General features: G+C 42.1%; 6 protein-coding genes across 11 annotated transcripts in view; 4 read left to right on the top strand and 2 right to left on the bottom strand.

The window, feature by feature from the left end:
* Positions 1-757: 757 nt before the first annotated feature.
* Positions 758-21,113, top strand: SIDT2 (SID1 transmembrane family member 2). 6 transcript variants are annotated; one of them, XM_053452636.1, is made up of 27 exons: positions 758-1,240; positions 3,783-3,904; positions 4,729-4,893; positions 4,992-5,037; positions 5,637-5,738; positions 5,954-6,037; positions 6,126-6,225; positions 6,319-6,384; positions 6,937-7,030; positions 7,653-7,711; positions 8,207-8,218; positions 8,763-8,813; positions 9,087-9,167; positions 13,273-13,391; positions 13,549-13,622; positions 14,267-14,333; positions 14,439-14,512; positions 15,115-15,235; positions 15,538-15,655; positions 15,832-15,968; positions 17,360-17,468; positions 17,558-17,634; positions 18,475-18,521; positions 18,814-18,919; positions 19,177-19,287; positions 19,401-19,514; positions 20,155-21,113. In XM_053452636.1, the coding sequence occupies exons 1-27, from the start codon at positions 1,067-1,069 to the stop codon at positions 20,215-20,217; spliced, it is 2,493 nt and encodes an 830-aa protein (XP_053308611.1). In that variant the 5' UTR covers positions 758-1,066; the 3' UTR covers positions 20,218-21,113. The 6 variants fall into 6 exon arrangements, 5 of the variants coding, with proteins under 5 accessions (XP_053308611.1, XP_053308613.1, XP_053308612.1 ...); XM_053452638.1 differs by lacking the exon at positions 9,087-9,167; XM_053452637.1 differs by lacking the exon at positions 8,207-8,218.
* A 3,743-nt stretch (positions 21,114-24,856) lies between these two features.
* Positions 24,857-30,798, top strand: TAGLN (transgelin). The gene is made up of 6 exons (XM_053451592.1): positions 24,857-24,957; positions 27,351-27,542; positions 28,423-28,600; positions 29,241-29,343; positions 29,694-30,564; positions 30,601-30,798. The coding sequence occupies exons 2-5, from the start codon at positions 27,363-27,365 to the stop codon at positions 29,836-29,838; spliced, it is 606 nt and encodes a 201-aa protein (XP_053307567.1). The 5' UTR covers positions 24,857-24,957; positions 27,351-27,362; the 3' UTR covers positions 29,839-30,564; positions 30,601-30,798.
* A 2,284-nt stretch (positions 30,799-33,082) lies between these two features.
* PCSK7 (proprotein convertase subtilisin/kexin type 7) lies at positions 33,083-58,830 on the bottom strand. The gene is made up of 16 exons (XM_053452287.1): positions 58,322-58,830; positions 54,236-54,705; positions 49,594-49,728; positions 48,883-49,048; positions 46,794-46,884; positions 46,323-46,377; positions 45,973-46,111; positions 45,563-45,663; positions 43,934-44,101; positions 43,739-43,840; positions 43,493-43,595; positions 36,608-36,764; positions 35,973-36,067; positions 35,558-35,645; positions 34,338-34,455; positions 33,083-34,165 (listed from the first exon to the last, which is right to left on the bottom strand). Exons 2-16 carry the CDS (start codon positions 54,656-54,658, stop codon positions 33,800-33,802), a joined length of 2,307 nt encoding a protein of 768 aa, XP_053308262.1. The 5' UTR covers positions 54,659-54,705; positions 58,322-58,830; the 3' UTR covers positions 33,083-33,799.
* Positions 58,831-59,136: 306 nt separating this feature from the next.
* Positions 59,137-70,659, top strand: RNF214 (ring finger protein 214). Its single transcript, XM_053452247.1, has 14 exons — positions 59,137-59,322; positions 59,979-60,038; positions 61,936-62,076; positions 62,568-62,707; positions 64,351-64,419; positions 64,680-64,776; positions 66,180-66,268; positions 66,361-66,451; positions 66,662-66,760; positions 67,425-67,735; positions 67,980-68,115; positions 69,687-69,782; positions 69,959-70,054; positions 70,452-70,659. The coding sequence occupies exons 1-14, from the start codon at positions 59,203-59,205 to the stop codon at positions 70,518-70,520; spliced, it is 1,614 nt and encodes a 537-aa protein (XP_053308222.1). The 5' UTR covers positions 59,137-59,202; the 3' UTR covers positions 70,521-70,659.
* A 4,346-nt stretch (positions 70,660-75,005) lies between these two features.
* On the bottom strand, positions 75,006-88,469 carry BACE1 (beta-secretase 1). Its single transcript, XM_053451625.1, has 9 exons — positions 87,875-88,469; positions 83,506-83,594; positions 80,421-80,637; positions 79,378-79,515; positions 78,144-78,278; positions 77,167-77,268; positions 76,767-76,916; positions 76,417-76,588; positions 75,006-75,998 (listed from the first exon to the last, which is right to left on the bottom strand). Exons 1-9 carry the CDS (start codon positions 88,139-88,141, stop codon positions 75,760-75,762), a joined length of 1,509 nt encoding a protein of 502 aa, XP_053307600.1. The 5' UTR covers positions 88,142-88,469; the 3' UTR covers positions 75,006-75,759.
* A 1,230-nt stretch (positions 88,470-89,699) lies between these two features.
* CEP164 (centrosomal protein 164) overlaps positions 89,700-101,775 on the top strand; it is a 25,198-nt gene continuing 13,122 nt past the window's right edge. Inside the window, exons 1-10 of the mRNA XM_053451626.1 lie at positions 89,700-89,835; positions 91,992-92,101; positions 92,447-92,558; positions 92,961-93,168; positions 94,557-94,700; positions 94,861-94,992; positions 96,152-96,229; positions 96,457-96,567; positions 99,028-99,090; positions 100,303-100,380. Coding sequence (XP_053307601.1) covers positions 92,020-92,101; positions 92,447-92,558; positions 92,961-93,168; positions 94,557-94,700; positions 94,861-94,992; positions 96,152-96,229; positions 96,457-96,567; positions 99,028-99,090; positions 100,303-100,380 — 1,008 coding nt within the window. The 5' untranslated portion in view covers positions 89,700-89,835; positions 91,992-92,019. The remainder of the gene's footprint in view (positions 89,836-91,991; positions 92,102-92,446; positions 92,559-92,960; positions 93,169-94,556; positions 94,701-94,860; positions 94,993-96,151; positions 96,230-96,456; positions 96,568-99,027; positions 99,091-100,302; positions 100,381-101,775) is intronic.

A 101,775-nucleotide genomic window follows, 5' to 3' on the forward strand; every position in this document is an offset into this window, starting at 1 on the left:
GGATGAACTGGAACAGAGATTGCGAGCTGGGCCTTCTTATCCAACATCAATGCCTGACTTCACAAGTGCTCTACTGGATGAATTAGAAAAATCCCTACAGAAACTTTACAAAATCTTGTGGAAAACCTTCCCAGAAGAGTGGAATCTGTTATAGCTGCAGAGGGGACCAACTTCATATTAATGTCTGTGTATTTAGTCATAGAAAACTAACCTGACTGAATAAATTACCCTTCCCCCGAAACACAAAAACATTGCACTGAACTCCGCTTGTGAGGGATACCGGTAACCTCTAAAATACTGTAGCGGGTATCACGGGACTATTCACGAATAAGATATTTGTAATAAGAATTATGTTTTTTTATAAAGATAAAGTTTATAAACACATATTTGTAACACATTATTGTATTATTTATAGCTGTTGGACACTGCAAGGCACTCACACCCAGTAAACATTCTCAGCTCCCATCAGGGGAGGAAAGAAGGACTTGTCTACATTTAATTCGGACACTTGGGAAGCGCGACACAGCATTTCCCAGGCGACTCGTGATCCCACGCGCGGCTCCTTTAAGATGTTGTGACGTCACCGCAGGCCTCCCTCCCCGTGATTTGCTCTTCCGGCTACACAGACTGCGAGCCCCGGGATCAGAGGCGACATAGAGACCAGCTGGGGGGAGGGAGACCGAGCTGTGACGGGCGCTGCCGCGATAGTGTGTTTGTTATCTGGTCTGCCCCGTGTTGTGATGTCGCGGTTGTGTCTGTGTTGTGTTCCTCATTGGATTGCTGTGTAAAGTTGATGACGGGCTTGTTCCGTCATAGCATCGCGTGTATCGGTGATGAGGGTGTGATGCGGACAGGGGCTTCTGTGTGTGATTTGCTGCCGGCGCCGGGCGGACAGGCCATACTGTGTGCGCGGACTGTAGTTCACCTGTCGCTCGGCGTGTGCGGTTATCTGCTGGTGACGTGTCCGTGGGGCCGTGTGACGGCACTAGGTGCGAAGTGCTGCTGATGTTGGAGGTACACAGATCGGCCGGAGGTTCTGCTCCCCTCCACAGCTCGCCTCCAGGAAATGCCGTCCCTTTGCCTCCTCCTGCTGCTGCTGGGGCCCCTTAGTGCCTCCGTGGGGTCCTCAGAGAAGATAATCCAGCAGATCAATGCAGAATTCAACGAGCCCTACACGTACTTTGTAAACAGTAACCTGCAGTGTATCTACGCCTTTAACCATACCATGCTGAGGAACAAGGTAAGGGTCTGCGTGGGGTCTCAGCGTCAGGGCGAGATCTAATTGTGAGCTCTTCGCTCTGCATTGTGCAATCAGGATGTCAACAAAAGAAAGCACCCTGCTTTGGTTATATAAGAAGTGCGCACAGAATAATGATCCCCAATCAACCGGTCCCACTAGCTTATTCGCTTAACTGTTGATTGTGGCGGAGCGAGTATTTTTTGGCACTGTCAATTTATTACATACATTGTATAATTCTCACTGTTTGGTGAATAAGCCTTGTAGGGTCTCCCTGCACCCTCAGCCATGGAGTTGGGGGTCACGCCGGTCCTGCTGGGCTGCCTAGTAAGACCCTTCTTCCCCTTTGCTTAAAATAAACAATGTTCCTTTCTCTCCAGTGACTTGTTTTCGTTTAATATCAGGTTATTGTGTTAAAGGCGCATGCGGCGGCTGACGGGGAAGTCATTCTGTTCAGCGTTTCCCAGCTAAGAGCCCATAATATGTTTCAGTTCAGCAAACGCCAGAAGAGTACGTTTCCTTCTGAATGTTATTGAGTTGGTATGGAAGTGCCCCCTCTGCCCCGGCCGGTACGCACCTTAACGCCAGCGGGCTACTTATCGATTTTCTACTGACATCGGTTTACTGACATCATTTAAAGGGTTACTTAGTAGTTGGGCTACTTTTTTGAAGTGAGCCAGATGTCTTCGATATACACAGCGCTGCGCGGCTTTGGTTCACGCTCTTTCGACTTATTGGGCCGGACTGGGGAAATGATCTAACTGGCGTTACCAGAACCGGCATGAAATCAACCCAAAGTGTTTGTTTAAAGCGTTGTGTGTACGTTTCGCCGCACCTTGTCGCGTCAGTCAGACCGGGATGTAAAGTCTCCTCCACGGCTTCTTTCTGCAATCTTTTAGAAAAGTCTTATATTTCTCAGGCATTGTCCTGGCCCTAAAGCCTCTTGTTCAGAAAACATCTGTGCTTCTACATGGGGTTCAGCGAGCTGCTTGCCCTTTTAAATATTCTCCAAATCTGCTAAAGATCCTGGGTCTTATTCACTAAATGCTGCATTGAGCTATTCAGCTAGCTCCGCGAGGAGGGCTTGCGTGGTACGTGGTGAACGAGGGGCTAATGCATCCGTGTACATGACATCTTTCAGACCTCAGGTGCGCAGCGCATGCCCGCTTTCTATGCCTTTTCCCCGTGTTAATGATTTATTGTGCTGTTAAATAAACCGGCCACCGTGTCGCCAAACGGAAAGGGCCAGGTGCCTCTGCCGGGGACACGGTAAGAATTTTAGCGCACATAATTACAGCAATGGCGTGGCTGCTCTCTGAAGAGAGGATATGTGGCGCTTGGACTTTAAACCAGGAACACCTTGTTTCCTTCTGACTCCGTGTTACGCGAGCCGGCCTTCTACTCCTTCTGCAGCCATAAGCTGTGTGCGTGTTTCGGTTGTTGTGATGTTTGTGTTCTTCCTGCCTTGTAACACAATTAGAGGCCTGTAATAAGTGTAGTAATAATAATAATAATAGAGGATATGCCCAGGCACACAACGCTGAACGGGTTACACTGCAGAATGAGGGGGATTAGTGTGGTTTCCATAGCTACTAAACGTTTCTGCTCACATATTATTTCTACGAATGTATTCCTTTCAAGTAATGAAATGAACATCGGCTGCCCGCCGCTCCTCGAAAACACAAGGAATCCGGCCCCTTGAAACACAGCGCACTGCTTTCTGTCTCCGGTTACCGCCGTATCCTCTTCACCTCGTTCTTGTCCTATCTGTTCCACTAGTCCTTGCTGTAACCGTATCTGTTGCTTTGTGTATCGTGTTTTGGAGACCCCGGGCTAACCTGTGTGTGTTTGCGTGGCCTGGGTTTGTGAGTTATAGTGCGTGACCGACGTCCAGTACATTTTCACTGTCACTGATGTGAGAAATAAGGAGCCGTCTTCCCATGTGCGCGTGTATCACGTATGTGGACCGGCTACAGAGATGGCCCCAAAAGATTTCTGTCCAGCCTAATCACAAAAAACTAACCTGTATCATTAAACGCCAGCCATCTTAATGCTTAATCATGGGATTTTGTTTAGAAGAATCTCACGGCACCTGAAAAAAAAAAAAAAAACACTTTTCCCAGAATGCTCCAGTAAAGGCTGGTTTTGAAGCCCTGTTCCTGCATGAGTAATATCAGAGGGCTTTCCGGGTGCTTTTGGAGAAGGATCAGCCCCAATCCAGGTGGTCCACCAGAAAAAATCGCAAGCGATGTGAATGAAATGTCCCGACCGCTCTACCTTCCGTGTCTCTCAACCTTCAGAAACTTCCCCCATTTTTTTCTTTTTTCAGTTACTTTACGTTTCCTTCAAAAGTTTGCATCTCTGGCAACTTCAACATGAACAATGTATTTTTTACTTTCAAGATTTAAAAACTAAAAATGTTTAACTCTGTCGGTTAGAAGCAGATTAATGTGATTTAATTCATGCAGAAAAACATATTGTTGCTTCAGTAAACATATTGCGTGTGTGTCGCGTGCTAAGTGATATGTTCTTTGTTTTAATCTAGACCGAAGGAGTCAGAGTGTCCGTTAACATGCTTTCAGATCCGAAGGGGCCACCTCTGCTGTTTGTGGTTAGACAGAAGGAGGCTGTGCTGTCCTTCCAAGTGCCGCTCACCCTACGGGGACTGTAAGTACCACCTAAGATCTTATTTATCCCATGTGTGTCCTTCCTCTGGCCATAACACAGCACATCATCCGCTGGCGCCTGTTCTGCAGCATTCCGCGCTTGTCCCCGGGTTCTTCTTCTCCATGGATGGATATTTAGTCTTTCTGACTATAGGTTTCGTTCCAGTATCGCTGGATATGTAAGTTGGGGATTGCTGTCTTCTTTATGACCATCAATACTGACATATGTTGGTGTTTTGTGATTAAGAAACATCTCGAGGTCCAACATATGGTTTCTTGAGTGAGAAGCTGCTGAAACCTGATCTCTAGATTAAGCAAACATTTCTAAATTGGCACTTCGCCATAGCGATTAGCGTTGCAGTCAGTCTGACGACACAGAAACACTGATACCTCTGGCCAAATGGGGCATTTTCAGGCATGCATGTGGAGGGTCTGTATTAAGGAACGCAAATTTATCATGCAATCGTTTCTGTAGCAATCCGCATATTGGTGCAGGATAAAGATCCAAACCTACAGAAACATAATGTCTTCACGGCAAGCTCTAAAGTTTTGGAAAGGAAGCCCCAATTTATTCTGTAAAGCATTCAGTAAAAGGCATCCTATGACGTTATAATGGCTCGAGTGTCCCTTTAAAATGAAGATGACTAAAGGATGCAGACAGTCGCTTAAATAGTGCCGTTAAGATCTTTCTTCTTGCATGAGGTTTCATGACAATAGCTAAAATGTAGAACATCGTTTCAGACTATTAAAACACATTGGTTTTTTATGGCTTTTAATTGAAATTGTTTGTATGATAGGCGATATTAAAATATCTGTGCTTCCCAGGTACCAGCGGAATTATCAGTACAAGGATGTCGGTCGCACGCTGTGTCAGCCTCAGACACGGGCCGAGTCGGAAACCCAGTCCTTCTATGTGGATGTTTCCACTTTGTCAGAAAAGAATGCTACGTACCGCTTGAGTGTCACACATTTGGGCTCCTTCGTGCTGGGGTGAGAAAATGATGCGTTTTACGTGTGTGTGTGTGTGTGTACATAGATATATATATATACTGACATTGACAATGCTCTTCTCCTGTTTTTACTTATAGGACAGAGGAACGGTTCAGTTTTAATGCCACCCCATCTCAGCCACAGGTATAATATGCAAGTGATGAAACTTGTTGGTAAACTATGAGAACAATTTGTTGTGTTGGTCAATCTAGATGCGCAGGATGGTAGAAGTTACTTAAATGTAATGCAGTGAACACCATTGACCCACAAAGGGTTAAATATCTGTAACCTGACGAACTTGGCATATTCCTACATTGCCAGCTGGCAAACCAAACCCATGAGTAAGACTGGCGTCCCTGTAATGAAGGTCATTTGACTCCATGTATGTTTTATTGGCATAAGTGGAATGTTATTGTCCCTGGGAATAAGAGGAGATGAAAGGCACTTATCTCAGCGGTCTAAGGAGAAGCGGAGTACACGTAGTATATTTATTCTAAGAGGACTGGTGCTTTGTGGGTAATATCTTATAACAGTTTATTTGTCCCAACTTTTATTTGCCAGCTCTATACAATTCAGGCTGGTCAGATGTAGGCTGGGGAGACAAAAATTGCCAAATGAGAGTTGTGGGTATATGTGGCTGTGTGTACTGCATGCCCGTTCTACCCGCTTGAATCAATCTCATCCTTTCTTTACCACATTATTGTATTTTGTCTCACACCTTTCCCGTATTCTATCCCTTGCAGTATTTTAAGTACATGTTTCCAGAAGGGTTGGATTCTGTGGTTGTAAAGGTTTCGTCTCCTACAGCGTTCCCGTGTTCGGTTATCTCGATACAGGATATCAAGGTGAGGCTCATCATGTCTGGATTATCGAGGTGCATGTAAAGGGGGCTGATGTGACATTTAGGGATTCCGCGTTCAGTTAACATGTAAGGGAATTCTGAGCTCTGTAACTAGGTGAGAACGTATGTTAGATGAGATGCGGTGCGTAGGTAGTAAGGTAGCAAAGTACAATATAAAATGTTTTCTCACCGAGGTCTCGCCTACCTGTCTCCTTACAGTGCCCGGTGTATGACCTCGACAACAATGTGGCTTTTATTGGCATGTATCAAACAATGACCAAGAAAGGTGCAATCACTGTGCAGGTGAGAACGACGTGCAATCCGTTCGGTTCCTGTTTGTTTTCATTCTTTTCCCGTAACACATTCTGTTCTTATGCTTTTGTGTTTGCAGAGGAAAGATTTCTCCAGTGGTGGTTTCTACGTTGTGGTTGTCGTTAAAACTGAAGACGAGGCGTGCGGTGGTGGACTACCCTACTATCCATTGAACCCAGGTAATACTTCTTCCTCCTAGCTTTCAGAAGAGTGTTTCCACCTCGCTGTCTGGGAGGGATCTCTCTAATGATTGCCATCGCGGTGTTTTTCAGATATCCCTCTGGATCAGGGGAGCCGTCAGAAGACGCTTGACATTCTGGTCAGCCCTGCAATTAGCAGTATGTGTTGATATTTGGGGAAGGGGCTTTTTATACAACTATATGTTTGTTTCCTCCATGCTTGTGTGACAGTTTTGAATGCTAACCTCCGTTCTGTGTTTGCTTTCTTGGTTCACGACCATCACGTGTATTACGTATAATGTTGCTAATTAAGGGATACAGCATGCTTTCTTTCTTTAGAGGAAACTGGGGTAGTATAACTAAAGTGTTCTCAAAACGAAGGTTAAATGCTGAGGATCTAATTGACTTCTCAATATAAGGAGCGTGTGGATTGTCCCAGTTGTTAACCTACTTAACGGAAAGCACAGGAGTGGACTAGATTCCATGACGCAAGTTGGGCATACAAATCAAATGAAATTCAGTTAATATGCGTGTAACCCATCCATCCGTCCCAGTGTGCTTGGTTGAGAATTCCATTATTATTATTATTATTATTATTATTTCCATTATTGAAGTAATTGGTACGTGAGCACATCATGCACCTGATGCCACTCATTGCCAGATACTGTATTTATAACTGTATTCTGTATTCTCTTTCTGTTGCTTTCACAGAGAACACCTATGTCGGAGGAATTATTTTCTCTTTTGGCGTATTCCTGTCCTTTTATCTATTGGCCTTGCTTATTCCATGCTGGGAAAAATGGAGGTGAGCGAGTGGTAGATGATCAATGTATGCACTTAATCTATGATATGGGTGTCCAACCTGCAGCCCTCCAGCTGCTGCAGGATTACATCTCCCATACTCCTCAGCCAACTCCTTAGCTGAAAGAGCATTATGGGAGATGTAGTCCTGCAACAGCTGGAGCGCCATAGGTTGGACACCCCTGATCTGATATCTCTATGTTCTGCCTTCATTGCTGTTGTGGTCAGGACATTAACCCTGTGTTGGCTGTTTAACACTGCCTTGTTTGTAGCACAGTAGTTGCCGAGAAGGATACTCTCCCTATCTTGTGTCTAATGATATTTGCAGGCTCGTGTAGGTACCAATGGCTACCCAAACAAGTTTATATCTGTCTGTGTGAAACTATATATCTCACGGACTCCGGTAAACAGTAAGGGGTCACTCAGGAAATTTTACTAATTATGCATTATATATGAGCCGATTAGAGCTTTTTGTAGGAGAGACTGACCAGGATTCATCTTCATAGTGAATTTGGGTTGAGGAAATAATCTGTCAATGCATGGTTTAGTGAATAAATCCCTGTGCACATATACCATTGATAGCCACAGGTATATGACGTTTATGTCCTGTTTGCTTGTATACACAGAAAGAGGAAAAAGAAGGCAGGCCTGCTGAATTCCACTGGCTCCCTGGATGATGAGACGGGTAATATGCGTGAAAAGTATAGAAGTGATGTCTGTGGCGGAGAGTTTGTCTTGTGAAAATATCAGATTACGATTCATATCTTGATCCCCGGAGGATGAACAAATAGGGATGTTTATCTGGCACATGTTTACTATGTTTTTTTTTTTTTATGTGATTCACCTGGGGTTGTATAATTAATCCCAAATTAATGATCCGGTTCTGATCCAGTTTTTCCATTAAATGAATGGAATTGTTAAATAGGACTTGAGTGAATTTATATTTTAATAGTTTATTACAGACACTGGCCTACAAGGTAACAGCCTACTTAGATAAATTAAGAAATTGGCCCCGAATAATGCGTAGTTGAGTTTTTAAAGAGATCCGAGCACTCTGGTAGTCTATTAAAATCCGCAAAATCAACAATAATACAATTGTTGGATGTGAGGTTGTGAATTGTGATGTAATTAGCTGTATTTAATTTGTTTTTCTGCTTCCAATTTTTATTGCGATATCCAGCCTCGTTGCTTGGTAAGATATTTGATTGTTGGGAGGGAGGTTTTGCTTATTGTCAATATTTCATGCCTAACACGCCATGCAAAAACACACATTACACTATGCGGTGATCTGGTGAGTTTCTAACCGTATCATGATGTCATGTCGAAACCTGATTCATAGGCGACTTACCTACTTACTGGTTTTGTCTCATATTTTCCGTGATTTTTTTTTTTTCCATGTTTGGCTTCACTGGTGTGGCGCATGCACGTAAGGAGTGGATTCTTATTGGGTGTGATCTATGTATCAACATATGCATTCTTATGGTTATGTTAAGTCACTCTTCTTTCCATAGTACTCAGGTGGTGTAGATATCACCAACAGAATGCGCATACGTATGCGTCTTATGTGCCGTGGCCAAAGAACTTTCAATGAAATCTATCTGTACGTTGATACATAGAGCCCAGGTGTCTGAGAACGGTGGGAACTTGACTGAGTGCCATTTTGCTTTTGGCTGCCTACGCAAAGTTCTCAATGTCTCTTTTTTGCCTGTCTCGCTCACCTGCTTTTTGATTTCTAGGAAAGTCACCCATAGGTCAGAAATATGATGGCTGTGGATATGGATCCTTGGGTAAGTATCCACGTAGTATACAAGTGCTTCCAGATCTAGTCTGAAGGTACCATGAAGCTCCCTGGTATTGAGGTGTTGAAAGGATGTAATAAATGTCTGTGTTTAGTGATCTTCCCGAATCTGAGGCTTTGAGGTCTGGATTTCTTTTCGTGGTGTCCCTGTAACTGGTTCTGGGGCTGTCCATAATGTGTTGGTTAAGTAACTGCTTCCAGACACGTTGGTTGAGCGGTTCATTTTCAAAAGATTTTCTCCCTCTCGTTTACGTTCATGCAGCAGAAAACAGTTTAGCTGCAAGCCTCGAGGATGGTACAGACAGCCTTGTGTCTTCGGGGGAGGCCACATACAGTTACACAGGTATCTGGTTGTACATGTGCCTACACCAGTCTGCTCCGTGAATGTGCCACGTGTGTATGCGTGTCTGCATGGGTACTCCTTGATAACTCTGAAAATGTGTGCCGGTCCGGGTACTTCTGTGAGAAACATATAATGTAATGCTTATAATGTGAAGGCATTGAGCATTATTGCTGTAGGAGAGGAGTGGGGGTACTTTGGGGGCTCCCTTCTGCCTCACATAGAGCCATGCCCCGGCTGCCACCCACCACCTCATGGTGTGCGTACAGCATGACAAGAAGCCTGTGTCGGCCCGGGGCGGACCTCTGTAGTATAATTGGCCGTAAGCAATTGGCCAGCTACTCGCATGGCTGGGGGCTATTTGCCCCGGTTATTTGGCAAAGAGACTGTTGCCACTGTAGAGATCTTGGTTAGGGATTTTGCAGGGCACTGCTTTTTTTTCTCCTGGCTATTTGGTGGGATCTGTTTTTGTTGGAGGTCCTACTATCTAGGAAGGACTTCAATGAAAAAAAGACAAAGGGGGCCATCACAAATTAAAATGCAAAATAATCCGAAGTAAAAATAAACATTTGGAGACAAGTAGTAGTTGGATTTCCCAATTTCTGCTAATCCGCCTGCTAAGTGCTGCAATCCTATCATGCTTATCCGGTGTATTCTTGGTTTGGATAGGAGTTTTAGTCCCCAGCAGCTGGTATGACCGTAACAGGCTGTATCTGGCACTACACATGCTTAATATTACAGTCCTCTTCACACCGGTTTTGGGTTGAAATGGTTAGAATTTTTAGTCCTCAAAACCCGAGAGAGGACGAGGGGTCTAAAACATAATCGAGCGATGGATGGTAAGGGAGAGGGAGAGATTACTTAATGCAGCTTCGGGGGTGGTGGATGGAAACTGGCGTGTGATGATCCGCGGATTGTAAAATCCATGAATGAGCCTGGTATCTGGGTTTATTTATTAAATACTCAATAATACTCTGCGCTCGGGAAGCAAATATCTCATTGATTATTTGCCTCCCGCGTATGGCAGTGTTTGTATGGAAATCTTGTCAACAATATGGGCCCTAAGGGTCCTTAAGCAGAGTCAGTAAAGTATAAAGTTATTTTTCCCTCTGTTTATGGCATTATCATGGCTGCAAATCTAATCTTAAGAATTTACATTAATATAAAATACAGAAATAAAGTTCAGACTTGTGCTGGCAGAATGGGTCCAAGCTGGGTGATGGGGACTGCGATTTGAGACCCAGTGCTCAGTTGTCTGTTGTCTGTGGGGTGACGCAGATGTTGTCACTACAGGGATCCATTTTTACGTTTTAGAATAAAGTACAATAATAGGATTTTCTTTTTTTCTCGTAGAATACATGCAGTTTCTGGTTTGTATAGCGCATTGTAAGGGCAACAGGAGGCACTTTTACTGCGTTCTGGTCCTTGTGTGACATACAGAAGGTCATCACTGTAACACTTATTAGGGCTGACATGACACCCGGAGATGTTTGATGCCGTCTGTTATTCTACATCCACATAGAGTCCTTTAACTTAGCAACACTACTTAAAGTGCCTCATCCATCCTATCTGTAAGATGTACTAATGGCATTGTATTAGGATTATAAGGAGTTAAAGTGTGCCGACAGCATTAATATTAAAGTGCCGGGCCCGTGGTGATTCTGGATGGTGTATAAGGCTGTTCTAGGTTATTTAGAGCTCTGTGGAATATATACAGTGTTCTTTCAAAGTCTGCATCAATTGTATTTGCAAAACTAGTAAGTCTGGTGATTTACAAAACATTTTGAGGACGTTGGTAGTCTGTTGACCTTTTATATGTATGTGATGTCATTTGTGTCTCTCCCCCAAATATGTTACATCTATGTTACCAGACCTGTGTTCATTCCACATGTTACTGCATGTGTGTTGGCCTGGCCGGCACCTAAGATGTGTACCAGCGTAAAAGAGCGTCCTCCTAGAGAAAGGTGCATGAGAGTGAGCGCACAAACCTAACCTTATTAAACTAGTAGATAAACATTTCTATCACCGTGTAACATGCAGCATCACGCCAGTCACACAGACTGTATAGGGCGTGTAAAGTGTGCCGATCACGCCAGTCACACAGACTGTATATACCGTATATTCCGGCGTATAAGACGACTGGGCGTATAAGACGACCCCCAACTTTTCCAGTTCAAATATAGAGTTTGGGCTATACTCGCCGTATAAGACTACCCCTCTACCCAGCGTACAACAACCAGCCAATCACGGCAAGCGATGTACCTTACCGGTGATTGGCTGGTTGTTATACAGACTTATACTGCCCGTATATATATATATATATATATATATATACACACATACATACATGTGTATGTGTATACACACATATATACACACACGTGTATGTGTATACACATGTGTATACACACATATATATACATGTGTGTATATATAGATATACACTTGTGTGTATATATATATACACACACGTGTATACATATATATGTGTGTGTGTGTGTGTAAAGGCAGGGGTGTGTGATGAGGGCAGTGTATAACTGTGTATGTATGGACAGGCGTATGTGTAGATAGATATATATATATATATATATATATATAGATATAGATATATATATCTATCTACACATACGCCTGTCCATACATACACAGTTATACACTGCCCTCATCACACACCCCTGCCTTTACACACACACACACACATATATATGTATACACGTGTGTGTATATATATATACACACAAGTGTATATCTATATATACACACATGTATATATATGTGTGTATACACATGTGTATACACATACACGTGTGTGTATATATGTGTGTATACACATACACATGTATGTATGTGTGTATATATATATATATATATATATATATATATACATACACACATATATATATATATATATATATATATATATATATATATATATATATATATATATATATATATATATATATATATATATATATATATATATATATATATATATATATACACACATATATATACACACCAGCTTACAAACACACAAATACACTGACCATCTCACACCAACATACATACACTGCACTCACACCCCTTTCTCCCCATCTCTTACCTTATCTTCTTTCTTCTTTCTTCCATCCAGTTGTGGGAGCGCGAGGTCTGGCACTTCAGACCTCTGCTTTACTGCTCCCTCATCACTACGCGCCGGCAATTGATGCCGAGCACCGGGACATGACGTCATCACCGCGCTCTGCATCAATAGCCGACACGTAGTGATTAGGGAGCAGGGAAGCCGAGGTCTGAAGTGCCAGACCTCGAGCTCCCTAATGTTGGTTTAGTTAGAGGGAGGTCGTGATCTCCCCAACCAGCCCTGCTGATCAGGGCTAGTTGGGGAGATCACCATCTTGCAGCTACCTCGGCGCGGCCCTGAAGACCGGCCCAGGGGAGGCGGCTTCTTCACTCGCCCCTCCCCTAGAGATTGGTGGCTTCGTGGGAACCTCCGGCTCGGTAAGTACCCGGTACTCGGTTAGTACCCGGCGTATAAGACGACCCCCGACTTTTGAGAAAATTTTCTGGGGTTAAAAAGTCGTCTTATACGCTGGAATATACGGTACTATTATTATTATTTATTACTGTTTTTTATAGCGCCATCAAATTCCGTAGCGCTGTACAATGGGTAGACAGGACATAACACGTAGTATATAACATAACAATTTGACTTAGAGACAACAGGTGAGGAGGGCCCTGCTGGAAATAACATACTGTATAATGGATCAAAAATGCACAACCCCCCTCCCCCCCATTCCAATTGGGACACCTTTGTGTGGCAAGAGGTGATGCTACGAGGGGGAGCGTATGGGCAGCAACACCTTCCTTGGCCAGTCGGGGGTTCTGAGGCTGTCCCCAACTGACGGGTACTAGCGCTGCTTGCAAAGGTGGGAAACAATCATTCAAACAAGATCTTTGCAATCTGACACTCGCCAGCGTTAGACCTGTAATTAAACCGTTTAGTGTAAGGCTGCCGTTACATTGCAGCTAGTTAAGGTATCGATAAAGACAACAGTGGTTGACAGCATAGAGCGTCAGGACTAATACTTGGTACTTTGTGTCTCAACAGAGCGCTCTTTGGAGAACCTTGTGGCTCGCCCACGCCGCGAGTCCCTCAGCTCTGTGGAGGAAGATGATTATGATACTCTGACGGACATAGAGTCTGATAAGAATGTTATCAGGACAAAGGTGAGAGAAGCGGCATGGTTTTTACTACCATTAGAAAGATATGCTTGGGGAAGAACTGAATAAAATATGAGGATATTAGAGTCTGGCCAAGGACCATTATGTGGCTGAGGGTGAGTGGAAGTACACAGCGGTTAATAGCAGACTCTTGTTTTTCTAGAAGTTTTTGTGTGTTGCTGACTTGGCAAGGAAGGACAAGCGAGTGATGAGGAAGAAGTACCAAATCTACTTCTGGTGAGCAGGCAGTCGGTTTTGTGTATATAATCTATGATAGAATTGCCTTTTGTTTAGAGTATGTGCTGAGCTCGCAGTATCCCATATCTGAAATCTGATTTATTTTAAGTGTAGATTATGGATATTCATGACTGAGAGGGGACATGAGAGAGAGATAGGTGTCTGGCCTCCCCTGTAGTTGGTAAAACCTTTCCCCACCTCCTTTTCGGCTTCTCCCTGCTGTTCAGGCTTCTCCTTGATGTCCCAAAGCAATTCTGATCCGTTGTTCAGGCTTCCCCAGAGCAGCGCAACTGACAGGAGAAGCCTGAACAGCGCACACAGATGAGAAGACACCTGTCCGAAATGATCCCTTATCCCAAGTACTTCTGTTCCCAAGCATTTCTGATAAGGGATACTCAACCTGTATTACGAGTATCAGATTCAAAATATGTTTGCAGAAGTATTGTGCTTTATTCTTTGTCCATGTTCAATTTAGTTCCCCACTTGAAGGACATTTTCAATACTGATTTTCTACATCTCACACGCTGGCCTTTATTAAAAGTGGCCACAGCTCTTCATATAACCTCATCGATGTGTTTGTGGTGATTTGTTGTGCATAGATATGTATCTTGCTTATGTAGTATATTTCTTCCGTTCATCTGCAGGAATATCTCCACCATTGCGGTGTTTTACGCGCTTCCTGTTATTCAGCTGGTCATCACTTATCAAACGGTGAGAAATAATGTGAACTCAAACATGTACTTACGCTTCTAAAACAAATGCTTCCACGCAATCCTGACGCTCCGATTAACCATTACCTTTCCTTTAAACATGCAGGTTGTGAATATAACCGGTAATCAGGACATCTGCTATTATAACTTCCTCTGTGCTCACCCACTTGGATCGCTCAGGTACTGCCTTATAGTTGCCTCTAAATAATTAGCACCAAGAAATCCTGTTTTTATTTGTGTTTGTAAATGTAGGTGCAAGTAATATGTGGAATAGTTTAACTTGTTAGGGACACGCCAGCAATCATGTGCTTTTTACTGCGTGTGATAGCTGTGTCGTCCCTTTTGTCTTCGTTGCCCCAACGCGGCTGTTTGAACTGCAGGATGGGGTTTGGCCAGGACTAGCATGATGAACACTTCGGGGTAAAGGGGTCTAAAGACACCTTCCAACACACGTGAAGAGAGATTGAATTAAACGGCAGCACTGGTCGGATGCGTGAAGCAGCCATACAGAGGCATTAAGCTTTGGACAACAGACTGGGTGTTTTGCTGCAGCTCGAGATTATTTAAGTTAAATGAATATGAAAGTACTTACAAAGTACTCTGAAAAACATTAATTGTTCAAGCAGCTGTATCGGACACTGGGTTGTCTTTTATTATTCCTTTAACTTTTCAAACGCATACACGCTTGTCTTCATGTCTGCAGGTAACAAAACCTTTCCTTCTGACCCCTGCTTGTCTATTCACACTTTCATCCCCCATCCCTGTTATTTTTTGCTTTACAGTGCCTTCAACAACATACTTAGTAACTTGGGATACGTACTACTCGGCCTGCTCTTTCTCATTATCGTGTTGCAGAGAGAACTCAACCATACCCGCAGTCACATGTATACCAAGCAACTGGAGGTAACATTGCATTTTTGTGGGGCTTGAAAATAAATGAAGGAAATCTCAATATGAAGAATTGCATCACAAGCTGATGAAGTGTAATTGGGAGAGGATACCCAAAGGTATCCAATTTAGTTCAAAGGGTAGAAGTAGAAAATGTGCGTCAGAGATAGCATGCAGTAAGAATTGCTCCTGGTGGATGGGAAGCATGTGGTGTCTACGAAACTATATAATTTCAACTAAGTGCATATTTGGAAGGATAGAAGAAAAGTGGGCCATGGCAATTACATTTTATTAAAATCTTCCCATCTGCTTTGCAGGAATGTGGGATACCCAAACATTTTGGCTTGTACTATGCCATGGGTACTGCTCTGATGATGGAAGGCCTTCTAAGTGCCTGTTACCATGTTTGCCCAAATTACACTAACTTCCAGTTTGGTAAGTGCCGAGTGCTCATTCTAAACCCATCTTCCTTTTGTACAAACCTCTCCTTTCTTGCTTACTTTCTTCATCTGCTTTTATGAACTTACTCCTTTTTCTGTCTTATTCCTGACTCCTCATTCGTAATACTCTGTTATTCAGTGTCTGTACTTTACATTCTGTAACTTCTTCAGACACTTCATTCATGTATATGATCGCTGGACTCTGCATGCTGAAATTGTATCAGAAGAGACACCCAGATATTAATGCCAGTGCGTACAGTGCCTACGCATGCCTAGCCATTGTCATCTTCTTCTCCGTCCTTGGCGTGGTAAGTTAGAAGGCACCGTTAATAGCAATTAAGAACTTTTTTTCACTATGGAGGTTTTTTTCTTTTCATAACATGGATAACAGGACATGGTCCAGTTACTGCATTATTTCTGTATATAATTATGGTTTTTAATATATTTTATGCATGGTTATAATGAAATAACTTTATTTCTGAGTACTTAAAGGTAAGCAGGCAACGCAATAATGTACTGGAAAAAAAACAAGCATAGTGGTGGGTTGTATATCTAGAGGCATTAATAGCAGAAAGGGAGATGTGGTTTTGCCACTTTGTAGATCTCTGGTCAGAGCTCCCCTAGATAATTGTGTGCGGGTCTGGAGACCCCATCTCCAGAAAGGATACTGATCCTGGAGAGCGTTCTCGGGGACTAAGGTATCTCGTTATAGTTTGGAGAAAATAAGTGAAAGAGGTGATGTGATAGAAGCATGGAATTTAACAAAGTACAGGAGGGAAGTTTATTCCAGAGGATATTTTATAAGAAGTGGTCATAGTCTAAAACTTGTGGGTCAGAGGTTTAGGTGTACTATAAGTTTTAATTTACAGAGAGCCCGCCATCAGAAATGGTAGAGGCTAATACAGCGAGGGAATTTAAATATGCATGGGATGGATCTAAGACAAGAGCCAGGAAAAATGGGCTAGATAAGCAAACAGTTATCTGCCATCAAATTCTATGGTTCTATGTATTCTTGTAGCCCAGTGAGACCACATACATGTCCCCATATTCAAAGATTTTGTACCTTTCTGGTTGTTCCCCGTGTCTCGTCTGTCCAGGTTTGAATGTATTGGCCGCTTCAAAGGGACGCTGGCCCATCACCATTGGCCCTAAATAATGACAACCAAGTTGGTTTGTGTCATTTGTTACCCATACAACCCTGTCCTGTGTCTATGCAAACCCAATGTTTCCCCCCAATAAACTGTATTCACCTTGGTACCTGATTCTCAGTTCATGTTACTCTGGTGATACTTTTTTGGGGAAATTCTTTCCTTGTAGTAGCATCTTTACTCCAGGAACCAGAGTGGCAAGCTGGTTCTCGTTACATTGGAAACTGGGGCAACAGTTTTGCTGAATAAGGGGGAAATGGAGGGGGTGGTCATTAAGCAAAGAATGTTAAATGTGAAATAAAAAAGGTAAATGTTCCATTTCAATGTTGTTTGATGGGAAGGAGGGGGGTAGAGTTTAGCATTGAGAATAGTTTGTTGGAGAAACACCTGACGTGAGAATGAGATGGTCCTAAGTATGCGGTCTATATGATTGACATGCTCTTCATGGTGTTGTCCAATAGAACAGACTATTTAAGATTGTACTAGTTTTAAATTGGTAAACAAAGAAACATTTTCACCAATCCGCACAATGTCCCATTATTTTTCAACAGGTGTTTGGAAAGGGAAATACCATTTTTTGGATCATATTCTCTGTGATTCACATCTTATTCACCCTACTTCTCAGTACTCAGCTGTATTACATGGGTCGCTGGAGGCTAGGTGAGTGTTCCAAGACGAGAGCCATTTAGTCACCCGCTCCCTAATTTCTTTCTCCGATTCAGAGTAATATCCATTCCATTTCTTCCCAGACTCTGGAATTCTGCGCCGGATTCTTCAGGTTATTTACACTGATTGTGTGAGGCAGTGCAGCCCCCCTATGTATGTGGTGAGTGACTTTCTATTAAATATGGAACCCTCAATTTTAAAACCCTTGCTAAAAATGTGCCCACACGAGCAATAGAGTAGAAATGTATCCATCAGAAATATGATAGGCTGATTCACACATAAATGCCCGGAAGTTACCCTTCTATTATTATACTTTTGTTCTCTCTCTCTCCACTTGTTCCCCCTTTGTTTCCAGTGTGCGCCCTCTTCTTTCTGTCCTTCTATTCGCACATCCTTTGCCCACCCCCATTGTATTTTTTATGTAAGCTTGTATCTTTTTCCACTGTTGGTTTTATCAGTCTTCAATCTTCTTGTGCTACCTTTAGTTCTGCATAACGTAAAGACTGAGTACTGTGTTCGCCATAGAAAGAGAGAAAGCAAATTTGGCTAACTGACATGTAACGGATTGCATGCTTTCCGGGCTATCTTGGTCTCTTCTTCAGGCATATTATACTTGGTATAATATGCCTCAAGAAGAGCCTTAGCCTTAAAAGCTTGCAATCCGTTATGTCGGTTGGCTATCATCTTCCAACCGACATCTTCATCTTCACCATATTTAGTTCTGCGTGTTTTCCCTTTAACTTTTGTTGTTGGAAGTGCAGGCCGGCATACAGGATAACAAGTCGTTACCCCTGAGCTTCCGTCCGCACAAGTAGAGTTCTACTGTAAGCTGGCAGTAGATCTGAGTTTGAAAATTGTCAAACGCCAATTGCTCCAAAATATAGTGCTAGTTAGTGGGCAGAGTTTCTTAGACCAAAAGAACATGCATACATGCCGTTCTCGTTACTTTTTTTGCATCCTTCCCCTTTCATCGTTCACTCATTTGCTCTTTCTTTTTCAGGATCGCATGGTACTGCTTGTTATGGGAAACATTGTGAACTGGTCCTTGTAAGTACTTCTTGCCATCTGAATTTCAAAAGCACCCCAAACTGAATAAAGCAAACCTTGCTGGAAAATATTATTAATGAAAACAAAGATATTAGTGTTTTCAAATATATATTTTTTGACACCTGATATAATAGGCTAGTTCTGGAGACACCAGTAGTTTGTTAGCTGTTTTGTTCTATGAATTATTGTTCCTGTCTCTCTGCTGGAAACCCAGCTGCTAGTGAATGCTTTTTTCCTATTGGTTGTCATCTCAGCCAAAATTCCTCTGTGAAAGCGTTCACTTTATTTGCAGGGCAGCGTATGGCCTCATTTTCAGACCCAATGATTTTGCCTCCTATCTTCTCGCCATTGGAATCTGCAACTTGCTACTTTATTTTGCCTTCTATATCATAATGAAGGTGAGTGTGGACGGGTGGGACAATTATGTGAACAAGGGAAAAATCAAAGTACTTACTCCTAAAAAGTGTAAATAGTAGTAGATGAGAGAGAACTTGTTATGTTTTGGTGTGTTTCGGTGATGTGATGACCTGGTGTTATAATGAAGTATATGTAGTATTTCCCTTTTACAGTGTTGTGCTATACAAATAAAAATAATGATACTATTTTCTTTTTACTCTATCTACTTATTGTCTCCCCTTCATCTTCTTCCATATAGCTGCGCAGTGGAGAGCGAATACTTCCAGTCCCTCTCCTTTGTATTGCTTGCACCTCTGTGGTTTGGGGGTTTGCATTGTTCTTCTTCTTTCAAGGACTCAGCACTTGGCAGGTAAGTTGGGACTTTGTACTCTACCATGATTTGCTTACTTGAGAGAAGAAAGACGGTTGTGCCCCATGGATAGAAATTTTTTATGTCCTCACGGTGTGTGTTTTTAATATTAGAAAACTCCAGCGGAATCTCGAGAGCATAATAGAGACTGCATTTTGCTTGGATTCTTCGATGACCATGACATCTGGCATTTCCTGTCCTCGATTGCAATGTTCGGGTCTTTTCTTGTGAGTCAATCTAATTTCTATGGGATGACCATGAAGTAGATATTAGTTTTCTACAATCTAAAGGAGTGACTGTGAAAAAATAGTATTGACACGTCTGTATAAAAAAACAAAAACTGTTCTTATTTGTGTAGCCTGATTCAATTCATTCATGGGCTGAATGATTCTTACCTGCTGAGAGATTATACGACACAGGTAGAAAGAATCTATAAATCAATGTCTTCTGCCCATTTAAAATGCAGTTTAAGTCATTACACAGATACACTCTGACTCATGAAAGACCTATGGAGAATTTCATTGTACAAGCAGGGCTTCATTAACATTGCCATGAAGAATTGGCACCATGGCAGCCTCCACATGTGCAGATAAGGGGCATTTATACTGAATATTATTCTTAAAGAAAAGCTGTTCCTTGGAAGTGTCAGTACAGCATTATTGTATAACTGGGAGATTCAGGACTTGTTGCTGCTCCCTGTATTAGAAACACTGCTAGTTACCCGGCGTGAACCAGAGAGGACCCATAGAAGACACAGTCCATCACTCCCACTACACAGTGACCCCTTAATTCAGACCAAATGGGCAGATGAACTCAGTGTACCCTTCACTATAAAACACTTTGTAAACTCTGTTCTGTCTCTTCTAGGTTTTGCTTTGCTTAGATGATGATCTGGATTGTGTGCAGAGAGACAAGATTTATGTTTTCTGAATCCTCAACAGTGGATGAGACTTCTGGAATCCTCTGCTTTTATCATGTCCGCAAGATCAGGAGATTTGTGGTAAAGCTTACAATCAGGGACATGGCAGCAGAAATCAAATGAACTTTGAAGAGGAGTCCTTGCGTTATCCGTCCAGCCAGCCGTGTTCAGAATTAACCATTTCATCGCGGGCGGCTTTTTATTTTTTTTAAATGATCAAAGGCCAGTGGCAGCAGGAGAGATAGATGTGTACTGTATGTGACTTACTGTGACAGCCCGCCATTGTTGATACTGGCTGTCCCCTCCATCGGCCAGATGGTGTCACTATTACATTGCCACAGGTGGTGATTCTCCGTTAAGCTCTGTGGCAGTCTTGGGTGGTTGTGCATCAGCGTGTGCACAATGAAGTGATCAGATGGATTCTCTACTGCTAAAGTAAAAAAGGAAATTTGTATTTTGAGAAAGCGGCTGTGGCACAGGTGATTTTTACTGTTTACAAGGAGTTCCAGCGGCACAATAATCTGCACTATTCAAAAGACACAGCTGATGACTTTTACTAACTACTTCATGCCAAATACATTACTGCCCAATAAACGGGTTACCATTATGCAGAAGCACCTGTAACATTTTTACTGTGTTGAAGACATCTTTGCAACAAATGGGCTGAATATTTACTCTAGCCAATCGATCTTGTGGAGGCCATTGCCAGAGTGATGCCCCTTGGGTGCTGTGCGTATACCCAGGGCCTGTGTTAGTGCCCAAGCTCTTTATAAGCGAACATACCCACCACTATCCTATGTGCCATCCTTCCATCCAAAGCTATACTGTTTGTTTTAAACTTGATCTTCATGTTTGCTGTTCGCTTTTTTATATTTGAGATAAAATCAGAAAAATATTTAAACAAAAATTGAATGTGTTTTGTCTTTGTTATAACAGTAGCTATGGAAATTCTAAGCATTCAAGATATAAAACAATCTGCAACAGACTACTAAGTGACGCCTTCACCAGGAACTTTAACCATAAATGTAAATAATACAAACCTTCTAGAAACTGGTACAAAATATGACATTTAGTCTTACCAAGTAATTTCTAAAGATACAAACATACCCTTACGATACACAATTGGGACACTTGACCATTACACCAACAGGGACTTTGATGACATCACATTCTAAATACACAGACATTAATATGTAGTTGGTCCCCCTTTGCAGCTATAACAGCTTCAACTCTTCTGGGAAGTCTTTCCACAAGATTTTGGAGTTTCTGTGGGAATTTTTGCTCATTCATCCAGTAGAGCATTTGTGAGGTCAGTGCTTTGTGCACTGGGGCACAGTCATGCTGGAATAGAAAAGGGCCTTCCCCCAATCTGTTCCCTCAAAGTTGGAAGCATAGCATTGTCCAAATTATATGTGCCCTTCAGTATACCAAGACACTTTGGACAATGTTATGCTTCCAGCTTTGTGGGAACAGTCCAGTTTTGAGCTGCTCTTTGTGAACAATTTTGGACTGGCCCAGGGAGGATGGATGGGACAGAGCAGGTCACAAACATGAGGTCAACGTGAGGCTGCTCTCACAGAGTACAGTAGAAAGTCTGGGTGAATGGGGGAAGGCTAAGTGTTCTTCATGGATGTGTTTGAGTGTGTGAGCATGAATTTGTATGTGTGGGTAGTGATGTGTAACTCATTGTAAGCATGTATGTGTAAGGGTGTGTGAGATTATGGATGTGTAAGTGCATGCTAATGAGTCTTCAATTGTTAGTGTCAAAAATGTATACCAGGAAAAATGTTTCTGTGGAGTTACTTTAACCCCCATTTGGATATATTTTCCCCCTGTTGTACCTTCCTGAAAAGGAGTATAATCATGCCCTTTATGTTCCCAGACCCTTCTGGATTAACCCTGTTTTGCCCAGACCCCTGCTTTCCTTGCCCTGTGCCTGACCGGGTCTTTGCTGCGATTTCTCTAGAACTGTTTAACAGCTAGGACATACGGAAGTGCCCACTGACTTTTGACCCTGGATATCTTGGACACCCGTTGCCCCACTAGAGTGCTCTTTTTTGAATCTGTTGGGTACTTGGGTGGTTACTAAGAGGGAGCTCACTGGGGTACCCTGGTTTCTATCAGCATCTTTAGACCGGGGTTAAGCAGCCGCAGCTATGGATCCTCTGCCCAGTTGCATCACAGACTGTCCGCTTGGGGTCCTGCCCACCGATCAGGGTGCTTTTTTGACTGGACAATCTATGGACCACGAGCTATTCAGCCACTACCCCGGGATCACCCAAAAGCAGTGACTTGGTGTCATGCGGGCATTACTGTACTTGGTAGCCAGATTGTGGGTAGAAAGGGCAGTGTGTGTATGTATGTGTGTGTTTGTAAGCTTGTGTGTGTGTGGGGGCCGGTGTGTGTGTAAGACCAGGTATTAGCTGGTGTGTAAGGGCAGTGTATGTGTATATATATATATATATATATATATATATGTATATGTGTGGAAGCACAGTGTACATCTATGTGTGTGTAAGGGCAGTGTACGTGTAGATGTGTGTGTGTGTAAGGGCAGTGTATTTATGTATATATATATATATATATATATGTGTGTGTGTGTGTGTGTGTAAAGGTAGTGTATGTGTATATGTGTGTTTATGGGCAGGTGTGTGCGAAGGCAGTGTGTAGGGGTCCCGGGAGGGAGACTAACATTCGCTTTTTTTAATTTAAAAAAATCTCTGCTGCTGTGGACTACTCTTCCAATGATGCTCAGCCGGCATTATGGTGGACTGAGAATTTTAGTTCACAGCTAGCATCTGCAGCTTTACTGTTGCTGCACTTCCCATGACGCTCAGCCAGCATCATGGAAGTAGTATGTCTGGCTGAGCCTCATGGGAATTCAATTCAATGTGTTGGTTATTTTTAATATGCATGACTGCTGACAAAAATGAAGCGTGTTTTAAGTGGAAAATGCAAGCGTGGCATTGTAAAGTGCAATTGCTTGTATCGGTGAGTTCTGCGAGATTTCAAAAAAAAAAGTGTCCCTCTTTCACGTTTTGAAATGTTGGGAGGTATGGGCTATGTAAATATTTGATCAGGGCCATTTGGGGGATATCTGTTATCATTATGATTTAAAAAGGAGACAAACAGATATGTAAATAGCTTCATATGATCACTAGCCTTAAATAAGGCGGCAAGGTCAGTGATATTTTCAAAATCAATGCCAACATTTCACAATTTCTGCCAGGGTATGAAAACTTTTGAACACAAATGTATGTGTTTTGGGGAACGTATCTGTAAGGGTAGTGTATATTTGTATATTTTGATGGTCTTTTCATTATTGTTTTGTGCCTAGAGTATGAAATGAATATGGGGTTCACCAGAGAGACCACTGTGGGTGCAATCCGGGTGCTGGGGCAAGTCTTTATGTACTTATTATTTAGTTAAAATGGGCTGTCTAAAGCAGATCGACCATCGTTGCATATTTCACAGAGGTCGCTGTAAAAAGAAATCAGAATTTTGTTAATTTATAAAATGTTTTGCAAATATTTGTGTGTTTATGTGTGTAATTCTGGCATAGCCTTCCCTCGTGCATCCTATGTGGTAATGCCAATGACTACAACTCCCAGCATGTGTATAAAGTATAATGAGAGTTGTAGTTGAAGGCTATAGGACTGACAGGGCTAATTAAGTGCTGCCAGTCCGTGTCAATGGATATTGGGAATACTTACTACTTCAACATCATTATGTAACATATATACTTAAAAACAAAAATTCTACAGCACGGTCATTGATGTATTATGTCTGAGTGTGTTTTCTCAGCACTTCATAACAATGAGATTTTTGAGACGGAATTATCTGGTAACGCGATGGGAATTCTGAAGGAAAGACGAGCATATTTTTATTGGAATGCACATTTAACTCCTTCTGTTCTCCCAATGATGAACGTGCTTACTAAATGCCAAAAGCAACAGGACAGAATGATAGATTGAGCCATACAGGTTGCCCTAAGCCAGATCTCTCTAGTCTGTACAGGACCCTGTAACAGACCTGTTGGGTACCACTCAACTTTACTAATGACTGCGTCTGCTTCAGTACAGCAGGCTCTGTGGGGGTCAGGATCTAACCTGTTTAAATAAAATGTATATAGTAGCCAACATTTCACAAAACAAGGCGTATATGCCAGTCGGATAAGGGTGCAAGTAATCCCAGGACTCTGCTTCATCTCAATATAGTAGGTCTGCCAGATAAAGGACACAGCAGAACTTTAGCAGGTGACGTTTCGGTCCTCACTGACCTATTATCGAGGCTTGATGAAGGTCCGCGAGGACAGAAACGTTGCCTGCCTTATGCCGGAGTAAATTTCCATTGAAGAGGTATGCTGTTTTTTTTTCTGGTGGGTATAAGATTTTACCTGTGTCGCCTCCCTGGGGTGAAAGGAGTTAATGAGGAGATACCCCTGATTTGAGTCTATAAAAGGCTCTCCTGGAGGGAGCTTCCCCCTCCTGTGTGAGTCATGCACAGTCTGCCCCTTTCCCGCATACTTGAGCTATCCAGAGAATGTGTTCAGACCCCAAACTTTAGAGTTTTGTCAGGCCTTCCCCTAATATGGTGCTGGGAAGAGCAGACCCTGAAGGAGGGGGGTGATAGTGGGCTGACTCCCCCCCAATACAAGCAGACACAGGACAGGACTTTATCTCCCCATCCTGCTCCTGACTCACTCACTGCTTTGCATCCACAAGACAGAGACCACCTTTCAGAAGCAACCTGTGAGTTTGGGGCAGCATATTGGGGTCTGGGAGGTTTGAAATGTTCTGTATTGTTCTTGTTTTTTAAAGCTATAACACAGACTGAGGTTACAGAGAAAAAGGACCAACATATTGATTTATAGGGTTATATGTACAGAATGCATAAAAATAATCCTAAAGGGTTATATGTACAGAATGCATAAAAAGACTTTTAAAGGGATGTATTTAACCTTTCTAGTAAGAAGCACAGGAGTTTTTATGTTTTTAGAGGAATATTTTGCATTGGTGGAAAATGAACATAATTAACAATTACCTTTAAGTCTGTTCTTTATGAATTGCTACTACTGTGCTTGTCCTGCCAGAAATTCTGTAATACAGAGATGCTGTAATCATTACGTGTATCAAATTGCTGAATTATTACTGACCAAAAAAAAAAGAATAACAAGTAATTCTGAGTATGGCATGACCTTAAACCCTCATCAGTTTTCATTGATGATGGCATGTACTGTGCCCTAAAAAAAAAAAAAAAAACGGTGAAAAAAGGAGAAAAAGTGGTGTAATCAAGAAAAACATTTTATTGGTTGCTCTGCATAAATTTTGCGAGTTCCCCTCAGATCACTCTTTAGGAATGAGTGAATGGGTTAATAGTCCATTGCCTCTCCAGTATGGTTATAATTTATTTTCCAGGTTTTTTATGATTTAAAATAATACTTAACTCTTCTTAAAATGGTGTATCGTTATTACCCTGCGTGTGCTGTGTTGCTCGGCAATAAGTAAATTTGGGAGCTGGGGATTTTGTAATCTAGCTGTCTGTATAGCCCAGGGAAACAGACGACAAATAATAGCCAGTAAGCCAGAGGGACCAACATTCTCATCATCTTTATTAAAGCCCCAGGGGATCTCGCCAGCTTCCACAATGTCTACGTCTTAAAGTACCTGTATGATGTGTTGATTGATTATGGGGTGCTTTACACGTTAATATTAATGAACAGCCTACAGGAAGGGGTAAGGATTGGGATCTGGACAGTCAGTCGCCCTAAAGATTTCCTTCACTCCATTGTCAACAGCCCAACCCAGAACTGATTTTTACCTAATCGCATCAGGGGCATCCCTCTTGCCTTTTGCACAGTTCTGGAAACAGAGATGCTTTTGGTCTGGTGCCAGATTGCCTTGAGTAATCCGTAATAATACTAAGGTTAATGGCGGCGCATGCTCAGTCTCATACAGAACAGTATGATTATCCACCCTCCGCAAAGCCACTTATATTGGAAATACTTTATTGTGTAGAGGGTAGGTAGACCATACCACCCATCTACCCCATCGATGACGCTGATTACAGTAAAACAATCCAAGCATGCCGTCTGCTGGTGTTATTGTGTAGCCATTAAAGGCTGGGTGACCATAGGCTGTAGACATCTCCACTTCTGTAAATGTCACAGAGAAGAATTTAAGAAAGGAAATCGCTGATTTTTAAGTAACTCATGAAGGCATTTTTTATTATACATTTTCTTTTACTTACTCAAGAAGCTGTACTTGGTGTTCTTTTCCAAGATGGGTGATCAGGTTGTGGCCTTCAGTTCCTGCCAAATGGTGTAATTGCATACAGTTTGTTATTACCTTAGAGTGACAATGTCAATGCAACTTGGTCAGCTTGGCCTACATTTGGGTGAAATATCTTAAAGAGGTTTTCTGCACTGGGTACAGCTCAGTGCTTTCTGAAATTGTCCCGGGCTCTACTCACAGAAACAGAGAAAAGAACCATTCAGTCCACATAGTCTGCGTGTTTTTCCTCCCTTAAAGACTGAAGCCTTAACCAGTCCTGGGTCTCGTCTTCAGGAACCGTATCATTTACATGTTTAAATTCCATCACAGTATCACCCTCTACTACTTTTGTTGGAAGACTGTTGCACCTGTTACTTCCTGTTCATGTTCTTCAAACACATTTAATTTATGACTTTAACATGAAAGTACCCAGACATTAACATGAAGAGCAAGTCTTTTGAAGATTTTGGCATATTTAGCTTGGCTAATGGGCCCCATCCACAAAACAGGAAATCTATCTGAAACCATAGTTTGTCTAGGTGGCTAGGAACCCTTTGGCTAGCCCTGTATTAATGGGAAGGTGTGGCATCATAAGTTTTCAGAACGTTCTAGGTTCCACCTTCAGAGAATTGACCAAGATATAACTAGATGTGATAACATCTGCAATCCATCTGAGGAATGCCCATTAGCAGGTATCAAATTTGACTTAAAGGCTCTCTTTGGGGCACCTAAACAAATCTGAAAGTTAAACATATATGGCCTTTTTATAATTGTATAAAAACCTTATTATATGTAAAATAATGCAGAAAAAGCTTCTTAAAACTCCTGCCTCTTTATCACTGTTTTAAGTTCACTCTCATGTCCCATTGCAGGTTCTAGCAGCCATGGCCAATAAAGGACCATCATACGGCATGAGCCGTGACATTCAGTCTCGTATTGAGAAGAAGTATGATGATGAACTCGAGGCGCGTCTGGTACAGTGGATACGGATGCAGTGTGGGGATGAAGTAGGGACACCAGAGGAAGGAAGGCTCGGTTTCCAGCAGTGGCTAAAGAATGGAGTGGTGAGGACGCCATGGCTGTACATCTTACCTTCTGCCAGTGTCCCCCTGTAACTCTGCTAAAAGTGTGACTACATGACCTATAGTGGGGGGATAACTAGAAACCACAGGGCCCCAGTGCGAAATTTGCCTGGGGCCCCCAATATCACCAAGCAAGATGTCCCACAGTTCCACCTTTGCCCCAAACAGCTTGTCAGTGCCCCCATACTGCTTATCTGTGCCACATGCATACAAACATACATGCCCCCTACCGGCCGCACCCGCTTATCTCTCCAGCCTTGGTTACACGTAATGTAATGTGACCCTGCTGCGTTCCTGTCTCCCTGAGTTGGTTTAGAAACTGACCTTCCAGCCTGTAACGGCCTGATCCAGGTTGGAAGGGCCCTTTTTGGACAATTTTGAACCTGCATGAAGAGACCTGAATAAGCAGTCACAGGGGTCATCAGGGCCCTCTCCATTCTAATTGTGACCCCTGTACTTATGCCACTGAGATCCTTTCTATGTTCTTCTCCTCAGCTAGACACATTCAGACAGTGTAATTGTTTCAGACAAATTCCATTTATTCCTTTTTTGTGTCATTTCCAAAAAAAACGCCCATTTTACACATTTGTGGTTTCCTGTGTCACAGCACCTACCAGTTGGCCCATACTCCATTATGTTGTCACTATTCCTGTTCTTATTCTTCCCAGTCTGTCCCGGTCTTTCCAACTGGCTATTGGCCCGTCCACATTTTCTGTCTCTTCTGCTTGTGACAATATATAAACCAACAGGGGCCGACTCTGTGTGTAAGAGGGTACAAAAAAAGACATTTTATAGTCCCTATCCATGCCATTGAAGTTGTAGCTTTTACTATGTAATTATACACTTTTTCTTTCATCCACAGATTCTCTCAAAACTGATTAACAGTCTGTATCCCAAAGGATCCCATCCAGTGAAAATCCCAGATTCTCCCCCCAGCATGGTTTTCAAGCAGATGGAGCAGGTTGCTCAGTTCCTGAAGGCAGCAGAGGAGTATGGGGTGGTGAAAACAGATGTCTTCCAAACCGTGGACCTGTATGAAGGTAAAATAACAAAGATTGCTGGCTGCAAATGTTTAACAAGGTCAGGTTGACAAGTGTATTAACAGTGGACAAGGATAACAGTGTATTTTCCTGCAACCTAAGCAGAGAACATATGTCCACCATAGCACGTGTCACATCTTAGTGTCCACGCTTCTTTGATGGCCAGTCTCCAATAGAAAGAGGTGTATGGTCAGGTTAGATACAGACTCCTCTTAAATTGATGTCACAATAATGTACATAGTTATATAAATATTGTGCTTCTTTATGTATAATTTTGCTTTTCTGTCTATTGCTGATTGGGGCTTCTTATGGCTGCCCCTTCTGTTACAGCAGCCCATAGTATGACTTCTCGTCTAGGGGGACCTAAGCAGTGAAGGCAAAGAGAATATAGAAAAGGGGTCGCAGTGTTCTTGACACAAATATCCACAATTTTTGTCTCTGTTAAACCTATGTGTAGTTTGAACTTGCACCATTACACTGCTGGTTTCCGGTCCCACTCTTCTTGGTCTTGGTGTGTACGGGACGTAGCGACTCCAAGTGACAAGGAGAATTGTATGATGTAAAATAAAAACTAGTAGAATATGACTATACTGCACTGAGGAGAAATATATTCCTGAAATACACATTGTTTTCACTACAGGGAAGGACATGGCAGCCGTGCAGAGAACAATTGTGGCCCTTGGAAGCATTGCAGTCACCAAGAATGATGGACAATACAAAGGGGACCCTGCCTGGTTTATGAAGTAAGTGAAGAAATTGTGCAATATACGCACATACACATAGATTTTATTTATTATCTATCTGGAGCCATACAATATAGGGAAGATAAAGAACAATCCTAACTTCCTTCTCCCATCAGCGCTTAATTAGCGGCAGGATTAGGTGCTATCGGTGGTTATTTTGTCCTCTGCACGGATAATAAAGTTGATTCTGACAAAAATATTGTGTGGCGGGAGTAGTGTGAGTGGCGGGAGTAGTGTGAGTGGCGGGAGCAGTACGTGTAGCGTGAGCAGCTCTTGTAGCACTTCACAGGCCTGCTGCACGTCTGAAGAACACGCTAATCATGTCCTTTTCACTCCCTGTCTTCTCACAGGAAAGCCCAGGAGCACAAACGGGATTTCTCAGATGATAAACTGAAACAGGGAAAGAATGTGATCGGTCTGCAGATGGGCAGCAACCAGGGGGCCTCCCAGGCTGGAATGACGGGGTACGGCCGCCCGAGACAAATTATCAGCTAAATCCCAACGTGCATGAAAACTATAAACCTCTTCTCTTACGTACACGCATTGCACTGCTGTCTCGGCGTGAAAGGGTTGAACTCGGGGCATCCAACGAGAAGCTCTCCAGCTGCTATTTAACTATAACTCTAAAGATTGTCAGCCAGCCTCTGAGCATCTGATAATCTTGGGACTTGTAGTGTAAAAGCTGCAGAGTTACTTGCTGGTTGTCCCTGGGTAAGCCAAGCGACTGTCAGCCCTGTTACACCCTTATCCATCCTTTATCCAAACAGGCGGAGTGAAATAATATAACATAACATGAGGGAATCAAACTTTTCAATAGGGCTAAATATCACCTCTCACACTTAAAGCTCAGCTAAAGCGAAAAAGGCCATTACTGCTGTATCTGAAAAGGCCCTGCACCAGGTCGGATCTATACTTGGTTCCTGTGCCCACTTTACCACTTGTTCTGTGTCGGTTGCATCAATTCCTGAGCTACTAGGCTAGGCCCAAACGCTTGCTTAGCCATAACACCTATATATGATAAATGGTCAAGCAAATACATCATGTCCATAACACATCATCATCCTGCACCCTTTCATCCTCTCATCTTCATGTCTTGTACATCTGAATCCACTCTTCCCTTACAATCACCCTACCTCACATCCCCATGCCCTCTTTGCTCTTCCACAGCAACAACTAACCTGTATCCCTCCAACTGTTAACCTCATTAACCCCATACAGCTGGTCACAGAGAGTCTTAGGAATTGTAGTCGACATCAGCTTGGGTTGACTATAGCAATAACCGAGTACTTCTTTCACCTCCTCCATCACGCCTCACAGTAGTGTCCTCTCACCAAACTCCTCAGTCCATTCCACATCTTTAACCAAAACCACCTTTGACGAGCGCTGTTTTAAAATGAGAAATAAAACCTGAAATTTTGTATTTTTGTTGGACAAAATAAACCTGTTTTAATCATACACTTTGTGTTACATTACTTTGTCTGTCAATACACTTCTACTGACGTTACAGGAGGGGAACAGTTGCACTAGATGTGGGGGGTCCGTGCCCTGTAGATCGATGATGGTTACATAGGATAGTCGTATCATCTCTCACATGGGTAGAGACATATTACGTTATGTTTTCAAATAATTTGAGGTTTTAGATAATATAAGATTTTCAGACAGCTGTGTGTTTGTCATACGGTACATTTCCAGCCAGTAAGTTATGCCGAGGCATGTTCACAAAACACAGACTAAGTCATTGAAAACCTTTTATTGCTCTCATATGAAAATTCACAAGAAAGTAATCACCGTTCCTTCAAATTCCCCGCGCATTTAGATCACATCACTCACATACAGGCAAATGATTTAGTTTTCTTCAATTCTTCTTAGCGCCTATAAATAACGTACACCAGTGTCTTGTATTCCTATGCTCCAAGAAGGAAATCATACTCACAATCCTTGTGTAAGTATAGGCGTCGGGTGCATTGTTTAATAGTCTGCTGATCCTTAGCGTCTCCGTGTAACAAATAGTAGAGGAATCACACGCGTTCTATACCTTGAAGCTGTACGGGCATTTATAAGATGGAAAGACCCGTTATTAACGTGCAGACTCGTGGCAGGGCGCCCCAAAATGTGTGATTTCGACCTTCACGGCTGATAAATGTAGGTGTCACAGACGCGCCTTTGATTCAAGTTATGTAGTGCATGTTTGCGCTACTATTCTTTACAAGTCCTATATTTAACCCTTTCTCTTGGCCACAGTGTATTTGAAGAAAAATGCATTGCTCATGTGGTCAGTTTCTCCTAACGTCTCTCCAGATCGATGATTTTTCAACCTAGGTCCAGACCAGTCTGGAAACCCCATTTAATTCCAGAAATGTTATGGTGTTTGAAAGGAAAGGGTACCAGGCTGGAGAAAGGTTGAAAAGTACAGATCAAATTGTCTCAGAATTATTTCCTCAATGTTTGACAGGTGTAAAAAATGCACACTGTATGGACTGTGCCCATCATATTACACTACAGTATCCATAAAATATGAAAAATATTATTGGCATAGACTCAATCCCAATGACGGGCTCATTCGTTGTTTATATCTACCCTTCCATATATCTGGTGGGCACAGTAGACTCAGCAAGACCACCATCACAAAGAAGCAGCCTGTGTAAGAGCTGGTCCTGGGTGATGATACCGGTTGCCACAGCGGTTCCCCACCAGCGACGTATCCTGTCCTTTGCCAAGAGCAGTCCCCCTGCTGCAAAATCAAGTGGCAGATATTTGAGTTCCCCTACTGCCAAAACCACAACTAAGATATATATGGAAGTAATTAACCTTAACCGGTCACTGGAAGAGTTTTTTTTTTTTTCTTGTTTAGGCCGAACTAGAAATATAAATTATTTTTGTGCAATTTTGAGCTACAATTATTCAGCAAAAACACAAAAAACAGCAACATTGTTTTTGAAACTATACAAGTTAATTTTTATATATTTGCGGATTTCAACAGACTTGTTCTGAGGGTACTCCGTGCTCCAAGTAAAGTAACGACAACATAAAACAATGCATAGACTGAAAACATATATAATTACAATAAAGTAGCCAGAGGATAGCACAACAAGTTTACAGATGGTCCGAATGTAGATTGCTGGCACCTCATGAAAAAAAAACAAAAAAACAAAAAAAACAATATTAGTAGTTTTTCACTTACAAAACAAGGAGACCTAAAAGGTGTCCTGCATGTTAAAGGGGAAATGTCGCCTATGAGAGCTTTAATCATGAATGCATGCAGACTTTTTCCTAAACTCTTCATTGTGGTTTTTAAGTAAAGTGTATCGTTAAATAAAACATTTCGACATAATTGCCGTGGAGCTCATTATAATAAGGCACATAAAAGCATACATCCAAGCCATTCCGTCTTATGATTTCTCCACCAGTTATAAACTAAGTTACAGATAGTAAGAAATATAGATAATCACTGAGAAAGAAGGCAGGTGCATGCTGGGAATCTAAGCTCAAAAGGCAGCCAATGGAAACGCAAAATCGGTAAACAAACACAACATAGAACATTTTATTCTCTGTTGATTAAAGCTCTCACGGGTGACAGTTCCTTTTTGAGGCTTAAGTAAGAAGCAAGGAGTGCTCCACGCCTTGAACAATCTACGCTCCTCCATCACTGAGGGAAGGTGGTAGTCAAGGTTTAGGTGGCCAACCACCCAAGGAGACGAATACTAAGTGGAGAAACTTACTCATTACCGCCCCTTGTAAAAGGTAAAGAAATATTTACTATAATTATTTGGCATTTTAGTGCTGTCTGCATAACTCAATGCCCAGTTTTCATGACATTTTGACTCACTAATAATATGGCACAATGGATGTATTTTGTAATGCACACATAAAAGAGATGTGATCTACACCATGTGTTACATCAAAAAAATAGCTGTTGTACCAAATGTTAACCAAAAGCCTTTTTTTTTTTAATTGTATAAAGAACTAATTTTAGGATCACATGTACAGCAGCAATTTGTTTAAAATGTTTAACAATAATTATCACCCGTATTAAAACAGAATCAAATTCAGATTCATGTACACCAAATAAAAAGTCATTTATACTGCACCATCCCTTCAAGCTATATAAACGCAGGGTGTCTGAGACGTCCCTAATAATCTGCATTTGAGAATGTACACAGCATCACGTTAAAAAGGTCCCTGATCCGGAGGAAAATCTCTACCTCTCAGAATGTCTGAGTCTGAGTCAGCGTTAAGTTAAAGTGACATCACCAATCCACAACACAGAAAACCCAGGGCTGCTGAATCAGGTTTCCAATACGTAGTCAGAATGTCTCTGGTGTCCAATCTTGTTTGGAAGGTACTTGATGTCCATAACAATCTTGCGTATCAAGATACAAGTAACTGCTGTGTTTCCTCCTGCTTTGCGTTGCAGATTCTCCTCATCGCAAGTTAGTTACATCCGGGCTCTTCAAAGTTACAAGAATGTATCAGAAACACGTTCATCCTCTTTGCCTACTTCTCTGTACTGATGAAGATCAGAGGACACATTCTGCCCACGATCTGTAAAGTCAGCTCTAGTTTGGTTTTTCCTGGTGGAGGAAGAATTGTCATCCTCTTCCTCATCCTCTGAAACAATGTCCTTCACCCCGCATAGAGGCACCGTCTCGATTTCATTACCTGCCTCTAGCTGGTGCGGACTAGGTGTTCCTCGGGGCCACAAACAAGAAGGTCCCTCGCAACTCAAGTCTAAGTCTTTAACGCTGGAAATCCGGGAGAGATACAACTCTAGGGTATAATACAAGGACCAGAACACTGCAAAACATCCCAGGAGCATAAGGGTCTGGGGAATAAAAGTTTGGAAATGATTAAATGAAGACGTAGTATATATAGAAAGCAACATTGGTAGGTATTAAAAAGGAAATGAAAAGAAAAGATGGATAAATGTTAACGATACATATTGAATCAGTTTAGTATTTATGTCAGGGTACATAGCTACATGTGTATATCTTTACCCGTAAAGTGTTGCTAGAGATTGTATATTTCTCCTGCTCTGAGATCACCAGACCGGGTGGACAGGGGAGGGAGAAGTTATCATTCAGGTACTGACCGCCCTGCGCGTCTTCCACCAGCCTGAGAAAGAGAATTTACAATGAAACAGTCAATCTTCTCTAGAATAGTACCAAGAAAAGAGAAGTTCTCATACAATTTAAGCATACATTAAGCATTGTAAGCTGGAGAATATGATGGCGCAATATATATCAAATAATAATAGGCAATTATGATTCTTTGAATTTATGAAAACAGGAATTCAGTTCAAACAACCTGAAAAGAAGACAGTTTGTGGAAATAAGGATTAATGCTCCTAGAATCCGGAGACTGGAAATGCAACCAACTACAAGGACTTACTGCTTGGTATACACGCTGGATCATATTCCTGGCCCAATCATTATATGATATCTTAGACATTATAATCACCCTGAGAAACGTGCAGTTAGACCTAGACTTTTGTCCCGCAACTTCCCTAAATACCTAAACTGTTAAGTACTCCGGCCCATAGCAGCCCAGCTGGCTCACCGAGTGAATGCTCAGCGAGTCCCTGGCTGACGATGGCCCACACTCCAGCAGCAGATTGAGTGTCCCAGCAAGCAAGCAGCACCTGGATGCATGCGACGCAAGCATACGGAATAGACCTCTTAACGTGTCCCCTGTCCACTAGTTTAAAGGAGTGGTTGTAGCGTGTCAGACTGCTGTGATGCAACACACAGGGAAGAATGAAAGGACTCTAGTATAGTAAAAAGTATATAGTATAATGGTTTTTGGCATAAAGGTTTCTTTTTACTTCTTTTCCCACGTTGCTGCACTTATCTGGTGATATTTATTGAGGCACTCTAGGTGGAACAGCACCTTGAAAACAGTTTATCTAATGTTACTCTTCACAATGCAAGAGAGAACGCGTACATCTCCCAGTGCAGCTCAGTGGCCCCAATTATGGAAAATAATGGAAAAGTTCGCCCGATACGTATTGTTAGTCGGAGTACACAACTAGGCAAGAAGAATAAATCACTTTTATAGAAGGTAGTTTAAAGTGTTCCTATACGTCGGGATCATCAAAAAAAACAGTACAAAGTAAAATGTTAAACAACGTAAACGCAAATGAACGTGTAATCCATACTAATATATAAACACATAGAAAAGCAACTAAGTAATGTGTTAATGCATGCTCTCTATGTACCTTCTTCTATCTGCCACATCCATGGGAGTCCACATGGATCCGTAAAGTGTCAGCTGCCACTGATGCAAAACTCCTCCTTTGGCATCTCCTAATAATGGGAAAAATAAACTCACAAGTTACGCAATACTGCGACTCCGTATCATACGTGTAACCTGGGGTAACACAATCCATGTGCGTGCATCGTGGTGGACAGCGCGTTCTGTGTCTATTTTTGTGGTTTGCACAGGCCGTATGTTTGATCGGCTTTTTAATCAGGTAAACGCATCATATACAGAGTGCAGAAAAGAGACGAGATGACCATGTTCCATGCACACATGCTTCTTATCAACCATCCTTACTCCACCATCTTAGAGAAGTGGCTTCTTCATATACCTACACTTTATGAGCATTCAATGCTAACCCAGTGAAAACTCACCAAAATCACTGATCAGCAATTTGTAAATTCCCTCTGCGTTCTCCCCCCAGCATCGAACAGAGGAGAAAGTCCAGTCTGCGTATCCGCTCGGGTCCCTGAGAAAAAGAAGACTGTTATACACACGGTAAAGAGCACACCGAAGGCTGAAGCTTCAGCACCAATAAAAGGTTTGCTGTATATTACAAAAAATGATGATAATTTTACAAAGGATACCTAGAATTTTACTGATATTCACAATATGAGACACAGGAATACCAAACCCCCCATTCTTCGGGGGAGGGGGTGCGCGAGGGCTCTGCCCTTTTGCGTAAGAACTCCAGGAAGCCCGGAAAACACAGCTGCTACTTGGCAGAAGCAGACCAAAAAAAATACAGAAGAAGCAAGTTGGAAGCGGTTGGCAAAGAAGTTATAGAGACATTGTGAGGGACAAGGAATTTAATTTCCGAACTAAAAAAGCCCTCAGGACCAATTTTGAAAATAGACCAAAATCTAAACAAAAAGTTTAGTTTGTACAAGTCTAATCGGCACTTTCTTTACATTCAGAATTATATTTCACTAAATGTTACTTTAGCACATAACATTTACACATTGACCCGTTCCATCGGCCCTCCCGTTTCAGCGCTGTGGATACCCACGTGTCGAGACTGCGCTTGGCTCCAACAAGCGACGACATCCCACTTGGACAGAACAGGCGAATCTCCAGGTCCCCGCGGCGCGGGTGGGTGATGGTGACGGTCACAGAAACGTGCTCCAGCGTCTTCATTCCGGAAAGCTCTAGATCTGCAGAGGTTACTGTAGGCCGAGAGGAACAGTAGATGAAGTGACTACAACAAAAACACCGGTGCAAAATGCGCTTCGTGTTAACCATCGGACTATCTCACGTATAGCGTTAGTGATTTTTTGAATTTTTGGGTACAAAGTAAAATCTGAGGTATATTCCATTTTCCTAAAAACTTTACCATTGAATGCTGTAAATAAGGCAACCAGGGAAGGGCTGGCAACTTTCAGCTGAGGAGCAAACCCAATTTAATAGTCCAATAACATTACCAAAGGGATCCAGTAACAGCGCGTAAAAGCCTTTATTATTCTCCAACCACAACAAAAAAACAAAACCAAAAGTGGCACAAAACATTGAAATTAAGGTAACAGTGCTGCCTTTCCCTACTTCCAGCCCTGTCTGACGGCAACAAAGGAATGATCTTTGCTTTGTAGCTTGCTTAATCCACGCGTACACACAAACACACAAACACAAAACAAACATCTACCAAAGACACTCAGAGCTGGACCTGTCTGATTTACGCAGATCTTGACCTATTGGGGTTTGTCATACAGGGCAGTTTAATAGGTTGTCTCTTTATCAATTAATAACACCAATAACAAAGGCAATAAAATGTAAGAGGGTATTATAGATTGTGAGCTCCTTTGAATAGGGCCCTTCTTCCACTTGTTTCTGTAAGTTGAATTGTTACATTATATACTACTTGTTATGTCCCGTTTACCCGTTGTACAGTGCTGATGGTGTTATATAAAACAATAAATAATAATATAGACAGAAAGTAAGAGAGTGCGGCAAGCAGGGGAGCCGAGAGCAGGGGGAATACAGAATGATATTGAGGAACTCAGGGGACACGGTGGTCAGTAACAAAGAAGATCTGGAATATTCCAGGCTCCCCGCTTCCCCACCTTTACTCGGCTGCAGGAATAACTGTGGATTTTCTCACCCTAACAGCATCCGATTTGTTTGCGTGCACGCTAATTCCCATATACGGAGCCCATCCCGACAGCAAGAATTTCCAACTGTGGCCCGATCAGAACCAGATCCCTGCAGCAGAGACACGGGGCTACGGGACCGTAGCTCTAAATTCTCTTCCTACACCCTGCGTGTCACGCAAGTTGCTTTCTAGACTGCTAGCTACGCAGAACTCGATTCAAGTGACTGGTTATTGTCAGCACGCAGACGGCATGTTCTAGGAAGGATGTAAAGGCGCTGCGGTAGTAGCCAGCACTACACGTTATCTGTAGATACAGAACAGAAGGCAGTTGGTCACCCGACGGGTATTTCTGGGAATCCAGTCACTATGGCCACATCCTCAGCTTGTTTTTTTGGAGATTCCCAATGTGTTCGCTCCCAACTATTCACCCAGATCCTTTCTATGGGAGCCGCCGCCGCCAAACGCATTTTCTCCTAGCAATTAAACCCTACTGCAGTCTGTCCACACCACCGGCACGTAAATCACTAATACATTCTGCAGGGCGAGGCTGTTATATCCACTTGTGAACATGTGAAAAATAAACGAAGATGAGATAGATCTTCATCGATAGAGGTATTTTGTCACACCGGTCACAGCACGTTCTAGCCGCAGCCAAAAGCCTGTTTAGGTCAGTGCATTACCTGAGCCAAATCCACATTCAGCTAAAAGCATTTTCCATTTCAAAAACATGTAAGCAAATACCTATTGTCACCTGGCAAGGGCTCAGAATCCCCGAAGGGAGCTGATGCAGATGAACTAAGTCCAGGGTCTCCAAGCACACGTAGTAAGGGTATCAAACTCCAGGCATTTACTGAATTAAAACATAAGCGTTTCGCGATCAGACGAAGAATCAAAATTAGTCTGGAGCTGGAGTCCGACACCCTTGCCATATACAATATTTCATCTGACTGTTTACAGGGTTTGCATCATGGACAGGGCTTCACCGGCACATTTTTATAAGCGTGGTCCCTTTAATTTTCCATGGTTTCCCATTCTGAAGAATCCCCCCATATGTATTTGTCCCTTCCCCACCCTTTAGCTATTCTCCATGCAAGAGGTGCGTTCTTTCCTCCAGACAGTGCCTATGTTGGCTCACCAAAGGCTGCGGGTGGGGGTCTCTTCAGACCGCATGCGCACGCGCAGATGTAGGGTGTAGTAAACCATCCCTTTAAAGCTATAGGGCAAGAGAAAGAGAAATCTATCATATTAATAAGCACATATTGGGCCGTTTCTACACATATCACTGGGGCTGTAGAACACGTGTACAGCCATTCTGCGGGCAAATATTCTGAGCTGCCATAAAAGAGGGGGCACAGGTGTTTGGGCTTCATAGAAGGACACACATGAGATGAGAGGCATCCTGTGTTTTCAGAGACCGGGCTCTTGATTTTAACACCTCCGCTAATGAATTAAGACAAAAAGTAGATATTTCATTAACATTAATAAGATGGCTGTGATAAACCATAAAGGAATACTGTTCACGGAGTTAGATGCCATATAATAGGGAATGGCTAATATAATTATAATATCAGCCATTTATTGCTAAATCCTATCAGCTGGCATATAGTGAAGGGAAACGGTATTTCAGACATCACTGGTCATTTCATTATTATTTGAAGCAAAGAGTTACATATTCCATCTGCCATACTATGGACTTCATAACTTTTTATGCTTTGTAACTATACATATAAATATCAATAGCACTTTATTTCTAGTACCCCAATAGTGGTTGTTTTATCACCATAGCAACAAATGGAATGAAAAACTATGTGCATAATTATACATTATAAAAATATCCCCAAAATATTCACACAAACTGTAGCCTAAAATACCAGCCATTTTTTTCTTTTTTGGCATGAAGCCTGTAGTATGTGAAAAATGTAAAAAGAAAATATATAATTTTTCACTAATCTGTGTGTCATTCTTAACTCTATTAAAATAACTGGCAATGCAAGAGTCTCCTTGGTCTGAGGGGCCCCCAAGGCTTCACGGTGGACGAGTGGGTCCCATGAAAGTGGCATTAATGACAAAGTACTGCCAACCACCTCTGCATATACGTATTTACAGACATGTGCAATGTACAAATGTTTATTTTTGTGAAAAAAGGCACCTTGTATTTATTTGCCCCACAAATGCCCTGAAGAGAGTAAGGATTTCACACACGGGCAACCAGAGCCGCTTAGATTAACAGAACATCCATAGAAACAGGGAGTCCTCATCACAACTGGATGGGCCCCATCACTTTGTGTCATGTTCCTGGTAAATGTATGTAGATAGGGGCCCTCATCACAGCTGGATGGGCCCCATCACTTTGTGTCATGTTCCTGGTAAATGTATGTAGATAGGGGCCCTCATCACAGCTGGATGGGCCCCATCACTTTGTGTCATGTTCCTGGTAAATGTATGTAGATAGGGGCCCTCATCACAGCTGGATGGGCCCCATCACTTTGTGTCATGTTCCTGGTAAATGTATGTAGATAGGGGCCCTCATCACAGCTGGATGGGCCCCATCACTTTGTGTCATGTTCCTGGTAAATGTATGTAGATAGGGGCCCTCATCACAGCTGGATGGGCCCCATCACTTTGTGCTGTGGTCCTGGTAAAGGTATGTAGATAGGGGCCCTCATGACAGCTGGATGGGCCCCATCACTTTGTGTCATGTTCCTGGTAAATGTATGTAGATACGGGCCCTCATGACAGCTGGATGGGCCCCATCACTTTGTGTCATGTTCCTGGTAAAGGTATGTATTAAAGTAGAGGACCGACAATCCTCTTAAAACACAACAGTTAATTAAACCCACCGCCGGTCGCCCATGTGATCCGGCGTGTCTCTCACATCACACCTCCATAACTCCACCAATATCATCACCGGGTCATCTCTTCTTTTTTGATGTTTTTACAGAATTGTACTTCAAACATACAGCAACAAAGCATCCCGTCCTAGTCAGTGCTTTTCCGTTCAAAAATATTGGAGGGGACGGGGAAGAAAGTAAAAGCGATTGAACCGAAGGACTAAGGAAGAAGACGATGGCTGGTAAGGGACGATGTTGAAACCGTATAAAAAGCTACAGTCACGGTGGTTTATTTGTCCATAACCATTTTTTAACCTCCATTACATCAGCACCTCCTAGAACGACATTCAGGCTTTGGAGCTCCTCTCTGTTTTCACATCTCACTCCATTGCTTCCTCCCCATCGCCCCCCTCCACATTACTTTCTTCTCTCCACATTTTTTGCCGTCCAAGTCAGAAGCTCTAAACATTACCTAAAAAGGGCAGAGACCGAATCCCGAGCGGAGCTTGGCAGGTACCCAGGGGAAGCAAAGTATGCCAACTGTACCCCATAAACACACCGCCTAGAAGCTTGCCCCAGACAGACAGTGGCAGAACCCCCCCCCACACTCATACAGCATCTTATATTAACTACTGATCTCCCGGTCACACGCGGGGTTAACCGACCCCACAGTTTTGTAGAAGGTTTCCGATAATTTGGTGATTTGCACTTATAACCAGAATTAATGAAGTAAAGAAGTTCCTGCAAATCTTTGGAAAGGGGACGTGATTAATGATTGGATTTACACAAGGATTATTCTGTGAATATCAAGCATACAGCCAGGGCTCAGGGCTACACCCGCAAATCAAAATACAGAATAAATTAACAGAGAGCATTTTCTTGGCAAAACAAGTCTTTTCCCTAAAGGCTCTGAAAAAAAACAACAACTTTGTAGAATGCGTGGCTTTTAAAGCAGAAAACGGCACATCCCCTCGGTCCCCTTGGGTCCTGCTATACGCCTGCATTGTTAATGCCACTAATGAGAATAAAAGCTGTCTGAGTTTGAAGGCAATCTAAATGATTTCGACTAATAGTAACACGGGGTTCTTAGCAAGACACATATTCCCATACATGGAATTGTGAAGTCCGTGTAGCCGATTCATGATCTCCACTGATTTCATGAAACTCGGGCAGAAGGTTGGAAGGGATAGCAACGCCCAATTGCAACGCATTACTGAAACGGACAGTTTTTGACTCATTGATAACTTCTCTCTAGCTAAAGAGCTCTGCTTCTCCCTGCGTGTACAAGGTAAAGGTGTCTAAAGGTGCGCCAGGAGTCTGCGCATGTATGGACAGCCATTCTTTAGGATTTACCCCACCGGCCGTCATTCATGCTTACAGGGCTAATGCAATACCAGCAGCCCCTTCAGACTAACTTGAAAGAAAAGAAATCAGCAAATGGAAAGAAAATGCATCACATTTCATGGGAATTATGCATAAAAAAGTAGTTTTATTATCAGATCAGCCAATGCAATGGTCCCTCTGACTGCCAAGTTTCATTGGTTGCCATGGTAATAAGACGGCTTTTTAAACTACACCACGATCACTTTCTATATTTCTATGCAGAAGCCTCTGGGTTTATAGGTTACCGATACATCTGCCACCTTATGTTCTTGTTCATTTATGTTATCTTAGCAAACATGCTTGGGAACGTAATATGTATATTTACATATTTTTTTTAAAGGCATTTACAGAACATGTGTATGAGGAGGATGCAATTACAACTGCAAAGGGTTAATCTAATTATTCTGGCTCATAATAAATGACATTTATTCTGCCCCTCATCCATTGAAGGGGGCAGTGTTGCTTTAATAAAAATATGCCGTGACAAACTCTAAAATACATAGATCATTAATAAAAAACATTTAAACTGGTGCCTGTATAGAAAATCATAATTTAAGTGCGAGGTTCCCTTCAATAGTTCATGGAAGACCACACACCATGTTCTATGAGTATATTCTAGGAAACGGCCGGATCTGTGTAGGCTCTGCCATCGTCGCGCCGGCTCTGACTTTTAGAAATATACCATAACCCCATCGTGATTAGAGCCGCGTTGGGAGGAGACGGAGCCGACCTGGGAGAACAGGGATTATCGCGATACCCCTTGGCAGGCAAAATGAAAACTGTTTATAGATCTTCCACCAGCATTTAGCTAAATTTGTGTGATGGCCGAACAAAGGCAAAGCCAGTAAAAGTTTTGTTTATTCTACATTAAAAAGAATACCCAATGTAGTCATGCTGGGCCGGTGTAAAAATCGGTGGCGATGCATTATAAAAAGACAAAAAGTGCCCTGTGCCCCCATACTACGAACAACAAAGCGAGTAAATGGCACGCGTGTCATTATATATATAGGATACATGCATTAACCATTCTTCACTACAATGTAGCCGAGTGTTCTCTGTTATAATCATTTTTGTAAGAAGTCTGGTAGAGAAGAGACCCAGAGCAGCACCGGCTGTAAGAATGAATACTTTTGCACAAGGGGAGGCTATTTTTCTGCAGAGGAATGAAATTAGCCCTGGACCAGCTCAGAACTTCACTACAGAATATGGTCTGTAATGTCTGTAATATCCCATAATGTCTCTGCTGGCTGGATCGCTCTTTTGGCCACTTTTATCATTTTGCACTAGAATCATAAATTTGACACAAAATTTGGTTCACTTTACCGTTGCCAAGACGTAATAAATGCAGCACAAAGATGCACAAATATCCAAAATTTCACAATCTGGATGCCTCAGAGTACGAACCCATTTTCTGTTATTAAGTAGCTGAGATGGACCCATGCGCGGAAACACTTTAAAGCACTAAACCCATACTTGCTCCTCAAAACCTGTACTCAATACCTTTGAAATTGGCTACTGCCAATAACTAGACTTTTGGTGAAATCCAGAGCAAAGAACTTCCTGAAATATGAAATAAAAAGGATTCTAGACTTACTGTTCCAGCTCAGTTCCAGTCTGCTGGGCAGTAGCGGGATGTTTCGGTTCTCCTTAAACGCAGGACTTACATAGGAGGCTAAATAGGGTACAGATTCCCAGACCTAGAAGAGAAAATCAATTAACGACCATTGGCTTCCTTGTGCCTGTAAAAGCCAGCGTATGATGAGTGAAGCTGGACCTGAGGGTTTCTTCATTGAAACCACGAATGTACGTCTTTATCACAATAAAATTAACAGAGGCTCACCTTAGCTGCATTCGTGAGTCGCCAAGCATTCAGCAGACCGAAGCCATGCTGATGACTGTGACTAAAACCAGCACCATTGGTTTCCCACAAATAGTCTTCATACTACAGAGGTAAAGACACGGTGAGAGTGTCAGAGACTAAAACCTCAGGCAAGAATTATACAGAAGAACCTTGAAAGCTCGCTGCCCCCGGTACCTTGGTGGCAGTGAACACGATAATGTGCTGGACATCCCTCCAGGTCAGACATGGACGTACTTGTAGCATCAGCGCGATCATCCCAGCAGCAATAGGGGCCGCTGCTGATGTTCCTGTATGTCCTTCTGTGCACCCTGTCCCCTTTTGTAGGTCCCAATCTGAAGTCACCTGTGGAAAAGGTATAGAAGGAGCAGTAGATTTTGGTAAATAGAACCTAAGGTTAACAATAATGTAAAATGTATGTAGAATTCTGAAGGCTATGAGAGCAAACCCTGATGAGAAGTGTCTACCTTGGTTCTTCGGAAGGGTCTATATAAATGAAACAAAAGATCCTATGCTGTAGCATTCAAAGAACATCTGGAACATTAAGTGGCCAGGTTGGACTGATATGCCACCCCCTTCCAATGTCAAACAAAGGATTTCAAGGCAGCCAACAGAAGTATGGTACATTAAGGGCAAACCAGGGCCATGAAACGACTTGATATCACTAAAAGTTACTAAAACTCAAAATGCCTCTGGGAAAATGTTTGTTTAAACATGATTATCTGGGAATGACAGCAATCCGCAAATTTGAAATGATACAGATCAAGTGTAACCAGAGGTGCGATGCAATGGCTTTGTTGGAATGTATACTAGTCTTGAGGGACACAATGTAATTTGTCTTTACTTCTGTGAGGACCCTCCATCACTGGGGCCCCTGGAGAGGCCTGACAGCCATCCTCCTCCCTATTGACTATGGGCCCTGGCTTTGTAAAGACTTCTGTGTCTACCCCAGAAGTATATCGTCTCATCACCTGCTGAGGGGATTATCTGTGGCAGACAGCCAGCATATGCAACCAGGAAGTGACCAACATTGTTTTAGTTTAATGTCGGACCCCCCAACACCCCATGGTGTACCATATGTTGTATAAGTCAGTCTCCTGACCTTGGAACTGATTTCGGCCAGTAATAGATAGTGGAGTTGGGACCCCATTGTATTATTAATCCCGTTACTGGCCCTACCAATTAAGGCAGATTAAGGGAGCGGTTTGTATCCCAATATCTTGTTTTATGTTAATGTGTGCTTTGCTGGCTATGTCCAGCCCTGTGTGTGAAAAATAAAGCATTTTGTTTGTACCCTACACCGAGTCTCGGCTAGTGACTGGGAAAGAGCGCGTTCTCCCAGGCTAGGGAAGCACAAGTCAGCAGAGGTAGTCGGTGGGACTATCCAGCTCCGTGACACGGACCGCTTCCTTTTGTACTGTGACCGATTCCAGATAATTCTCAAAGTAGGGATATGGTCAACAGGGCACAGATAGGGCAATTAAGCAGGAGGAGAACAGAGGTAAACAGGACATATGGGTAAAAGTGTACATGCCGTGTGCGTACAGGCAGAACAATGCAGAGAGGCAGCAGGGAGTATAGCGTAGAAAGGCTCTGGAGAGGGCAAGAGGCATATAGCCATGGAAGTAATGGTACTCTGAAGCAGGGACCAAAGGTTTAGCCCAGAACACAAGGGGTACAGCCTAGAAAGTAACAATGTTCTGCTCTGAGAATAAGTTGCAAGGAATTATAACAAAAGATCTAATAAACCAGATTTTACACAGGGGCAATGCAGCATCTACAAAACACGTTCCAGATGTTACTCACAATACTCCTCATCATTTTGTCTCCACTGCTGAAGGTCACTGCTAACATTGATGCGCACTCCTCTGCGTAGAACGGCACTCTACCAGCCTCATTGACAGCTCCTGCAATAAGACCAACCAGAGTAACTGTACAACAATTATAAGCGCATTTAAAACCATTATGTCCTGAGGACTCTGGGCCCCCTTGACCAAATGTCCTTTGTTAAAATTACTAAAACTGTTCGTATGATGTCTCCATAGAACATATTACTTCCGCAAGTCAGCACTTTGCATTGCCAATGGTAGTTCCAATTGCTAAACAAATGTAAAGGATTTGTACTATAGTAATGGCTGTGCTCACATCTGTTCTGTACTGAAGAAATAGTGTATATAGGTCACGAAGGTCAGGTATGTCCAATTCTGTATAGTTACCTATAGTAACTGTATAGATGGAGTTGGCGTAACCGTCATAGTTACAGTTGTCATTGTATTGACCTCCATTGCCACTGGCAACCACAAAAATGCTTCCAAAGCCTTTCCGTCCAGCAATGACGCCATGCTGGAGGGCAGCCTAAGAAGAAAGAGAAAGCGTTGTGAAGCGTGAGTAGTAAAGATCAGTATTTGCCTTTGCGCTGATTGACAATTAATAAATCTCACAACTTTACAGCGATAGCAGCCAGGCAAGCATGAAAGTCAGAGGATAGCCCTGATCAAAACAGGACTGGGAGAATAGTGCTGCATAGAACTGATCATGTTGGCAAATGGATAGTGAAACGGAGTACCTTCCCCAGCTGGTGGGGTCCATCAACCGTTTTCCCATCATCATCAGGACCCCAACTGTAAAAGGAAGACAATACAAATTTGGTAAGTTTTAGGCAGTGTGCCAAACACCCCATGTTAGGGTTATTTGGGGAATGTGGAGTGTGAGATGGCGTTTCAGCTCCCTGACTTTACCATGTATGACAAAAGGGCCAACTCCAGTGAGCTTGCATTGTGAGTATCTCTGATCCTTCTCCAGGGGAAGGAAATGGAGGGGCACGTGCTAAGACACCAAACACTTCTAACTTCATTAAAACTAAAGCCCCAAAGAACTCAATCGTACCGTAAAGGTAAATATAACCACAAAAGTGAACAAAACAAAACACACTTTAGGCCTCTGGCAACATCCCAAGCAATCTATACAAAATTGTCTGAAACAACGCACGATATATACACAGATGAGTACACACAGTACAGAACGTAGTAGAGCTCACCTGCAGCTATATATATCATTAATCTGATAATGTTTGTTGAAAGCTATTGCCTCCATGCTGTCAGTGAGAGGACCGTCCAGAACACGTATCCCTGAGAAAAAAATAAAAGGCTATATGAAGTACACGGGGTCTGTGGGACGGGGCATGGATCACATCAACAGGCGTGTCGGAATCGTCTTAAAGGCCAGCCCAGTTCTAATGACTGTTTGAGCCATTTGGAAATCTGTTCACAGACGTTCACGTCCATCATCTTCTAAACACGTATGTAACACATGGTGTACTAATTTGTGTGCTCGTCATGGGTCTATTCACTAAAGCGAGAGCTAGCAGGAGAGTTGTGGGTTCAGTTCCCTCACTTCACTATTCATTATGAATGACCAACAGTGGCAAATTACTCCAAGGAGAAGGGCTGGACTGGTCGTGCGTAATGCATTACTTAATAGGCGAGGAGACTTTGAAGACATCTCACTGATCTTACTATGTATTATACAGCTCTTTACAGGCTCACGAAAGTCAGGGAGCGGACATACAGCTCTCCATTTGCAGAGTACCTCCAGGCACCTGCAACTTCTTTCTAGATAAGGAATGTTGAAATCAACTGAGTTTAAGTAAGAAGGTTGAAGAGAGTTTTTAGGCATTACCAGGGTCGTGGGATGTATGAAGCTGGAAATACTGGATGGGGTTCTCAGAAAGCATGGTTCAGTGCAGAGTGGCCAATATTATAAACATATAGATATAACTGAAACACGCTCACCAATTATTCATTGGAATTCTTCTATTGAGCCATAAAATGTGTATAGAAGGGAGTGCAAATTTAGATAAGGGGATTATAAACCTTGAAGTAGCCATCTCACACAAAAACTGGCCAAAAAAAAGCCAGTACAATACAGATACACCCATCCTCCTCCTCGGTACATGCCATGGCTGTACACCAACTTGTTACTAAATGAAGGTGTGTAAATGCAATACACTGTATAAGTCAATTACAAATGGCAGGAATAAATGTCCTACTACGGGGTTGTGGCACCTCAGATGCAGCACCGAGGTCCTTTCTGCGCATGTGAATCCAACAAAGAAACGTGTTGCGGTGGCACAGCACGCTGGATCGTTAATAAGCTGGCACAGCACGCTGGATCGTTAATAAGCTGACACAGCACGCTGGATCGTTAATAAGCTGGCACAGCACGCTGGATCGTTAGAAAGCTGGCACTGCACGCTGAATCGTTAATTAGCTGGCACAGCAGGCTGGATCGTTAATAAGATGGCACTGCACGCTGGATCGTTAATAAGCTGGCACTGCACGCTGGATCGTTAATAAGCTTTGTAGAGAGGATCTCCATGCAGCACAATAATCCACATGAAAAGCATAGTTTTTTTTTGTCTAGCCCTTAGCTTTTCCTATGCTGACATAACTCTTTAAAAGAAGAACTGTCACGTATTATATATATAACCCCACTGAATCCACAACGGACAGCAATTTTTCACATGTGCTATTACAGTGTTTTAAGGCTCCTGTGTATTACAAAGTTCCAGTCCAAGCATCTTTCTCTTGCAAGAAAGAACTGGGTTTCCCTTCTTTCATGCGTCGTTAAAGTGATGACATTTCTTCATTGTCATCTAATAAATTAAAACATGCATTACAAATTCACTCTTGCTGGCAGGAAAACCCCAGCGGGCACAGCCCTTCATAACAAAATGTGTAAAAGTAGTATTTCAAATTAAGTGAATGTAGTGGGTTTGACGTATTTGGTAGTAGAAGTATTATTAAACACTCATCTACAGACACCAGACAAGCCAGAAGGCTTGTTTTTCCCTCAGAAATCTCATGGTGCTTCCACAACCACAAGGGATTCTGGGTAGGCGCATGCAAATAGGGTTAACAATTATCACCTTTGCCTATATCTCCACTTTATACATGGATCCCTTGAAAGTAATTGCCCGCTGTACAAGACAGCCTTTAGACAAAACTCGGGAAGGTAGCAAATACATGGATCATGAAGGAGCATCAGGAGGGGACACCGGATAAATGTGGAGAGAAGAATTAACTGTACAGGAGCACCCCCTGCGGGCCAGTCCCGGACTCACGCACCAGCAATCCTGCTTCCATAGGCTACTCCGACTGCGCAGAAGCTGTTGTTGGGGACGGCGGCAATCTCCCCTGCACATCGGGTCCCGTGATGATTATCGCTGCTACCATCTGGATGTGGCATTGGGTCTGGATCATTAGAGTTCAGGTCATAGGAGCCTTCAGGACTCTATAACAGATAAAGTTACACTTTGTAATTACGTTGGCATTTTTTGTTCCTCCTGTTCTATCCTGCTCCCATCACTTCTGTCAACATCACACGCTAATGGTTCATAAACAGACTTCATCAGTATTCATGGAAACCTCCAAGGGTAATATTTATCAAGGCAAATTGGATCACGTTTGAGATACGATGTTGGAGTAATAAACATGGAAACCAGTAAATTGATTCTGCTAATTGCTCAAAATGTTGACCTTTGTGAAAAGAACTACTCCATACAAGTACGGAGCGGTTTGTTTCTACATGTAGGACATTATAGTAGATACAAAATGCTCCAACTCTTGCTCATAGACTTGATAAATGTCCTTAAGTCTGTACGCCATGATTTCTATGATAAAATGATTCTCTGTAACAGGCTATCCCCTCCTGCATCACTAAATGTAATCTCTCCTTCACTCCCGATGCAGATACACCGTGCACTCTAACCTGGGACCAATCTACACAACAAGAGCTTTCCATACCATTTTATTTATACTAAATCACTAGATACCCACATAGTTGGGCTGGATATCCTGGATTGTGTGCTGGACTCCATCGTCGACAACCACCACTGTGACCCCTTGGCCTGTCACATTCCTCTCCCAGACCCCGGTAACATTGATGTCCATCCCGGGGTTGTGTCTGTTGTGCTGTAGTGAGAAGTAAAAGTAGAAGAGCAGCATTAAAAATGTAATAAATATGAATAATGAAAAAGAAAATATATACACATACAGATATGTAAAAAAGTAAAACGCAACCCATGCGGGATTCTGCAGATCTGGTTAAATCAATGGTGACCATTTTATGATTGTGGGATTTCTCGAGTCGTGTCAACAACTTAGCAGGAAAGAATAACCATATGAATGCTAATAGGCAGTGACTGGACATGAAGTGATGCGAGGGGTTAAATGAGAAAGTTCAGTGACGTAGGGAGTTTCTAATGGAGATAAAAGGCGGATGGGTCAGAGAAACCACATCCTAGTGTACACTGGAAACACAAACAAACTCCTGTTTATCAGTGCAGCGGATCATGTTATTCAGAGCAAACACATGCTATGGCACTTCACGGCTGTTCCTCCATTACGCAGATATATTTCTTATCACGTGAAACTGGCTGCCCATATAGGTTAAGATTCCTTTTTTTTTTGTCAATTCACCGTTTATTAAAAGAAAAACAGACATAGCCATACATCCAAAGTACATAGCACAGAAGGCGATGATACATGAACATACAGAGAGATAAATCAGTATGCAAGAAACCACAGTGGATACATGGCAGATAACAAAACCTCATGAAAAAGATAAACAAGGAGCCTAACGTAAAGGCCCCAGGGGTTAGGGCCAAAAGTACAATAAAACAGTAGTAGCCCACATCTAGGCCCCACATAGCGAATCATGCAGGAGGATTCCCAGCTCAATCAGGGCGGGAATTGAGCAAAGATGAGACCAAAACAAAAACACAACAATAACAATAAAGTAAATCAACCGTGGTGGACGGACGGAGTACCACTAAGGCAAAAGGAGGCTACACAGGCCTCCAGATGTATGCGCAGAGGTAAAAAAGAAATGCAGGGACCGCATGACGTAGCAAAGCCTGCTACCAAGGGCCTAAGGAATTAGGGGAAATCAAGGGCCGAGGGCTTCCCACAGACGTCCCCAAGACCCTATGAAAGGAGGGAGAGGACAGAAAGGTCCTCCAGGGAAGCCATTTAAGACCATTCTTGTAACCTCTACCTCTAGATGTCAGAACTAAATCCTCCATTTGACATATAAAGTTAACTGTAGCTAGCCAGGCAGAAATAGGGGGGGAACAAGGCTGTCTCCAGAATCGAGGAATGACCGCCCTAGCGGCATTAACCAGGTGGATAGAGAGGGACCTCTTGTAGGACCCCAGGCTCAATTCGGTGTGATGTAACAGCATACACTCAGGGGAGAAGGGAAAGTCAGGATCGCCCAATTCCTTAATAACCTCCCAAACTCTAGACCAGAAAGGGCGAACCAGAGGGCAGTCCCACCACAGGTGTAAGTGCCCTCTCCGGCCGCACATCGCCAACACTGCGGGAGGACCTGGGGAAGGAAGCGGTGCAGCTCCGCTGGAACCTTATACCACCTCGTGAGCAATTTGTAAGCGGATTCCTGTAGCCTACACGAAGTGGCACCCTTATGCACAAGGGAACAAATCTGGGTCCATTCATCAGAGTCAAACGAGCGGCCCAAGTCCCTCTCCCACAAGCTAAAGAAGCAAGGCTTGGCCGGAAAATACGGAGCGACAAAAACAATTTATATAGGACGGACAGAAGATGGGAATGACGGCTAACGTCCGAGCACAAAAGTTCGAACGGCGTGAGCGGGCGAGCCGGGTCAAAAGCCGGAGACAAGGAAGAGAGAAAATGCTTCAGTTGGTGATAAAGAAAAAGTGAACCAAAGGGCGCCTGAGGGGCCCCCAACAGGTCAGATAAAGACCGAAGCCCACCATCCTTATAGAGATGGCCCAGCTGCAACAAGGTTAAGATTCCTTTAACCTTTCCTGGTAAGGTTTATCCTGTAATCCATGGACCATTTTAGTAGCCCTTCTCTGAACTTTCTCCAACATTTCTATATCCTTCTGGAGATCCGGTCTCCAGTACTGTACACAATACTCCAAGTGAGGTCTCACCAGTGATCTGTACAACGGCATGAGCTCTTCCCTCTATCTACTGCTAATACCTCTCGCTATACAACCAAGCATTCTGCTAGCATTACCTGCTGCTCTACTGCATTGTCGGCCTACCTTTAAATCCTCAGAAATAATTACCCCTAAACCCCTTTCCTCACACGTTGAGGTTAGGACAGTATCAAATATTCTATACTCTGCCCTTGGGTTTTTATGCCCCAGATGCATTACTTTGCATTTATCCACATTAAATGCCAGTTGCCACAGCTCCGACCATTTCTCCAGTTTACATAAATCATTTGCCATTTGGCTTATCCTTCCAGGAACATCAATCATGTGGCAAATGTTTGTGTCATCAGCGAACAGACATACCTTTCCATCAAGAACTTCTGCAATATCACTAATAAAAATATTAAAGAGAATGGGTCCAAGTACAGATCCCTGAGATACCCCACAAAACATCGCTCCCAATATACTCCATTCACTATAACCCTCTGTCTGTCACTCAGCTGCTGCCTGATCCATTCAACAACATTGGGATCTAAACTCAGAGATTACAGTTTATTTATAAGTTTTCTATGAGTCAAAAGCCTTACTGAAATCCAGATCTATTATTTCAGTCACCCAAACAAAAAAAAATCAATAAGACTAGTCTGGCTGATTTTCCTGAAGTAAACCCATGTTGTTTTTCATCTGGAAACCCATGTGATGTTAGATATCTAAATTATTTTCTAAAATCTGAAAGTTTTGTTTTTGTGTGGTGTGAGTCACTGTTCATATATTAAACCACACAGACTGATGATCACTAGATCCCAAACTTTCACCTACAGAAATATCCATTAACAAATCTCCATTTGCAAACATCTAATATGGCCTCTTTACGAGGTCCTCAACTACTTAGCTCCTCTACTACTTGTTTTAAAGATAATCCCAATCGGGAGTTTAGAAGATCTGCACTCGGGCACAACCAGCTACTTTAATCTTCCTGATGTGAACTGGAAAACCAAAGTCCTCCCTGATTAGAACTTTCCACCTCCATGGTATAGTGAAGCTCCTGTAGTGATCTCAGGGACATTCAAACACCCTCCCGTCCAAACTCTGTTTCCTATAGTGACTTATTAACCACAACAACTATATTTTGTCATATGTATGCGTAATATTATTACTCCTATGTGTCATCTTCTAATGCTCTATTCTCTTCTAAGGTTACATGGCTGCAGGTGGAGTGTATGGCTTACTGGTTCATTTCCCTCACCGGCTTTTGTTTACTAAAGGGAGAGTGATCAGTCTTTTTCTCTTTACCTTGCTCTCTCCTCTCCTCCTTCTAGCCCATTTTTTTCTTTCATCAGCCAGATTGAGGTGCTGCTCATCAAGCTACCTAAATATTGCTCTACAACTTGTGGAGATGTTTTATGAACTACGTAAACTGAGATCTTAGGAGTTTGGATCTAGAAGCCAGCTAAAAAAAAAGTTAGGACCCCCCCCATGTTTTTATTCTTATATATTACCCAATCTGGCACTCTGGGTTTGTCGAGCCTTGCCATACATTAACATACATTTACACACTAACACCATGCCGTTACAGACACATGCTAACATCTACACTCATGTACATACGTGCTAACACCATATGCTAATACACACATACACTAACAGAAACGCCACCATACTCTTATACACATGCACACACAGACTAACACTATACATATATGCACACTGCACACGGTAACACAATGGACACGGACACAGTGACTGACTCTATACATTTACAAAAACACTGACTCCAGCACTGTACATATTACACACTGATACTACAATATACACACACACAGACATTGACTCTGATACTATAGTATACATACACTTACAGACGGACTCCATCACTATACACACACAGACATTTACTCTGATACTGCAGTATAGTATACACACACGTGCACTATTCCCCCCTTTCTGCCAATTTTCTACCATTGTGAATCTGGCACACTATGCGTTTCTGCGCGTGCTCGGAGAAGTGAGAGACATGAGGCACCCAGTGGTGTCACCCCGCAAAACCAGATTCATAATGGCAGCCCTGGAGAACCCTGGGTGCAAGGAAATGTTTTCTAATGGCCATAGCGACCTAGCGTTTTTTTTACTAGGGTCATTAGTGTTTTAGTTGCAGCGAGGACAAGAGTTAGGGCTGGAGACGGAACTATAATAATTTGACAAACTCATATCTATCTTATATCTACATTTTTTTAGTAACTTTCACCAGATTTTTAAAGGAAACAGTAAATATAGCTTTAACTAAATTGTATCACAATCGAAATGGCCAGAAAGACATCTGAAATACCGCTTAGAAAACACTTTGCTAAACGAGTCCTATTTCTTTTTGTATCCCATGAATACACACCTGAAGAAAGCATAGAAATTTGGCGCTGAAATGCCACTAAACAGCAAGAAAACAAAACGAAACAAAATAGGAGTAAGAAGCAGTATTTTAAGGAGAAATAGCCTCTCACCAAGTGCCATTGCAGGGGGTATTTGGGGTCATTAAAGTGCAAACTTCGTTTAGATCTCTTTAGTAGCTTCTGCTCCGAGTACCACCTCACGTGGTTGTGCTTGGTGAACAGGCCATGGGCTCGTCTGCGTGCATCCTCCAGGCATTGGCCGCTGCCCACATAAGCAAACAAGTAACGGTCTTTAAGTTCTCCTATCGCTCCTCGGTTTTCAAGCCCAGAAGCCTGTGAGAGTTCATCGGCAAGAGTGTCAAGTGCCTCCTCTCCCCCAGCTGGGTCCAGGTGAACAGCCCATGTCAGCTCTTCTCCAGAATGAGGGGCGTCATTGATGAGCGGAGAGCAGGCAGTGTGGGTAAGTGGAGTGACGAAGACCAGTCCAGTGAGTAGGGTGTAAAGGCACAGTTGAGAGGCATGCGACAGAAACATCGTGGTAGCCCATTACACAGGAAGCCACCTGATATGGGCATCAGGACCTGCGAACAACATTATAAGAGACATGTAAACCCATTCTCACTTTAGCAAAACCATCTATATCATCTTGGTGAAACCACTCTTCATGAACATACACATATAACCAGTGACATGTTTAACTGCCATACTGCAAGAATATCACAGGAAGACATAATAAAAGCATGACTTTCTTATAGAGTAAACTAACCACATAAGGTCCAAGTTCTGTTGAAAAGACTAATGATGGAACTGGTTAAAATACAATATGTTGCATCATTGATCATCATTACAGAAGCCGTTATGATACCACAATTGCATGAAATACTTTATCCAGAGTATACTCCTGGTCACAGGGTGATCTGTATTATTTTTTATGGTTAGCAGTTCAACTATTTTTTGATTTCCCCCTGTGATTTTTTTATGTATCCATTTCACATTTAATAATGACCGAAAAATAAAAGCCATTAATAGAGCAAGTCGTTCCCATTGGCTTTGAACAGTCAGTGAAGCCAGCTAAGAATGCTTCATGAATCATGGGTTGGGTGAATGATTTCTTTCACACGCCCGGCTTCTCCCCAACGACAGGTTCATACATCTCAACGCATTCTCCTGTAACAGCTCAGACAGAACCGAGCCCGTTTGGGTCACAGACAGGTAGAGACTAATACAGCGAGGGGATTTAAACATGCTTGGGATAGGCATATGGCCATCCTGAATCTAACACAAGATCTGATTCCTTACATCAGGAAAAACGGGCAGATTAGATGGCCGAATGGTTCTTATCCGCCACCAAATTCTATGTTTCCAGGTCAGTGGCATATTAGCGCTGCATAGTGTTTCACATGATGGGGCTGCATGGGCTTATTTGTCAAAACAAATCATGATAAACATTTTTCTACATGACTCTTCCTTTACATGTTTGCCAAAACTAAAATGTGTAATTATTCCTTCTGCTCTTATTGAGTTAAGGACAGGAGATGCCAGCAAGAAGTAATAATTACTAATTATCAGAAGTGCAGATACAATGTGGCTTATTCAAGATCCTTTTTGCCACATATGAGGATTTGTGAGGCGTGTCGAATGTAAAACAAGCAATTTAAAAGACTGACATTAAGATATTGAGTGACCCCAGGAGCCGGATGCAATGAAAACAGTGAAAAAGTACATTGCCTCAACAGATTTTAACAGCACGGCCGAGCCCACTATAAATGTGTTGGACTTTTATGTGTTATAGTTATGTGCATTTATTAAACTAAATTCATGATGTTCACAGATTAAAAGGTCTCTCTCTCTCTCTCTCTCTCTCTCTCTCTCTCTCTCTCTCTCTCTCTCTCTCTCTCTCTCTCTCTCTCTCTCTCTCTCTCTCTCTCTCTCTCTCTCTCTCTCTCTCTCTCTCTCTCTCTCTCTCTCTCTCTCTCTCTCTCTCTCTCTCTCTCTCTCTCTCTCTCTCTCTCTCTCTCTCTCTCTCTCTCTCTCTCTCTCTATATATATATATATATATATAATTAAAAACACCCTTTAGCATTATGTATTAAATGGGAACATCTGTGTTAAAAGGAAAGTTAAATGGCAAAAGAAATACTTTCCTTAGAGCATGGAATACAGTCTGTACACAGCGCATGTTTCACATTTAAGAAAAGTAGGTTAAACGTCATTTCCTTCCAATGAACTTTCTTAATCTCTAGACCTGTAGGTCGCCATTGTAAGCGTTCACGAGATATTCCTGCCAAGACCCCCACATTAAGCTGATTCTTTGGGCTTTATTAACCAAAGGATGATTTGGCAGAAAAGCTGTGATTTTATCTGTGCATAAGATAACAACAGCAACAGAAACAAATGAAACTTGTCATCACCCCTGACATCCACATATTTGTGAACAAGGTCCGAGGTCTTTTTCCGCAGTAAGATATAAGCTTGTAAGTTTGATCTAGTGCAATTTATACACAATCAGGCAGCTATATCCAGCAGATACAGTGCGTAATATTAAAGACTTCGGCCGTCGTACAGACTTTAATGCATTTGACAGCTGAGAGGTTCACACTCACCTCCAGTGCGGTTTCAATGGAAGCAATTTCCTGCCATTGATTAGCTGCTTCAAGCAGCCAATCAGTAACAAGAACCCTTGGATCAGGTGAGAGGAGGTCTGCTGCTGCTGCTGCTGGCGGCCACCTACAGCTTCCGTCTTCTCTCTTTTTACCCAATTTGAGCCATGTATATGAAAGGACGTTCATTGATTCATATACATTGTGTTTTTAGGGGGCTGCCTGGGACACTGGAGTCTCCTTTAATGGCAATGACCGTATTATAATACATTGCTGCTGTAGTCACATTGGTGTTTGTCACATTTAAAACTCTAAAATGATACTGATATAAAACAAATAATGGTACAACTAAAATAGTATCAATGATAAAAAAAAAAAAAAAAAAAAAAAACTGTTAAAGAGCACACTATTATTATGGTCACAGTACCACCATTTATCACTCTAGAAATGATCAGAGCACTGTGGGCATCTTTAAAGTACACATTGGGATTATTTCTAAAAGCATAGCAGGCAAAAAAAAAAGTACAAAATCGGGATTTGGAGACAAAGTGTGTGAATAAAAAACACTAATTTGCACCATAAAAAGTGTCTGTTATACACTTGCAGATCCTTTATAAATCTCTCACATTGCGTGTTCCCATTCCTCAAGCTGACTTCTAATCTCCAACAAATCACTGGCTAAAACCTGCGACTGCTGATAGCCGCTCAGCATGAAATATATTGACGGCATATGCCAGACAAGCGCAATGTGGGATAGCCCTACGACAGACGCACAGAGATATACCACGATATCACTATATATACACACAAAATATAACCCATATTAATACACGCATATATATATATATATACCCCCATATACACATCACAATATAACCCATATTTATAAACCACAATATATATATATATATATATATATATATATATATATATATATATACACACACATACACACACACACACACGCATTCCGCAATATAACCCATATGTATCAGCAAAGAAAGCTCTTGACTCTTTCAGAGTCCACTAGCCGGTTCTCTCACACCAGGAGCGTCCCCTGCTTGAAATTTCTATTACAAGCCAAGTAAACGGTTTATCGTAAGGTCAGACAAATGTGAGCAGCATTTAGGAGCCAGACAGGTATTTCAAGTGTGATATATTTGGTAGCCGGAAGGCACAAAAGTTGTGAGCCAGGTAGAGGTGTTCGAGCCATGTTATTGCGGTTGCCGACGATTTGCTAGCCCCGGCTTAATCGAATCTATGACACAAGTCTAAGATGCCATGTTGATGGCCCTGGGTGTGAGCGGCCTGCGGTGTCACCTGAACCCTGTCTGGTCTGGAAGAACACCTGGGGGGGGCAGGTAATCCAGACCCACCTGTTACCAGGTTTTGTTCTGAAAGTCTAGGAAACATAACATTAAGACTCCATGAAATGCATGATAGTTAGATGGCCACAGCTGATCACATCCATAATATTAGAATTTACTGTTTCCCACTTATCTAAGAATTTCCAGAAGTGATAAATCAGTTCTGTCACAATAATAATAATAATAACAATAATATAATAAATCACTGGTAATGTTACTAAAATACATACGCGTTGTTTCAGGCAGGGATACCCATAGGCTGGGCTTGTCACAAGTTCCTGGTATCTGTGTAACGATGCATAGCAATTCACGAGTAATCCCCAAGCCCATACTTCCGGATGGCAGCCTATCCTGCTAACACACCTCCTTGCGTCAAGCGTCACGTGATTCCCGTAATCACGTGGCACAACAGCGATCCGTGCTTCCGTTCGACTAGGACAAGCCAATTAATTGCTTCGTTACGACGCGTAACTCTATTCGAATTAACCCCGCTTCCGTTGTCTAAAACGTGCCTCGAATAGTACTCCGTGGTATTAAAGTGGCGGCTACGATCCTGGGGATAACGTTAATCTAGGTCTGTGCCATCCGTGCGGCCAACGCAAATGCGATAGCGCAGACGTAGCGGTAGAGTCGCTCATCTTGCATGTTTACTACTGTGTGAAAGGTTGCCACAAGCTTGTAGTGGGGCCGTCAGTGACAGGCTCTAACCGGAAGCGGAAGTAAAGCGTTGCTCTGAGGTCTGATGAGTGGATAGCGATTCCCTCTATTATAGCCGGATGTCAAATTACTTCCAGTGTGTGTTGAGTACTAAGCACCATCCTATTTGACGCTTAGTTTTTAATCTTGTTACAGTCGCAGTACTTAGTCTAGTATTACTAAACATTTTTATACCAAGTGCTACTTTCATTTAGTTCAAGTAAGTCACACTGCGTGTCCCTTGATAACTCATGAGTATGCTGCGAAGTTGTGACTGGGATGTTACTCGGGAAATGAAGCTGCTAAAGCTTTAAAACGTTATGATCTTTCTACTTTTTCAGATGTCATATGCTGAATCTCTTGTGAAGACGTCTGTAGTATCCGTGCTGGGCTAATATATTCTCAGAGCCAGAAGATGTCAGGACAGCAGAGCGAGGATGAAGGGGATTCCGCTCACCAGCCCTTTCCAGACACACGTGAAGGACAGAAGTCCCCGGCGTGTCCGGGAAGCCTCAGCCGATGTGTTGCGGTGCAGGTGAAGTGTTCTTTAGGAGCTCGCTGTGTGTGTGACTAAAGTTATAATGGCTGGAATCATGACAGATAAGCTCCGTGATTGAACCTTGTTGGTTTCATTAATAAAAGACATTGCAGTCATGTGAAAAAAAGTCTGCGGCTCCAAATAAAAACTGAACTTGCCTTTAACTGTTCAATATTACGTTTTCTTGCCAACATTTCTTAGGAAAAAGCTCAAGAAAGTAAACTGTTATGAAATGGTCATTCTTTTCTATAAATCAGATCAGATCTACAGCTGCTACGGGATTGTGACATCTGTGATGCTCATGAACCGCAGTCGTTTCATTTTCTCGAGAAGCTCTTCCTATTGGCTTCTCCTAAATTTAAAGCTTACATTTCTGCAAGCATTTATACCATTCCTTTAACTTTTTCCACATACTATTGTCACTGCTGGTTTTAGAATGACCATTAACGTTCATTAATTTATTACTGCTTCTAACATGCTACAAAATGATTAAATAAGCGTGCCCATGTGTTTTTCAGTCTTCTTACCCAGTGTACCGCGTTTATTGCTCGTCATATCTCGATGTTTATTGTGATCCAATGTGTGGAAACTTGACTTTGAAGATCAAATGTCAGTATGTTTTGTTTTTGATGGTTTTGTTTGCCATGTTACAGACGGAGTGTGGAAAGCAAGATGCAGAGACAATTACAGACATTGATGCAGAAGAGGTTCTGGTGAGTATGTGGAAGGTGCTCGCTCCGTGGCCATGCTCTTGTTTGAGAGGTCTGAGACATAGTAGAATATAGGAAAAGAATCCTGCATTATATGTATGTGTATAGTGTAGGGCTGCAACTAACGATTATTTTAATAATCGATTAGTTGGCCGATTATTTTTTCGATTAATCGGATAAAAAAAAACAATATGCAAATTTTTCGTTTATTTAAAAGAATTTAATGAACTGGATGTTAAAAAACAACTTAAAATTTACATTAACATTCTTATTTTGTTATGATGTAATAAAAAACAATATTTTCAAAGTACAAGAACCCAAACACAATATTTATGAAACAAAATAACCCCAAACATTCTGAAAAGAGGTGGACTATTACTGTTCAAGAAACTTTGCCCCAGCACTTTGCACTTTGCACCCAGCACTTTGCACCCAGCACTTTGCACCCAGCCCTGGCACTTTGCACCCAGCACTTTGCACCCAGCACTTTGCCCCAGCCCTGGCACTTTGCATCCAGCACTTTGCACCCAGCATTCAGCACTTTGCACCAGCCCTGGCACTTTGCACCCAGCCCTGGCACTTTGCACCCAGCACTTTGTACCCAGCACTCAGCACCCAGCACTTTGCCCCAGCCCTGGCACTTTGCATCCAGCACTTTGCACCCAGCACTTTGCACCCAGCACTTTGCGCCCAGCACTTTGCCCCAGCCCTGGCACTTTGCACCCAGCACTTTGCCCCAGCCCTGGCACTTTGCACCCAGCACTTTGCACCCAGCCCTGGCACTTTACACCCAGCACTTTGCACCCAGCCCTGGCACTTTGCACCCAGCACTGGCACTTTGCACCCAGCACTTTGCACTGTGCCCCTGCACCCAGTCTCCAACTCTGCCCTGCACCCAGCCCTGCCCCCACATTCTGCCCTGCCCCCACACTCACACTCTGCCCTGCACCCACTCTGCCCTGCACCCACACTCACACCCTGCCCTGCATCCCCACCCCCACTCTGCCCTGCACCCAGTCTCCCACTCTGCTCTGCACCCACACTCACACCCTGCATCCCCACCCCCACTCTGCCCTGCACCCAGTCTCCTGCCCTGCACCCCCCACCCCCACTCTGCCCTGCACCCCCACCCCCACTCTGCCCTGCACCCACACCCCCACTCTGCCCTGCACCCACACCCCCACTCTGCCCTGCACCCACACTCACGAACCGCTCTGTGCGAATGGAGCCACTCGCACAGAGCGAACCGCTCTGTGCGAATGGAGCCACTCGCACAGAGCGAACCGCTCTGTGCGAATGGAGCCACTCGCACAGAGCGAACCGCTCTGTGCGAATGGAGCCACTCGCACAGAGCGAACCGCTCTGTGCGAGTGGAGCCACTCGCACAGAGCGAACCGCTCTGTGCGAGTGGAGCCACTCGCACAGAGCGAACCGCTCTGTGCGAGTGGCTCCATTCGCACAGAGCGATTCGCTCTGTGCGAGTGGCTCTGTGCGATCCGTGCACATAGACATGAAGAATACTTACCTCCGGAACGCGTCACATCCGTCACGTAGCTAGAAGGCGGAGACTGCAGAGCGTGTAGCAGAAGCGGGGAACGCTCGCGGAGGTAAGTAAAAGGAGCCGAGTGCTCCAACAACGAATTGATCACTCGATTAATCGATAACGGAAATCGTCGACAACGATTTCCGTTATCGATTATTATCGATTTTATCGATTCGTTGTTTCAGCTCTAGTATAGTGTGTTTGTGGTCTGTATGGTAGTAGATGTGTGGGTTCTGTATGGCCCGAGGAGTCCCAATCTGGAAAGAATCTAGCAACTTTTTTCTCCCAAGACTTTCTAGCATCAATAAACACGTACAACCAAACAAATTGTTTATGCTCTGTATTCCCTTACTTCAGAAAGAGCTTATAAGCCACAGGGAGCAGTTGAAGGATAATTACCAAGTGGTTCTGGACAGACAGATCCAGGCGGAAAAACAGCTTCAGGTTCAACTCAAACAGCTGAAGCAAAAGAAGGAGGAGGAGATTCAGCGACATCAGGTAAAGGCTCAAAGAACACACCAGATCAAGTGCTTTGGAAATAACATTATCACTGGAGCAGTTTGCATGGCTGGTGTGGTGTAATAAATTATACATTACGTTACTATTTGTCAGCTTTTATCAATAATGTTATTAAATGTACTACAGAAGCTACCGTAATAAAGTTATTACATTTATAGCAATGGGTCAGTAAGTAAGATCTGCTTATCCTACTTGATTTTATTAATTTTAGTTTAGTCTCAAGAAAAATCACATTGGATTACATCACAGATGACCAACATCTGTAAAAATGTATGTAAAGCTACTCATCTCTTCAAACTGCATGGTGGTGGTACATCGTAGCCAAAACAATGAAATGAAACCTAGAGGATAAATCATTCTAGTTATTGCAGTTTTTTGTCCAGAATTGCTCCAGTTACGAGTGGTGTTAATGCATCCCAAGTGTTAAGGCAATGTACAAAATACACTGTTCTTCTTTCTTATTGCCTCAGGATGCCCTAAAGGCCATCCAGGATGTTGCTGTGAAACGGGAAGAAACCAGAAAGAGGACAGAGAAAGACAAGAAGGAGCATTGTCAGAAAGAACAGGATCTTAACTCCGAACTGGAGAAGATGCAGTCAAAGAGTGAACGGTGAATAGCGGAATATTTCTGTGAGAGGGGGTTATAGATGTATTGAACAATTACCGTGAGGGATAGTAAGTGGCTTATATGAAAATGACATTCTTCATGTTTCAATTACCGTATTTGCTCGATTATAAGACGAGGTTTTTTCCAGAGCAAATGCTCTGAAAAATACCCCTCGTCTTATAATCAGGGTCGTCTTATAATCAGACCTCAAATAGGTCTGATTATGAGACTAAGATCCAGATCCCCCGCAGCGATGCAGAGGACCTGGATCCTCCTGTGTTAACCCCCCCCAACTTACCGGTGCTTCTGAGTCCCCGGTGCTTAGTCCGGGCTGCGTGTAGAGCTCTACGCGATACAATCGCGTAGAGCTCTACACGCTTCCCGGACTAAGCACTGGGGACCCAGATGCAGGGGACCTGGATCCTCCTGTGTTAACCCCCGACCCAACTTACCGGTGCATCTGAGTCCCCGGTGCGTAGTCCGGGCTGCGTGTAGAGCTCTACGCGATATAATCGCGTAGAGCTCTACACGCTGCCCGGACTAAGCACTGGGGACTCAGAAGCACCGGTAAGCTGGAGGGGGGGGGCATAACACAGGAGGATGCAGGGGACCTGCATCCTCCTGTGTTATGCCCCCTCCAACTTACCGGTGCTTCTGAGTCCCTGGTGCTTAGTCCGGGCAGCGTGTAGAGCTCTACGCGATTCGCGTGGAGCTCTACATGCTGCCCGGACTAAGCACCTGGGGCTCAGATGCAGGGGACCTGGACCCTCTGTGTTATGCGCCCCCCCCCAACTCAGAAGCACCGGTAAGTTTGGAGGAGGGAGGTGTAGTGTTAAATGGGGGGTGTAAGGCATTTCTGGAGGCAGAGTGCTCTGTGAAATGCCTTTTAACCCCTTTAATGCCACTCTGCCTCCTGAAATGCCTTAAACCTCCCTATATGCCACTCTTCCCCATAATATGCCTTTTAACCCTCTAAGTGCCAGAGTGGCATATAGGGTTAAAAGGCATATCATGGGGCACAGTGGCATATAGGGTTAAAAGGCATATCATGGGGCACTGTGGCATTTAGAGGGTTAAAAGGCATATCATGGGGCACAGTGGCATATAGGGGGTATAAGGCACTTCTGGGGCAGATGTGCATAACTGGGGGGCAGGTTGGAAAAGAGAAGGTAATAAAATATTTTTCTCAAGCATACCTTTTATTAAAAAAAAAGTGTTTAAATGAATTAACATTTACTAGTAAAACTTTTTTCCTATAGGGTCGTCTTATATTCAGGCTTTTTTTCCTAAATTAATATTAAGATTTGGGGGGTCGTCTTATAATCGAGCAAATACGGTAATTTTGCCTGTTACTGGCAAAGAGAAACTGCATGGCAACATAATTGGGAGTGGCTAAAATCCAAAAAGTTATGTAGGGATGACTGTAATAGTGAGCCACAGGATACACATCCAGTGGGCTAATTGATTTAGAAAAGGGGACATTTTTATGTATCTGTGTAAGAAAATAGTCAAATAACAAGTAGAACCAATAAGCAGTTAGCCCATTACCAGTAGGACTGATGGCCACAGGGTGGCGCAGGTAAAAGGCAAGACACGGGTACATTTAATGAATATTCCAGGTCAACAGGAATTTCCTTGGATTTTAGGCTACAACAGGAGCGCGAGGAACTGGAAAAGAAGATTGTATCTCTACTGGCAGAGCAGACAAAGGAGAAGTGAGTCTATAACATAATTATTCATAATAAGTAAAGAAATGAGTTTTGTATGAGAGGCAGCAGATTGCCCGTTGGCTGTAGCAATGCGTGTGGTGTGCTGAGAATGTGGGCTTCATAGCCATGGTCCCTGGGAGCAACATCATGGCCATTCTCTGTTCTTCCTCCATACTGAAATGCAGGCATCACGATACATTGATAATACTTTTTGCGTTTGCGCATCAGCTTTGCTACTCCATTGTAACATGTATTCATTTCCACAGGGAAGAGTGGGAGTCTGAATTGGCCTCGTTAAAGAAGCAGGAGGATAAGATCACGCAGAGTGTCCAGGAGGAGAATGACCGTGCAGTGAGAGCTGAGGTAGAAGCAGCATACACAATGTTATCTATATATGTATCTATTAACATCTTTGTGAACTATGGATACACTTTAGAAACAATGTTTGTGTGCTTCACTGTACGATCCATATGGTAGAGCAGTACGTTTAGAGCCGGCAGATTTTAAAGTGCTATTACAATAGGAAGAGTATACAATCTGACAACAAGATTAATGAATGTTAATATGTACTGGTTCAGATGAACCTGCACTTGCAAAGATGAATTTGATTTGTATGATTCTGGGCCCATTGCACCACTCTCTCTTTTTAGCCTAAATCTAACAGAGAGAGTGACACTCTGGGGCCCGAATTTACCATCAATAACTATATAGTAAGACATAAGAAACCTTATTGTGAAATATATCTGCCTTCAGATAATTCCATTTTTTGCAATGATAAATAGAAAGGAGCAAAGCCTATATCCCAGTTAGTCATAATGGGGAATCCACTGATCAAACAATAGCTGAAAGAAAAAGATTAAACTAACTTATAACATTTAATAAATCCTTTTAAAAATCAGAGAAAAATAAAGCCAGGTTGCAGACTGACCGGTTAATTCTTTTAATTCAGCTTAAAATAAATGATGAGTGAGGTCCTATAGACTCTGTTTCTCTGATGTCATATCCTGACGCTCTGCCCTGAAGCTGAAGAAAAAACGTTAGCCATCACTGGTCTATACGTTAACAGGTTTACTTGGGAGAATAAAATGGTCCCTGGAACTGGGAACCATTCCTATAGGATATATAGCATGTCAAGGTAAGAATCATAGCAGGATCCAGAAGTTATGGCTTCACTTGAGGATACCTTGTTCGACATAGTAGTTTGGACATAGAAAATAAGCTAACTGATGCTGTGTGTCCACATTGCACAGAAACATGAAATTCAATGGCAGGAAAAACCCCAAACATTTGGCCCATCTAGTCTGTCTGTATACTGCAGATGCAAAAAGCTCGGTGCCGGATTGTTGTACGTATTTTGGGATTGAAAGACAGTTGTCAGGAATGATGGCCTGTGTGTGAGAACATGATCCGCTCATTTACAAACCGGCCACATGCGTGTTGGCATGAGCCAACATCAGATGAAATTTTTCCCTTCTTTATAAGCCTTGAGAACTGCTTACCATCCGACATCAGGTTTTCCACCTCATCTTTCCTGCTGTAAAAACCTCAAACCTTATTTGATTCTTGTTTTATATTCAGGATGCCCTACTGTTTCTCTGATGCATATTTAATTCCTCCCTCGTGTTAATCCCTACCACTTATGATGGAAGAATGTTCCACTACCACCCTCTACGTAGGTTAAAATGTCATTACAGTATAACCGTTTCTTCAAGAATTGTGGGTTATCTGAGCTGCTTACCTGACATGTGATCCTCATGTTTTCCCAGGTTCTTTCCCTGGAGAGTCGGCGAGACCTTTTACTCATTTCATTAGAAGATGCGGAGAACGAAGCAGACGTCACGCTTTCCTGCCTCAGGTGAGTGTTTAATGATCTTGTCTTGAGTGATAAGGACACATGCCGCCAGTTGATCTCGCTATAAGATCGCTGTCTGTTGCTCTCCTCCTCAGGGTTGCCACCCCCACCCTAGAGTGGATCCAGCTAAAGCAGAAGTGGGAGGCCAGATTAGCCGGGATCCAGCAGATAAAAGCCAATCTTCGGGTAAGGAGATGTGCACCAGCAACCGGCAGACTAGACTGTGATAGGTACAGATATATAGAAGATTTTTTTCTGGAATTGTCCTTATGATGCTGGTGGAATGCAAGTAAAAGTGAATGGACCTGTCTGCGCAAATATACATAGAATTTAAACCTATGACGGGTATGCGAGTGAACTAGTGATGGAAGTTATTCACTCTTCTGTATTGAATAGGAACAGTTTGACTCCCAGATTCAGCAAGTAAGAAATGGATGTAAACTTACAAGCCTCCCATCAATTATGGCTCCCAGTCTACCTCCTCCACCCTCTGATGTAAGTCTGATTGCCACATTGAATAATAACTGTTCCTGCAGACCATACTGCAGTGTGTTGATCCAGGAAGACAGGTAACCTGTAGTAGCCTAAAGCCCATTCTATTGTTGGCAACATGTGTCTGGAGTAACTGGTAAAGATGTTCAGTTTAAGCCATGGCGATAAGTTCCTTGGGGAGGGGGGGTTGTTATATGGCTGACATCCAGTCTGAAGCTAGTAAAGGTGCCCACAAATGGGGCAAGCTCATTAAGGAAGACCCCAGCTTTTAGCTAGATCTCTGCTCTGTCATAGTAACATGGAATCTGATAGCATCTAGTGTGCTTTTTTTCCCTTCTTTGTGTGTCTTCTGTAAGACTTGTAAGTCTAGTCTTATTTTTATGCAGGAACAAATAAATTATATTCCTAAGAAATGTAAGAAAAGGTAAACGGTATGGCAAGATAATATAATACAGAGAAAATCCATAATAAAATAAAAATATGGGTCTGCTTTAAGTGGCCATACGCCTCAACCTAAAAAGGCAATATGATCGAAGTCCAGGTCTGCAATACTATGAATTAAAATAGGCATGATGTAAGTGTGAAAGTTGAATCGATATAAAGTGAGACCACCTGTACAAGACATTGCTGAGCACTGTGTGTGTATTCATGTTCTGGACGCTTTCAGACAAACCTCATGTTGCAGAGGATTGCCCTGAGTCCTCTTCAGATGCCCCATGTCGCAGCGCCATTCCAGCCATCTGTACCGTACACCCTCCCCAAGCAATCTCAGCTTCCGAGTGCCCTCCCATGCCAACCCTCGCCTCCTCTGCCACACATCCCTGGACCTTTTTCTAGTGCAACGCCTGCGGTACCCAGAGCAGCAAGTACTACTCCCTTCCAGACGACCACTAATGATCATTCAGCTGTTCCTCCTGCAGCGGACAAGCTGAGCAAAATCCTGGAAAAACTGCAAGCCAGATTCCCGCAATGCAGCAAGTAAGTATCTTTAACATACTGCGCTGCCCTTTAATAATATAATGCACTAGCTTGCCTGTTTGTTGGGGTGTCAAACCCAAAGAAAATATTTTCAGCTACTGTTAGTTGGTTACCTAGTAATGTATGAATGCTCAGTAACGTATATCTACGTATTCTATATCTATATTCTATATCCTTTTATAGTATTCCTTAAATATGGGGTACACACTGCTTACCTTTTACCTTTACCTTATGTCTCTCTCAGAGCTCAGCTCACTGGGGTCATGCAGCAGATTAAGATGGCTCGTGGAACGCTCTCTGGGCTCACTGTGGAGGAACTCTGCAAGCTTGTGGCTAACAGACTAGTAGAAACACAGGATCTAGCAACCAACGTCACATTAGTAAGTACTTTTATCTCCATACTCTGCTTAATTTAACCTTTGATTCTAAATGTAGCATTATCAACACAATTCCCCATACTGCTGAAAGCCCAAAACAATTCTCAAAAATCGTTCTTTAATCACTTACATTTTTGCTGGGAACATTTAATTGTCACATGACACAAAATCGTTCACTAATTTATTTTGTGGTGTTTCTATGTAGCTAAGCATAGAAACATAGAATATGGAGGCAGGTAAGAACCATTTGGCCCATCTAACCTACCAATTGTTTCTGATGTAATCCGTTCTTGGTTTTATCTTATATTCAGGATAGATTTGTCTCATGCCTCCCAACATTTTAAATGGCCATAGAAAGACTTGTTCACCGGGTGATGGTTAGACATGAGGCCTTTTAACATGTCTCTTTGAGCTATTCATAGCTATTTCTAAACATATGGGAAGTCATACAATGTATTTAGTTAAAAATAAATATACCGTATTTGCCCAAAAATAGGCCACACTTTTTTCCCCCACTTTAAGTCTTTAAAGTTGGCTTGCGGCCTATAATCGGGGGTTTAGCGCAGGGATGCGCAATCCATATTGCCCGACATCCGGGACATGCAGTTCTGGGCGGGTGTTTTTTTTTTTCTTCTTTCATTTAGCGCTGCAGGGGACCTGGATCCTACTCTCCGACAGATGCACAATGCGTGCAGACAACCTCCGCTGCCGGCACTTCCTCCGGGGCCTCTATGGTGGAGCACCAGAAGGTTATGTCACTCCGGTGCTCCACTATAGAAGCCCCAGTGGAAGTGCCAGCAGCGGAGATTGTCTACGCACATCGTACAGACGTCCTGTGAGGGGCAGAGTGGCATATCTATAAGTAATGGTGCATTATGAATTAAAGAGGGACCTTAAAATGGCTATTGGTTTTCCAAATTTCTGTTTATATATAACATATGCTGACTAACTGCATAATAGATACCAAAAATAAATGTATTTACATTATATACATGTATTTCTGTGCATTAAATAAAATACTATTTTACTATTCCACTAATGTGTATTTTTATTTTAAAAATACATTTTTCTTTAAAATAGCACCAAACTTTTAGGGTGCGGCCTATATTCGAGCCAATAATAATAATATAATAATAATAATAATAATAATATAAAAAAAGCACATCCTAAAACTTACTACTGTTTCTCTCCCTCTGCTAATGACGGACTAGCCAGATAAGCCAGTTTTCAGTCCAATATAAACATAAGAATTTTAACAATAAATCTGGCACTCTTACCACCTCTCACTTCCACTTTCCACTCGGGATAATGGTTGGTGAATGAAAGAGTCTGTTCCCTTCAGCCCTGCATATAACTGTTGATTTGTGTGGTTTCTGTACAGTTGCCCTCCAGAATCTGTCACTGAGAAACCGCAAGCATCGCAAAATCTGGTTAACATGGGATGCATCCACTTTCCTAGTAACGCCGTAATCCTTATCCACAGTTACACATACACATAAGATGTTAGATGAAATGTTCTTTGCACTTGGAACGTTGAGTATAGTAAAATGAAAACTCATATTTTATATCTGCAGCCTCCTCGAAACGGTAGGTCGGGGTTTCATACACCCCAAGGAACGGCTTCATTCGGACCCTCATCCCCAAGTGCATATTTGGGGCAGCCACTACAGGTAACTCGATAGAATGGGCATCGGCCTTCCCCCTCATGTTAGTTGTGTGTATGTATTGTGGCACATTAGCCAGCGTTTGTTGGTCATTCTGACAAGGCTGTGAGTCTACGGTGATATTATAAACGGCACATTCGGTTTAGTTGAGTTCATTGTCTTGCTTTATTCACTCTTTATAGCTTTCTGCTCCTTGCAAGCTGTGTCTTATATGCCAGCAGATCGTTCATCCCACTGATCTTAAACCAATGTCTTGCAATCACGTCATGCACCAGAAGGTGAGGAGGGCTCTCTTGGGGTTTCTTGGGAAGCAGTGAGGGTTTAGGATGGTGGGGAAAGTGGTTATTTTAAGGTGTATAAACAGGAGTTCTATTATTTACGTACACATGTTGGCAACATCAAGATAATACTATGAATTGATTAATATAGCATCATATTCCAGTACTGTGACTTTTGACATCCCCTTGTGTCCTTGTATGCTTCTTCCAATATAGCCCATGGATGTTTCTAGTGTTAATAATACCAGTTTTATGAATCTGTTGTTTATGAAATATATTATAAAATACATGACTGAAAATACATAAACATTTTATGTACACCAGTGTGGTGTTGTACGGCCATCCTTTCAATTGTTATTTTTTTTTTCCTTTTTTCTTGATTGATCTTTCTTCATAGTGTATTTCTTTCTGGGCTTCAACAAACCAAAATGCTTCCTGCCCTTTCTGCCCCAGAGATAAACCATGATTAAAATGGACACAGAGACCATCGGCTAACTCATGATACAGTTCGTAATGTTCCCACGTGGCATTTTGTACATAGAATGCTGTGTTCAGAATGTTTTGTACATATTTTCCCTGATTAAAAATCATATTGTAGGTCTGCAGCCATTGTGCTTCTATGTTTGTACGATTGCATACATATGCCTGTTCCGTTGACTGATCTGTATGTCAAAATCCACTCGAGTCCGCTTGCTATAGCTAAGGGTCACCGCAATATAAATATTTTTTTTTTTTTCTCATCCATGCGTGACCGTTATAAACTACAGTAGGCAAACAGTATGTATTGTCTAAAGGTTATCCTCTCAGATTTACATTTTGATTTAAATAGACCAGGAGAATAAATGAATGGGGGTAGGAAATTACATGATATTTATACAGGGGTCAGACATGACAGTTTATTCAAAACACATGAATCCTGAATGAATATATAAGAAATATAGTGTAAAAAAGGTTCAAGAGATAATTTGTTTTTAGACAGAAACACCTCTCTCCAATGGTAAGGAAACTGGAGACAAAACCCTTTTGGCCCAGGAGAAGATGGAGTAGGTTGGTACCTTCGTTTTGCCAACATAGAAAAAACATGTAAAGAAAAATGTAGTCACATAAGCTTTCATAAGGGACTTCTAGATTGAAAGTGTATAAAATATTCTATAGTGACAGAGGGGACAAGGAAACATGTGTTTCCAAAATTTAAGTCAAGATTGTTGTGTATTTCTAATTTTATCTGATGTTTTAATGTAATGTGTTTGATATTTGTACTTCAACCAGAGGACAATGTCCTAAAAGGAGGCAACATGCACAGTGGCAACAAAAAGTAAGGGGGTTTTCTGCATTAATCGTTCATAAAATGTGATTTGCTCTACATCTAAGGCACAGGTATAGACAAACAACGTGCTTAAACAAATAACACACAGACAATGATAATCTGTCATGTCCTTATTGTACGCACCCATTAAACATTCGCAGTTGTGGAGGAAAAAGTAAGCGAACCCTTGGATTTAATAACTGACCGAACCTCCTTTGGCAGCAATTACCTCAAACAATCACTTCCGGTGCAGACCTGCACAACGTTCAGGAGGAATTCTAGACTATTCTTCCTTACAGAACTGCTCAATCTCAGTCACATGCGTAGGATTTCTGGTGTGAACGGCTCTATTGAGGTCATTCAGCAGCATCTGTTAAGGTCTGACTCGGTTACTTCAAAAAGGTGGATTTTCTTTTTTAAACCCATTCTGTAGTGGATTTACTTTCGTGTTTAGGGTCACTGTCCTGCCACTTTACACAACTTCTACTGATCTTCAGCTAGCAGACAGGCCCCCTGACGTTATACTGTGTGGTAACTGATAAACTTGGGAATTCATTGTCCTTTTTGATTGCGGCAAACTGTCTAAGCCCCAAATCATGATCCTCCCTCCATTGTACTTCACCATTGGAATGATGTTTCCGTGTTGGTACACATTGCCCTTTTTATGCCATATGTAGTGTTGCATGTATTTTCCAAACAATTCAACTTTGGTTTCATCAATCCACAAAACATTTTCCAAGCGGAGTGCCAAGGTGCTCTTTGGCAAACTTTAGGTGAACAGCGATTTTTTTTTTTTTTTTTTTGTTTGTTTGTTTTGCATATGGTAGACTTACGAACAGAGATGTTAACCAGTTCCAATGATTCCTTCAAACCTTTAACTGTTACTCTAGGGTTCTTTTTTACCTCAGTGATGCAGACTCCCGTGGGAAGTCCCGGCAAGGGATATTGTTAAAGCGCATCGAGCAGACGTGTCGGCAGCAGAGGTTGTTTACGCGCATCACCGCTGCCGGTGAACGTCTGCGCGATGCGCTTAGACAATCTCCCATGCCGGCACTCCCCCCGTGGAAAGTGCTGCCAGGGGAGGCTGTCTCAGCGTATCGGAGAGTAGGATGCAGGTCCTCTGCAGCCCTGCGGGGGATCTGTATCCTAACCATGCTGCCTGCCCGGCGCCGGGAACTGCATGTCCTGGGCGTCGGGCGATACGAATTGCGCATTCTTGCGCTAGACCCCGAATATAGGCCGCACCCCCACTTTAAAGACTTATAGTGGGGGGAAAAAGTGCTGCCTATATAAGGGCAAATACGGTATTTGAATACTGGTAATTCTAAAGGATTCAGCTACTTTCTCATGCCACTGTATATTAACAGGCCACTCCAGTGTCCCAGACAGCCTTTTAGAATTTGTATTAAAGTACTTGTTATTGAAGACTTTAATATGCATTTGTTAAACCAGAAAAAAATTATGTAATGCCTCCTCTGTGGTCCATTGTGTTGCACCACTGCAGTTTGAAGTCAATGGGAGTGCTGTCAGCTCATGCGCATGTGTGTGTCTCTTTAACCTGAACCCCACCCCCGCTCTGGGGAAAGCTTGCCAAGCCAGTGATGGAGTGAACTGTGAAAATATCACATGGAACAAGATATGTTTGTCCGAACAGGTCTCCTGCACTGCAAAGTCTGCAGACTCTCCCTGTGTATTTGAAAAGGGGCACCATGAATGCGTAGTGTATGATTGCTGAAGTGTGCTTTTATGTTTACATTCCTAAGCGTACAGCAGCACAGACAGAAGGAGGGTTTTGAATGTCATGGTTACCCGACCTCCTGCCATTTACCCATTACTGATTCTTTAGATTTTTTCCCCATCTGCCGTCTCAGCATGTCATGGGAAGACCTATCTATGCAGGGGGCTAGATGAACCCAGGCTATTTGGCTTCGTAAAGGTCAAATGATTTACCAAAAGCGTAGGTAGGACAGGGTTCAAAAAGAAACTAAAATGGCTACACTGCCTTTTCTTGGGTATCACATTGTTGGAGTCTTAGCTGGGAGTGCCACTGGTGCAGACATGGTGCTGCTAGGCATAGTCACAGGAGAACGCGCGGGGAAAAAATGACCTGCTAACAAGACAAAGGGGAACTGCGGACAATGGGTTTTAGTGCAGCTACATTCATTTATTAAAACTATAGCTTTTCGTTTCTCAATCCATGTAGTTCCAGACAGAGTTAGGTGAAACGTTTATTTCACAGAAGGTGAGATCTGTCAGTTAATGTGGTGCAGGATAGCATTATCTAATTATCCATTTTCATCACTTGTACTTAAGATGCCCCCTAAAACCTTTTTGTTTAGGGCACTAAAAAACTTAGAGCCTCCCTTGATTTCTCACATGTTACCCTGACCGCAAACCAGTCCAGTAACACAAGAGGAAGACATTATGCAGATCCTGAGAACAAGAAGTTAAGATGGCTTCCACTATGTTCTGACATGGAGAACTCTGGGAGAAGCTCCAGTTCTCTGGGTTGCGGGAGCAGGGTCTTGACAGGCCCCACTCCCCGCCCATTTCCCCTTTAAATGGGGGTGTTTCCCATAATGTAAGCAGGACCGCCCACTGATGTCAGGAGTCAGTCTTGGCCGCGTCCCGCAAGGGCAGGCTTCGGGCAGCTACATGGTTGTATAGGTTTTAGTGTATATAATTATACGATTTAAGACAAGTAATACATCCTCTTTAAGCTAGTTAGGCTCTAAAGTGCTCAGACACACACCTACAGGGACAAAATGTAGCAATCATTCTGGAGCCAGGTGGCATATGTTGGGCAATCAGACCATGTTCCTTCACATTTCACACCACTCCAAAAACTAATAAAAAAAAAAAAAAAAGAAAATATCGCTTAATGTTTCTCAGCCCTTATTTGTCATCTAAATGCCCAAGATTGCGGATGTTGGGTCTAACGTGAAATACGAGATTTTGACGAAGAATCCATCGCTAGCCATCTGGTTGCTTCAAATCATAAGATGGACATAAGAACAACTTGGAGTTATACTTCAGTTCTTGTTCTTAGAATAAACTTAATGTCTATTATGGTATATATCGGCTTTTTTGAGGACAGCATTCTCATTTTACATTTTTGGTATAGTCTGTCATTTATTATGAATAATATTTCAAAAAAAAACAGTAGGAATGTTGAAAAAATTCAACAAATAATGCTACACTATTTTTTCTTATTTGTGAGCTTTGCATTGGGAGCAAGAAGGTTGTTTGAGCACCTATTTCTTTTTATTATTTAAAAAAAAACATTTAAATTTTTTTTACTTAACCATTGAGGGAGATAGTTGTGAGTAATAATCATGCATATCTTGCAAACAGATCGAAAAAATCAGGTTTATGCCTACCCCATACATGTTTAAATTCCCTCAATGTATTAGCCTTTACCACTTCTGATGGGAGTCTGTTCCATTATTCTCTGTATTCACTCAGTAGTTCATGTTAATGAAGGCTATTCTTTTCGTGATAAACAGGTTTCCAATGTGAGACAATTCTTTAGTTTGATACAGAAACTACACTGCCATTTTCCAGACTTTGGAAATATATTAGTGAACCAGTTCCGTGTTACCAACAAACAAAGTAAAGAAATGAGAATATGAAACCTACACAAGGTCTTTATAGATTCCTTTTAATGTACTTTTAGCTGTGAACATCAATCTGTACTCAGCATATCCCTCTTTTTAAGCAGCTTTTAGGTTCACAATCTGTTGAGCCCCATTTGGCTACAGGAGGTAATTTAACTTTCAAAGAGCACTGATTTAACTTTTTTAACGTGAAACCACACTTTGGGGCATTGTGTGCCAGTGTTTAAATGTGTTTTTTAAAGGGACACACAAAATCAATGCCTCTCTTTCCTTGTTGCCAGAGTTGGATGAATGATCTAGGCACTAACTGATGTTCTGGGCCAACCTGTTGAAACTCTGGACTAAACCAAGATGGATGACATATGACCAATCCCACCCACCCCACCTATTGTCTCTTCTGTATCGCAACCTCTTCCACTTTCATCTGCTTTCTGTCAAGTTTCATTCCTGCTGGATGAGTTCATATGTAAAACCTCATGATAAATACTTTTCAGAACCAGCTGTCTTAAATGTGACTCCCAACAATATGTACCCTATTAATCTTCTGTATGGCTTTAAGTTTTAAAAGCTCTATGTAGTCTTGCATTTTACGTTTAGTCTGTTTTCCTGTAAGGCTGAGAAATAATTTATGAACTTTCCACTCCAAATTTGATCTTGTTTCCTTAAGTTAGAGTAGGAGTTTTAGGAGGAGCTCAGTGTAACTTCTGATCCCCGGAACAGGTTACAAGATCTGGCCGCTCTCCACCGTGCAGCCAATTAGGGGGTCAGGAAGTGAAAACCTCTCACTTCAACAGGGAGATGTCATCAAAATCGTCTCTCGCTCGCCTCAAACAACGGAAACAACGCCACTGGAACAACATGAGGCAGAGGGGTAGCATGAAGAGTGCGCAGACTCCTGCCATTACATAGGCTGTAGTCATAAGAGCAGACTCGTCCAGCTGAGGGGTGTTATAACCACAGTCTTCTGGATCAGAAATGAAAAATGGGCCATCCACAGAGGCCGTACGAAAATCATCTTGTACTGTTAGAAATCAAAATGTTACAAAGTCATCTACTGATGTTAGAAGTCATGAAAACGCTAGGTCGACTCTGATATGTCAATACTTACATGATGTCTGACTTGTGGACAGGTCCCTCTCTAGTTCTAATGCATTAGTTTGTCTATAAATTCGAGCTATTCATATACTATGTACTGTGTGTGATCCTGCACAACTTGCTAGAGCTGTATAAAGTAAAAACAATATAATACAATTCTTTTGTATTTATATGAAATAAAACAACACCAAGAGTAGCGTATGTAGTTATGAATAATAACCCACTCCCTTTTGCTTTTACCAGGCAGCAGTCTACAAATGCTCAGGATTCTGAGGCCTGGCTCTCTTAATGACCCTGGCCCTAGTATAAACCTCTAGCTAAACGGTTAACTCTAAGATCCTTACCATGACAAGTGCTGACAGCAAACCCAATGCGTTTATGTGCACGGTCAAAGACAACGTAGAAGCCCTCCATGATAACAGCTCCCATAACTGTTCCCGTAGTGGACTGGGATATAGCAAATTTGTAACAGTCATCTTGTGATGTAGAGATGTCCTCCACTGGGCGCAAGTATTGCTGTAAATGAGAAACTTGGGAGAGTCACACCTATATGAAGTGGGTTAAAGTTGAGGTTGGATGGGGAAAGAATGGTGGATGGGGATGATGGAATGAAAGGTAAAGGACTAGTAGATGACAATCAATGAGAGAAAAAGGTTACAGAGCATGAATCCACACCAGTATTGAAAATACAGACCTGTGGTAGGATGGTGATCCGGAAAGATTGGTTGTTGGACTCGCCCATTAGATACAAGGAGATGGAAGGAAAAATATGCCATGGAGTGGTGCCTTCTTGCCAGCAAACTAACTGTTCCCCCAGCCAGAAGCCATCTGGGAATTTCTCTGTCTATTATGGTGGAGACAATGATAGGAACATCAATATCGTTATATAATGTCTAATTAGATTATATGCCCTTTACGTGTATCATGTAATCTATTTTAACAGGTACATGTAATAGTACATGTACATGAAGTAATATACATGACTGTTGTTTTAGCTTATGTACTCTAGTACATATTTTATACTAGAACAGTCACACCTGTTCATAGTCTTGTTTGAACCTTACCCACCCTTCCTCTCCTACAGTCACACTCACCGAGGACGCAGCTTTGATTGACTTCACCGCTGCATCAAACACTCTCTTCGGCAAGCGCAGGTTGGTTGTACCGCTGTCCACAATGCTCTTATCATAATTATACTGAATAGGAAAATGGGAAAGGGAATGAAAGGGTTCCAGTTATATAAGGAGCAACAAAAAAAGCAGTTTTAGGATTCGTACAGTATGTACATTTATGACTTAGTACATTAGTATCTCTTAAATTAAGGCTTTACCACTTCTCCAGAAACTCTTTTTTATCTTACGGAGTAGTATCTGCTCGAGTAAATCATCTTTCTTCAAGGCTTTTAGAGAAAAGTCATCTTTTAAGGACTCAATTCTATCTATCTTAGATATCTATTTTTCTAGTATCAGTTTCCATCTTTTTTTTATGCAAGCGACTTTTGATTTACAATCATTTCTTATTGGTTTAGTTTAAGAGAATTCCTGTCGGTGGTTTTGTCGCAGTGCCAACTAGATCCAACCAATAGAGAGACTACAATGTTCACTAAATGAAATTGTACATACAGTTGCTCAATTTTGGGGAACCGTTTGGAGCTGAACGGCTGAACCTGGCTAAAGGCTCCTTGGTGGTTAGTAAACGCTTCAGCATACTCCCACTTGGCAGTGGTTATGTTTCTCTAAGTTCCTTACACATTTTAGCTGACTTTGAATAATCTTTTATTGAATATTCTACTTTATCACATAATGTTGTGGGGGTTTTTTTTTACATATCCTTTACAGCAATATCCATGGATTTAGTAAATTAATGTCCCAGCTCACTCCAGAAAGTAGCATTACAACTAAAATCAGGTGCACCTCATCCTCCAACTTTTTAGTTTTCCTAAAGTCCTGTCTATATTCTATATTGTTCTAAGTGCGTCACACCGGGTTTCTCTGTGGTCTTTGAGGGCCGATACTCTCAGAGACAGTTAGAACTCTTTGAGTTTTGGTTCAGTTAAAGTAACACAACTCACCTCTTTACAGTCCATCCCAAGATCCTGCCCATTGATCTCAATCTTTACGATGATGACTTCGTAGTACCACTCTTTTCTGATTGGTGTGTACCAGATATTGCCCGTGTAAAGAGAGCTATCAATCCCTCCAATCACCTATTAAAAGCAATTGACATGAGACACCTCTTTAGCCTGTTCTAGTTTTCATATAAAAAGAAAATGCAAACAAGTTAGCCGGATGCTGCCACACACATATATAAAACGTCAGCCTCCGTATGGATAAATACTTTGTATGTAGCACCATAGTTAGACTATTACTGTAAAACTATATGGACTTAAAAGGAATACTGCACCAGAGGATAAGCAGCGGAACTAAAAGGACATCAGTGGCGATGCACTGACATGTTTCGTAACACACACATGGACTATACGGCTGTATCGTGTGCAGGGAAATATCAGTGCAGGCTCCTACATTTACACGCAGTACAGCCAGAGACAGTAATTTTACAGAACAGCAGGTTAAAGTACACACCTCGGGTAGATAAACAATGGGTCAAAAGGAACATTTCCTCCAAGGCCCACGGGGCCGTGTCATTCGAATATTCGCCTGAACTGCACAGCACATACACTCTGTTTGTTGTGCTGGGTGATATGGGGCTAACTTGGTGCATTTCCTAATTCTCTTGCAGCAGGATTCCATTTCTGGACTTTGATTAGTGATGGCAGTGGCTGCTTTTCACTTTCTGTCATGTGACAGTCTCTGCCAGTAAGAAACTACTAAGTGTGGAGACTGTGAAACACTTTGCTTGTGAGCAAAAAGCAAGGCTAAGAAGCACCGTGTAAGGATCTGCTAGCCAGCAGCCTGCTGGAGGGGGCGCCGGCAGCCACGCAGCCCCGGACTGCCGGCCACGGTCATTCAGTAAGCGTGGCCACGGCTCGCGGTCACTATGGGGAGGAGTGGGTGTGACAAAAGGGGAGGGGCTTGTGGGGTGGAGCCAGGTGGCGGCAAAATTGTGTTTTCCCTAGGGTGGCAAAAATCCTTGCACCAGCCCTGGGCATAGGTATAAGTGTCACAAAAACCCTCACATGCAAAGACAGTATAAGCAACGTCAGTGTGTCATCTTCATAGATGAAGCAGCAGTGCTATACACAGCTTCACATACAGCCTGGAGAGTGGGAAAGGAAGCTCTTGTCTCCAACACGGTAAATGGTTGTATGCGGCACCATATGAATGCTGCCACCACACTACACTCACCATGCTGCCTCCCACAGATGCCGTCATGTTGCTTTCGTTAATAGGAAACCCTGCTCCACACAACTGCAGGGAGAAAATGTTAGGGACCCGAGTCTGTTTCACCAATGAATCAAAGAATGGCTCCAATGTGTCATCAGGCTATGGAAAGGAATTATACAAAGATAAGGTACACAGAAAAATAAAGGCTAAAAGATAGATGGGATGAAGCAGGCATGGATCAAGTGAGTTCATAACAATAAGTCAATGAGGGAAAAACAATGGATCAAGGAAAGCGAACAGGAAATCACGGCAAAGAAATCAATAAATATTCTGGGAACTGCTGTTACCGAACAAACTAATAAAGGGCTGTAGTTATATGACAGGAGATGGCACATATTGCTAAATCGATAGCAATAAACTGGGCCAAATACAGAGCACTAACTCAATAAAAATAAAGCATTGTAATAATAACCCTCTATGAGAGATAAAGAGTGCATGCCCTGTGCTACTGGAGGATATAAGCTCCAGGAGAACACAGGGACAGAGGAGAATGGTTCTTCATTGTACTGAGATATTCATTATATACACATTTGCTTTGTTGAGGTCTGCAAAGGACACAGATTGGGCAGGTGGTCACTAACAGATGACACTCTAAGGCTGAGGAACTATGGCCCTGTGAGAAACACATGAGCGTTGTAGACGCAGAACAGGTCCACATGGAGTAATGACTATATTTTCTCAGAGGAGGGGAGTTTAGTGTCAGCTGCCCTAAACTCATCTCGTTTCCTTAATCCTAAGGCCAATGAGAACTCAAGAAAAGGGCAAATGTTTAAGAAGGTGCACTCACTAGTACCCTTATACCTTCTTATGTAATATGTAGTAATTTAGGTTAATAAAAAGACACAGGTTCATCAGGTTCATTGTTGATTCATCTAACGTATTAGATCCTCGAATCTGTGATTATTATCTATAGTGGCATGGTAGATGCCACCATTGAAAAGCTCACAGGTCCACTTTAAGCACTAGAATCATTTATCTGTAAATAGCACAAAGTATTGGCCTACCCGTGCAATCTCAGAATATGCCAGGCCCAGAATCCCTTCCCAGTTGGAACCGTTAATGAAGAATTTGTCAGAGTCTGTAATAGCTGCAATGTTTGCTGTGATGGTGACGTTGGGTCCATGTGGTATGGTCACCAAATCAGTACCCAACTCCCCTTCCCATTTCCCCTGCGTGTAAGGCACATACACCCCTCTTCGGACATCTCGGTATGTTCGGGAGCTGCAGGGAAAAAAGGAGGACAGAACATTAGAAAGAAAATTAAATGAAACAGCAGCATAGAACCAGACAGGATCCCCATGAGAGTCAATAAAGGCTCACACGGCCAGTAGGCAACATTTTAACTTTATAATATATACTGTATATATATATATATATATATAAAAACAACTTTACTTGCATCACATTTTTTAATCGGATTATTTTGCTACACTATCTATTTTTTTGCCTTCTCTCAATTCCCCTATCATTGATCATTAACCCCATTTGCATCTTCTCTGCCGTCAAGTCTATACTTCTGTCCTGTGTTTTTAGATTTTTAGATGTACTTATAAGTCATACAGAATCGTAGCACTATTTACATTAAGCAGCTCTGGAATGGTTCTAAAAGTTGAGTAATCACCATGGTAACCATTGAAAAATTCCAAGGGATTGCTCCACATTTTGGTTATAAACGTGGCCCATGCTGTATTATTTAGAGTGATATATTAAAATATACTGTATAGAGGAAACTATGCTGGACAATAATATATAGAATAATGATACGCCAAGAGGCAGCTCGATCAATTAGAATAAACCAGCCATCAGAGATTAATAAGAATTCATTTTTTAGGGCAAATCATTGTGTTGGGGGGTTACCTGTTTCGTGTATACTGTGGGCAGACAGATAGACTAAACATACTAGCATAATGTATTGATTAAAGTGGATGACAGGTACATTTCAAATAATATATTTATTTTTGGGGTTTTGTATGTGCTGTGGAACAATATTTCATTTAATACTTTTCAGGAATAACTACACGCTGGCTTCTTGGCCATTTATGAGATAAAATTAGACAACCTATTGGCCTTGCATGGCTGCTGAAACATGTTCTTCCCATGTATAGCAGCATCCCTTTCTCCCCAGCTGCTTATCCGATGCGGTTTCCGTGGTTACCAGGCGCTCCATCTGTCTCTATTGTACTGCTAAAACTTTAACCCTTGCAATACAAATAGATACTGCTATTCACACGTTCTGTATCGTTAGAAAGCTATTTCAAGGTTCCCTTGGTGCAATTATATATTATATACTTACCGTATATTTCAGTATGTGATCCAACACTGAACTGAAATTGGATCCCTTTCCTTCTTTGGTGCTAATCTGCTATATTTAGACAATTATGGGTTTACACACATAGGTGCAGACACTGCCACAGCTGCACTCTTTTTAGGACAAAGATAATAGAACGATAGCACGACTACACACGATCAGATCAGAGCCATAACTAGGGATCTTGATGTCTGCGGCAAGCGACACAAAGAGAGCCCTGGACCAGTATTACCACTACAACTTCACATAAACTAGAAGTTACTCTTAAGCAAATATTTTATTTTTGATTTGAATATTTTTAAAAACCCACAAAATCAAGACAATTAATAATTTACATTTTAATAGCAAATGCACAGCTTTCATCATTTCTAAAAGACAAGCCTTTGTTTTAGGGGGTGTGGCTAGGGGATGTCTCTAGGGGGTGGGGCTTTACCAATGTAAAGAGTCATAATGTATTTTATTTACGCAATTACATTGCATAAGCACATGTTCTGCTGTTTGTATAAACTTTATTGTGACTTTTAGGGCTGCTGAACACTCGGAAAAACTCATACCAACCAAACATTCCCAGATAATAGCAAAGAGAGACATCAGGGGAGGAAAAAGTGATGAGAGGATTTGACAATGAATGATAGACGCTCATAGGCATGGGATTAGCCGCAGACAGCCTTTAGTGGCTGGGAAGTAGGAAAGTAGTGAGCATGACCAAAGGCCATCCCCGGCCTGAAAACACCGACCCACAGACGAGGAGAAGCTGGGAGGTATAAGGAATTATTTACCCAGTGATACAATCCACATACTGAAGGGCTGGTGAATAGCATGATGTTTATATATCAGGGGAGTCCAACCGGCGGCCCTCCAGCTGCTGCAGGACTACATCTCCCATCCTCCTCAGCCAGCCCCTTAGCTGAAAGAGCATTATGGGAGATGTAGTCCTGCAGCAGCTGGAGGGCCGCAGGTTGAACACCCCTGGTATATATGCTCTGAAAAACATGGTCAGTATGGTCATCTTGTTGCCAACTTGACTTTTTTTCTTCCTGGATACATGTAACTTTCACACACAGTCAGCACATATAACGTGCTGTCTCGTGTACTCATATATGGGAATAAACTAATTTGGGTGTTTCCAGAGAAATAATTCCATACCCCCCCCCCAACTACTAGTGCTGGTGAACACCAGGGGGCGGAGCTTGGGAGTGTCACTCAAACTGGCAGCAAGTGAAATCAGGACCTCGGGATTCTGAATCCTGTCCCGCCGAGCTCTACCTCGAGTGGCAAAATCGGGACTGACCCGCGCAAGCGAAGGCCTTATAGTTCTCCGAAAAAATAATACGCAACACAATTTATTATAAAGATCTTTAGGGCAACATGAGTACACCCTACAATTTCTTTTTAAACAGGATTAAATGGTAACTACGGCAGTGATCACTGCCTCCTACTGTCTCATTAATGTTAACTGGGACCAATGTTTTCTCCAACCTGTTCACAATTCATGTGCCCATCACGCTACTGAACATATCAAACACGTGTTGATTCACCTAGGTTACAAAAAGCTGATCATGAAATGTGCCACAGTAACTGGGTGAGAATTCACGATGAGCGGCGATGAGCTGGTCGTGCCCAATAAATACACAAACTCCCTGTATGCATTAAAAAGCGGAAGAGTTTAATTACAGGAATTAATTAGGCACCGCCACTGTTTATTGATCAGTCTGATCCCAATTTCCCATACTGTCCTTCTATATAGAATCACTTTTTGGGTAGTTTAATGCCACACTTACCGCTGACGGTGGTAATATCTCTTAAGGAATGGGTGAGGGGCAGCACCTACTGCAAAGTTACTGCTCCCAGTGTCCACTAAAATATTGAGCTGCAAGAGAGAGAAATGAATTAGCATAAAAGAGACGTGCGCTTGACGCGTACAGTCAAATGTTCCCAATTTCTTAATAGATTGATGCTGTGTTTATACCTTTACCAGCATAATGTTGTTTGTTTGTTTTCAGCTCCAACCTCCAGGCCAGCCTGGGAGCAGAAGCTTACAGAGAAATTTCCCTATATATATATTACATTTATTTATATAGCGCCAGCTATTTGCGAACAATAACAAACTGGAGAGGAGAAGAGGTCCCGGCTCTTACAAGCTTACAATCTAGTGTGGAAGTGAAACCGTAGGAGAGCATGGCTTGGATGGGGATGAGTTGATGGAGTCAGGATGAGCTGTAGAGGTTGTTGGTTGTTCAGGTGGCTTGATTAGGATGAATGCTAAGAGCGTTATGAGGAAAGTTTGTATCCTTCTCAAAAGAGGTGGGTTTTCAAAGAGCTTTTGAAAGTCATGGATGAGGGAGAAAGTCTGAGGGAACAAGGAAAGGACGGCTGAAATCCTGGATGCGGGAGTGGGAAGAGGTAACGATGGTAGAAGAGAGACGCAAGTCATGCGAGAAACAAAGAGGGCGGATGGGAGTGTATTTGGATAGGAGAGTGGAGATATAATTTAGTGCGGAGTTGCTAAGGGCTCTGTAGGTCAGAAGTGTGAATTTGACTCTGGAGGGTATGGGGAGCCAATGGAGCGAAAAGAGGAGCAGCAGATGAGGAATGGAGATGGAGAAAGATAAGTCTAGCTGCTGTGTTGAGGATGGATAGGAGCAGTGAAAGGCAGGAGAGGGGGGACCAGTAAGTAGGGAGTTGCAATAATCCAGGTGGGATATCACAAGAGAGTGGATTAGAAATGCTATGTATATGTTAAGTGATTTAGAGGGAGCCCTGAGTTGTTTCCTTGAATAGGTCCCATTGAGGGTTTATTAGTTCAACTGGAGTGCTAACTAAGCATGTGCAAGAAGAGCACATACCGTACCTCAAATCTCATGATTTTTAGGCACTTTTATGCTCAGCCACCCCAAGTTTGCGGTCAGTGAGGATCATGGGCAGGTCTAGGGAGTAGTGACATTGATGGAGGTCTGTGCTGCTGCAGCCTCAACTTCAACTGCAGCTTCCATGTGACTATTTGCTAAAGTCCTACAGCTGAGTGCCACAGGGGCTTTTTGAGTAAGGTAGACTGACAGTCCTGTTCCAGCCACTCCACCTTCTCAACAAAGATGTCCCACTAGACAACTGAAATGTTGGTGGTTAGACATATTAATGCTTCCTAATTTGAGAAGAGTCATCTTGGGGAGGCATTTAAATGAGACAGAAACTTCCAACTAAATAATCAAAGAATGCATGTAGTAAGGTGCAAAATGAGGTTTAATATGCATTTTTCTTTAGCGGGTCAGTAAACCATCCCTTTAACCAACTTGTTATTCAGGTAACGATACACAGAACTATTTGTCTGTTTCCCAGAATTGGGCAACCCTGCCCTAGTAGGTTGACCAGGTGCCTCCATATAAGCATGGATCATGCAAGGCTCCAATCATTTTCAGTGCAGCCTGCGCTATATATAGTATATGGTATATGTTTAATTTGCATCCTTATTAAAGAAGAAATAAGGTCACTGGTCATTTGTTAGTCTTTGATGGAGTAAGTTGAAATACACAAAGCTTTGCCAGATCAGAACTACAAATGATCAATTCTGGAGTGTTACATCCCAACCTGTATGCAGGGACTGATATAGTTTAGCATGATACAGGGATACATGGGCAGAGACCAATAGGACACCACATTCTGCAGAAGTGAAATTATAAGGCATTTAACAACTAGTATTGTAATTTTTTATTATTACAAGTGACATTTACACCCAGAAATTGTCACATCTGTGATGCTGCCAAGTGCCCTTGATTTCAGAACTAGGACACTGTACGGAATATTTACACAATGTGGGACAGTACACAATGTACGATGCTGTGTGTGACAATTCTGATATAGAGTGTATTACATGAGAATGACACAAATATTAAAGGTCAAACAAATGGTTTACTCAATCTAACTGTAATGTGTAATGGGAGGGGGTTGGAGGTCCCACCTCGTACTGATGTCATATTGGAGCTTCAGGGAGTGGGGGGTGTGTGTTTATGGCATCGAGCATGGCTTTCACATGAAGCCGTCTGGGACATTTCCCTCTCTTGCTGCATGGAAGTCATGGCCATGTGAAAGTGAACAGGATATTCCCACCTGTAAGGGGCACTTCTGAATATTTGTTTGTGCCAATGAGTAGGCTGTAGTAGTATGTAGTAGTATGGGAATCCAAAACCACCCGGAAGGTAAACTGGTAAAAACTGTCTGAAACAGTTCAATTGACTTTGGCCAGACCTATCAAACCTATTAAAAATGAAACATATAGTGTACAAGTTTAAAGTAACCCTCATGTGTGACGATAAACGTTTAATCATCAATAATCCGTCATGATAAGCAGAGGATGAAACCGCTGGGTAAGCGGTACGGTGACTTTACCCAGCGCCGCCATCAGAAATTTTATACCCCAGTGCATGCTTAACACGTTGGCCCCCCTGCCCATAAGCATATATTATGAGAACAGGGGAAAGTGTAGGGTTAGTGGCATCTGTTCTTTCTCCTACTTCTCCTCTACCCCTACCCGGCGCCACTAGCCCTACACTCACACATGATGCTCAAACACCATACGCTGACAAACAAACTCATGATAACATCATACCCTGACAGCTAGCTACACATGCTAAAACCAAATACTAACACATATATACTCATGCAAACACCATACACTTACACAGTCTAACATCATATGCTCACAAACATTAGCACCTTAACGTAACACATATGCTAACACCATACAGTCATGTACAGGAATGCTAACCCCATACACATACCTGGGAAATCTCTTGACCCAGAGATTGGCGGTGGGTCAAGCTCCATTCCCATTCTTCCATTAAATGGAAGTGTTTCAGCGGGAACGCCCCCGACGTCATGGGGAACTCCCATTAATGTCAGCGGAACCCCCCACCGACGTCAGCGGGGCCGCCCGCTGACGTCAGTGTGCAGTCCTGGCCGCGTCCCTCAAGGGAAGGCTCCGGGTAGCCAGAGCCCAGAAGTTCCCAGGTATGCCCATACACCAAAACAAGCACACTCGAACACTACATATGGACATACACACTCATGCTAATGCCATGCAATAACACACAGCACCATATGTACACACACTAACACCACTCTCCTTTACATCAGTGTCTCTACTACTGCAGGATTACATTACGTGACCCCGCTGGGCGCTCTCCCTCAGTACCAGTACCGGGCATATCCCCCTAATGGTGGCCTTGGCTTTACTAAAGGGTAATTTGCTGCTTTATATGTCTATGGCGGGGTCTCGCACACAACTTCAGACTCCACATATATCTTGGAAAATGTTTTAGAGTCTTCAACCACAACAGAAACATATGTAATGCTTACTACCCTTGTTATAATACTGCAAATATGTCAGCTTATTATTCTGGCTATCCTGGGCATACATTAGCGTTGTCTCTTTATGGACGAGTTGCATGAATGTCAGGGATGTGTGAGCTTTGCCGGGAAAGTGATATATACAGGTACAGACAGGTAAGGATTTGCATCGAAAGACATGACAAATATGTAGAAGCAAGAATTCACTGTAATAACACAGATCAAGACTTTTGGTTCTCGCTTTATTTTCATTTTGAATTACAGGTTATTTGAGCCCTAAACAGGGGTGGTGTGTGGAGGACTAAGCGGATTGTTAAAGTTATTCCCTGGTGATTAATTTGTCTCTCTGTGTGGTACTCCTTGTGAGCATCTTGCTAGATGACTCATGGCGGACATTGATTAGCGCCGTCCCCACCGGAGAGCAGCTTATCTCATTACAAGGAAGTCTCACTCATTCCAGAATAGTGTCTTTCACCTCAAACATTCTAGGGGCATTCTCTCACTCAGGAGCAGTATCGCTGACTATAGCGGTGTCGGAACACAGGCCACACTCAATGGGTTGGTAAACCGCTATACATTAATGAGGTGGAGCAGATTACTTTATTCTGCTCTATGAGGGACATGCATTTTAAGCCAGTGAGAGTTTAGCGTAACAGCTGACCCCTTGGTTGTGTAGAAACTTCGGCCATGGAATAGTGTAACACCACCAATGCATAAACTTACAAATATTATCTTGGTGTCCATATGTAAGCCATGCCCCAAAGTACCTACAGCGTTAAGAAAGAGCGGGTTGAGTGTGTCACATACCTTCTGGGGGGGAGTGCCCACCTTCATTTCCACATAATATCCCTGGCCTGATTTTCCCCTTAGATTGTCTCTCATGTCCATGAAGTTGGTGTTGTGTCCCGTCTCATCCTCAGTTGACCTCTTCACCCTGTTCCCCTGGGCTCCACTAGGACCAGGCCAGTTCTTCAAGGGTACTTTGATCGCAACCTGTCCAGCGATTGTCAGGAACCAGGGTAGCATCATCAGCAGGAAGAGGCTGCTTACATTGGCATAAGCCACAAACTCCATTTTCTAACCTGCTCCTCCCTCCGACTAAGTGGAGAATCCCCGGCAGAGGCACCACTTCTCTGGAATCAGCTTCAATTCCTGTTGTTTTCCATGTCAGCTCAGAGCACCTCGCATAGATCTGGAATATCCCCTCTGGGAATGAAGGATGCTCTGGTTTAGTGATCTACAGGGAGGATGAGCAAACTGGATGCGGTAATGTACCAGGCCCAAGCGTCTCCCTCTGCCTCCCCCCTCACCATGGTTCTGGATTTAGTGCATTTAAGAGTCAGTCTCACCCTCCCCTGACACCAGTCTCCTCTTGGTACCAGGCTGATTTGTCGATCTCTCCTCCTTCTCCTTGTCTTTCCAGTGAATAGCGGAGGAGGACTGATCCTCTGATGCTGAGAAGAGAAGGAGGGCTTCCTGCAGGTCCATGGGAGATGTAGTTCTTGCTGGTGACAATGAGACAAGAGGACGTGGACCTACGGAGCCACCTACTGTTACATTGTAACATTCCCAACACAACGCTAACATTTCTTGATCACGGCAGGGTTTTTAATGTGCTTTATTATGACCATCTTACCTGATTAGTGATATGCATTCAGTACCAAAGCCAGAGAATAGCAGAAAGTCACCTTTTGACCTCATCATCGGAGTCATGCTGAAAAATATCAAAGAGCTCTAAATGTCAATGTTTTCATTGCTGGATACAAATTTACTTTAAATTGCAAACCGTAGATTATTTACGAATCATTTCTCAAAGTATAAAAAAACTATGTTTAAAGCCAACAAGATTGTCGTACCTTTTACATTTTGTTAACATCGAGGTCATATCACGTGTATATATATATATATATATATATATATATATATCCTGACATGGAAATTAATAATATTTTAATAGATTGCAAACTTCTGCAATTTGGTCCAGGATTACTTTTTATGATGGTCAACATTTTATCATATATCATCGTGATTGCGCATATGCATGTGATCGCTCGGTGGCAACAAATTCTGGACCACGGAGGAGGAGTGCAGCTGCAGGGAAGAATGTAAATTACAGTATTAACAGAGTACTTTAATATTTTCCTTAGACTGCCCTTTTAAATTGCACACTAAATTAATACATTATATATTTTGTATAGAAACTGTGCTGTACAACTGGCAGATTGTAACCCTGAAGATATGACTCCATCTGAAGAAGTCTCCAAAGTCCCAAAAATGAAATAACTTTATATCTTTTTCTGTTGCGGCCCAAAAAAAGGTATCAACTTCAACTAAAGACTCGATTTTCTCTTGAGCTAATAGATATTATGTGTTCTCGCTGATAAAATATTTAGTAAATAAATGAATGCCGCATACCAATTGCACTGCCTTGGCCAAGTACGCGGCGATGCTAACAAAAACTACATGTCCCGACATACCCTAGGCGAGAGTAAGGCTGCGCCTTACTGCTTGCGCTGATTGATGTCTGGAACGTTGAATAAGGAGCCAGAATTTCAACAGGAGGCCTATCACAGTCGAGGAGAGGCGGGTTCATACCGTTGCCAGGGCGAAAGTTCCCGGAAGGAGTTATACTTTTAATGCAGGGCAACGCAGGAAGCGTCCCTGGAAGCGAAGCCGTTAGAGAGGTTGTGAAGGTACCGCTGTGAGCCTAGGTGTGTAAAAGAGCAAGGGCATGAGTCTGTAGCGAAAAAACCGAAAGAGCGGCGTCGGTAAGTAGAGTCCTCGCGGGGGGGATCTCTGTGTGGGTCTCACTTTCCGGTGGTTGCAGGACCTATAGGCTGAAAGAAACCGTTCTGTGAAAGTGGGCTGTAAATCGGTTTGGGTGCATAAACCGGTTTGCGGGAATGGGTTGCCGTGTAATGAGACCACTAACAATAATTCACTTTTTTGTTTTGACCCGTTTGAGGGATGGAGAATTATTCTCTTGTTGGACAGCGCTACGGAATCTGCTGGTGCTATATAGATAAATGTCATAGTCTGAAGAATGGATAATATACATTTTATATAATTTGCAGTTGAGTCACTAAATTGTGAGATGCCACAGTGCATTGTTAGGTGTCCGGATTACACAGTAATGTTTAAAGGAGACTATCTTGGCCAATTATTAATGTTCATTGATTTCTGTTAATATATATATGTTATCTTCATTTGCATTGTATCACTTATAGATCATCTTCCACAATAACGTATGTATAATTTCAATAGTTTATAAATATCAACACAATTCATGTTTTAATAATATAATCTGTTTCCGATCTGATGTGTAATTAATTGTGTTTGATCACTGATTGTACAGACATTTCTTAGCGGATGTTTAAGATCGCTGGTGATGTTTCATGGAAAATACTTTGGTTTTGGAGATAACGCATGACAATTTAGAGAGATTTGTGTTATCACCACCGAGTACATCTCCAAATGAAATATCCCACGCAGCGTGTACTATATGTACTGTATGTACTGTATGTAGTATGTAATGATAGAATAAAGAATGCTCGTGATGTTGGTTCCAGGGAGGATAATTATAAATCTGAATATAGAAGCTTGTCAGGCTAGCAGCAGTTGTTATATCCCTCTGGGATAGAATATTCCCCCACAGATGTTTCCATCTCTGTAACGGTGCTGTATGTGTGTTATTGTATGTCTGTATTCTGTGACTGCTGTTTGGACGTATGACTTTTGGTATTTGGATGTGTGGTACCCCTGCCTCCGTCACACCGTTTTTTTTTTTTTTTTGAAACTCTCAAAGTTTCATTTACAATAATAAAAAAGAAAAGGAATACTCTGACACGTTACTGCGTAACAATACACTCCTTATTCCTCAGGGAGATCTTTGAGAGAATCAGAAATAATTTGGACGGATGGATAAGTATCTTAGGTTAAATAAAACTTGGGTGCCAGGTCACCATGGCGACTATAAATAATTTCCTGGTGCCCAGGAGGCAGAGATGTTGCCTTTGTTGCCCCTGTGCTTCACTGCAGGTAGATGCATGGCAGGGAGGCAGGCAGCTTCCACTGAGCCCCCCCAGGAGGTAAGGGGGAGAGGAGGAGTGTATGTGTGTAGAGTGATACTGTCAGTGTGTTTGTGTGTAGAGTGATACTGTCAGTGTGTGTGTGTGTGTGTGAATAGTGTTACTGTCAGTGTGTGTGTATAGTGTTACTGTCAGTGTGTGTGTGTGTGAGAATAGTGTTACTCTGTGTGTGTGTATAGTGTTACTCTCAGTGTGTGTGTATAGTGTTGCTGTCAGTGTGTGTATAGTGTTTCTGTTAGTGTGTGTACATGTGTGAATAGTGTTGCTGTCAGTGTGTGTGTGTGAATAGTGTTGCTGTCAGTGTGTGTGTAGTGTTGCTGTCAGTGTGTGTTTATATGTGTATAGTGTTGCTGTCAGTATATGTGTATAGTGTTAAAGTAAATGTGTGTGTATGTACAATGTCAGTGTGTTTGTGTATGTATCATGTGTATAAGGGTGTGGTGTTATTGTATGGCATTAGCTTGAGTGTATGTTGGCATATAGTGTCAAAGTGTATATATTTGTGTATTGTGTTAAAATGCATGGTCATTTTTAGCATGTGTGTGTCTGTTTGTTTTATTTATTTAGCAACTTAATATTTATCAATCAACTCAAATTTGTGCATCTTTTGCTTAAATTGAATAATCCAAGTGGTTATCTAAAGAGTGATGTACTACTGAAGTATATGGTACTTATGTCTATATAGAATAGCAATATAAAGGACGGCAATGATTCACAAGCATAAAATCCATGTAAAGAAAAAAATGTGTAATACACAAAGTGAGCTAAACAAACAACAAATGTGTCCAAGGAGTAATGATTCTATACGCTGTTTCTATATTTTCTGCATTTTATAGGTGGTTGCTTAAGGAAGGTCCACGTATCATGGCTGGTTCTGCAATTAGGGTCGGCGACCAGCTGATCCTGGAGGAAGACTATGATGAAAATTACATACCGCAAGAAAACGGTAGGTGAATCACTCCTGTGCAGCGGTCATATTCCCAGCACAGTGGAGAATGTAATCTCTCTAGTCAGTAATGTCTCTGATCCAACAAACATCTCCTTCATTGCTTATTAATGGCCCATAGGAAACCTAAAAATAATTGGACAGCAGCTATGAATCGTTCGGCCCGTCTAGTCTGCCCATTTTTGCTAAATCACACCTTTCTTCTCTGTTCTTTTCTCCAATCTATAAATACTGCGATCCCTTAGTCTTTACTGATAATTCTTTACAGGGAGTGTTACGTGTCTGTCCACCCATGTAGGATCAGCTGCATATGTTATGTTTACAATATTATGTCTCTGTTTCTAGAAATTCTGGAGTATGCACGGCTGATTGGAATAGATCCAGATACAGAAACTGAGCTCATGTGGCTAGCTCGGGAAGGCATTGTGGCACCATTACCATCAGAATGGAAACCATGGTGAGATCAACCCTGCCAATAAAAATATATTTTAATGGTTAGCAGTGGTTCTTAGAAATAAGGTTGGGATGGGGCATAGGTACTGCCCTGTCAGTCTTAATAAATGTTCGATCAGGTTGGTACAATACCTGTTTTTATTGTTTCAATAATAACTATATTGTCGCCATATTTATTAACAAATACTACAAGTAGCCACAAGGTTCAGGAATTTAAATCCCCTATGACATCATCAGAACCACCTAATCAGACATACAAACAGGTTGAGAAACAATGTATAGATGCTTTAAAGATTAGCATGTTTTGCCACTTCCTCATGGGCACAGTTTTACTCCCTTTTTGACCCGTTTGTTGTCTCTCTATCTGCCCTCTTTACCATTTCCTACTTTTTTCTTATTCCTTCAGCCAAGATGTTACAGGCGATATATATTACTTTAACTTTTCCACTGGACAGTCAAGTTGGGACCATCCAAGTGATGAGTATTACAGAGACCTAGTTATTCAGGAGCGGGAGAAGCTGCAGGCACAGGGTCCCAATAAAAAGAAAGAGAAAAAGAAGAAGAAAGAGAAAAAGAAAGAAAAGAAGACAAAAGAGTTGCCTAAACCTACTATGGTGAGTATTCCTGGCGCTGCTAATGTTTCATGGTAAAGCATTACAACTGTTATCAAAGAGTCAAAGCCTGTTGGACACCATGTGCAGGTATATTTTGTGAAGTGGTTCCTTAAACACATTATTTTATATTAATTCATTGTAACACAAAAGAATCCAACCACACTCTTCACAAATAACATAATGTTATAAATATTGTGGCATGTATAAGGATCTCATCTTCAAAGGAGGGCAACTCCTATAAACTTTTTACACTAAGCAAGAAAAGAGTTCTACAAAAGCCCTTATATAAAATATATTGTTTTATTATTGTACAAAAACTTATTAATAAAAAACATATATAAAGTATTTCATTATATAGACAACAGAGGTTTAAAGAAGAAAATCAGAGCATATGGAGGAAATATGGCTATGTATATATAAAGTGTCTCAAGTGCATATAAATCATCATAAGAATCATAAAGTGCTGAGTCATTTAAATATAATTGAATATTACTCTGTATAGAGTGCATCTATCAAAAATATGACCATCAAGGAGTGCATAATTAATAATACTCACTATGGAGTGCACCTCTTCATTTGACAAATATATAAGGCACTAACGACATTAATGCAAAGTATACAGTTCATTTCAACGCGCATGCTCGGGAGATAGTCTCTCGGGCTTGCGTGCCATGGGGTGGGACGTCCGATGCGAAGCAGTGAATTGTGGGGCGGGGACGCAACGCCGGCGCCAATTAAGGTTTCGGCGCGCAACTTCTAGGGGAGGGGTATAAATATTAGTGTAGGATGAGGGAATAACAGCGACCCCTTGAAAAAGGAGAACCGAAACGGCGTAGGGGAAGTGATGGACAATATGGGTAAGGAGCATATTGCTCTTAGGACAGTATTCATATCATTGAAATGAACTGTATACTTTGCATTAATGTCGTTAGTGCCTTATATATTTATCAAATGAAGAGGTGCACTCCATAGTGAGTATTATTAATTATGCACTCCTTGATGGTCATATTTTTGATAGATGCACTCTATACAGAGTAATATTCAATTATATTTAAATGACTCAGCACTTTATGATTCTTATGATGATTTATATGCACTTGAGACACTTTATATATACATAGCCATATTTCCTCCATATGCTCTGATTTTCTTCTTTAAACCTCTGTTGTCTATATAATGAAATACTTTATATATGTTTTTTATTAATAAGTTTTTGTACAATAATAAAACAATATATTTTATATAAGGATTAATTCATTGTAGTCTGGCCTCAAAATATTTTGTATCTGTTTCCTTCACAACTGTATGATTGGTTTTCCACAATAGGTGTTTGTGCAGAAATTGCTATTATGCAGATTGTCACTATCTTATCTATTGATATCTCACAGTCATTGGGATCGCCGCTGGGTAGCCTTGCCCCAATAAGGGGCTTGGGTGAAATGGCTGGTAGCAGTGGAGAAATGCGAGGGTCACTGAGCAGCAGTGCAGGGAGTTCTGGAGGATTTGAAACTCTTTTAGCTGGATCATTCAAGGTAAGCAAACTTACTCAACTGTAATTCAAATAGATGGGTGCTGATAAATTGGTGGAAGAAGAGTTAAACTTTTGTGACATTGGAAAGATCATAGAATACATATAGCACCTAAATTACACTCCCACTAACCATGCAAAAATGTCTCATATTTTGACTCTAGATCTCAGGACAACAGCCTTCAAAATCTTACATCAAGAACGGTGAAGGAAAGAAACCAGAGCAGAAGATTAGCCTGACCTTACCAGATGTGGAGGAGGAGGAGGATGAGGATGTGCCTGCTAGTGAAGTCCAGGTGAGGAACATCATAGAGCAGGCATGTCCAAAGTCCGGCCCGAGGGCCAATTGCAGCCCTCGTTCCGGACTGATAAGGCCCCACAGATAAGTTGCCCAAATATAGTTTTTTTATATTAAAGGCAGAGTGATTTAACTCCTGTTTAGATTTGTCATCCAAGTCACAAAATGAAAAGTATGCCGTTTTCAATAAACTTTGCATTTAATTTTAATGGTTCAAAGAATGTCAGGCAAAATGGTCGGCCCTCGCACATGTTCACTTCATCAAATCTGGCACTCTTCGAAAAAAGTTTGGACATGCCTGTCATAGAGGAAACACCAATTTCATGCCACTTAAAGTTTGTATGTATTCACAGCCAGATTCATGACCCCATCGTTTTGGCTAGTCTAGGTTAGAGCTACTCACCTGTCCCACGAAGCAAAGTGGGTGCAGGAGAAAATTACTGAGATATAAGGGGATACGTAACTCTATCTTAGTAGAAAGAGACCATGTTATTGGTAGCCTTCACAAGTTCATTGTAACAGATTCAAATCAGGTTGTGAGAACACATTATTACATTTGTTTGTTTACCAAGACTTATCAAGAGCAGTTTAGTATCCCTTATCTGAAATGATCCAAATTCAGATAAGGGGAGTTCAAATATCAGATACTCATGACTGAGATGGGACAGGAGAGAGGTGTCGGACCTCTCCTGCAGTCAGTAGATCCTTTCCTAGCCACCTTTGTGACTTCTCCCTGCTTTCTGCACCATTCTTCAGGTTTCTCTCCACTGTTCCAGGGCACTTGTGCTCCGTTATTCAGGTTTCCTCAGAGCACGTTCACTTCCTCAGAGCACCCCTGCTCCTTTTTTTGGACCAAAAGTGCTCTGGTGAAATCTGAACAACAGACAGGAAGAGCTCTGGGACATCGGGAGTCTCAACAACAGAGCAGACGCAGGTGAGAAGACCATTATCCGAAATTATCCCTTATGTCTGTGTGTGAGAAGACAGGGCTTCCTGTCTAATCTCTCCAGGGCCCAAGGCTTCTTAATTGGGCTTTGCATATAAACCATAAACCAAAACCACTGGCAGTATTCCTCTCTTTCTCATGCTGTCTGTGCCGTTATATATCTTACATTTGCTGAAACTCTCCATATGTTATTGTGTTCTGATTTCTGTAGAGTCCCAAGGGATCTGCACGCTTGCTCAAAAACCTGCATATGGATATCGGATCTCTAGGAGGAGGTTTTGAATATGAGGTAAAAAAAAACCCATGTCTACGTTCTAAATATCTAGCTTGGCTCCTGAAACCTAAACAAACCATTCTCACACCAAATATGCAGTCCTAGAACATATTCCGTTTTTCTTTTAATTTAGGAAGATCTCCTTTTATTATTGTTCCTTTTTTGTGTATTGTAATTTCTGAGTATGGATTTCATGGACATGTCTAGAAGACATACGGAGCTTATGTCTCTGTGTCACCCAGGAGAGTGAGCGGGAAGAAATAAATGCTTCTGCTGACCACTCAGATGAAGGTTCTGAGCCAGAACTAAAGAAGATTGGAAATCCTGAGGATGATGATGAGAGCCAAATAGAGGTGACCCTAGGGGTGTGACATCATCTCTTGCAGGCATGATGTCATGAACACACTGCATGAGTGTGTCTTCCCTTTTGTCCCTCACTTTCCTGTAGTCTGCACAGTCTCTCCCACTTGGTTGATGTGAATTTTCTGGCTGTTTAATTTGGAAACGCAACTGGCGTGTGTGGTACGAAGCCCCGTGTACAGTGGGTATATTCTATTTATTCTGTCCGTATTCCTTAGTTTGTATTGATGGTCAGCAGAATATTAATATAACATGAAAATTAGGCAGCCCTGATGCAGAGCCATTCAGTTAATGGAAATGCACTTCAAAATTGGTATTTCGAGGAAAATTTTAATGGTCACATAAAATAGAAAGTGAATTAAGTTAACTCACGCAGAAAAAGGCACACCAAGGCAAAGCTATAGAAATCATATCTAAATAAATACACAATATTAATAAATCATACATACGTACATACATACATACACACTATAAGTTTAAAGAGACATTATAATGCCCCAAACGGCATAACTAAGCATTAGGGCATATTAAAGAACTAAGTGTATATATAAAAAATGCATTGAAGATGCAGCAGCTACAGAGAAACACCTCCTTCACTGTCTGTGATTCCTGACAATTTTGGCAGCCCCATACCAAATGCGCTTGTAAGATCTCTTGGAAATCTTGAGTGAGTCGGGGCTGAAAGAAGTATCTGATGTTTGGAGATATGCTGGGTCAGTGAAGCAGAACAAATGCATACAGAATATTCTGATTAAGCGTGCCCCATGGTGTGCTAGTGCTCAGTGGGCTGGTAATAAGGGAGGTCTCTGATGTCTCCAACCAGCACATTGATACTATGGAATACTGTTCCGAGCTGGCATTAGCCTCCATAGACTACCTTAAGACATGGCGTCATATGCTGGCATTCTGCGATGAGGATGGAGGTTATGGAGGTGGTGGCTGGGCCCGCTGCCCTGGGTCAGGTCTAGGGTAGCATCCAAGGTATATAAACCGATGTGAAAGAACACTCATCATATATCATGTAAGCATTGAGGTGGACTTATAATAGACTAGTGTAAGGTTAGGTGATGTTTTCACTGCGCAGCCAGATTAGTAGCCAGATCTGCTTGCTTGTTTGTTTGTGAATCCCTCCTTCTTTTTTGATGCTTGCTGTTTTTACCTTGCTACAATTCCATATGCTCCGTAAACATTTCCCCTGGATGGTTTTTCATTGTGTGGTCTAGCTCTTTGTGAGCTGTAATTCTGCAAAATTAGGCCAATAACATGGACATCCCACCCCACATCCTTGCATTTCTCCAGAAAGGGAATCGGGGTTGTCGGAACATGATGGCTCTTCCTCTTTCTGCCGTGTCTTCCACCCCGGTTCAAAGCTCTGGATTGAACCAACCAGTGGAATCAGAAGAAATCGTGAAACATGGTATCTCAGCAGAGCAAGATCCTGCTGAAAGAGGAGGGTCCTTGTCGGCTTCCACTAAGAGTCACTCTAAGAATTCGCATTTTGAAGGAAATAAAAAACCAGGCTGCACGATGATGGAAGATCAAAGCTCAAGTGCCAAGGGTTCTCTTATGGAACATGACACCCAGGACGTAAGAGACCACTAGTCAAGTCTTTTTTAGCTCCTGCATTCCTCCACATAGATAGCACTTCGCTTAAGATTTTATGGATTTTGCATATAATCTAGCAAGTTATGTTGACAGTAGAAGAAAACTTAAACATGTTGTAGCATACGTATGCTAGTAGCTATTAATTAATGTGTTCTGGATGTCCGCTAGCATAGGAGTTATTAACCCCTTCCTGACAATGCATATAGTGCTTCGGCACAAAATGTCAGCAGTTGACACCAGAGAAACATAGTACTATGTCATTGCACTTTAAGCATCGGCTGGGTTAAATCTGCGAAGGGGAGACAGCCTGGTGCCGCTTCTGCTAGCTGGGGCCAAAATTTAGCACCCCAAGCTGAGTATTCAAATTTGACAGCTGTGAGTGCTAGACAGATGCTTATGGGACATCACTGCATTAGGGGGATGTAACTGCAGATGCACATATCCTGGCATTTCTTAGCAGAAATGTTGAAGATGCTGCCATTCACAAGTGTAAAAATGCCTTTGCCATAAAGGGGTTAACTAGCAATAAACCACCCAGAATGTGTTGTCTTAAAGTAAAAATATGAAAAGCATACAGTGGAGCCTCCTTGCATAAACAAGGATGGATATTGGATTTCTTTGTTTTACTTAAGTGCAGATTTTTGTTTTTAAGCAACGAAAAACTTTGAGTCCCAATACAGCTGCATTTGGTTCTGTTGTGTTTTTTTTGCTTTTCCATAATATTAATATGAAATAAACCTTGTGGAGACCTTTGCATTTAATGCAAACCTGTAGCACTCCCGCTTTATTAGCGCATCATCCGGTTACATATTTTACAGATCTTATTATTTTTCTTTTTTTAACTGCAGGAGTCTGAATCTAGCGAGGATGTAAAGGAACTTGAGTCTGACCACAAACGGCGTGGAGCACTGGTGAGCAATGGACCATTATTTTGCTCTTAGACTTCTCAGCTCAAATGGGAAATCAGTGATTTCCGGGCACTACGAGTCCCCGAACATGTTAAAAACTAAAAGTAAACACTGGTCAATACATCCTTTTTTTTTTTTTTACAAACTTTTTTTAAAACCTAATAGACTGAAATCTATAAGATCTTGGACAGAAGGGGCAGTAATCCCCAAACGGCTATACCTCGGGTATATGTTATACACACACAGTGGTCTGAAAAGGTACTTCAGATCATCCAACTAATTTTACTAAAACCCAAAATGCCGTTCGTAAATTATGATTTCATGTATAAGGGAACAAAAGCTATCCAACCCTACCTGTCCCTATGTGAAAAAGTAATTGCCTCTTAGTTACTTAATCAACCAATTAATTAAATTTCATTTATAATTGGGTTACATTTCACTAGCCCAGGCATGTTTAGATTCAACAGGGCTTGCAGTAATCATCAATTAAATAGAACCTGTCTTGCAAAGGGTCTAAAAGGTCTAAAAAAGAAGCACATGATGCCACAATCTTGAAATAAATTCAGAAATAGATAAAAAAACAAAGTCAATGACATTTATCAGCCTGGAAAGGGTTACAAAGCCATTTCTACGCCTCTGGGACTCCAACGAACCACATGAAAGCCGTTAACTACTAATGGAGAAAACTTAGAACAGCGTGAACCTTCCCAGGAGTGGCCGGCTGATCAAAACAATTCTCCCTAGAAGAGCGACCAAAATTCCTCTACAGCGATGTAAAATTGCCACTTATTGAAAAAGTTTGATAGCAGTTGTTGCTGCCAAGGGTTGCGCAATCAGTTTTAAGGTTTAGGGGAAATTACTTTTTCGCATGGGCGACATAGGTTTTTTGTGTAACTCTTTACATTCAATGAATGAAATGATCATTTTAAAAGCTGCATTTTGTGTTTATTTGGGTTATGTTTGTCTTATATTAAAATTAGTTGGATGATCGAACAATTTAAATGTAACATTGGCAAGTAGAAGAAATCAGAAAGGGGGCAAATCGTTTTTTCACAACACTGCAATATTGTGTGTTATATACAATTTGTATTAAAGGTGAACCTTTGTTTGTTGGGACTCCTATTGGTTTCAACAATGGTGGCTAATATTTTGCTACTCCTAGAGAAAAAAAAATCTCGGGGAAAATATTGTCGCAAGATTATTTTTCTTTTTCAGGATTTCGGGTTCACTAGCCAGGCCATGGAGAAAATACTTGACATTGATGCTCTGTCCCCAACGGCAAACCACTCAGAGGTATGGCACCCTCTACTGGCAAGGAGGTTTATATAGCAATTTAAGAAGCTTACATTTTAAAGAAAGCTAGGCCTGCAACAACTAATCGATTAGTTGAATTAGTCTGACTATAAGACTAAGATCAAGATCCCCCGCAGCGCTGCAGGGGAACTGGATCCTCCTCTCTGGCAGCCGGTGAACGCCTGCACGATGCACGTAGACAACCTCCGCTGCAGCCTGGCACTTCCGCCAGGGCTTCTATGATGGAGTTCCAGTGTGGCATGGCCTTCCGGTGCTCCATCATAGAAGCCCCGGCAGAAGTGCCAGACAGCGGGGGCTAAGTGGAATATCAGGAAGGTGTAAGTCATACATTGGGGGCAGAGTGGCATATCTTAGGGGGCAGGTTGGCAAATAAAAGGAAATAAAAACAAAAAATGCCCTTTTCTCAATCATTTTTATTAAATATGAAAAGATAGTTTTCACATGAATATTTACTAGTGAAACTTTTTTTAGGTATTAAAACTTTGTTTGAGAAACTTTAAAATACAGCTTTTATTATTATGTCATAGTAAAATAAGAAGGCGATTGAACAAATGCCATTATTATAAAGAGATAAGTATTGTGTGCACACAGTACAATGACACGTTAATGTAAATGTTTAAGTTTTTTATTCTGCAGTTTGTTCATTAAATTATTTTAAATAAATAAAAAATATGCATATTGGTTTTTTTATCTGATTAATTGATTTAATCGAAAAAATATGAAAATAATCGTAGCCCTAAATAGTCGCAGCCCTAAAGAAAGCATATATTGTTGCATACACTTATTTACATGTTTTCTTCCATACAATGTACCTTTTTAGAATAGAATTTTATAGTAGTTATCAACTAATGTTCCAAATACAAGTGCAGTCAGAAGCGCCTATAAAAATATAACTGAGCTCCCGATCTTCGATGTCATATCTCCTTGTACAGCGCCCTTCCCACTACATTTTTTTCTCAAAGACAAACACTCCAATGAAGTAACCGTTTCTGTTGGAATAAGCCAAGTGGCAAATGATTTCAGTAAATTAGGAAAATGATAGTATTAGGAGTTCTGATGTTTAATTGTGACTGGTTAATTCTGAACCCAGTTATAAGAGGGTGTGCACACTTATGCAACCAGGTTATTGTGAGGGTTTTTTGACCCCCCCCAACGATTTCAGTTTGGCAATTGAATTGTTCATGTTATAAATCACATTAAATGTGAAAAAGGTTCTGACATGATTTATCTTTGTCTCATTCTTTAACATCACAAGAACCTGGCATTTTAACTGGGGTGTGTAGACTTTTTATATCCACTGTATTTTAATAAGGTCTGTGCTAAAGACTTGCAGAATAGTGCGATGGAACGGGTGGAGGGCTACATTCCTCTAAC

Source organism: Spea bombifrons, chromosome 12 (assembly GCF_027358695.1).
Source record: "Spea bombifrons isolate aSpeBom1 chromosome 12, aSpeBom1.2.pri, whole genome shotgun sequence".
Taxonomy (NCBI): domain Eukaryota; kingdom Metazoa; phylum Chordata; class Amphibia; order Anura; family Pelobatidae; genus Spea; species Spea bombifrons.

What these genes read in the sequence shown, in the direction of transcription:
- SIDT2 (XM_053452636.1), top strand. Translation starts at nt 1,067, where the DNA reads ATGCCGTCCCTTTGCCTCCTCCTGCTGCTGCTGGGGCCCCTTAGTGCC. An exon ending in TGGTCATCACTTATCAAACG is followed by an intron (nt 14,334 to 14,438) that starts GTGAGAAATAAT and finishes TTAAACATGCAG; the next exon opens with GTTGTGAATATAACCGGTAA. An exon ending in CCTTCTATATCATAATGAAG is followed by an intron (nt 18,920 to 19,176) that starts GTGAGTGTGGAC and finishes TCTTCCATATAG; the next exon opens with CTGCGCAGTGGAGAGCGAAT.
- BACE1 (XM_053451625.1), bottom strand. Translation starts at nt 88,141, where the DNA reads ATGGAGTTTGTGGCTTATGCCAATGTAAGCAGCCTCTTCCTGCTGATG. An exon ending in AGATATTACCACCGTCAGCG is followed by an intron (nt 80,638 to 83,505) that starts GTAAGTGTGGCA and finishes TTTTCCCTGCAG; the next exon opens with CTCCCGAACATACCGAGATG. An exon ending in TGCTGTCAGCACTTGTCATG is followed by an intron (nt 75,999 to 76,416) that starts GTAAGGATCTTA and finishes GATTTCTAACAG; the next exon opens with TACAAGATGATTTTCGTACG.
- TAGLN (XM_053451592.1), top strand. Translation starts at nt 27,363, where the DNA reads ATGGCCAATAAAGGACCATCATACGGCATGAGCCGTGACATTCAGTCT. An exon ending in AACCGTGGACCTGTATGAAG is followed by an intron (nt 28,601 to 29,240) that starts GTAAAATAACAA and finishes TTTTCACTACAG; the next exon opens with GGAAGGACATGGCAGCCGTG. An exon ending in GACCCTGCCTGGTTTATGAA is followed by an intron (nt 29,344 to 29,693) that starts GTAAGTGAAGAA and finishes GTCTTCTCACAG; the next exon opens with GAAAGCCCAGGAGCACAAAC.
- RNF214 (XM_053452247.1), top strand. Translation starts at nt 59,203, where the DNA reads ATGTCAGGACAGCAGAGCGAGGATGAAGGGGATTCCGCTCACCAGCCC. An exon ending in AGGAGATTCAGCGACATCAG is followed by an intron (nt 62,077 to 62,567) that starts GTAAAGGCTCAA and finishes TTATTGCCTCAG; the next exon opens with GATGCCCTAAAGGCCATCCA. An exon ending in TACCTCCTCCACCCTCTGAT is followed by an intron (nt 66,761 to 67,424) that starts GTAAGTCTGATT and finishes GGACGCTTTCAG; the next exon opens with ACAAACCTCATGTTGCAGAG.
- PCSK7 (XM_053452287.1), bottom strand. Translation starts at nt 54,658, where the DNA reads ATGTTTCTGTCGCATGCCTCTCAACTGTGCCTTTACACCCTACTCACT. An exon ending in ACCCCCTGCAATGGCACTTG is followed by an intron (nt 49,729 to 54,235) that starts GTGAGAGGCTAT and finishes TTCTCACTACAG; the next exon opens with CACAACAGACACAACCCCGG. An exon ending in GACCCCACCAGCTGGGGAAG is followed by an intron (nt 46,112 to 46,322) that starts GTACTCCGTTTC and finishes CTTTCTTCTTAG; the next exon opens with GCTGCCCTCCAGCATGGCGT.